General features: G+C 40.8%; 1 protein-coding gene across 3 annotated transcripts; it reads right to left on the bottom strand.

The window, feature by feature from the left end:
- Window positions 1-32,157: 32,157 nt before the first annotated feature.
- Window positions 32,158-79,521, bottom strand: SEPSECS (Sep (O-phosphoserine) tRNA:Sec (selenocysteine) tRNA synthase). Of its 3 annotated transcripts, XM_003411293.4 has the most exons (11): window positions 79,242-79,519; window positions 78,280-78,434; window positions 74,472-74,590; window positions 73,994-74,152; window positions 71,248-71,401; window positions 67,859-67,961; window positions 59,923-60,052; window positions 59,699-59,790; window positions 39,565-39,658; window positions 37,962-38,052; window positions 32,158-36,542 (listed from the first exon to the last, which is right to left on the bottom strand). In XM_003411293.4, exons 1-11 carry the CDS (start codon window positions 79,353-79,355, stop codon window positions 36,236-36,238), a joined length of 1,518 nt encoding a protein of 505 aa, XP_003411341.1. In that variant the 5' UTR covers window positions 79,356-79,519; the 3' UTR covers window positions 32,158-36,235. The 3 variants fall into 3 exon arrangements, with proteins under 3 accessions (XP_003411341.1, XP_064142075.1, XP_064142076.1); XM_064286005.1 differs by lacking the exon at window positions 74,472-74,590 and having other exon boundaries at window positions 73,994-74,067; window positions 79,242-79,521; XM_064286006.1 differs by lacking the exons at window positions 59,699-59,790; window positions 59,923-60,052 and having other exon boundaries at window positions 79,242-79,520.
- Between the last annotated feature and the right edge of the window lie 64,658 nt (window positions 79,522-144,179).

Genomic DNA, 144,179 nt, shown 5'->3' with positions numbered 1-144,179 from the left:
AGAATGTTCGCCCACAGCGAGGTTACGCAAGAGCCAGCAAGAGGGAGAGATTTCCTCAACCGTTGCGTGTCGTCTTGACACCAGAACAAAGCGGCTAATGTGAGGGTATGCAGGTTCAGAGAGGGGCCAGACAAGCTGGTTATTTGCTTTTATGTAAACCCTAAATCCTATTTCTCTGACTGAATATCTCACTCGAACACCTATTAGGTGGGTGTTGCCCAGAGGGGGGGCTCTCTCTCAGGTTTCGGTGTATAAAGAAATGTCCAGAGGTGTGTGCTGAGACACGTCCAACCCCCAGAGATTCTGACTCCATTACTTTGAAGCAAACCCAGGAAAACGGGTTTTTAAAAAACCATATGGGGTTCTGTTGTAGATGGTTCTTGGCCATAGTTTAAGAAATATGGCCTGTATGCTGTGTTTCCTTCCTTCCTTGAATCTCCCCCTGAGGCCTGTGGCAAGGATGCCAATTTCGGAGGACAAGTTTCCCCTTCTTTCAGGTAGGTCGCTCCACTTGAGGCTTCTCTCCTTTCCATCCCTAGATCTCATGGACAGCTATAAGGCCCCGCTCCCAGGATGCATCCTCTGAGAACCTGCTCTGACTGTCCCTTGGTCACCCTTCATTCTCCCTCACCCTCCTCACACAACGTTGCTTGTTTCTCTGCAAAGGTGGGTGAGCAGAGGCAGAATTGATGATGTGTTCCTCTTTCTGTCCTAGGGTGCCTAGCATGGTGACAGGTTTTATTAATATCCTTGAACAACTGCATTACATATTAAGTACTTAACTTGCTTCAAGTAAGAAAAGCCATGGTCTTGGCAATCACTTTACATGCATGAGAAAACCGGACAAAGAAAAAGGAAGGTGAAAGAATGGCGGTGTTGGTGAAGAGTAGCGACTATGCTGTGGCCTGCCAGAAGAACGAATAAATGAGTCTTAGAAGAAACATAACCTTGCTTAGAAGCAAGGATGGTGAGACTTCAGCTCACTACTTTGGTTGGACACGTCATCAGGAAAGCCAAATCCCTAGAAAAGGACATCCTGTTTGGTAAAATAAAGGGTTAGTGAAAATGAGGCGAATTGACACAATGGCCACAAAAATGGGCTAAAACATACCAACACTCATGAAGGTGACACAGGACCAGACAACATTTTGCTATGTTATACTTAAGGCCTCCATGAGTCAGAGCCGACTCGGCAGCAGCTAACAACCACAGCCTTGGTCCAGACCCTGGGCTAGCTGCTAGTGAGGGGAAGAAAGAAGGCAGAAAATAATAATAACCCAAATTGATAAACAGCACTAAGAGGAAAGTATAAAGCATAGATCCTGTTAGACCGGCACAGATGGAAAACAAGGAAAAGACCCATCTTTGGTGAAGGTGAGAAGAAGCTCTGACGATGTGTTGTTGTTAGGTGCCATCAAGTCCGTTCCAACTCATAGCAACCCTATGAAAGAAACACTGTCTGGCCCTGGACCACCCTCACAATCGTTGCTATGTTTGAGCCTATCATTGCAGCAGCTGTGTCAATTCGTCTCATTGAAGGTCGTCCTCTCTTTCACTGACCCTCTACTTTACCAAGCATGATGTCCTTCTCCAGGGACTGGTCCCTCCTAATAATATGTCCAAAATATGTGAGACGAAGTCTCACCATCCTCGCTTCCTAGGAGCATTATGGCTGCACTTATTCGACCACGTACGCAGGAGTGAAAATTGGTAGGACTGTTCTGGACAGCAATTTGGCGATATGTGACTAAATCAAAATGTGTATTCCTTTGATCCTAATATTCCAGCTCTAGGAACTTTCCCTAAGGAGATAATCAAACAAGGACATAACGCTCTTCATCTAGGCTATCCTCACCATCCCCCGCGACCCCACACACAGTAAACATTTACTGAGAACTTACTATACACAGTGCTAGGAACTGGGCCCAGAGTGTAAATCAAATGGGCAGGAGAATGTCAGAGTGTGGATAGGTTCAAAGAAGCTCACTGCCCCACCCCACCCCCAAAAAAATGTTGCCTTCGAGTTGATTCCAGCCCATTAGAGACCCCATGTGTTACAGAATAGAACTGCTTTATGGGGTTTTCTTGGCTATAATCTTTATGGAAGCAGATCACCAGACCCTTCTTCTGCAGTGCTGCTGGGTGGGTTTGAACCACCAACCTTTTGGTCAGCAGATGACCATTTGCACCACCCTGGGACCTCAGTGGGGTTTAGAAGAACAAAAAGCTGGCAGCCACCTAAATGTCCATTCATGGAAGACTGAGTAAATACATTTTGACAGAGCCACGTAGCACAACACCATGCAGTCATTTAAAATGTTGATGCAGAACTCTCTACAATATTGTTGAATAAAAAAAAAAATGTAATTTGGAGAACAGAAAAATTCTCATGACATGGAATTACAAATGTCTACAATGAGTAGGTAGAGAAAGATGTTGAAAACTGTTCAAATGTTCAAGTGGTTTATCTTTGTTGATAGAGAGCTTTAAATTCTTCTTCCTACCTTCCCATATTGTTAAAATTTTACAAGAAAAAAAATTTTTTTTTTAATTTTAAATAATAAAAAAAAATTTCTATAAGAGCATGTAAACAGTATACTGGCTTTTTTTTTTTACATAGAATAAATGAGTGAACAAATGAATATAAGGATAGAAAAAGGGAAAATAATATCAAAGTCCAACAAAAAACTAACTTCCTGGGAAAGCAAAACACACTTCACAGAAGACCTGGCACTCCCTCACATCACCTTCTGTGACTATTTGCCCCCATGAGGATTTGAACTCATGGAAGTTAGACACTGGGGCTGACATATCATGTGAGAGTTGTTAGGTGCCATTGGGTCAGTTCCGACTCATAATGACCCTATGTACAACAGAACAAAACACTGCCTGGTCCTGTGCCATCCTCGCGATTGTTGTTATGCTTGAGTCTATTGTTGCAGCCACTGTGTCAATCCACCTCATTGAGGGTCTTCCTCTTTTTCGCTGGCCCTTTACTTTACCAAGCATGATGTCCTTCTCCAGGGACTGATCCGTCCTGGTAACCTGTCCAGAGTATGTGAGACGAAATCTTGCCCATGGCTTCTAAGGAGTATTCTGGTACCTCATAGGTATCCAATACCCTTGGAGCATTTACTGTAGCTGCTGTCCTCCTGGTGCATCCTTAGGGGAAACATTCTCACCCCAGAAAGCATCATGGGTCTTCCCCAGACCAACAACTGCTGGAATCCAGGTCCTTCCTAGGTCTCTTTCAACTCTAAGAAGCTGGGGCTGCCATCAGAAAACACTGAAAACCTACTCATGCTGAACGCTTTGCTGGGATTTGGCTGCCTGACCCAAGGCCTGGGTTGTTGTTTCTTATCTGCTGAGGCTTTGTTGAGCTGGCTGACTGACGAGGCACAGCTGAGGCAGTTAAATTGTCCTCAACAATACATGTGGCTGTCAGGATTACTCACAGTAGCTTGGGTCCCCTACCCAAGACCCCTGCTCCCCAAAGACATCCTTCCAAACCCGATGTATGGTTAATAAAACCATACCCAAATTGATCTCACAGCTGTTCTTCAATGTGGTGCCAGGCCCCTCATCTGAGCCAAGCTGTTTGGACCTGTGATAAATCAAACAATTTCTCATTCAGGGACTATCACTGGTTTCAGAAACTGTCCTCATTCAGCAAAGGCCTCTCAGTGGAGATAGTAGCATGTGTTGGCAACATCATGAGTTTGAGGAACTGGCTTTCTCCTACCAATAGACATACTGGTAAAAAAGATCCCTCTCTATCTGCTAATGTCATTCAGCTTCTCTATGCCTGCATGAGTCGCTCATTGAAAAAAAAAAAAAAGATGACAGTGAATGACCCTCTTTCTATGACTTTCATCCATTAAATTGAGGCACAGCTTCAAACAAAGTGGCCCAGATGTGGGAGGGAGGCTAGAAATTAAATGCCAGTTGATCAACTAAGTGCAAGCAGTTAAGGAAAGAGGGTGAAGATAGTTATTCAAAATGAGGCATCTGGTGGTCCATGAGGGCAAGCACTCAAGTCAAATTTAAGGCTGACCATTGATGTGAGTCCTAGAACCAGTGGCCACAGTGGTAGTGGTAAAGGTGGTGGGAGAAGTAAAAATTATAACCACAAACATTTGTGTAATGCTTGATCCTTTACAAAGAGTGTTTACACGCATAATCCCATTAGATGCAGTCAAAAAGATGGTGTTTCCCTTAGATGAATAACATCCATTGGCCATGCAGATTCATTCATTCACATATTCACTAACATTTACCGAGCTTCTACTTTTTGCCAGGCACTGTGCCAGGTAACGAGGGCACAGATCTGAATAAAGCCAGCACTCAAGAAGGTCACAGAGTAGTAGGGAAAGTAATGGTATGTACTAAGTAATAGTAGAAGACTAGAAGTGAGGTGTGCCATAAGAGAGACACAGAATACAATGCTAGAAATTTGAATTCATTTCCTTTGACCATGGGGAGATAGGACAGCAAGAAACTCATGCTGGAGGAGGATTTGAGCTAGGATCATGAAGACTGGATAGGATTTGGATAGGTACACCCAAGGGGAGGAGCATGATACCAGGTAGATGGAAGAGTATGAGCAAAGACAGAGAGAGAAGTTAGAATCTATACAAGGAATAGCTGGGGGTTCATTCTAACTGTGGTCAGGAGAAATATTGAAAGTATTAAACAAGCAATATGGCGACCAACAGAGTAGATACTGTCCATTGCACTCTATTGGTGCACACCAGCTAGATCTCAACCCCAGCTATAATGCAGGGTTTTGAAAGTGTACTTTCTTGTCTCATTCCACCTTTCTGTTCACTGTGATCTTATTTATTTGTACAGTTACTGTTAACTATACATAAGACAGGTTGTCCATCACTCATCTGTTAGTTTGTCCTACTGTGGTGGCTTGCATGTTGCTGTAGTACTGGAAGCTTTGCCACTGGTATTTCAAATAGCAGCAGGTCACCCATGGTGAAGAGGTTTCATTGGAGCTTCCAGACTAAAACAGACTGGGAAGAAGGACTTGCCAATATACTTCAGAAAACATTGGCCAGTAAAAACCTTATAAATATCAGTAGAACATTGTCTGATATCGTGCCAGAAGATGAGCCCCTTAGGTAGGATGGCACTCAAAATACAACTGGGGAAGAGCTGCCTTTTCAAAGTAGAGTGAACCTTAATGACATGGATGGAGTAAAGGTTTTGGAACCTTCATCTGCTGATGCAGCATGACTCAAAATAAGAAGAAACAGCTCCAAACATGCATTAATAAGTGGAATGTAAGAAGTACTAATCTAGGAAAATGAGAAGTTGTCAAAAATGAAATGGAATGATTGAAGATTGATATCCTAGGCATTAGTGAGCTGAATTGGACTGGTATTGGCCATTTTGAATTGCACAATTCTTTCGTGTATTATGCCAAGAATGACAAATTAAAGAGGAATGGCATCACATTCATTGTTAAAAAGAACATTTCAAGATCTATCCTGAAGTACAAGTTTGTCAGTGATAGAATAATATCTATAGACCTACAAGGAAGATCAGTTAATATGGTTATTATTTAAATTTACACACAAAACACTAATGCCAAAGATGAAGATTTTTACCAACTTCTGCAGTCTGAAATCGATCAAACATACAATCAAGATGCATTGATAATTACTGGTGATTAGAATGTGAAAGTTGGAAACAATAAGCAAGGACCAGTAGTTGGAAAAGATGGCCTTGGAGATAGAAACACCACCGGAGATCACATGATAGAATTTTGCAAGATCAATGACATGTTCATTGGAAATACCTTTCTTCAACAACATAAGTGGTGATGCTACACATGGACCTTGCCAGATGGAATACAAAGGAATCAAATCGACCACATCTATGGAAAGAGATGATGGAGGAGCTCAATATCATCAGTCGGAACAAGGCCAGGGGCTGACTGTGGAACAGTCCATCAGTTTCTCATATGCACGTTCAAGTTGAAACTGAAGAACATTAGAACAACTCGATGACACCCAAAGTATGACCTTGAGTATATCCCACCTGAATTTAGAGATGATCTCTAGATTAGATTTGACTCATTGAGCAATAATGAACGAAGATCAGAGGAGTTGTGGGATGACATCAAGGACATCGTATATGAGAAAAGCAAAAGGGCATTAAAAAGACAAGAAAAAGAAAAAACTAAAACGAGTGTCAGAAGAGACTCTGAAACTTACTCTTGAATGTTTAGTAGCTAAAGCGAACAGAAGAAATGATGAAGTCAAAAAGCTGAACAAAAGATTTCAAAAGGCGGCTCAGGAAGACAATGTAAAGAAGTATAATGAAATGCGCAAAGACCTGGAGTTAGAAAACTAAAAGGGAAGAACACATTCAGCATTTCTCAAGGTGGAATAACTGAAGCAAAAATTCAAGCCTCAAGTTGCAATATTGAAGGATTCTGTGGGCAAAATATTGAATGACACAGGAAGCATCAAAAGAAAATGGAAGGAATACACGAAGTCACCATACCAAAAAGAATTGATCAGTGTTCAACCATTTCTGGAGATAGCATATGATCAAGAACCGATGGTATTGAAGGAAGAAGTCCAAGCTGCACCGAAGGCATTACCAAAAAACAAGCCTCCAGGAATTGATGGAATACAAATTGAGATGTTTCAACAAAGGGATGCAATGCTGGAAGTGCTCACTCATTTATGTCAAGAAATTTGGATGACAACTACCTGGCCAACTGAAGAGATTCATATTTGTGCCCATTCCAAAGAAACGGGATCCAACAGAACGTGGAAATTATCCAACAATACATTGATATCACACACAAGTAAAATTTTGCTGGAGATCATGCGAAAGTGGTTCTAGCAGTACATTGACACGGAATTGCCAGAAATTCAAGCCAGGTTCAGAAGAGGATGTGGAACAAGTGATATCATTGATTATGTCAGATGGATCTTGGCTGAAAGCAGAGAATACCAGAAAGATGTTTATCTGTGTTTTTTGACTATGCAAAGCATTAGACTGTGTGGATCATAATAAATTATGCATAACATTGCGACTAATGAGAATTCCAGAACACTTTAACTATGCTCATGAGAAAACTATAAATAGACCAAGAGGTAGTCATTTGAACAGAACAAGGGGATACTGGGTGGTTTAATATCAGGAAAGGTATGCATCAGGGTTGTATCCTTTCATCATGCTTATTCAATCTGTACGCTGAGCAAGGAGCCCTGGTGGCACAGTGGTTAAAAGCTATGGCGAACTACAGCTGAAAACCACAAGACTGGCAGTTCAAATCTACCAGCCACTCCTTGGAAACCCTATGGGGCAGTTCTACTTTGTCCTATAGGATTGTTATGAGCCAGAATTGACTTGACAGTAATGTTTTGTTTTTAATGCTGAGCAAATAATCTGAGAAGCTGGACTATATGAAGAAGAACATGACATCAGGATTGGAGGAAAACTCATTAACAACTTGTCATACGCAGATGACAGAACTGCTTGCTGACAGTGAAGAGGACTTGAAACACTTACTGACGAAGATCAAAGACCACAGCCTTCAGTATGGATTACACCTCAACATAAAGAGAAAAAAAATCCTTACAACTGGACCAAAAAGCAGTATCATGATAAATGGAGAAAATATTGACATTGTCAAGCATTTCATTTCTTGAATCCACAACTGATGCCCATGGAAGCAGCAATCAAGAAATCAAACGACCTATTACATCGGGCAAATCTACCACAAAAGACTTCTTTGAAGTGTTAATAGCAAAGATATCACTTTGAGGACTAAGATGCCCCTGACCCAAGCCATGGTATTTTCAATTGACTGGATGATTAATAACGAAGACCAAAGAAGAATTGGTACCTTTGAATTATGGTGTTCGTGAAGAATACTGAATATACCATAGACTACCAGAAGAACAAACAAATCTGTCTTGGAAGAAGTATAGCCAGAATGCACCTTAGAAGCTAAGATGGCAAGACTACATCTCACATACTTTGGACATATCATCAGGAGGGATCAGTCCCTGGTGAGGACATCATGCTTGATAAAGTAGACAAAAAAAAAAAAAAGATAAAGTAGACAGTCAGTGAAAAAGAAAAGGAACCTCAAAGAGATGAATTGACAGAGTGGCTGCAACAAATGGACTCAAATATAGCAATGATTGTGAGGATGAAGCAGGACCAGGCAGTGTTTTGTTCTATTCTACATAGGGTCACTACGAGTTGGAACCAACTCCAAAGCACCTAACAACAACAAGACAGTTGTGGGAGGCTGGTATCTACTATGTTTCCCCCACTATTAAACTCCAACTTGATTTCCCTCTAGGGAACCACTTCCTTCCCAGTTTCAAGCCAATACTCTTCAGTTTGCACTTTGCCAACGGCTCTGCAATGAACCATGTAACCCAGTCCTAAGCCAGTCAGAGCTTCACATTCCTGTTGTTATAGTGGTTCTTCAAGAATGAGCAGGTGACACCACTGGAGCCAATTATACACTGTGAGCTTGTTGCTGGATTTTTCACTCTTCTACTCCCACCATAAACATGGGAGTTGATAGAAGTGGAGCTAATGTTCTCATCAAGTCTGAGACTCAAGCCAAAATGCTATTGTGGAGAGAAGAGAAAGGGAGAGAATATGGGTCCTGGTAACTTCAAACACAGCCCATAGTACGTGTAAGGGACCACTGTGAGACAGAATGTGAGCCAAGATCAATCACTGAAGTCAAGTTTTGAACTTATGTCTCTCTAGCACTGAACCCCAAACACTTGCCACCTCAAAAAAAAAAAAAAAGAAATCCAGTTGCCATTAAGCCAATTCCAAATCATGGCGACCACATGTGTGTTAGAGTAGAACCATGCTCCATAGGGTTTTCAATGGCTGTGATCTTTTTGAAGTAGCTTGCCAGGCCTTTCTTCTGAAGAAACTCTCAGTGGATTCAAATGGCCAACCTTTTGTTCAGTAGCTGAGCACCTACCTGTTTGCACCACCCAATGAATTCCCCTTGCTGCCTCAGTGGTTTAGAATCACCTGGAAAGCTTTTAAGACATTATAGAAATCCATATCAACCCCTAGAGATTTAGGTCACACGAGGTCTAGGGTGTAGCTTGAGCCCTGTATTTTTACAAAGCTACCAAGGTTCTTCTAACGGGCCACCTGGGACAAGAACTGTGGGACACGGTCAAGTTCCTATTTTTGAAAAATGATTTCAGCCACTTGAACAAAATCCTGTCACACTGACCTCCCAAATCTCTGGCAGCTCAGGGCGACCTTCAGTTGCAATAAACACCTAAATCCATTTGGATGACCTCTACGATTCCTGTTCGTTACAGGCAGCCCCTGAGTGATAGAACTGTGATCTGACAGTGAGGATAGACATGAGGAGTGGGGAATGGGCTAGCCTAGAAGAGTAGAAGGATTCCCTGGGTGGCGTAAATGTTTCAGCTGTCAACTACTAGTTACTAGCTGGAAGGCTGGCAGTTCAAACCCACCCAGAGGCACCTTGGAAGAAAGACTTTGTGATCAGCTTCCAAAAGGTCACAGCCTTGAAAACCCTGTGGAGCAGTTCTGCTCTAGTCAAATGGGGTCACCATAATGGACTCAACAGCAACTAACAATAACAACAGAAGAGTAGAATGTTCCTTTCTCTTCTTTATTTGGCCTGTCATTTTTTAAAAACACACTTTATAGTACTATGAAGCAACAGACAGCAGCTGCGGCGAGAAACTCTGGGGGATGCTGGCTCCTGGCTTGTCACAACTATGATCCATATTCTGTTCCACTCCACTTACCAACACAAATTTCCCTGTGATATTTTTTTTATGCAGGGTGCATTGTATGCAGCTGGTCCCCCCACACACATGCCACAGCCAGGGCCAGGAAAGGGGCCGGCTCTGACAGCGTGTATAAACCAGCACTCCACGTCGGGGCTGTTTGTTTTTCTAGTTGTGTGGGAGGTTTCTTGTTTAGTTTTGTTTTCTGGAGGTTGGCCAGACGTGATCATTCAGGAGTTGTCTTCTGAACATTCTTCCTTGCTCTTAAAACAAAACAAAAAAATGCCTGAACTGCAGTTTTGCCTTTATGGCCTCTCCCACGAGATCAGCTTTTATTTCAAAAGTAAAACCCCAGCACAAAGGGTAAGAAAGCTTGGCTGCATAAGCAAGGGCTTTCCTTGACACGCTTCTGCAGCTCCTATGCTACCAGGAAAATGCCTTTTGCACTTGTCCTCAAAAAATCTCCAGGTTCCTTCTGACTTCATGATCCTGTGATTCTCTTGTGTCGAGCACAGTGCCTGGCACATAGTTGGGATTAAGCAAAAATTTTTACAAGAGCAGAAGAGAAGGCTTGCTGGGCAGCTAGTGTTCTTTTTCATCACCAGGGGACTTCAGTATTAAATGAAATCTGAAACGATGACTGAGCTGTTGGAATTTCCAGGAAACATTTGGCCATAGTGGGCAATTTTTTTTTTTAAAGCAAATATACAAAACTATCCTACTACACTGCTGTTAATACTGTAATGTGCTTCTACAAACAAACAAACAAACAAAAAACTTTAAAACTAAAGGACCACCCAGACAGAGCTGGAGAAAAATGTAGAACAAAATTCTAACTCAAAAAGAAAGACCAGACTTGTTGGCCTGACTGAGACTGGAGAAACCCTGAGAGTATGGCCCCCGGACATCCTTTTAGCTCAGTAATGAGGTCACTCCTGAGGTTTACCCTTCAGCCAAAGATTGAACAGGCCCATGGAACAAAACAAGACTAAAGGGGCACACCAGCCCTGGGGCAGGGACTGGAAGGCAGGAGGGAACAGGGAAGCTGGTAATAGGGAACCCAGGGCTGAGAAGGGAGAGTGTTGACATGCCGTGGGGTTGTTAACCAACGTCATACAACAATGTGTGTACTGTTTGATAAGAAACTAGTTTGTTCTGTAAACCTTCATCTAATGTTCAGTTAAGAAAAACAAAGCTAAAGGACCAGAAGGCAGGAGGGGACAGGAAAGCTGGTAACCGGGAACCCAAGGTTGAGAAGGGGAGATTGTTGACATGTTGTGGGGTCGGCAACCAAGGTCACAAAACAATGCGTGCACTTGTTATTTAATGAGATGCTAGTTTGTTCTGTAAACCTTCATCTAAAGTACAAAAAAAAAAGGATAATTCAGCAGCAGAAGAGAGAGAATGTCAGACTGTAGGCCTGGCAACTCCTGTCCCAGTTGTGTTTTGGTTTTGCCTTTTAGTTATTCCAAACTGCTGCTAGAGTTCTTGGAACAATCATTGTTGAGGTCTGGGAAATGCTTTCTTCGGAAGGTATTGTTACCCCCAAAATAGTTGTGTCTTCTTAGTCTGGTGCTTTTGGACTAATACACCAGCCAAATGTGTTTTCGTTACAAGTCTGTTTATTAAAATCATGCACAATGATATCAAACCTGTTTTCTCTGGCACTTCCCTATAAAGGATTTTGTTCCTTGAGGAAATGGCCTCGCCTTATATTTTTTGTATCTCTCACACTGTAGTTTCCATATTAACCACTTTGTACTAACACAGCTACATATTGAATTTGTGTGGGTGGGTGGGTGGGTGTGAATGAGTGATTGTTTTGACAACCAGAAATAAGAGTGGAACTTTTATTAGCCCTGTAGTTTTATTCCCCGTCAAACAGAGAAGTCAGAATGAACTCCAAATTTGAAGAAAGTTGGAGCATTTCATTCTTATATGGTGATTAAAATTTTAGATTTCTAATTTTTTTGTTTTGTTTGCCACCATCAAGCTCAACTGACTTAAAAGAATTATTTACATCCAGAGATTGAATACTAAGGTAACCTGTCTCCATATACATTGAAGGGAGTAGACTTTTATAAGGACATGGAAAAGCCTTCTGTGCCTACAAACAGCTTATATTTGCAGTGCAGAAAATTCTGATTGCTCATTTAATGTTCCTTTTCTGTAAAAGAGCCCGCCAGAAACCTTTGATTCTATCCTTTTCAGATTACTATAAAGTGTTTATCAGAAACAAACAAACAAAAAAACTTTAAAACTATATTCTGAGGCAAAACAAAACAGAGAATAATAGCTCTGGTGCTGGGAGAAGATGGTATTTACTTATAAAGGACAGCAAGAGAGATGTTTGGGCCCAGGACTCAGATCTTAAAACCTTCTTCTCAAACTGATCATTACTCAACATTCTTTTGCTACTATTACATATCAACCTACATGTGATGATGGTTGGATGGTTGGGTGGTTGGGTGGTTGGGTGGATGGGTGGATGAGTGGATGGGTGGATGGGTGGATGGGTGGTTGGGTGGTTGGGTGGTTGGGTGGTTGGGTGGATGGGTGGATGGGTGGATGGGTGGATGGGTGGATGGATTGGTCGGTGGATGGGTGGGTGGGTGGGTGGACTGATGGATAAATGGTTGAATGTATGCATGGATGGATGGGTGCATAGGAAGAAAAAGAGCCAAAGAAGATGAAAAACTAGGAAGGGAAAGAAAAGAAGCAGGATGTTTTATAAATGAAGTGGGAGATAAAAAGATAAGAAGACAAAGAAAGAATGAAAAAATGATGAGAAGAATAATGCTCAACCAATTTTTTTATATAAGTCCACAATCCTTATCTGATACTCTTGGTATGTGCTTCCATATGCAGAATATTTTGAATTTTAAGAATGCGTTCTTCTACTGAATGAAAGGTTGGAAGCTTGAGTCTACCCAGAGATGCCTTGGAAGAAAGGCCTGGCAATCTACTGCTGAAGAATCAGACATTGAATGCCCTGTTGAGCACAGTTCTACTCTGACACACAGGGGGTTGCCATGAGTTGAAATTGGTTTTAATATGGTACATCCACATAGACTTGTTATCAGGAGGGATCAGTCCCTGGAGAAGGACATCATGCTTGGTAAAGTAGAGGGTCAGTGAAGAGGAAGACCCTCAACAAGGTGGATTGACACAGCAGCTGCAACAATGGGCTCAAGTATAACAGAATTGTGAGGATGGCGCAGGACCGGGCAGTGTTACATCTGTCCAGTGTATAAAAAGCTAATGCTTTGTTTTTTAATCAAAGCATGCTGAAGAATGAGAGGCAGGGAGAGAAGGTTTATTATTGAAAAACATGTTCTCCCTTTTGTTCTAGACTCTTTCCCACCTTCTCCCCCCAATAAACCACATTTTGTTTTCTCCTTTTTTTTCCTTTTCATTAAACAGTTCATACACATATCGTTCTGTGACATTGGTTACCAAACTCACAACATGTCAACACTCTCCTTTCTCTACCTCGGGTTCCCTATTACCAGCTTTCCTGTCCCCTCCTGCCTTCTAGTCCATGCCCCTGGGCTGCTGTGCCCCTTTAGTCTCATTTTGTTTTATGGGCCTGTATCATCTTTGGCCGAAAGGTAAATCTCAGGAGTGACTTCATTACTGAGCTAAAAGGGTGTCCGGGGGCCATACTCTCAGGTTTTCTCCAGTCTCTGTCAGGCCAGTAAGTCTGATCTTTTTTTGTGAGTAAGAATTTTGTTCTACATTTTACCCCAGCTCTGCCAGGACCCTCTATTGTGATCCCTGTCAGAGCAGTTGGTGGTGGTACCCGGGCATCATCTAGTTGTACTGGACTCAGTCTGATGGATCTGTGGTAGTTGTGGTCCATTAGTCTGTAGGACTAATGTTCCCCTTGCACCTTTAGTTTTCTTCATTCTCCCGTGTTCCCAGTGGGGTGAGACGAGTAGAATATCTTATATGGCCACTCACAGTCTTTTAAGGCCCCAGATGCTTCTCACCAAAGTAGAATGTAGAACATTGTCTTTATAAACTGTGTTATACCAGTTGAGCTAGATGTCCCCTGAGACCATGGTCCCCACAGCCCTCAGCCCAGTAATATGGTCCCTCAGGGAGTTTGGATGTGTCTATGGAGCTTCCATGGCCTTGCCTTCTACAAGTTGTGCTGGCTTCCCCAGTATTGTGTATTGTCTTACCCTTCACCAAAGTTACCACTTATCTATTATCTATTTAGTGTTTTTTCATCCCCACCCCCTCCTCCCTTGTAACCACCAAAGATCATTTTTGTGCGTAAATCTTTCCATGAGTTTTTATAGTAGTGGTCTCATATATTTGTCCTGTTGTGTTTGACTTATTTCATTCATTGTAATGCCCTCCAGATACATTCACGTTGTGAGATGCTTCGCAAATTTATCATTTTTCTTTATCTTTGCATAGTAATCCATTGTGTGTATGCACCATAGTTTGTCCATTTGTCTGTTGATGGGCATCTAGGTTGTTTCCATCTTTTTGCTGTTGTGAACAATGCTGCAATGAATAGGGGTGTGCATATGTCTATTCGTGTGACGGGTCTTATTTCTCTAGGATATAGTCCTAGGAGTGGGATTGCTGGATCATATGGTATTTCTATTTCTAGCTTCCTAAGGAAGCGCCACATTATTTTCCAAAATGGTTGAATCATTTTGCATTCCCACTAGTAGCGCATAAGAGTTCCTATCTCCCCGTGTTTTTCTTTTTCTGTGAGATAGTTCAACAGTCATCTTCCCAGCTGCCAGAGCTTAGCTGTCCACACTACAGATGGCCTGGGCAGAGTCTGGGTAGAATACTCAGGGGACCCCAAGCTGACTCCCAGGACCAGCAAGAAGCCCTGAAACACTCCTTTTCTATAGGGTTTTTCCTTCAACCTGACTGGGTTTACTTTTAAATGACTTGAGGCAGCTACAGAGGCATTTCTGCCACCACTCTAGGATCCTAAAGCTTGTCTAAGCCCAACTCCCTCCATCTCCTAAGGGGTGAGGGTTAGGATGGGGCAGAGGAAGAAAAAGAAGATTCAAAGCCAGGCAGGCCTGCCTTTCGATCCTACTCTTGGCACTTGCCATGTGGCCTTGGGCGCTGGACTTATATCCTTCTGAATTTCAGCCTCCCCCTCTGTAAAAACAAACGCATTACTGTCAAGTCAATACCGACTCATAGCAACCGTATAGGACACAGTAGGACTGCCCCATAGAGTTTCCAAGGAGCAGCTGATGGATTCAAACTGCTTACCTTTTGATCAGCAGCTGATCTCATCTTGCAGATAACATATGACAATACATGAAAAGCCTAGGCCCTTAATAAATAGCAACTATTCTTTAAAAAAATTTTTTTTTTTATTCTTAGGCTTAGAGTCCCTGGATGGCACAATTAACACACTCAGCTGCTAACCAAAAGGTTGGAGGTTCGAGTCCACCCAGACGTGCCTCAGAAGAAAGGCCTGGTGATCTGCTTCTGAAAAATCAGCCATTGAAACCGCTATGGAGCACAGCTCTGCTCTGACATACATGGGGGCACCATGAATCAGAGCTGACTCAATGGCATCTGGTATCATTTGTTGTTCCATGAAGCATCACTGATACTTCCTGGGGCAGTGGCTGGGAACAGATTATCCAATAGATGAGTTAAGCAGGGTGCTTACCTTGCTTACCAGATCATCTCTAGTGAACAATTTCACATTTTTTCACCACGTCAAAGATTTGCTTTTAGGTATGGCTGGGATCTGTCTCTCTCCCAACCGCACATCACCTTCCTATAGAATCAAAGCCTCTTTCCAAATTATAATCCCTGACAGCGGCAGATGACCCAGTAAGCAAGGTAAGCATGGGCTTACTTGTGCTTACTTACTAATCCATACTGAACAATTTCACTATAGATGATCTGGTAAGCACAGTAAGCACTGTGCTTACCTTTGTTGTTGTTAGGTGCCACTGAGTTAGTTCCAAGTCATAGTGACCCTGTTTACAACAGAACAAAGCACTGCCCAGTCCTGTGCCATCCTCAAAATCATTGCTATGTTTGAGCCCGTTGTTGCAGCCACTGTGTCAATCCATCTCATTAAAGGTCTTCCTCTTTCTCCCTGACCCTCCACCTTATCAAACATGATGTCCTTCACCAGGGACTGTCCCTCCTGATAACATGTCCAAAATATGTGACATGAAATCTCACCATCCTTGCTTCCAAGGAACACTCTGGCTGTACTTCTTCCAAGGCAGACTTGTTTGTTCTTCTGGCAGTCCATGGTATATTCAATATTCTTCGCCAACACCACAATTCAAAGGCGTCAATTCTACTTTGGATTTCCTTATTCATTGTCCAGCTTTCACATGTATATGAGGTGATTGAACACACCCATGGCTGGGGTCAGGTACACCTTAATACTCCTATTGGATAGTCTGTCCCTGGCAGAGGCCTACTGTTTCCTAGGTGATGTGGAAGGTAGAGGTGATGGGGACAGGAGAGCTTGGAAGACTCCTGGAACCAAGCTGTAAGCTTCTCCTGTACTGGTCCATACTCCCCAAACCTCATGCAATTCCACAGCGTTTGGGACATAAAATAAATCAGTGATTGCCCAGAAACAAGGTAGGAGCAGGAAAGAGGGACGTATTACAAAGAGGCCAAAGAAAACTTTGGGAGGGTAAAAAAAATATTATCTTGATTGCAGCAATGGCTTCATGGATGTAAACATATGTCAAATTCATTAGATTGTATATTTCAAATATGTATGATTTATTGTATGTCAATCATACCTCGATGCATATGCAAAAAAAATTAAGTTTATTAATTTGTTTTCAGATCCACATTGCAACTATCTTTAGGAGACTATCACTTGTCAAGATCTGGTGTAGTAATAAAGAATATCCATCATTATTTGAAAGGACTATTAAAATTATAAAGAGAGGAGGCTGACCCAGGAAACAGGTTGGGGGTGAGGCAGAAGAAGCCCCTCTCTGTCCTCAACAGACACCCTCCTTCCCATAAACAAGGACCCCAAATCGTGGCCCAAGCAGATCTACCCTAGCAACCCCTGGGCCCAATAAGGGGTGGCTAATGACAAGGAGCCTGAGATGGAGTGGGGTGGCCAAGGACTAGCCTGACTTGCTTATTTTCCCTCACCCCAGGACTTCAACGTCTTCTCATCATTCCACCATCACAACATACAAGATGTCACCTTGGCCTGGGTCGGGTTGGTGGAGTATCAGTTCTCCGGCAGGTGGGAATGTCCCAGCTGACGACGGGGAACTATAAGCCAGAGAATCTAGGCACCATGCTCAGCTCGGGCTCTTGGCTCCCAAGAGCCCTGCTCTCACCACTGGGCCTGCACATTCCCCGGCCCATGGCTGTGGAATCTTCTGAGAAGGTTGGGCTGCGGTGGGTTCCAGGAACACGTGCCAAGTCACACGCTTCTGCTTCTGAGTGGGGAGAGGAGCAGGAGGCTGATTTGGGCAAATCTAGGCTGAGTTCACACAGGCTGAGTGGGCAGAATCAGACTTGTACCCGGATTCACCTCCTCATCAGCTTTCTGTGCTCACAGACACCTTCCTCCTCCCTCCGTTCCAGCCTCCTCTAGGTGACTGCCAGAGGGCCACAGACTATGGCCCCTGGCCTGAGGCTGGAACCTCTGGGTGCTAGCAGTGAAGAGTTTCCACAGTTCAGGGTCTCTTAAGTCTTTAGGGATAAAAGGTGTGTATTTGGGATTGGTTGTTCGGTGGTAGAATTTTCACCTTCCATGTGTGAGATCTGGGCTCGATTCCCAGCCAATGTACCTCATACACTGTGTATCCTGGGAGAACAACAGCTCCGTGGGACTTCGCATCATGCAGTAATGACACCTCCCGTCTACAGAGGGCTAACTACACACCAAATTCACCACCCATCTCTCAGTCTGTTGTACTGTGGTGGCTTTCATGTTGCTGTGATGCTGGAAGCTATGCCACAAGTATTTCAAATATCAGGAGGGTCATCCACGGTGGACAGGCTTCAGTGGAGCTTCCAGACTAAGACAGACTAGGAAGAAAGGCCTGGTGATCTACTTCCAAAAACTATCAAATGAAAACCCTATGGATCACAACAAAATATTGTCTGATATAGTGCTAGAAGATGAGCCACCTAGATTGGAAGGCACTCAAAATACCCAGTGACCACAACAATGGACTCGAGCATACCAACAGTCATGAAGATGGCCCAGGACTAGGCAATATTTTGTTCTGTTATCCATGGGTTGCCATGAGTCAAAGTAGACTCGATGGCAGCTAAAAACAGATAGCAAATATTATGCTAAACTCTTTAGAATCATTGCATTTCATCCTCCAGACCCTTAAGGTATCATTACTCTCCCCACCTTGTAGTTGAGGACACTGAGGCTTATCTAGGTGACCTGTCCAAGATTTCATACTTCACAAGTCACACTGGGCTTTAAAGTAGGATTGACAAACATGGCCCATAGGTAAAGTCCAGCCAGAGGTCTGTTTCTGTAAGGCCTATGAGCTAAGAATGGTTTTTACATTTTTTAATGATTTCAAAAAAAAATTGAAAAATGAATATTTTGTGATTCATAATAATTGTATGAAATTCAAATTTCAGTGTCTATAAATGAAGTTTTATGAGAACACAGCCACGATCATCTGTTTATGTATTGTCTATGGGTGTGCTTGTGCTACAATCATAGACTTGAGTAGCGGCAACAGCAAAGCCTAAAATATTTACTTCCTGGCTCTTTACTGAAAAAATTTGCCAATCTCTACTCTAAAGCCTAACCTTAACCCCTGTTCCAATAGCTCCACGAGAGCTCCCAGGCTGTATGGTGTCAAAGCCCTAAGAGCCAGTGTTTCAAATTCTAACTCTCGAATGACGGCAGACACCTCCGTCACCAAGCCTCTCTCTGGGGCTTAACTACAAGACAAGGATAATCATCACTCCCTGCCCAGCTCCAAAGAAGACAAAACAAGATAATGTATGGGAAAAGACTTTGTAATCCGGGAAGCACTCTATAAAAATGTGAGAGTTTTCTGTATTACTCGATTCAGAGAAAGGAGGTTGGTATAAGGGAAATAAGCCAATGTGGTGAGAGGGGCCTCCTGCCTTGCTTTTGCATAATTCATTAAAAAAAAAAAAATACCAAGCCAGCTAGGAATGGCCTTTGTCATAAATGCCATGCCTTTTACTCATGTAGCAGTTTCTCTGGCCTTAAAGAATGGAATCTTCTCTTAAGCACTCGAATGTGAACCCCAATTCAAAGACATGGCTCGTAGGGCGTTCCCAAGCTTGGCCTTCTTCCCAAGGAGCAAACTTCCTCCCCCAGGTAACCTGAAGGTACCAGGAAGAATTCCCTACCCCCAAATACACCCTGCTCTTTCCGCTCACTGACTGGCAAAATTTCACAGAAATTCATTTCTATCTTTATCCAAACCTGTTAAAACACGTATCTCTGAATTTGTTGTCGTTAGCTGCCGTCAAGTCGGCCCCGATGCACAACGGAACAAAGAATCTGGCCGGTGCTGCATCATTCCCATGACTGATTGCGGATCGAACCGTGGTGCTCCACAGGGTTTTCACTGGCTGATTTTGGAAGTAGAGCACCAGGCCTTTCTTCCTAGTCTGTCTTAGTTTGGAAGTTCCACTGAAGCCTGTTCAGCATCATAGCAACACACAGTCCACCACGGAGAGACAGGTGGTGGCTGCACATGAAGGGTACTGGTCAACAATAGAACTCAGGTCTCCCGCAGGGAAGGCAAGACTTCTACTACTGAACCGCCAATGCCTCATCACTTCCAGAATTAAAAAAAAAACCACTGCAGTTGAGTTGATTCCAACTCGTGGCGACCCCATGTATTACAGAGTAGAACTGCTCCATAGGGTCTTCTTGGCTATGATCTTTATGGAAGCAGATCACCAGGACTCTCTTCTGTGTTGCTGCTGGGTGTGTCCAAAATGACAAGCTTTAGGTTAGCAGACAAGTACAAACCGTTTGCGCCACCCAGAGTCCTTATTTCCAGAATAGGCTAACATTAAACTCAGTTATTTACATACCTTGAACAAGTTAGTTGATCATTTGTTCAATGAATATTTACTAAGGGCCTACGATATACCAAGGAAAGAGAGGAAAAAGTAGGAGCACAGTGAGCCCCCAGAACGAAGGCAATCTGAGGGACTGGCAGTGGAGGCTGAGAGGACGAAGTCAAAGCTGGTATAGTCACCACGGTGCTGAACCAACCCCATTCTCACCTTCCATTCGAAAGAACTGTGTTTGATTCCGAGCTAATGCACCTCAAGCTCAGCCACCTCCCATCGGTCAGTGGAGGTCTGTGTGTTGCTCTGATGCTGAACAGGTTTCAGCAGAGCTCCGAGACTAAGACAGACTAGGAGGAAAGGCCTGGCAATCTACTTCTGAAGAGTCAGCCAATGAAAAGCCTATGAATCGCAACAGTTCCAGCCTGTTGTGCATGCGGTTGCCATGAGTCAGGGGGCCAACTCAACAGCAGCTGACAACAATAACAACAACAAAGAAAGTGCAAGTTGGAAAGGTACAGAACATGGATTAGGGTTGGGATCATCTTATAATAGGGAAGGGCTACAGGCAGCAGTAAGATCCCTGTGTGGCACAAACAGTTTGCACTCAACTGCTAACCTAAAGGTTGGCCAGTCAAACCCACCCATTGGTGCTGCAGAAGAAAGGCCTGGCAATCTGCTCGCATAAAGTTTACAGCCAAAAAAACCCTATGGAGCAGTTCGGTGACACATGGGGTCACCATGAGGCAGGACCAACTCAATCACAATGGATTTGTTTGGTTTTTTGGGAGGCAGCAGAACCTGAGAGCTAAGTTCGGTGGCAGCACACTTTGATGATGCTGTGAACGGATATTTGAAGCTACTGCCTGGAAACTCCAGGGTGGGGTCTGAGTCTCCCATGAACCCCCCTCCCACTTACAGGGAAACTTGCGGTCCTCAGCTCTCAGCACCGAAGCCAATCTGGAGGCCCACAGCAGCCCAGCTCTTCTGTGTACCCGCCGAGCCCCCCTGCTGGCTCCGTGGTTGCCTGACACTCAGCTGATCTTCTAAAAGTGAGAAACAAAAGTGTGTGCGGAATTGGATGTTTATTTCCACCATCTGCGTGGCAATGTGAGTTCACGTTATAATGGCATCCGCTCTCCATCAGTATTAGGGAGCCGTTTAAACATTCCACAGCCATTTACTGATTATAAACACACACTAAAAAAACAAGGCGGCAAGTGGCATGTGGCCCCGCACCTGCTGCCTTTATGCGCATCAGTCAATTTCATGCCTAGGAAGCTCCGGGCTCTGTGGGGATGGCTAGAGGACCTGTTTGCTTGGTTGGGGTTATTTTTTTTATTTTCCTGGGAAACAGCACAAACCAAGTTGGCCCCAAAATACACTTATCACAAATAGAAAGGAATAAATAGAAAATAGACAATGATCATAAATGCAAACAAAAAGTGCTGAATTTCCTCTTGTTAAAAGGCCCATTGGCTTATAATTTGTTGATAAAAACTGAAGAGTATTTTTACTGGCGCTCAGGAGAAGTTAGGGGGGTCACTGCGCGCGAGGGCCCTGCTCTCTCCTCTGCCCACCCCACCGCCTGCCCACCCTCCCAGGAAGGTTGGAGTCTCTGGCAATGGCAGACAGAGAGTAAATTGCATGAGGGATGGCAGGCACAGGAAGTAGAAGGGACAAAGAGAGTTCAATGCATTTTACAGGGAAACAAGCAAAAAAAATCTATCCAAAAGCCGCAAAAACATTTTCCGAACGTTTTCTCTTCTGAAGGGTTTGTTCACTTCCTTTAGACCTGCCCCTTTCCCTGCACAGCCTACTGTGGTGTGGATCCAGCCTCTTCTGAGACCCACCTCAGTACTGGCCCTGATGTGACACTGGGTTGTCATTCTTGGAGCCTGTTTTCTCTGTGTGTGTGTGTGTGTGTGTGTGTGTGTGTATGTGCGTGTGCGCTAATACACAAATTGTTTTGTGACACTGGTTGCCAACGCCGCGATGTGTCAACACTCTCACCTTCTCCAGCCCGGGTTCGCTGTTCCATTCGTCTCATTTTCCTTTCTCTTCCTGCCTTCTCATCTTTGCTTTTGGGCTGGCATGCCCATTAGTCTCATATACACGACTGAACTATGAAGCATGTCCCTTCTGTGTGTTATTGTTGGCCCTATAGACCTGTCTAATCTTTGGCTGAAGGGTGAATCTCAGGAGTGACTTCAGTACTGAGTTAAAAGGGTGTCGGGGGCCATGCTCTAGGGTTTCTCCAGTTTCCATCAGACCAGCAAGCCTGGTCTTTTTTTGTGTGTGTGTGAGCGTGAATTTGAATTTTGTTCTACATTTTTCTCCTGCTCTGGCCAGGACCCTCCATTGTGATCCCTGCCAGAGCAGTCGGTGGGAAACGAGCTGGTTGTTCTGAGCTCAGTCTGGCAGCGGTTGTGGTAGTTGTGGGCCATTAGTCCTTTGGACTAATTTTCCCCTTGTGTGTTTGGTCTTCCTCATTCTCCCCTGCTCCAGCCGGCATGGAATCTGTTTTCTTACCTGGGAAAGTTTACAGTGAGGAGTTTCACTGTTGTTGTTAGCTCCTGTTCAGCTGGATCTGACTCATGGTGACTCCACATACAGAAGAATAAAACACTGCCCAGTCCTATGCCATCTTCATGATCATTGCTGTGCTTCAGTCCATCGTTGTGGCCATCGTGTGAGTCCATCTCACTGAGGGTTCCCCTCACGTTTGCTGATCCTGCACTTTACCAAACACGTCCTTCTCCAGTGGTTAGTCCCTCCTGGTGATGCATCCAAAGTAAGCAAGTCTCGGTCTCAAAAAACATTCTGTGATGCACAGGGTTTCCGTTGACTTCTTGGAAGTAGGTCACCAAAGCTTCCTTCCTGGTCTATCTTAGCTGGGGAGCTTTGTTGAAAACCTGTCCACCATGGGTGATCCTGCTGGTATTTGAAATACCAGTGACATAGCTTCCACATCCTGGCAATATGTAAGTCGCCAAAGTACAACGGACTGACATGCAGGTTCATTGGACCCATGTATTCCTAGGAACCCCTGAGTCTCACATTTCTAGGTTAACTTCTCTCCATAGGGTGTTCAGTGGCTGATTTTTTTGGAAGTAGATCACTGGGCCTTTCTTTTGAGGTGCCTATGGCTGAACTCAAACCTCCAACCTTCTGGTTAACATTAAATCAGCATTAAGTATTTGAGCCACTCAAGGACAAACCAGTTGCCATGGAGTCTACTCTGACTCATGGTGATCCCGTGTGTCAGAGTAGAACTGGGCTCCATAGGGTGTTTAATGGCTGTAACCTTTTGGAAGTAGATCACCAGGCCTTTCTTCCAAGGTGCTTCTGGGTAGACTCAAACTGTCAGTCTTTCAGTTAGCAACTGAGTGTGTTAACCATTTGAACCACCCAGGGTGTCTTAAGCCGGGCTCTCTAGAGGAGAAAAACAGTGAAGCTTATACATATAAATATATATAGAGAGATTAATTTCAAGGAAATCGCTCATGCATTTGTGGAGGCTGGCAAGTCCGAAATCTGTGGGTCTGACATCAGGCCGGAGATTCCTCCTGACTCACATGGTTGAAGGGGCTGATGATTCCAAATCGTCAGGTCAGTCGGTAGGCTGCTGGTTCACCGGGCTTCAGGGGCCGGTGAATCCCAAAATCTACAGGCCAGGAGGCAGGCTACTAGCTCACATCCCAAGAACCGCATGTCAGAGGATGATGAGTCAGATGCACGATCAAGAGAGCGAGCTTTGCCAGAACATCCAAATGCAAGTATGTGTTGCTTAACATCCATGATACATCCTGTGAAATAGGACGTTATATGATTTGGACATTGTGTGAACACCATATTATATACAGGCAATCCTCATATGATCTGTAGTTAAATCCTTATAAAGCCGATTATATTAAAACCTTATGGGAACCAGTCAGACAAAATCCGAGAGCTGAAGCCACTGGATATAGGAGGCTAGCTTTGCCTGGTGTGTGGCTGGGCTGGGCAGGGGCTACATGGGCAGGAGATAGGGACTTTGCACATATCTGGGGGTAGGGGTGGGGGCGGTGCACAGGGGTGCAGAGAAGTGGCTGTGGGGAGTGCAGCTGGCAGCGGCAGAGGCAAGCGCCCTGCTCCCAGTGTGCCCACTAGCGCCCTCTGCAGGAGCAGAGGAGCTGCCAGAGGTGCTGCCCTGCACCAGAAGTGAAAGGTTGTATAGCAGCTGGACAGGTGAATGAAGCCAGGAGGAGGGAAAGAAGGAGGTACTGTGGGGACTGGGATGCACCCTGGAGCCCCACTGCTCATGCACTCTGGGGGCTTGGTGTCATTATAACCATTAAAAAACCCATTGCCATCAAGTTAATTCTGACACATTGCTACCCTACATAGGACAGAGTAGAACTACCCCATGGGGTTTCCAAGGAGCACCTGGTGGATTCGAACTTCCGGCCTTTTGGTTAGCAGCTGTAGCTTTTAACCACTACGCCACCAGGGTTTCCTTTAAACCATTAGGAAGAAATAATAAACAAAAGGAGAGCTGCTTTCCTTTAAAAATAAAATTAAAAAAAAAAAAACCTTATGGGGATCACAGACATATATTCAATTGGATTTTGCCTGAAGGGATGTTATGCGAAGCATGACTGTGTATTAGATGCAGGCCACACTCCCAAGGAAACTCCCCTTTTAACTGATTGGCTGCTCACATCAGATCACAAAATGGAGGATGATTACATAATACCTGTCAAACGACTCAGAGTCATGTTCTAGGCAACTTGACACATAACCACCATACAGGGTCTCATGGAGTAAAGGATCCACTTACTGCCCATGACCAAAACTGTTTTGGAGGTAGGAGCATGGACCAACACCTCCTCAGCTTTTCACCTATCAGAAGATCCAAGGACTTCCTAAAAGCTCTGTTGTCTCTCTAATGTGATCCAGGAGGAACATCAGGCAGACTCTTTGCAGCAGGAGCACCAGGACTCAGCTCCTTGGATCTATCCCAGGGGGGTGCCTTCCTGCCTCCTTTTCCTCTGAAAATTGGTTTTGAGATGGCACTCTGCCTTTCCTCCACTGCTTATTAAGCCTGGCTGGCTGGAGCCCAACATAACTCCATTTGCCTTCAATACATTTACTTAGAGAAAAGGTTACCTCTAGCTGGAATGACTGCCACCCCCACCTTATAGTCCTAACCCCCTCCACCTGTCTGTCAGTGTCCGTATTGTTGTGGCTTGCATGTTTATACCATGCTGGAAGCTAAGTGTCCAGTATTTTGAATACTACTTTGGGGTTCTAACTCCCAGCCCTATATTAAGAAAGCTGAGGTTGAATTGAGTTCCTTTACATGAGTATGGACTCCAGTGTCGTTTCTCCTCAGCAAAATTTGGAGAAGGTCACATTGGTATTCCTCCAGCATCCTGGAAGATCTTTAGGAGCCCATATGGGGTATGGACATTCCTCATAAATCCAGTACTATTAACTCATAAATTCAGTACTATTAAAGTTGTTAGAGAAACACCATTTCCATCCAGAAAACTGAATCTCTTTTCTCCACACTGTAATTTTCACTGCTCCCTCATGCGGCCTATTCCTCCCCAACTTGGTTTTTCCCTAAAATCTACCCTTCCAGGGTCTTCCTTGATTCTGACTCAAACATAAAACAAAAAGGAAGGAGGAAAGGAAAAAAAAAATAATTATAGAATGGACACTGACAGTATATTTGATGATACCAAGACATGATGGTTAAATTCTTTTAGGTATGATATTGGTATTACATTGTGACAGTTTTTTGTTGTTGTTTTTAAGAGTCCTTTACTTTGGAGGGGAGTCCTTGATAGTACAAACAGTTAAGCACTTGATTACTAACCAAAAGGTTGGCGTTTGAACCCATCCAGAGGCACCTCAGAAGAAAAGCCTGACGATCTACTTCCAAAAGGTCACAACCTTGAAAACTCTATGCAACACTTCTATCCTGCACACATGGGGTTGCCATGAGTCAGAATCAACTTAATGGCGACAAGTCTGGCTTGGTTTATTTTGGAGATGGGGACAGTAGTGGTTCAGTGGTAGAATTATCACCTCCCATGTGAGAGACACAGGTTTGATTCCTGGCCAGTGGTGGGTAGCCATCACCCATCTGTCAGTGGAGGCTTGCATGTTGCTGTGAGGCTGAACAGGTGTTTCCAGAGCTTCCAAACAGACTAGGAAGAAATGCTCGGTGATCTACTTCCAAAAATCAGCCAATGAAAACCTTACGTATCACAATGGTCCAACCCGCAACTGGTCATGGAGATGGCCTAGGCCCAGACAGCATTTTAATCCATTGTGTATGGAATCACCACGAGTTAGGGGCTGACTCAACAGCATCTTTGCAGATAAATATTGAAATATGTGAGCTACGCACTGAAATGATGTCTGGGATTTGCTTTAAGAGTGGAAGGGGAATGGCTGGTAGTGTAGATGAAACCAAATTGGAATTGTGTAGCTAAGTCAATGCTGAGTGATGGGTGCTGGGCTTCATCATATGATTCTATTTTTGTCTATGTTTGAAATTTTCTACAATAAAAAGTTGTTTTTTTTTTTTAAGCCCACTCTCAGGGAAACAGATGATAAACTCATCCAAACTAAGATGTCACCAGTTGATCAGGACAAACAGCAGTTATCTCTTTCCTGAGACATCTGCATTTTAACAAGAAAAAAAAAAAAATTTAAGACAAAAAAACAAAAAGAATCCAAGGGCGGTGTCATAGATTGAATTGTGTCCCCCCAAAATACATGTTAACTTGGTTAGGCCATGATTCCTGGTATTGTGTAGTTGTCCTCCATTTTGTGATTGTAATTTTACGTCAAAGAGGATTAGGGTTGGATTTTAACACCCTTACTAAGGTCTCATCCCTGATCCAATGTAAAGGGAGTTTCCCTGGGGTGTGGCCTGCATCACCTTTTATCTTACAAGAGCGAAAAGGAAAGAGAAGCAAGCAGAGAGTTGGGGACCTCACACCACCAAGAAAGCAATGCTGGGAGCAGAGTGTGTCCTTTGGACCTGGGGTTCCTGCGCAGAGAAGCTCCTAGTCCAGGGGAAGATTGATGAGAAGGACTTTCTCCAGAGCTGACAGAGAAAGAAAGCCTTCCTCTGGAGCTGATGCCCTGAATTTGGACTTCTAGCCTACTAGACTGTGAGAAAATAAATTTCTGTTTGTTAAAGCTATCCACTTGTGGTATTTCTGTTGTAGCTGTACTAGATGACTAAGACAGGTGGCATCTGAGGCAGGAGCAAAGCAGTGGGAGGGGGAAAAGGAGGGAACAACGAAAAGCATAAAGCCTTTGGACCACCATGGAAAGGCCACTTAAACTCTGAACACAGTTCTAGTCTCAATTTTCTTCCTTTATCTGACCTAATAGAATTTAATAAAAATCAGGCCAACAAACACCTAAGACCAAACCAAACCCACTGCCGTTGAGTCGATTTCGACTCATAGCGACCCTATAGGACAGAGTAGAGCTGCCCCATAGAGTTTCCAAGAAGCGCCTGGTGGATTCAAACTGCTGACCTCTTGGTTAGCAGCCATAGCACTTAACCACTATACCACCAGAATTTAATAAAGGTCAGCCCAACAAACACAGCTACATTTAATAAAGACCATTTCTAGTGCTATTTCATTGAAAATCTTTTCCATTTTTTGTTAACCACCATTTAGTAATGGCTACTATCCAGAAGCAGACTATTTGAAGAATGTGGCATCACAACTGGAGGAAGACACAACCTTGCTTGCTAAAAATGAAGACAGCCTGAAGCACTTATTGATGAAGATCAAAGACTACAGCCTTAAGTATGGATTACACTTGAATGTGAAAAATAAAGAAAAGAAAATCCTCACAACTGGATTGATAAACAATTCATGATAAATTAAGAAGATACTGAAGTTGTCAACAATTTCATTCTACTTGGATTGAAAGTCAATGTCCCAGAAAGCAGCAGTCAAGAAATCAGAAGACATATTTCACTGGACAAATCTGCTGCCAAAAAAAAAAAAGCCTCTTCAAAATTCTAAAAAGCAAAGTTGTCACTTTGATGACTACGGTTCACCTGATCCAAGCCATGGTATCTTTAGTCACCTCATACGCATGTGAAAGCCTGACAATGAAACAGGAAGACAGAAGAATTCATGCATTCGAACTGTGGTGCTGGTGAACAATATTGAATATGCTGTGGACTGCCAAAAGAACGAGCAAATCAATCTTAGAAGAAATGCAACCAGAATGTTCCTCAGAAGAGAGGATAGTGAGACTTTGGTTCGCCTCCTTTGGACATGTCATCAGGAAAGATCAATCTCTAGAAAAGGACATCGTGTTGGTAAAGGAAAGAGTCAGCCAAAATGCAAGAAACCCTCAGTGAGAGGGATTGACACAACAGCCACAGCAACGGACTCAAACATACCAATGATTAGGAAGATGACGCAGGACTGAGCGATGTTTCACTCTGCTATACATAAGGTCACCGTGAGTCGGAGTCAACTCAATGGCAGCTAACAACCATCTGAGCATATGCTATATATGACTCTATGGTAGGTGCTTTATACATTTCATTTGATCTTTATTACAACTCTGTGAGATTTTATCAGCCCCATTTTATAGATAAGCCACAAGTAACTTGTACAAAGTCACAGGGCCACTAAGTAGTGAGCCAGGGCTGAAGCCTGGCATCTTAATTATTACAAGTGCCTTCAAGGAAACTCTTTCTGAAGGTTAGTCATTGGATGATTTACTTCTCTCACAGAACACAGACCAATTACCAAATGTGCACTATTCTTTTGGCCCATATTTAATTAGCAGTAATTAGTATTTTAAATTATGAAATAGCTAAATCATGACGCCAGTTTAAAACAAGGTTAAGTCTGGGAAGGCCAACAAATCAAAGAGTGGACTAATGCAGAGCTACACTATGAACTGGTATTATATACTGGACGCCAATATGGATTGGTATTTAAATAACAGTGGCAAGCTTGTGTGGATGCAATCTGGAGTTTGGCAGGTTGGTTAACAGAAGGAGAGACTCAGGTGGGAGACGAATGAGACCATGAAGGTGGGCAGGGGACTCGTAGGTCACCTTGTAGCCACAAGTGTCATATGTTGGATTGCCTGGGTTGGGTACAAAAGGTTTGTTAGAGAGCTGTTGGTTGTTGTTAGTTGCCATTGAGAGACTCTGGCTCATGGCTACCTCACGTCTACCTCATGCCTGGTTCTGTGCCATCTTCACAATCATTGGTATGCTCGAGTCTATTGTTGTGGCCACTGTATTTTGAGCCCTTCAAGTGCCTTCTACCCTAAGGGCCTCACCTTCCAGCATGATATCAGACAATATTCTGTCGTTATCCGTAAGGTTTTCACTGGATAATTTTTGAAAGTGGATCATCAGGCCTTTTTTCCTAGTCTGTCTAGCATTTTATTGTTATATAAAATATTCAATAATACCTATTGAATCACTCATACAACAAATACTTGAGTATCTGTCATGTGTTACTTTGTTGTTAGGTGCCATCAAGTCAGTTCTGACTCATGGAGACCCTATGTACACCAGAACAAAACACTACCCAGTCCTGTGCCATCCTCACAATTGTTGCTATGCTTAAGCCCATTGTTGCAGCCACTGTGTCAATCCATCTCATTAAGGGTCTTCCTCTTTTTCACTGACCCTCTACCAAGCATGATGTCCTTCTCGAGGGACTGGTTCCTCCAAAGTACATGAGACGAAGCATCCGCCATGTGCCAGGTGCTACTTAGATGCTTGGGATACAGGAGTGAACAAAGATTCCCGCTCTGGTGGAGCTTATGTTCTAGCCTGAGGGAGACAGACACACAGTGTGACATAATAAATACGTAAATCACAGTGTGTTGGACCCTTACTCCTCAAAATGTGATCCACGGACCAACATCAGGATCAGCTGGGGGTCTGTTAGAGATACAGAATCTACAGCCCCACCCCAAGCCTACTGAGAGAATCTACGTTTTAACAAGATCCCCAAGGGATACTCAGGCACACTAAAACTGAGGTCCAAACCCCAATTTTAAGGCAACTTTTAGACAATGTTAAGGTGTAGAGGCCAGTTGCAGGATTAAAAAGGGTGGTCAGGGTAAACCTCATTGAGAAGCAAACCTTCAATTAAAAACATGACAGAGGTGAAGGAGTTAGCCTAGCATCTGAGTGAAGAGATGTCCCCAGGCAGAGGAAACAGCAAGGACTAAGGCTCTGAGGCAAGACTTTACCTGGGGCATTTGAGGAACAGCAACAGAGCCGGTTTGGCTGGAGCAGAGGGGGCAAGAGTGAAGACTAGGAAAAGTCAGAGAGGTAAAGGGGCGGGTGGGATGACTGGATTTTGTAGGGCCTTTGGGGCCACAGAAAGGATTTTGACTTATACTCAGTGATACGGGAGCCACTGAAGGTTTGAGCAGGATAGTCCTGGCTCTTAAACTATAAAGGGGCATGGAGAGAAAGCAGGGAGACCGGGGCAGTGGGGGGGGGGGGGGGGGCGCAGGTATTAGCGAAGATTACTGTCCAGAAAACCCTATGGGGCAGATGTACTCTGTTACATGGTGTTGCCATGAATCCAAATCAACTCAATGGCTCCTAACAACAACACTGTAGCAATCCAGGCAAGACACATTGGTAGTTCAGACCCGGCTGGTGGCAAATGAGGAGGTGAGAAGTGGTTTAATCCTGGGTAACTTTTTTTTTTTTTTAAATCAAGTGGTATTTTATTTGTAGCTAGAAAGAAAAAACAAAATACACCTGCCTCGTTAAATCCTGCTTTGGGTAGAACAAGTCGAATGGGCCTCCAAAACAAGATTTTTAAGGTAAATCCAACAAGATTTGTTGCTGGATTAGATATGGGATGTGAGAAAGAAGAATCAAAACCAACTCCAAGGTTTGAGCCTGATTAACTACAAAAACAGACGTGGTCCGCCAAGGCAGGGATGGCTGTGGGTGCAACAGGATCTTGCGGGCAAGATCAGAGACCCTCCTTTGGGCATGCAGATGAGACACCTATTAGGCATCTATGAGGAGATGTGGATTATGCAGCTGCTTATGAGTCTAAGAAAAAAAAAAAAAACACCTAACCCGCTGCCGTTGATTCTGACTCATAGCAACCCTATAGGAGAGTGGAACTGCCCCACGGGGCTTCCGAGGAGTGGCTGGTAGATTCAAACTGCCGACCTCTTGGTTAAAAGCCAAGCTCTTAACCACCGTGCCACTAGGGCTCCTGATTTTTTTCATCATAGGTATGATTTTTCTTGATGATTTCTAGGCAAGTTTATACTGATGACTGACTGAACTAGTTAGTATGAGTTACCTGTATTTTCAGATTTTACCTATACCAATGATAACACACTATCATTATAAATTTATTTGATGTAATAAATTATACAATTTATTTCTTTTTAAACGGTATACACCTAAAGTCTTTTGGAAACATCTTTTTCTTTTGGTAAAGCATACGGGCTAGCAGCCTGACATCAACTTCACATTCTACTGGTGAAAATCCCTCAGGTTCAGTTACCGAAACCCACACCAAACCCACTGCCGTCCAGTCAGTTCCAACACATAGTGACCTCATAGAGTTTCTCAGGCTGTAAATCTCTATGGAAGCAGAGATTTTCTCCCTCGGAGCCACCAGTGGGTTCGAACCACGGACCTTTCGGTTAGCAGTTAACACTTTAACCATTTCGCCACCAGGTCTTCTTTAGTTTCAGTTAAACATAGCCTTTTATCACATTTCTCTAAAAGTTCAAGTTGATACCACTTGATTTAAAAAAAAAAAAAAAGCCAGCATAAGCATTTCCAGATTTTGTCTATAACCTTAGCCCGAACTACTGAAGAATAGTATGTGGGAAATTACAAAAATATATTCATTAGCCTTGAACTCGTCATCTTCCACGTGTACGTACCAAAATGGCTGAAAGGAGCATGGAAGTAAAAAGGCACAAAAAGACGCAGTGGGTGTGACTTCGGCCTGCATACTAAGAGGAGCCTAAGAAACAGATAACGAACACGATCTTTACAGGAACTTTTTTTATTTTTAACCGTTAATAGCATATTCAATGGTTCTTTTATCAAGTTATTCAGAGGTTATGAAACTTCTGAAATGGCCAAACTTTTATGGACTCGGAACTGGATTCTTTTTCAGTTGCAAAACAAGGTCAGCCCCAAGAATGCAAAACCATTTAAGGGTTTGGCAGAAATCAGTACCTCTAAGTGGAAAAAGAAAACCCAACTTTTATATGCACCAAATTTACACGTATTCCAAAAGATTTCTCTGAGTGTAACATGAATGAGACCTGTCAGGGTTTTTTTTTTTTTGTCTTTGTTGGTTATTTTCTTCTATGAAAGGACACCAGAACTTTAACTCTCACGATGAGCTACCAACTCAATAGTAAAGCAACATTAGTGAACACAAAAACCTTTGTTTCTTAGGCCTCAATGACAGTCCTTAGAGTAGGATCGTTAAAGCAGCAGAACCATAGCAGAGTTAGGTGAGTAGGTCAAAACAGTAGAGAAAATTTAGTTTATACTTCAATTTACCATTCAAGTGCCTACTGGTTGAACAGAATTGTATTCAATAATTCACATTCTTTAACTTCATCCAACTCATACAAAAAAAAGCTACAGAGAAAAATTTAGAGTTGAACACTGAGTTCCTAAGGCCAGTATCACATATCATTTCCCAAAAGAGTGAGAATTCATCAGCAGCCAAATTGAGACTTGGATTTAAAGTACCTTCCACTGCTATGCGTGAAATCCTGATGGTGTAGTGGTTAAGTGCTACAGCTGCTAACCAAAAGGTCGGCAGTTCAAATCCACCAGGCGCTCCTTGGAAACTCTATGAGGCAGTTCTACTCTGTCTTACAGGGTCACCATGAATCGGAAGCGACTTGACGGCAGCAGGTTTGCTTGTTTTGGTTTCACAGCTATGCATGTAACACAATGTGCAGTAACCGAAAGACAATTTTGTTATTCCTTTTTTTTTTTCCCTAGGTAAACTACTACAGCTCAATGACTTAAAAGAAAAAAAAAATTCTAAATTCTACCTCATAGCCTTAATAATGGCTGTTGGATTATGAAGACAGAAAAGTTCATCTTGAATCAATGACTGGAAAATGTATCATCCATTGTCCCTCTGCCACAGTGCAAAGATTAGCTAAGGCCAGCTACGAGGCTTAGCAATCAGGACTAGCAATTTTAAATAAATAATTTTATGCACATACTTCTTTATTCTTACATGGTGAAATGTGAGAGAGGGCAAGAAAAGCCTAGAGAGGGGGCAGAGGAATGCCTGAGTGTGCAGAGCCTACAACATCCCTTCAAAGGGTTCCTTGTGGATGCTGTGACCTCGAGGTCAAATTTTAAGTCAGCAGAAAAAGAGCTGGAACTCCAAAAGCCCTGAAAAAGGGTTAAGAATAAAGGCGGCAGCTGATCTAGGCATCAGGAACAAAATGTTACAACATATCTATCATTCGCATGTGGGTGCATGTAATTTATCTTCAATTAGCATTATTATTTACTCAGCAGCTGAAGCCCAAGAACTGCTGATACTCTGCAGATGAGAAACATTTGCTAGTCTCCCGGCTCTGGCCTTTCTTAAGCTAAATGATGAGCACACAATACAGACCACTTACGCTATAAAAGACTTTTGGCCTCTGTGGAGAGTAAGCTGCACTGCCAGCATCTACGTTTGCAACATCACTTCATTCCCTTTCTCGGGCTCCAGAGGCTCTGTTTTAACTCTTCAGCTTTACTGGGTCTTCAATTCGGTCGCAAATTCACATAAAAAACATGGCACAACTTTTTAATCCAAGATTTACGCCTTTGAAATGAGTTACTGTACCTTAAAAACAACAACAAAAAATTTAGAAGGTTTAAACCTCAAAAATATAATAAATTTGGGAAAGAAAAAAAACCTTTACAATATTTATAATTAAGTACTTTATCCCAACATGGTCTTGACTTCCAGGATGTCCAGTCCGAAGTACTCTAACTTACACATTAATGGGAGTGGTGTGTGTCTCAGTGCAGCTTACAAACCAGCTGGGAGACAGTACAGTTGTCACCAAAACACCAGAAAACCCCTTTCTCGTCCACAGCTAACACTGCCAAATCAATACAGAAAATTACAACCCAGGAATCTGCACAGTGCTCTCCACCACAGTGCTCTCCACCACAGTGCTCTCCACCACAGTGCTCTCCACCACAGTGCTCTCCACCACAGTGCTCTCCACCACAGTGCTCTCCACCACAGTGCTCTCCACCACAGTGCTCTCCACCACAGTGCTCTCCACCACAGTGCTCTCCACCACAGTGCTCTCCACCACAGCGCTCTCAAGTGTGTTCGATGGGATGTTAGGAGGTATTGAATTTTAAAACGGGCTCTATCTTTGGGTAAGGATGCATTCGAACTGGTTTCTTTACTGAAAGAATTCTTAGAGCCTTTAATATGCCAATAGGCATGTTTGCAAAGGTTTTTCCCAAAATTTTTTGTCTCTAGAACCTTCTTTGCCCCAAGAGCATCTTTCGGGAATAATTCTCCACAGAGCAGGTACTGTGAAACTGATGCGGGTGCTGTGATATATTCAGAACCTGCACTAACTCCTTAGGATATGACATACCAGTCTAGTGCTTAAAATTAACAACAAAAATAACTACAGCTAATTTTTAAGTCTGGAATTTCAGACCCAGAAGATGGGCGTGGGGGTTGGCGGAAATACACCTGTTTATAACACTACATCATTTTTACCTCCCTAGCAAAATTAAATTAGAAAATACTCAGGTTAAACCAATCTTGATGATGACTGTGCATGAGACCTGAACAAACTAACATAAAAAGGCTGCTTAAAGCAAAGACAGTAAGTGGAATAAAGTTCTCACTTGCCCAGATAAAAAAAATGCACAAGTGCTATATAAAGAAATTTATAATTTCATGTTTAGAACCGGTGACCCCGGTTATCTGTTAAGATTCTAAATGCAGTATAGTCTGGTAACATTTATGAAGCTGCCTTCCTTGAAGTACTACTAAATTGCTACAGAAAATTTCTCTTTGAGATCATTTACTTTACAGCAGTGCTTCTCAAGTTCAGAACTACTAACGTTTGTTGCTGTTAGGGGCCATCAAGTCAGTTCTGACTATAATGACCCTATGTAGAGCAGAACAAAACAGTGCCTGGCCCTGCGCCATCCTCACGATCGTTGCTATGTTTGAGCCCACTGCTGCAGCCACTGTGTCATCCATTTTGTTGAGGGTCTTCCTCTTTTTCGCTGACCTGTATTTTACTAAGCATGATGTCCTTCTCCAGGGACCGGTCCCTCCTAATAACATGTCCAAAGTACGTGAGAAAAAGTCTCACCATCCTCACTTCTAAGGAACACGCTGGCTGTACTTTTTCCAAAACAGATTAGTTCGTTCTTCTGGCAGTCCATGGTATATTCAATATTCTTCGCGAACACCACAATTCAAATGTGTCAACTCTTATTTGGTCTTCCTTTTTCAGTGTCTACATGCATGTGAAAGCTCGACAATGAAAAACTGACATTTGGGGCTGGATAATTCTTTGTCGTGAGAGGCTGTCTTGTGGTCCTGTGCACTGTGAGATATTTAGCAGCACCCCTGGCCTCTACCCTCTAGATGCCAATTTAAAAAAAAGCCAAAACCAAACCTGTTACCGTCAATTCCAACTCATAGCGACCCTATAGGACAGAGTAGAACTGCCCCATACAGTTTCCAAAGAGCACCTGTTTGATTCGAACTGCCGACCTCCTGGTTAGCCGCTGTAGCTCTTAACCACCACAGCAGTATTTGTGACAACCAAAAATGTCCCAGACATTGCTTGGATACAAGCAAAATCACTTCCAGTTAAGAATCATTGCTTTAGAGTGAAAATTAAAGCTGACACCTTGACTCAGCCTTCTTGGGGCATGTCGACTTCACAGGCATCCTGTTGACTTGTACACCTCAACAAACATCTGGCAATTAGTAGCATTAGAAGTCTTTCTAAATTCCATGTGATCAGAAACAAGTAATTCGTGAAGGATGGAAAACGGTTAAGAGAACGCAGTCTTCACATTTCAAAGGGAGTTAAGAGGTAATTTTACTGTCATTATTTCAGCAAGAATTACCTGAATCACAGTGCTTAATTGACAAATATTCTAAAAATTAGAAAAATGCTGTCTATTTTAATCTGTTAAGTGCCATAAGGACTGAAGCAGTCTAAGAATTAAAAACGTAATAATCACCAGTGGCTAGCTCGCACCGATCTATTCTTTAAATATTCCCCTTGAATTTTCAATTCAAAAATCTCAAGTCTTTAAACTGCTTGCTTGTACTGCAGCTGCATCATTTCTTTCAAATTATCAAAGAGAAATACTTCTCATTTCATGAAGAGGCATCCTGGTATGTGTCAAAAAGTACATTATCAAGTTTTGAAGCCAGTTCTCCGATATCCACATCTTCAGTTTTGTCATAATTGTCAACTCGAGATACATCACTCTCTTTATTTTGTTCTTTTCTTACTATCTTTAAACACTTGTCAAGTCTCTTGATAAACAAGTCCACATCCTGCATCTTCATTCCAATGGCTGCCGCAGCATTGAGATACGCACAAGGGTAATTATTCGCATGTGACATAAAGCCTCTGAAGGTGTAGCCACTCACGGTTTGCACAGATCCAAGAGGCACAACCCTGAAATGGAAAATGTTTACCAATGTAATGTGTCTGGTGATGTTAAGAGAATCTCATCCACAAACAAAAGGTATCTCTGTTACTAAAGTGTATATCTACTTATTAAGAAATTGTCAATCATGGCCTATGCAAATAGTCTGACTCAGTCTTACAATAAAATTATACAAAAAACTGCCATTGTACCTAGGAAAGTCCAGTGCCTGGTGACTGCCACTTACTTCTCTTCTACAAAGAGCTACCTACAAACTCTAGGAATCAAACGCCTTTACATCTTCAAAAAAATCAAAGGAAATTATTTCTGTTTTTGTGCCAAGTCTGGAATCTGACTTCATATATTCACAGTTCACTGGGATACTGAAATGTGTAAGTCAAACCACTTTGATGAATTACCTTGTGTCACCACAAATAATCAACTACTGATAGTGAGTAAAACTCCAGTTATTTGATCAGTGCTATGCAATGAAGGGTATTAAACGAGGATCCAGGAGAATTATGTCATTGCTTACAGCAGCCTAGTGGTCAGCAAACAGTGATATTCAGCACATGCATCTTTTAAGCTTGATTTCCGGCACATGCATTTTTTTAAGCTTGAGTTCATTGGCATGCTTAGATACAAGCAGATTTCTAATGGCACATTTGGAAAAAAAAAAAGTAGTAGTTAAGATGATCAACCTAAACACAAAAACAAATAGGACAACACTAAAAGCAGGGTCAAGAAAACCCTTTTGGAAGCGTCAAAACTATGCTGTACACAGATACAGTTCATCAAGGTAAAAGCTGAATTAATCTAAGATTTTTCTTTTAATAAAGTGGTCCTTTGATGTGAAATCCCTAACCTCTGGTACTCAGAAATTCTTTATTACAAGCATGTAAAGAGAAGTAATTAGATATTTAGAGCAAGATATTTCAAGTCATTTTTCTCTGGCCTTATCAAATATAAAATGAAAAATGAAATGCATTTTCAAGCCATGTACATGCAGGAGGAAAAAATACATTTTTTCGAAGGCAGAACTTAGGCAAAAATTGCATAACCTTTTCAGTTGAGGAAAGAGACTTTTCCTTAACAACAATTTTTACCTGAATTTCATAGTCATGCCTTATTTCTAGGACCACAATGACACCACAGAAGATCATCTAACAAAATAATTTGTGCAGAGAACTACTGAAACTTTGTTTCTATATGCCTATTAAAACAAACAAGAGTCATTTCTTTCTGTGACTATTTCAAGTGTAGGCAGTAGACAGGTGGGCCTTTGACAGCCTTACAGATTCTCGGTTTCCTCATCCTTTTACCCCAGGATGAATTCTCACGGAGAGTTCGGCATACGCTCGGGGGACTACTTACTGTAGAGGGCAGGTACTTTCTCAGAGTTAACCTGGAAGGCCAAATAAAACCAGGCCTCTTTTAAACATACGTACCTGGCTCCAGAAACTTGTCTGGTAAAAAGCATTGAGCCAAGCTGAGTGACAGCTTTGTCACGGTGTTCATCCAGTGTCTTAAGTGTCACAGCTGAAAAAGAAGAAAGCATCCAAAGAAGCCTGGTTTACCAGCACAAAATTCACTAAAAAAAACAAACTCAGTGATGGACACATTACTTTTTGGTCATTGTCAAGGGGCAGAATTTCACTTTAATGCACTTAAATTACAGCAGGGATTGATTTACATATCAGACAAGAATATTTTAATAGAAATGGGCATGCTCAGAATCTGAAATAGCATTTCTACATCACCACTGCAGACAGCACATTTCCAATTAAATAGATGATACGATGGCATGACCAGTATGGCTGTTTATTCAAATTCAACCAAATTTTAAGAACTTGCAAAATGAGAATGTGGCATATATTATTAATGACTTGACCACATGGAAATTATCTTTCTGAGGCTCTGTAGGCAAATGATTACTATCACCATTCAAAGACTCAGAAAACCAAACCTGTTGCCGTCCAGTTGATTCTTGCTCACAGCAACCCTACAGGACAGAGAAGAACTGTCCCATAGGGTTTCCAAGGAGCAGCTCGTGGATTTGAACTGCTGACCATTTGGTTGGCAGCCGTAGCTCCTAACCACTACGTCACCAGGGTTTCCCTATCACCATTACTAGCTACCATTTACTGAAGGCTAACTCACTTATCATGCCAGACACTTTACAAGCATAACTGTGATCAGTCTTTTAACTGCTTTGCATGTAAGGGATCATAATTTCTATTTTACAGACAGGGGCAAGGAGGGTAGAGGCTAGTAGGTGGCAGAACTGGAACAGGAACTACATCATGCCATCTTCTACAACAGTATCTATATAGATTACAGGAAAGGACTGATTGGGATGGTTTTTAATACATGCTGGTGCTGAAATGGTTTTCTTTGGAAGCTCATTCCTGAAAAATGTTTCAGTTACAAATGATTCACTTTCCTTACTTAGGTAAACGTAAAATACACAAGACATTATACCACACGTATTCCCATATTACAAGGGATAATTATGAAGCTTAAAAGTTACTTAAGAGTATAAATGTCAATATTCATATCATCCTTTTTAGTAGCCCTTGTACATGATAAAAATACGTATACAAACAAATGAGGTTATCATAAATACAGGTTTCTCTGATATGCAGAAGCTCAAGATAATAAGCAATAGCATTAAAAACACGATACAAGAAAATCTCTAACTTCTGACCTTTCCGTGCTTTGTTAGCTGGCAGAATTTTTAATTACTTATATAGAGTTCTCGAGAACAAGTTATTTTCGTTAGAAGCGAGGCTTAAAGTATTATTTTCTGTATATTCATTATAATACTTAATACCGATTCTGATTCTTTCGGTGCATAGGCTACATCTTAGAAATACATTAAAACACTTCTCAAAGCTAACTAAGCTTTCTCAATTTACAAATTAGTACTATAATTAGTGAATTCACAAATATCGTTGTAACCAAGAAAGAGTTCATTCTTTCTAAATATACTAGTTTCCTTCCGGGACTGGTTCAAAATATTGATTGTTTTTTTAAAGGAAAATAAATTACCTAAAGATAGGGGATTGTGAGGTGTATGCAACAGTCTTTCACTGTAGGCTTCTGACAGCTTCTTTAGTTCACTGGACAAATATGCAAACATTTCCTGCAACAACAAAATGTCACATTTAGAACAAACCAATAATGTAACTTGAAATATTTAGTAAGACGAAGTCTGACTGGTAGAAGTTTATGCTGTAAATTAACTCATTCATGTCCCCTGGGAGCAAGTCTCTCCTTTGCCCCCACTCTAGTGAGATTCAAAGCTGACACAATCACAGAAACCACAGGATTTAGACAAAGAAAGCAAAGAACCAACACATTTCCACTATTATGCACCTCTCATGATCCATCCTCTCCCCGTAAGTTCCAGTGACACCACTCTAGTCCCAGTAGCCATCAACCTCTCCCCTGGACAACAGCAAAAGACTTTATGATTTCTCTGCCTACCCGCCCCCTACAATCTGTTCTACATCGAGGCCGGGGCGGGGCGGGTCTTTCAAGAGCATAAATTAGATCATGTCCCTCCCTCACTTACAACCCCAATGACTTTCTCCAAAGTCCTCATCTATAAGGCCCCACATGGTCTGGCCCAGCCTATACATTCAACTCAACTGCCATTCCCTCACTCACTATGTGCCTGCCACTCCAGCCTTCCTTCCATCCCCTGAACGAACATGTCAGAATCTTCGCATCTACTTTTTTGTAACCGGTAAGTTCTTCTCCCAGATCGTTCCCTGATTGGCCTCTTGTCATATTCTGAGGAGACCTTCCTTCATCACTTCCCTATCAAAGCAGCTCTCCCACTCTGCCCACTCCCTCCAAAACCATCACCTACTTATCACTGGTTCCTTCACTATACTTATCACAATCTGAAATATTTATCTGCTTAGATGAATATTACCTACCATCACCCATTAAAATGGAAAACTCCTTGATGCAGTTTTTCTTCACCACTGTTTCTCTATCACCAAGAAAAATGTGCCAGGCTTTTAATATGCAAGTTACTTAGAAAATTAGCCGATGAAAACCCTATGGATCACAATGCAACCAATCATGGGGATGGCACAGTACTGGGCAGCGCTCCTTCTGCGGTGCATGGGGTCACCCTCAGTCGGGGCCAACTTGACAGCAGGTATAACAAACTTAGGAAAAGTTTAAAAATAGTTGTCCTTTAAACACACAAGGACCCCTGGTTGTGTGGTGGCTAGGGATTATGGCTGCTAACCAAAAGGTCAGCAGTTTGAATCCACCAGCAGCTCCTTGGAAACCCTTTGGGGCAGTTCTACTCTATCCCTACAGGGTCGCTATGAGTCAGGATTGACTCAACAGCAACAGGTTTGTGGGTGGTGGGGGAGGGGGGAGGTTAAATACACCAATCCTTTGACTTGATTAAAACAATATAGCAACCAAAAACTAAAAATTGTATGCTTGATCTCACTCTGAAAAATTATACCCAATGATAAAAAAATATAATATTTTACAATATAAAAGTTCACGTCCATATGTATTTAAGTGGCAGTTTAATAAAGTTACAATTAAATATTAAAAAAAATTTTTTTTTATTACGTAGCCATTATTTGACCTGAAATTATATTTTCTTCTCCTAAACCCTTTAAAAAGTGATGACATGAAAATCTGCAACTGAATAAGCTAATTTGCACTGACCTCCTCTAAAAACCCGTTGCCATGGAGTCGATTCCAACTCATGGCAACTCTATAGGACAGAGCAGAACTGCTCCATAGTTTCCAAGGAACTCCTGGTGGATTCAAACTGCCGACCTTTTGGTTAGCAGCCATAGCACTTAACCACTACGCCACCAGGGTTTCCATAAAAGCCAACAGCATCCGGTATTCCCAGGTGGTCTTCCATCCAAGCACTATCCAGGCCCGACCCTGCTTAGCTTCTACGATCACACGAGATCAAGCACATTCAGAGTGCTATGGCGGTAGATGGCCTCCTCTAGCCATATGAAAACATATAAACTCTAAAGATACACCAAATAGCCAAGGGCTAGCAGAGTATCTGGAGGGCAGTGGTGGTCCACTGGTAGAATTCTTGCCTTCTCTGCAGGAGACCCAGGCTCGATTCCTGGCCAATGCACCTCAAGTACAGCTACCATTCAACTGTCAGTGGAGCCTTGCATGTTGCTGTGATGCTTAACAGGTTTCAGCAGAACTTCCAGACTAGGACGGGCTAGGGAGAAAGGCCTGGTGATGTACTTCCAAAAACCAGCCAATGAAAACCCTATGCACACAATGGACCGATCTGTTGTACATGAGGTCACCATGAGCTGATCGCAGTTAAACAAGAATAAGAATAGAGTATACAAGTGGAGACAGCAGGAAGTAATAACATTTCTCTAACTTCAAGGGCCACAAAAGCTACTTCAGAGCTTTCTTCAACATAAAGATTAGATACTCTGATCCCACACGAGATTCCAGAGTAGCGGTCTTGAGTCTAAAGCATGTAGATGACTAATCCCATCTTTTCTTAGGTAAAGATTAAGAGGAAAATTTTTGCCAGGTTTATGAGTTATTAATGAATCTACCACAAACTTTTCTTACCCATGTCCACACAGTATTTTTCATATTCTGAACTTAAAAAAATTTTTTAAAATGATAGCCAATTAAAATTTTTAGAATATTTTATAAAATTAATTCTCAGGGATCAGAATTATGAAATCCCAGAGCACTAAAATAATTTTTATTTTTATTGTGCTTTAAATCAAAGTTTACAAATCAAGTTAGTCTCTCATACAAAAATCTATATATACCTTGCTATATACTCCTACTTGCTCTCCCTCTAAAGAGACAGCATACTCCATCTACTCTCTCTTTCCATGTCCATTCAGCCAGCTTCTGACCCCCACTGTCCTCTCATCTACCCTCCAGACAAGAGCTGCCCACATAGTCTTATCTGTCTACTTGATCCAAGAAGCTCACTCCTCACCAGTATCATTTTCTATCCCATGCTCCAGTCCAATTCCTGTCTAAAGAGCAGGCTGTGGGAATGGTTCTTATCTTGGGCTAACAGAAGGTCTAGGGACCATGACCTCCAGGATCCTTCTAGTCTCAGACCACTGAGTCTGGTCTTTTTATGAGAATTTGAGGTCTGCATCCCACTGCTCTCCTGCTCCCTCAGGGATTCTCTGTTGTGTTCCCTGTCAGGGCAGTAATCGGTTGTGGCCCAGGCACCATCTAATTCTTCTGGTCTCAGGCTGACGTAGACTCTGGTTTACGTGGCCCTTTCTGTCTCTGCTACAGCTGCTAACCAAAGGGTCGGCAGTTTGAATCCACCAGGCGCTCCTTGGAAATCCTATGGGGCAGTTCTACTCTGTCCTATAGGGTTGCTATGAGTCAGAATCGACTCAACGGCACTGGGTTTGGTTGGTTTTTGGTTCTGTCTCTTGGGCTCCTAATTACCTTGTGTCTTTGGTGTTTATCATCCTCCTTTGCTCCAGGTGGGATGAGACCAGTTGATGCATCTTAGACGGCTGCTGGCTAGCGTTTTAAGACCCCAGATTCCACTCTCCAAAGTTGGATGCACGATGTTTTCTTAATAGATTTTATTACGCCATTTGATTTAGATGTCCCCTTAAACCGTGGTCCCCAAACCCCCGCCCGTTACACTGGCCTTCAAAGCATTCAGTTTATTCAGGAAACTTCTTTGCTTTTGGTTTAGTCCAGTTGTGCTTAACTCGCCTGTATTGTGTGTTGTCTTTCCCTTCACCTAAAATAGTTCTTATCTACTATCTAATTAGTGAAGACCCCTCTTCCTCCCTCCCTCCCTCCCCCCCTTAACCATCAAAGAATATTTTCTTCTCTGTTTAAACTGAGTTCTTATAATAGTGATCTCATGTGATATTTGTCCTTTTGCAACTGACTAATTTTACTCAGCATAATGCCTTCCAGATTCCTTCATGTTATGAAATGTTTCATAGATTCATCATCGTTCTTTATTGATGTGTAGTACTCCACTGTGTGAATATACCATAATTTATCCCTTCATCCACTGATGGGCACCTTGGTTGCTTCCATTTTTTTTTGCTATTGTAAACAGTGCTGCAATGAACATGGGTGTACATATTATCTGTTACTGTAAAGGTTCTTATGCCAAGGAGTGGGACTTCTAGATCTTATGGTAGTTCTATTTCTAGCTTTTTAAGGAAGCGCCAAATCGATTTCCAAAGTGGTTGTACCATTTTATATTCCCACCAGTTGTGTCGAAGTGTTCCAGTCTCTCACAACCTCTCCAACATTTATTATTTTGTGTTTTTTTGATGAATGCCAGCCTTGTTGGAGTGACATGGAATCTTATTGTAGTTTTGATTTGCATTTCTCTGATGGCAACGGGTTAATGGCTAATGATCCTGAGCATTTCCTCATGTATCTATTAGCTACCTGAATGTCTTTTTTAGTGAGATACTGTTCATGTATTTTGTCTGTCTTTTAATTGGGTTGTTTTTTGTAGTTGAGATTTTACAGTATCATTTAGAAACCCTGGTGGCATAATGGTTAAGTGCTATGGCTGCTAACCAAGAGGCTGGCAGTTCAAATCCACCAGGAGCTCCTTGGAAACTCTATGGGGCAGTTCTACTCTGTCCTATAGGGTCGCTATGAGTTGGAATCAACTCGAGGGCAGTGGGTTTGGTTTTTTGGTTTGAACCTCAATGTCTTCTTTAGTAAAGTGCTGTTCACATCCTTCGTCTATTTTTTAATTGGGTTATTTGTTTCTTGTAGTTGAGATTTTACGGTATCATTTAGGTTTTAGGGATCGGGCACTGATCAGAAATGTCACAGCTAAAAACTTTTTCCCAGTCTGTAGGTAATCTTTTTACTCTTTTGGTGAAGTCTTTGGATGAGCACAGATATTTGATTTTAAGGAGCTCCCAGTTGTCTAGTTTCTCTTCTGCATTGTTAGTAATGTTTTGTATAGTGTTTAAGCCATGTATTAAAAAAAAATTAGGGCTCCTAAATTATCTCTATTTTTTCTTCCATGATCTGTATCATTTTAGACTTTATACTTAGGTCTTCGATCCATTTTGAGTTCGTTTTTGTGCATGGTGTGAGATACGGGTCTTGTTTCATTTTTTCTGCAGATGGATATGCAGTTATGCCAGCACCATTTGTTAAAAAGACCCTCCTTTCCCCATTTAACAGACTTTGGGCCTTTGTCAAGTATCAGCTGCTCATATGTGGATGGGTTTATGTCTAGATTCTCAATTCTGTTCCATTGGTTTACATATCTGTTGCTGTATCAGTACCAGGCTGTTCTAACTATTGTGGAGGTATAACAGATTCTAAAATCAGGTAGAGTGAGGCCTCCCACTTTGTTCTTCTTTTTCAGTAATGCTTTACTTATCCATGCCCTCTTTCCCTTCCATATGAAGTTGGTGATTTGTTTCTCCATCGCACTAAAAAAACGTCGTTGGAATTTGGGTTGGAATTGCATTTTATCTATTGATCGCTTTTGGTAGAACAGACATTTTTATAATGTTAAGTCTTCCTACCCATGAGCAAGGTATGTTTTTCCACTTATGCAGGTCTCTTTTGGTTTCTTGCAGTAGTGTCTTATAGTTTTCTTTGCATAGATCTTTTACGTCTGGTAAGATCTATTCCTAAGTATTTTATCTTTTGGGGTGCTATTGTAAACGGTATTGATTTGGTGATTTCCTCTCATTGGAGTCTATGAATTTCTTTATTCCATCCTTCATGTCTTCTATAACCCAGGGTATTATTCAGTTTCCAAGTGTTTGATTTCTTTGCCCTGCTTTTTCTGTTATTGATTTCCACTTTTATGGCCTTATGGTCAGAGAAGATGCTTTGTAATATTTTGATGTTTTGGATTCTGCTAAGGCTTGCTTTATGACCTAATATGTGGTCTATTCTGGAGAACAGTCCACATGCACTAGAAAAGAAAGTATACTTGGCTGCTGTTGGATGGAGTGTTCTGTATAAGCATATGAGGTCAAGTTGGTTGACTGTGGCATTTAGATCTTCTGCGCCTTTACTGAGTTTCCTTCTGGATGTTCTGTCCTTCACTGAAAGTGGTGTGTTGAAGTCTCCTACTATAATTGCGGAGCTGTCTATCTCACTTTTCAATGCTGTTAGAGTTTGTTTTATGTATCTTGCCATCCTGTCGTTGGGTGCATAAATATTTAATATGGTTATATCCTCCTGGTATATTGTCCCCTTAATCATTATATAGTGTCCTTCCTTATCCCTTGTAGTAGATTTAACTTCAAAGTCTATTTTGTCAAAAATTAATATTGTCACTCTGGCTTTTTCATTCTTGTTTGCCTAATATATCTTTTTCCATCCTTTGAGTTTTTGTTTGTGTCTCGAAGTCTAAGGTGTGTCTCTTGTAGGTGGCATATAGACAGATTGTGTTTTTAATCCTTTCTGCCACTCTCTCTTTATCAGTGAGTGCATTTAGTCCATTTACATTCAGCATAATTATGGATAAGTATGAGTTTAGTGCTGTCATTCTGATGTCCTTTTTTGTGTGTTGTTGACAATTTCTTTTTCCCACTTAATTTTTTGTGCTGGGTAGATTACATATTGTCTTTTCCTCTTATTCGTTGTTGATTTTGTTTCTGCTGAGTCTCTATTTTTTTCTTGTATTTTGATGAGTAGGATTCTCAGTCTCCTTTGTGGTTACCTTAGTACCTACCCCTATTTTTCTATGTTTAAACCTAACTTTTATTTCTTTATATCGCCTTGTCTTCCTCTCCATATGAAAGACCTATAACTACATTTCTCAGTCCCTCTTTATTGTGTTAATCTTGTCTTCTTTTACATAATAACATCGCCGTGTCCCTGTTTTGAGCGTTTTTTTATCTTGATTTTTGTGATTTCCCTGTCTGGGTTGACATCCGATTGCTCTGTCCAGTGTTCTAGTCTTGGGTTGATACCTGATATTATTGATTTTCTAACCAAAGGACTCCCTTTAGTATTTCTCATACTTCTGGTTTGGTTTTTATGAAATCCCTAAACTTCTGTTTATCTGGAAATGTCCCAATTTTACCTTCATATTTGAGAGAGTTTTGCTGGATATATGATTCTTGACTGGCAATTTTTTTCCTTCAATGCTTTACATAAGTCACCCCATTGCCTTCCTGCCTGCATGGTTTCTGCCGAGTAGTCCGAGTTTATTCATACTGACTGGCCTTTGTAGGTGGCTTTTCATTTATCCCTGGATGCTCTTAAAATTCTCTTTATCTTTGGATTTGCCAAGCTTGATTATAATATGTCTTGGTGACTTTCTTTCAAGATCTACTTTTTGTGGAGTTCGACAAGCATCTTGGATTGTTATCTTCTCATCTTTCATGAAATCAGGGAAGTTTTCTGCCAACAGATCTTTAATAATTCTCTCTCTATTTTCTGTTGTCCCTCTCTGTTCTGGTACTCCAATCACTCGTAGGTTATTTCTCTTGATGGAGTCCCACATGATTCTTAGGGTTTCTTCATTTTTTTAATTCTTTTATCTGATTTTTCTTCAAATATATTGGTGCCAAGTGCTTTATCTTCAATCTCACCAATTCTGCCTTCCACTTGCTCAATTCTGCTCCTCTGATTTTCTACTGAGTTTCTATTTCTGTAATTTTATTGTTAATCTTCTGAATTTCTGACTGTTGTCTCTCTACAGATTCTTGCAGCTTATTAAATTTTTCATTACGTCCTTGAATAACCATATTTTAATTTCTTCAACTGCTTTATCAGTGTGTTCCTTGGCTTGTTCTGTATACTGCCTGATCTCCTGCCTGACCTCGTTCCTGATGTCCTTAAGTCTTCTGTATATTAATCTTTTGTATTCTGCATCCAGTAATTCAAGGCAACTACATCCAGAAGATCCCTTGATTCTTTGTTTTGAGAGCTGGTTGAAGTGATCATGGTCTACTTCTTTATGTGGTTTGATACTGATGTTGTCTCTGAGCCAACTATAAGTCACTGTATTAGTTTATTTTATGTTTGCTTACTGTACCCTAGATTCTTGCTTTGTTTTGCTTTGATATGCCCAATTGCGTTGCCTGAGTGAGTTACCTTGATTATTTTTGCCTTTGAAGCTCTGACATCCTGTTCCCAGATGGCTAGAGCTGTTACCAGGTATATCAGCCTAGGAGTTCATTCACTTTTCTTGTACAGATTCAGCTCAGGTGTCCAGTTAGCTGGTCATCAAGTGTGTGGTACAGGCTCTGTCCTACAATCTTAGAGGGTCAAAGGTGATTGGTGTAGGTACCGGTATCTGGTTGCAGCAGGGGGTCATGCTCTGAACAAGTCAGGGGGCTGACAACCGTCCCGACTATCTGTGAGGAAAGCATGTCCCTGTTCCCTAGAACACACAAGTGGTTAAGTTCTGCAGCCAGACCATCAGCACCCAATGCTTTTGGTTATAAGCACTGTGAGGTACCAGTTATCCTCAGACCCCTGTCGTGGGTGGCTGGGTGACCTGAGTGGAGCCACCAGTCCTTAGGCCTCTGATGTAGGTAGGTGAGGACCCTGTTTAATAAGCAAAGTGGTACCAAACATTACCCACCTCTCCACCACACAGCTAAAACAGTTGCAGTCTGCCAACAAGGGCCTATTCTCCTGGAATCCACGCACACAGGTCCATGCAAGGGGGAAAGTTATTCAAAGTCCATGGACCATTTATGCCTGGATAGGAGTCACTTCTGCCCTGAGCTCCCCAGGTTAGCAGAGCTGGCAAATTATCTTTTCCCCTACTTGTGAATTTATTACTTCTCCAAGGCCAGAATGGCTCAGGGCACTCAGCAGGGCCTATCTCAGGTCAAGAGAAATCAACAGCCACTGAAGGCGGCTTGGGGGCGGAGGACGCAGTAAAATATTCTAAGGAACTTAGGCTTTGCCAAAAATGCCATTCTTCTCTGGTTCCGGAGGTGTGAGCAGGCTGTGCAGCTGACTGTTTCTCCCTGAGGTAACTGCGGCCGAGTGCTACCACCAGCTCACCACGGCCACTCCTAGGAATGGTGCCTGAGGGATCCCGGCGATTCAGGTCCAGCAACTCCTCTCCGTTTCTGAACCACCTCTCCATCCCCCTGCTGCTCGGTCTGTTTTCTAACTTTGCCTTTGATGTTCAGGGCTCCTAGCTTGTCATAAATATAATCATTTCACTTGTTTTTTCGGGTCTTTGTTGTAAGACGGATCACCAGAAGCATCTGGCTACTCTGCCATCTTGGCCCTGCCTAAAACAAATTCTTTTTATATTTGAAAAAAGGTAACACATCCACGTCTGTCGTATCTAAAGAAAAAAGCTATCAATAAATGTAAGTATTACATACGACGAGCTTTTTCTTTTGTCACTGAAGAGTGTAGAGAAATACTTAAGGAGGCAAAAGTCAACACCAATTGCAAATACGGAAACACAATTTGTTGTAGATATCTTTTCTAAGACCTATGGAGATTCCCTGGCCCTGCCTTCTTAAACTAATATTCCTACCCTCACTTCAGAAGGTTAAAGAATAATTAAATGGAACAAGAAATCAACAGCTTTTCCTGCAACTAGAACAAAATCTTTTAATACCACGGCACTGTTAATGAGCAGTAGAATGTCTAGGTTTCATTTGTACATTTTCATCTCCTTATGAAGTAACTAGGTCAGTGATTTAAATACTCTATCATTTCTAAAAAGCAGTCACATATTTTCCTTTACATATTAATTGCTGATTTTTCTTCATCTATATTATTCCCAAAGTCAGCCTGCAACTGTCCAATTCTCTCTTATTCTCAAATTCACCAGCCTTTCGTAAGCAGAAATAAATCTGATAGTCAGAAAATGCTTTTTGTAGACCCCTACATTGTTTCTTTAATGACAACAAAAACTACATCCACCCTTCATCTATCTTTCAGCATATATGAACGAAGCAAAGCTTTCTTCACTTTATACATTTAAGTGGCAGGGACCAATTTAAAATATTATTCTATCTACTTTGGCTGCCACAATAATTCACCAATGTGGGCACACTTGCAGAATCTGAGAAACCTGAAAAAACCTGACAAGTAGTTAATTTGTACTTGACTTAGCTATTCCTATAAAAGAGGAAATATTTCCTTAGTAACACCCCTAGAAGGTGCTTTTAAACTTACTGATGTATACTCGGCTATCAGAAAACTGAGATTTGTCAAATGTTTAATTTCTAATACTTTAATGAATTACTTTTAACCACTTCCATCAATCACTTGCTAATGCCACTAAAATTCAGTTTTAACTATACCTAATATCAGGATAAAAATCTTTAGGCTGTAAAGATAATACTAAGGCAACTAAATCTCCTATATCACTAATATGAGAGTAATCTTGCAAAAGGAAAAACATTTGTGAGTCAAGTTCATACCCACAGGCAAATACAGTTATCTCTACTCTGGTGAAGTGGTTATGATAAGTAATCTAATAACCAAGGAAGCTTTAAAAATCTTAAATGCAATACGCTTACTGAATTCTATAATATTCTATGTATTAAGGTCCTAAAAGTTCTCCCATTAATATCACTACATTTCTAAAAAATATTGGTTAGTAGACTAGACCATTATTTCCTACACAAATACTTAGCTAAGCAGTTTCTTACCTGATATATTAAAGGTACTACAGAACCTGCACTATTTTTTGTTACGGCTAAATCTATAACTGACATTTATTATAAAATACTTCTGTAAAGGGAGAAATTTATAAGCACCCCAAGCAAATGTATATAGAGAGATCTTACTTAGAAGGAATGAAATACTATTGATTTTCTATGTCCTTTGTGCTGTATTTAACTTGATTTTAAAAGACTTTTCACTAGAGATAAGCTGAACTGTATACTTGAATGCTAATGTCAGCTGTATTTCTAGAATAAAAATACAAAACTTTATACCATAGTTCAAGATGTTAACGGAAGAGAAGTTGAATTATATTAAGCATTGTCTTCTTCATGGCCTTTTGCAAACTGATTTGTAGTCATGAAGCCCAACATCTAGCTTATCCCTCCCCCGAACACCCCGGAGATGCACATTCACTAAATTTTAAACAAAAAGGTCTTATTTAATCATGTCTTTTGAAACATAACTGTTTCACATTACAGGATAAGCTGGAACTGGAGCTTCACATACTGTTAGGGTATGTCTCCTAAGGCAGGTAGTAAACCACAAGTGAAACATTACCAAGCAGTTGGAAACCCTGGTGGCACAGTGTTTGAGAACTACAGCTGCTAACCAAAACGTCGGCAGTTCAAATCCACTGGCCGCTCTTTGGAAATTCTGTGGGGCAGTTCTACTCTGTTTTACAGGGTCTTTATGAATCACAATCAACTCAACGGCAATGGGTTTTAACAAGTAGTCTAATATTTCGATGGTAACATGGCTGGATGGATAGACAACAGACTGCAGGTACACCTTGAAACACACAGATGGCCGTATCTGTGGGTATCTGTACTAAATACAATCGCTGCCATCTATGACTGTGGACAGCTGAAAGGATCCACGCACACTCGGCAGTCTCTGCATCAGAGGCTAAAGCTTTGCCTGGCCTGCAAGCTCATCTACTGGCGAGGCCCCATGCCCTGCCTGAACTGAAGCTTTTGTTCAGATTCATCTACTTCACTTTCAGGACTGCAAAATCTACAGCGTTTCCAAACTTAGCTCTGTCACAGGATACTGTCTGAAGTGATGTGTCTGATGTTCTTTAGAACTCAGTTTGTCCTCCAAGCTTCGGCTCATAAATTCTAGTCACTGGAGCAACCACTCTGCCGTCATTCATTTTCTGCAGTTGTCCAATTCAGCAGATATTTGCAACAATAAATGACTGCCTCTCTGCCCCGTTCAGCAGAACACTCTTCTGAAAGTAAAGCTAAGCAGAATAATGGTCTTCCCTGGACACAAAACAGAAGTAAGGATAAACCTCTCAGACTGATCGTTTTTGCATAGAGAAACTCAAAGAATGGCTTCTTATATTTTAACTTCCTTTCTTAAAGGCCTCGGGTTAAATTCATGACCGTTTGTCCCCCCGATGAAGCAGATGTGTTGATCAGGAAGGGGCAAAGGGCAAAGAGGCTCAATTCACACACAGAGTTCCACTCTCTCAGAGCCTTTCACCCTTCTAAAAAGAAGGCTTGAGAAGGAATGGCTTCAAGCTGAGTTCTTGTCTGCCTCTACTGTGCAAGAGATAAAGCCTTTTCTGAAGAGTATACCCAGATGCAATAACCCCTAAAAATATCATTGTGGTGAATAAGGGCACAGAATTAAAAAAAAAAAAAAAATCTAAGTTTTCTTCTAACACTCCTTTTATAGTACGCAGTCACACCAATAATATAAAAAGGAGCTGTCAGTGATGGTGTATAAATAGCCCTGGCTAGGGCATAATAGCTTTGCCTCAGCCTCTCCAGAGCTAAACCAATAAACTATCACAATTCAATTTTCACAGCTCAAAAGTAAGTCCATTTAAACAAAAGAGGCCCTTACTTCTACAACGAATCTAATAAAAAACAGTATTTATGCTATGTATATACAATTATGGCTTATGGAAAACATCCACATTTTTCATCAAAAACACTTGCCTGTTGAATGAAGTTGTTAAAGACCAAACTTTTATTCAACTTACAACACAGAGTTCTCAAGTAAGCATTTTCATAATTACTACTATGGACATTTCCTAGTCTAAGTAAATTCTATGGAGAGAATTTTAAATAAAATCAATTCATATAATAAAGCCTTTGGGGTTTTACACCCCTCCAGAAGACAGAATGGTGGGCATGAGACAAGCATTTCCTGGCTCAAATGCCAAGCACAGAGCAGGTGATCCCCCCATCGGTGACAGACGAGTGTCTGGAGCAGTGAGAAGAAAATGGTAAGACAGAAAGCTCAGAGGCTTTAGCTTCGTATAGCCCTAGGTCTCAACAGCAGTTTTGTCACTTATATGTGGGCCTCGGGCAGGTACGTAACTTCTCTGAGCCTCAATTTCACCTATAAAATGGAGGTAATACCTACACATCATAAATCTGCTCTGAGTATTATGTGAAAGAATGAATATAAAGAACTGAGCACAGCCCTGGTGACGAAGTGGTTAAGAGCTCAGGCTGCTAACCAAAAGGTCAGGCAGTCCGAATCTACCAGCCACTCCTTGAAAACGCTATGGGGCAGTTCTACTACTGCCTTATAGGGTTGCTGAGTCAGAATCGACTCGACAGCACACTACAACAACAACAGCACAGTTCCTGTATTACAACAGACACTCATAAAAATGTTATCTCCCTACCCACCTGCTTTGTCCTTATAACTAACGTTAGGTAGCAGGACTCCTAAAGACACATGCTAAAACACTACAGCTATAATCCTGCTCTTGTCCTGCCCTATGTCTGTTTACTCTCTATATCTAGATCAAAGGAAAGGAACAAAATTCTGAATCCTACAAAGAGAGTTATCTCTTGACATTCAATTCATGAATACCACTGGGACATAAAATTTCTCCCATAAAGTGCTTACCCAATGGTCAATAAAGAACAAAGTCCCAATGAAAAGCAGAGCTGGGCTGCCTGGGTAGGCACCCTGACCTCACCCCTACACCTCTACTCCTTACTGACCTTGCTCCAGTCACAGTGGCTTCTTTGTTGATCCTCAAACACCCCCTAAGCTTCTACCTTAGAGTCTTTGTACTGACTTTCTTTCTGCCTGAAACATCCTTTCCCATCTTATGTACACACTCCCTCAAACTTCAAGTCCACGCAAATGTCAGCTTCTCAACGAGGCCTACCCTGACCACTGCATTTACAGAAAAAAGCAATGTGCAACAATACGACATCTCCAACTCCCCTTATTTTATTCTTTTTTTCATAACACTTTTCACCTTCAAGAAACTTTATCATGTTTATTATGTTTATAGCTTATTGCTGTTCTTCCCCATATGCAATGGAAGCTCCTACAGAGCAGATATCTTTGTTTAATTTGATTGGTATATCCCAAGTTCCCGAAACAGTGTCTGATACATCAGAGATGTTCAATAAATATTTAGTAAATTGAACTGAATTGAATTAAACTTATCCCATACTCAACTTTACCTACTTTGAAACAAGGGTCTATACTTTAGACTGTGCTATTTTAACTGTCCTTGTCATCGATCGGAGCCCTGGTGACACAGTGGTTAAGAACTACAGTGAGTTATGGCTGCTAACCAAAACGCTGGCAGTTCAAATCTACCAGCCGCTCCCTGGAAATCCTTTTGGGCAGTTCTACTCTGTCCTACAGGGTCGCTATGAGTCGGAATCGACTCAATGGCAACGGGTTTGGTTTTTCTGGTTTGTCTTTGTTCTGAGGGGTGACCAAGAAAGCCTAACAGAGGTGGAAATGTTATGAGGTGACATGAAACTTAAGAGGCCATATTCTTAGGCTGAATTCTCTAGAGGAACAAAGCCAGTGAAGTGTACGTATGTCAATATAGAGAGAGAGATTTATTTCAAGGAAATGGCTCACAAAGCTGTGGAGGCTGGCAAATCCCAAATCCAGGGGTCAGGCGTCAGTCTGGAGGCTTCTCCTGACTCATGTGGTTGCCGGGGCTGATGAACCCAAAATCAGCAAGTCAGGCAGAAGGCTGCTGGCTTACAGCCCAAGAACCAAAGATCAGAGGATGACGCGTCGCATATAGGATCGAGAGTGAGCAAATTTGCCAACGCCCATATATACTGGATGCAGGCCACACCCCCAAAGAAAGTACCTTTACCTTAGATCACAAAATGGAGGAGAATAACATACCACTGAGAATCATGGCCTAGCCAAGCTGACACATAACATTAACTACCACAGCACAGTCTTAAGAAAAATTTCAAGCTTGTAAAATGTCTGATTAGTAAATTACCAACATATCTCACACTAGATTACTAAATCACAGACCAATTCCCGTAATTATAATGCCCAAGCCCAGGAAGCAGCTCTTTTAAGGGATATTCTGTAGTCCTTTAGAAGCAGAAATGGTCTAAGATATCAATTTAATTATTTCTTTCACAATGAGGAAATAAAATAGGAGAGTTCCAAGTAGCTTTTCTAGGATCAAACAAATAATCAGAAGAAAGCTAAGGCCCAGTGGCATCTGATACAACTGACTCTCATGTGAACAGATGATGGGTTTTCCTCAGGTATAAACAATGTCTTCATCTGTCATACAGAGATGGTTCCCTGAATGATCTGCTGAGGCCTTCTCCTGGCTACAGAGTTCCTGGGTAATACAAATGGTTAATGCACTTGGCTGCTAAATGAACGGCTGGAGGTTCAAGCCCACCCACAGACATTTCAGAAGAAAGGCCTGGCAATCTACTTCCAAAAAATCAGCCTTTGAAAACCCTGTGCAGCACAGTTATACTCTGACATGCACGGTGTCACACACGGGGTCGCCATGAGTCAGAAAAGACTCATGGCAACTGCTTTTTTTTTTTTTTTTTTTGGTACTCTTGCCTAAAACCACAATAGTTACTTCACAGAGTTTATCAAGCTCGAGTTTTATTCCTGTTATGTGAATTTTTAAAGTAGGTTTATTGAGACATAATTTATCTATGATAAAAAGTCAGGTGTCCACATTTCAGGTATCCACTTCTATGAATTCTGACAAGCATATAAAACACACATATGTGTAGAGAGACAGAGAGATAGATATGTTGTTGTTCTTAGGTGCCATCGAGCCGGTTCCGACTCAGAGCGACCCTACGCACAACAGAAGGAAACACTGCCCGGTCCTGCACCATCCTTACAATCGCTGTTATGCTTCAGTTCATCGTTGCAGCTGCTGTGTCAATCCACTCTGTTGAGGGTCTTCCTCTTTTCCACTGACCCTGTAGTTTGCCAAGCATGATGTCCTTCTTCAGGGACTGATCCCTCCTGACAACATGTCCAAAGTGTGTAAGACCCAGTCTTGCCATCCTTGCTTCTAAGGACCATCCTGGTTGTACTTCTTCCAAGACAGATTTGTTCCTTCTTTTGGCAGGCCATGGAATATTCAATATTCTTCACCAACACAATTCAAAGGTGTCAATTCTTCTTCTGTCTTCCTTATTCACTGTCCAGCTTTCACGTGCATATGATGAGACTGAAAATACTATGGCTTGGGTCAGGTGCACCTTAGTCTTCAAGGTGACATCTTCGCTTTTCAACACTTTAAAGAGGTCTTTTGCAGCAGATTTACCCAACGCAATTGGTCATTTGACTTCTTGGCTGCTGCTTCCATGGCTATTGATTGTGGATCCAAGTAAAATGAAATCCTTGACAACTTCAATCTTATCTCCATTTATCACGATGTTGCTCATTGGTCCAGTTGTGAGGATTTTCGTTTTCTTTATGTTGAGGTGCAATCCATGCTGAAGGCTGTGGTCTTTGATCTTCATTAGTAAGTGCTTCAAGTCCTCTTCACTTTCAGCAAGCAAGGTTGTGTCATCTGCATAACGCAGGTTGTTAATGAGTCTTCCCCCAATCCTGATGCCCCGTTCTTCTTCATATAGTCCAGCTTCTCGGATTATTTGCTCGGCGTACAGATTGAATAGGTATGGTGAAAGAATACAACCCTGGTGCACAGCGTTCCTGACTTGAAACCAATCAGTATCCCCCTGTTCTGTCCGAACAACTGCCTCTTGATCTATGTAAAGGTTCCTCATGAGCACAATTAAGTGTTCTGGAATTCCCATTCTTTGCAACGTTATCCATAATTTGTTATGATCCACACAGTTGAATTCCTCTAAATAGTCAATAAAACACAGGTAAACACCTGCTTTCAGCCAGGATCCATCTGACATCAGCAATGATATCCTCAGTTCCTCGTCATCTTCTGAAACCAGCCTGAATTTTTGGCAGTTCCCTGTCGATATACTGCTGCAGCCGTTTTTGAATGATCTTCAGCAAAATTTTGCTTGCATGTGATATTAATGACATTGTTCTATAATTCCGCATTCGGTTGGATCACGTTTCTTGGGAATAGGCATAAATAGGGATCTCTTCCAGTCAGTTGGCCAGGAAGCTGTCTTCCATATTTCTTGGCATACAGGAGTGAGCACCTCCAGTGCTGCAGGCATTTGTTGAAACATCTCAATCGATATTCCGGCAATTCCTGGAGCCTTGTTTTTCACCAATGCCTTCAGGGCAGCTTGGACTTCTTCCTTAGTACCACCAGTTCCTGATCATACGCTACGTCTTGAAATGGTTGAACACTAATGCTTTTTGGTATAATGACCCTGTGTATTCCTTCCATCTTCTTTTGATGCTTCCTGCGTTGTTTAATATTTTCCCCATAGAATTCTTTACTATTGCAACTCAAGAGACAGAGACATAGATAAATAGATAGATATACCCATGTACCCACTCCCACAATCAAGACACAGAACATTCCATCACCCCATCCCTACTCTGTCCCTATATTTGCTGACTTTTCCAGGATGACATATAAATGAAACCATAGATTATTTAGCCTTTTTCATTGGCTTGCTTTCATTTAAAATAATGCATTGAAGATTCATCTATATTTCTGTATATATCAATAGTTCATTCCATTTATTGCTGAGTATGGGTATGCCAGTTTATACCTTCACCAGTTGACGGACATTTGGGTTCTGTCCAGATTATGGCAATTATCAACACAACTACTATAAATATTAGAGTGTAGGTTTTTCTGCAAAAATAAGTTTTCATTTCTCTGGAGTAAATACTCCAGAGTGAGACTGCTGGTTTATGAGGTAAGTATACGTTTAACTCTGTAAGAAACTGCCAGCAGAGTTGCTGTACAATTTTCATCCCCAACACCAATGACTGAGAGTTCTAGTTGTTTGAGATCTCTGCCAACATTTAGTACTGTCAAGTTTTTTTTTTTTTAATAATAGTAATTCTAATATCTATGTAGTGATATCCCACTGTGGTATGCATTTGCATTTCACCAATGACTAATGATGTTGACCATCTTTTCATATATCACATAAATCATAAGAAATAGTCTGACAATAAAAACTATACAATTATTTTTCCATGAACTAAATTAGTGGGGAGGAGGGAAGTCAGCCAACATGACCAAAGCAAGGGAAGACACTGAGGGTACACAAGATTAAAAGGCAACGACAGTAAATACTATAACATACACAATCCTGCAACAACAGTAATAACAAACAACTTATGAGTAGATACATAAATACGTATGCAGAACGGGGGGGGACAGTGTATGGGCGTACACCCACATGTATATACAGGTCTGACTGTGGATATTTCTACATACATATTTGTCAAAGTACAGGGTCAGCCAAAAAGAGGAAGACCCTCAACAAAGTGGACTGACACAGTGGCTCCAACAGTGAGCTCAAGCATAACAACTGCTGTAAGGATGGTGCAGGTCCAGGCAGCGTTTCGTTCTGTTGTGCACAGGGTCGCTATGAGTCGGAACCGACTCAACGGCACCCAACAACGACAACATTTGTATGTGCTGCATGTATATTCGTACATACGGTAGAGCACACAGGGGACACAGCCATAGGAAACTTCCTAGACATAACCAAACACCTCACAGGACTAAATTACTGGCTTTGAAGGCTGGGGACCATAGTTTCAGGAGGCATCCAGGTCAACTGGCATAACATAATTGATAAAGACAATGTTGCACATCCTACTTAGATGAGTAGTGACTGGGGTCTTAAAGGTTTGCAAGCGGCCACTGAAGATACAACTATTGGTCTCTTTTCATCCAAAACAAAGAAGAGTGAAGAAAATAAAAGACGCAAGGAAGCAACTGGCCCAAAGGACTAATAGATCACAAGAACCACAGCCTCTACTAGTCTCAGACCAGAAGAACTAGATGATGTCAGGCTACCACTACCGACCGCTCTGACCAGGATCACTATAGAAGTTCCCAGTCAGAGTGGGAAAAAAATATAGAACAAAATTCAAATTCATAAAAAAGACCAAACGTACTGGTCTAATACAGAGACTGGGGGAAGCCCTGAGACGGTGGCCCTTAGACACTCTTTTAACTTGAAACTGAAGTCACTTCCAGAGATCACCTTTCAGCCCAAAAATAGACAGGACTATAAAATAAATAGTAACGCACGTGAAGAAAGTGCTCCTTAGGACAATCGACTATATGAGACCGAAAGAGCAACACTGGCCCAAAAGCAAAGACGAGAAAGCAGGAAGCAGCGGGAAAACCAGGAAAATGGAAACACGGAACTCAGGGTGATAATGGGGAGAGTGCTGACACATCACAGGGACTGCAACCAATGTCACGGAACAATTTGTGTATAAATTATTGAATGGGAGACCAGTTTGCTCTGCAAACCTTCACTTAAAGCACAATAAAAATAAAATAAATAAATTGAAGAGGGAAGGGAAGCTGGGGTAAAATAGGGCATAAAAATTTTCAAACTGTTAAGTATCCATTCTCAGGCTGTTGTGAGGATGTATGAGATAACAGATATGATAATTGTTCTTAAATATGTGAAATACTATTACAACTCCAAAGAACTACTGCTGCTACTAACTACTGGAAAGTTAGATACAAAATTTCCTGGGACCTCCCAGATAGGAGAGGAATAAAGCATCTGAGTCTGCCCTGCCCTACCAATGCTGTCTCTGTCTACAATTCTTGAGTTGTCCTGAATGAAGCTAGTTTTCAGTGCTGGAAACAAAGCTGAGTTTTCAAGCATAAAAGGTCATTTTCTTTTCATAGCCAACAGGACAAATGAGTTTAGCATTCCAGGAAAGGCAAGGGATAGGTTTATCATTTTAGAATGAGAAGCTGGCCAATTCCTGACCAGGTTCTTCCTCTTGTACACACATAAACAAGTTTTTTTGTTTCCAAAAACTAAAAGGAAAAGAATTTAATTTTCCATTTGTCTTTCAAAAGCCTCGATCTTTAAGTGATAAGTGAACTGAATTTTACTGAACTAATGAGAATCTTGGAAGTGGGAGTTTCTCAAAAAACAAAAGCAAAATCACCTAAGATTCCTCAGAATCTGGATAGACAAGGATGACAATGACTAATCAAAAACCACCTAGGGTGGTCCCATATCTAAGTAAATCCCCTGGGATAATACCAAATAGCTACACTCCCAGTGTGATAAACCAAAAGGCAAAAAACATCGATGTTTTGGAGCACCATTCTAGTCAATAGTATTATTGTTTTATGCCTAAAAAGAAAGCTTACCTTTCTTTCTTTTAATAGCTTCTTATAGCCATTTGATCCAAGTGATAATAAAGTCATAAGGACGTCTAAAGAAGGTGAAGCTGAAGCTCTTCCTGAAATAAGGATGAACAAATCACATTGAAAGGGGAAAAAAGTTTTGGAAATTAAGATTTATTATAGTAGCCTATGTACAAATGAGTTTTCGTTTGTTAGTTTATTCTCTGAAAAGTAAGTGATTTATTTACCTGGATACATCTTGCTGATTTCTTGGATGAAGGAATCATTAAAACCAGCAATTATAGCACCACCTACTGGAACCATAAAATTTTTGTCCAAGCTCTGAACAAAAGCATCTATTCTACCAACTCGAGCTCCCTAGAATCAAGGAACATGCAGTAGGACATATCAGTTGTTAGAAGAACATCAGACAAGCCATTTCTATTAGCAAATAAATTCTCTTAGCACAATTCATAGAAACCAAAAACAGAAGATTATTTTCTCTGTAACAGTGCCAATAAAATGCTTTTAAATATTTAACTCAGTTTTTAAATGGCACTCCTTATATTTGGAACAGCACTTAGTAGTTTACGACCTGCTTTCATACATAAACCATGTAATCCTCACAATAGCCCTGTGAGGCAGGATTTCAGTATCAGCTCAGGCGGGAACTGTATTGAGACAGAGCTTTACACATTAAAATGAGGTAAGAAAGAGAGGATTTCTTGTGTGCCTCCCATCTGTGATCTTCTATTTGACACTCATTCTTAACGGCAGATCCTGTAACTATTAACTAGTCTGAAGAAACACTGTCAGTGAGTTCAAGAGTAAACCCAAGACACCAGACCCATGGCTGTCGACTTGATTCCAACTCATGGTGACCCCACGTTCAAGGGTGGCTACACATAATCTAATGGACTCCAGCTACCCAAGCTGCCAATCAGTTAGTTATACATTTAAGTAGCTTTCTTTGGTGCCTGGACAATGTTACCTGCATGACCACTTAAAGCAACAAATGCAGCTCCTACCAACACTCAGGTAACAAAAAACTAAATTTTATTCTTAACATCAACTGATGCAAATTTTATTTGTATACTCTTCGCATATTCAAAAGCAATGTTTTTGCATAACTCATGCTTCCTGATGTTATAATCTTGGATGATCTCATTCCACTGCAAATGAGCTTCAAATGAAAATCTACTATTCTGGTGAAAACTGAATACTTACCTACTAGAAATGTAAAACTAAATTCTGGTCCCCACCCAACACAGTGTATGACCTTCTTTCTAATGTGCTTCAATTTTCTCCTCTTAAAAATAAAGATGCTATCTAAATTTCAACTAAGATAGTTTTTTTTTTTTCCCCTTATCTGTAGCCACACAGTTTCAATCTGTATTCACTATCTACATTTCTCTTAATATTATAACCGCATTTGACCTTCATCGTCACACCTTCTCTCCACATCCGTATCTCAGGAAGAACAGAAGGAGCAGATAGCTGGTCTAATCTAAGAGACCAGATCCTGACAGCAGGCAGAAGCAGCAGAAACAGGCAAGGGGAGCAGACTTCTTGGGAGGCGATCACATGATTGTTCCAATCTTAACCTTCCCCTCTTACTCTTTCTAATTTCCTAATCAAGTATTATCAGAGAAAATCCCATCATATCGCACCCAAAACACAGAGACACATGTAAGACTAATGGAATAACTGCAAACATGCAAAGTAGTAGCACTTCAAAATAAAATAGAACAGTCAGAGCTGATTTTTACTGCCATCTAAAACTTTTCACAGCTTCCTGAGAGAAACACGAGCCTAAACTGGGAAGAGGAGCGCTAATAGAAAAAACAGTACGACAGGCATTGCCAGAACTCCTTCATCACTAAAATACAGAAAGCATTCAAAGGGTAGCACACCCTGTAGGGAGGAAACAAACAGGTCGGATCCAACCTCAGGAATGGTATATAGACCTCATTCCACACACTAAAGTCAGAGGCTACTCAATGAGGAGAAAAACCACCGCCAAAAAAAAATAAAAAACCCCACTAGAAAGACGGAAGAGCTTACACAGAGTAGTAAAGAGTTGCCGTTTGTCAGTTCATTCATTTGCCCATTTGTTCACAGGACAAATATTGGAGCACCTGTAAGCTGCCAAACATTATTCCGGGCTCTGAGGATAGCAGCAGTGAACAAAACAGGCCATTAATTGTTCAGGTAATAATTACTACCAGAATTTATTAAGTGCTATGCGTCAGATGGAAGTCCTGGTGGTGTAGTGGTTAATATGGCTGCTAACCAAAAGGTTGACAGTTCGAATCTACCAGGTCCTCTTTGGAAGCTCTACAGGGCAATTCTACTCTGTCCTGTAGAGTTGCTATGAGTCGGAATCGACTTGACGGCAACGGGTTTTGTTTGGGTTTCGTATGTGTCAGGCACTGTTATAAGCACTTTACATTTGTAACTTATTTAACTCCAACAACAACAAATGGAGGTAGATGCTACTATAATACCTATTTTACAAATTAGAAAAGTAAGGCACAATGAAAAGAAGCTGCCGAAGATCAAACAGGTAGTTAACAGCATAGCTGGGTCACCTAGGCAATTAATGACAAGGATTAGAATCTACGTAATCTGGAAGAAGAGCCCAAGTCTAAGAACTAAAATACTGCTCCTACAGCACTTCCGTTCTTCTAGCTTTAAAAAAAAAATTGCCACCAAGTCAACTCCAACTCACGGCAGCTCTGTCTGTGTCAGAGCAGAACGGTGCTCCATAGTTTTCAATGGTTGATTTTTTTCAGTAGATCAGCAGGTCTTTCTTCTGAGGCACCTCTGGGTAGACTGGAACCTCCAACTTTTCACTTAGCAGCCAAGTGCACTAGCCATTTATACCATCCAGCTACTTAGGCCTTGGAGTCCCTGAATCCTCATTTTTTCATACCTCCCATCTGATCCACAAGCATGCCCTGTAAACTCCACTCCCAAAATACACGTGAACCCAACCATTTCTCACCACCTTTACGGCTGCCTCCCTGGCCCAAACCACCATCTGCTGCACCTGGGTTGCTACAACAGCCTTCTACTCCGGCCTCCCTACTATTCCCTACAAAGCAGCTAGAATGATGGTTTAAAAATGTAAATCCCACGTCACTTTCCTACTTAAAGCCCTCCAGTGGCTGATGGTCATACCAAGAATCAAACCCCAAATCCTTAATACACTTCTACCACTGTTCAACTCGTTCACTCTAGTCCAGCCATACTGGTCTCCTTGCTATTCCTCACATGCTAAGCACACCTCTCAGAGTATGGGCACTTGCTGTTCCCTTCTGTCTGAACTCTCTCTCCAGACAGCGGCATGGCTCACTCGTTCACACCATTCAGGGCTCTGCTCAAATGTTAGAGAGAGAGGCCTTCCCAGATCACTATGTAGTCTGATCCCCGCACCGCCCCCCCCCCCGCCCCCCGCCAATTCCACAGCATTTATCAAGATCTGGCGTACTTGTTTACTGTCTGCTTCCCCACAAAAAACATTATGCTCCATGACGGTCAGGATTCTCTTTCATTCACTACTACATCCCCAATGCCTACCCTGGCGCCTGGTACATTATGTGGAAACCCAGTAGATATCTTTTGAAGGAACTGGCAATTAGGTCTGTGAATAATAGCAGTAACACCTACTTCTCTCAAATTCCTAAAAAGTGTAGCTGCTGCTTCCACATTTTTGAGTCTTTACAATCTACTGACTCTAAAATAATTAATCGTATATATTTTTGCAACTCTACTCCATCCCTCCCCATTAATCTGTCCTAGCATCCATTTTCCATGCGTATCCTAAATTAGTCATTGTTGTATATAAACAGAAGTATGGGTCCTTCAAAGCTAGCTTTCCTGGGGACTATATAGTGTGCACCAGAGTATTCTACATACTTGGCATTAAGTCAATTTGGGGCATCTCCCTTAAAAAAAGAATTCTGAAACATTTTAGTTACAGCTCTTCCGTCACTGACTGCTGGAGTACGGCAATACAATTTTCTCGTGAAAGGACTTAAGGTTTTAGTGCTTTGTTTTTTAAAAGGAAAATATGGGGTTTGGAGTTGCACTGAACAAGACGGACCATTTTGTAGTTATGGGGCCTTGAGCAAGTCACCTAACCCCACCAGTTTCTGTTTCTTCATGTTAGAATGCAGACAATAAGAAGTACACCTTAAATTGCTAGGATTAAATTAGTAAACATTAAAAATCTAGCCAGATGCCTGACATATGGTGAGTACTTATTAAACAGTGTACATTTTACTAGTAAGAACTATTGAGATGAATTAGAGCTGATTTCAGAAGTCCCTGGGTTGGTGTAAATGGTCTGAGCTCAACTACTAACCTAAGCGTTGGGAGTCTGAAACCACTCACTGGCGCCACAGAAAAAAAATCTGGCAATCTGCTTCCATAAAGATTACAGCCGAGAAAATCCTGTGGAGCAGTTCTACTCTATAACACATAGGGTCACCACAAGTCCAAACCGATAGCAACCAGTAAAGCGAACTTTAATATTTTAGAAAATGTCATGAAACAGCAACTAGCACTCAATAACACCCAAGTAACACCCAAGTATTTATTTGGTTTTCATGACGGCCAATTTTGGGGGAAAAAACTGTTTATGTACTGCTTTTTTATTTTTTAATGTCAATTTTAGAAGATAAAGTATTTGCAATAATAATAGCTAGCTACATCCTAAAAAATTAATTAATAGAAATATTAATTCTTACAGTTCTATTTTTCTGGCTAATATTTTAGTAAAACTACCTCACAAATGCAGAAATGATAACAAAGGATATTTACAATATACAAGTACTAGGGTACCTTTCGTCTCATACCCTAAAGCTCATTTTCTTTTAGTCTTAATCTCTTTAAACCTGCTAGCAAATTTTCTACTATTTAAAAATATATCATGAACCCCAAAACACTGACCACTTCTGGGTTAAGTAAATAATATATGAGTAAATGTTAAAGAATTATTAAACTAATCTCAAGACTTTACAGGAATGTGGAGAGCATAGAGACATAACACTAAGTTTAAAAAAATTAACACTAAATGTATATAACGACTTCAACTATTTAAAAACCAATAAATGCATATAAAAACAGAAAAAAGCAAATACATAAATTATTAAGGATACTTGTTAGGGTAGTAGGGTTATGAATGATATTCTACTCCTTCCATATTTTTCTGAACTTTTAGTAATGCTCATATATTCGACTTTTAAAGGCTGCTAAAAATTTTAGAGGAGGGGGAGAGGGAAGGAGTAAAAGCCAATCACTTAAGTAAACTGTTTTTTCAAGATTTCCAGGGTACGGACTGCACAACCTCCCTCTGCTACCATTCAAATTAGATAACAATACAGTCTAGAACTGAGATGAGGCCTTAGAGACTTACGGAATGATGGGAAAGGATACTACGGAAAGGTTAACAGTATTTCTCTAGAGTTTTTTGTTTTTTTAGTTTTTACTGTGCTTTAAGTGAAAGCTTACAAATCAAGTCAGTCTCTCATACAAAAATTTATATACACCTTGCTATATACTCCTAGTTGCTCTTCCCCTAATGAGACAGCACACTCCTTCTCTCCACTCTCTATTTTCATGTCCATTCAGCCAGCTTCTGTTCCCCTCTGCCTTCCCATCTCCCCTCCAGATGGGAGCTGCCCACATAGTCTCTCATGTGTCTACTTGATCCAACCAAGCTCACTCCTCACCAGGATCATTTTCTATGCTATAGTCCAGTCCAATCCCTGTCTGAAGAGTTGGCTTTGGAAATGGCTCCTGTCTTGGGCTAACAGAAGGTCTGGGAACCATGACCTCCAAGGTCCTTCTAGTCTCAATCAGACCATTAAGTCTGGTTTTTTTATGGAAATTTTTTTTTATGGGTCTGCATCCCACTGCTGCCCTGCTCCCTCAGGGGTTCTCTGTTGTGTTCCCTGTCTGGGAAGTCATCGGTTGTAGCTGGGCACCATCTAGTTCTTCTGGTCTCAAGCTGATGTAGTCTCTGATTTATGTGGCCCTTTCTGTCTCTTGGGCTCATAATTACCTTGTGTGTTTGGTGTTCTTCATTCTCCTTTGCTCCAGGTGGGTTGAGACCGATACATGCATCTTAGATGGCCGCTTGCTAACGTTTAAGACCCCAGCTGCCACTCTCCAAAGTGGGATGCAGAATGTCTGAATAGATTTTATTATGTCAGTTCATCTAGATGTCCCCTGAAACCGTGGTTCCCAAACCCCCACCCCTGCTACTCCGGCCTTTGAAGTATTCAGTTTATTCAGGAAACTTCTTTGCTTTTGGTTTAGTCCAGTTGTGTTGACCTCTCCTGTATTGTCTGTTGTCTTTCCCTTCACCTAAATTAGTTGTCTACTCATTAGTGAATATCTCTCTCCCTCCCTCCCTCCCCACTCTTATAACCATCAAAGAATATTTTCTTCTGTTTAAACTATTTCTTGAGTTCTTATAAAATAGGTCTCATACAGTATTTGTCCTTTTGCAACTAATTTCACTCAGAATAATGCCTTCCAGATTCCTCCAAGTTATGAAATGTTTCACAGATCCATGATGGTTCTTTATCGATGTGTAGTATTCCATTGTGTGAACATACCATAATTCATTTATCCATTCATCCATTGATGGGCACCTTGGTTACTTCCACCTTTTTGCTTCTGTAAACTGCAGTGAACATGGGTGTGCGTATATCTGTTTTTCTCTAGGATATATTCCAAGGAGTGGGATTGCTAGATCGTATGGTAGTTCTATTTCTGGTTTTTTAAGGAAGAGCCAAATCGATTTCCAAAGTGGTTATACCATTTTACACTCCCACCAGCAGTGTGCAAGTGTTCTAGTCTCTCCACAACCTCTCCAACATTTATTATTTGCGTTTTTTGGATTAATGCCAGCCTTGTTGGAGTGAGATGGAATCTCACTATAGTTTTGATTTGCATTTCTCTCATGACTAATGATCATGAGCATGCCCTCGTATATCTGTTAGCTACGTGAACGTTTTCTTTAGTCAAGTGCCTGTTTATATCCTTTGCCCATTTTTTTAATTAGGTTATTTGTCTTTTTGTTCAGTTTTTGCAGTATCATGTTGATTTCAGAGATCAGACACTGATTGAAAATGTCATAGCTAAAAACTTTTTCCCAGTGGTGAAGTCTTTGGATGAGCATAGATGTTTGATTTTTAGGAGCTCCCAGCTATCTATTCCTCTTCTGGTGTTGGTGCATTGTTACTCTATAGCTTTTTAAGAAACCCTGACATACCAGGCATATAACCCACTCCATAATCTATTTCCTTACTGGTTAAGCCAATTTCAGCTGGGTTTCTGTTACTTGCAGCCAATTACATCCTAACTGATAGAAACTTTGAGTTAAGGAAATTAAGCCAATCAGCTACTTTTTCCTATAAATCATGCATATATCAAAGACAATACTCCCCCACTGCTGTCAAGTGTATTCCAACTCATAGTTGCCCTATAGGACAGAGTAGAACTGCCCCATGGGGTTTCCAAAGCTGTAATCTTTAAGAAGCAGGCTGCCACATCCTTCTCCAGAGAAGCGGCTGGTAGGTTTGAACCTCCAATCTTTCAGTAAGCAGATGAGTGCTTAACTACTGTGCTACCAGGGCTCCTTAAGATGATACCAGTACACTCAAAACATTTTACTAGATAGGATCTACTGGGCTAAGGAACACTCACCACACTGGAGAAGGGCACACGTAATCTATGAATAACTTATGTCCACATAACACAAATTACACATATAACAAAACTGAATACTTATAAAGTCATTTGTGGTCTAGGATAATAAGGTAAAGTGATTCCTTAAATATTAAATATAGGCTAAAACCATCAATAACAGTTTTTAAAATACTATAATCAAGTATATTAGAAAAATGAGGATCCTGGTAATGAAACATTCTCAGAAAGTTAAAAACTAGGCTACTGAAGCATTCCTATGTTGATTGTGGACAACCTAGGCTATTAGTCAAACTACCAGGATACTACTACAGAGTAATGACTTCTACTGAGAGAGTATTAGACGCGCATTTTCTAATGCTCCCTTAAGGGTGCTAGATAATTATTTTTATGTAAGTAAAATAAAGTCATAACCTTGTAATACGTTAAAACCCACTTTTTCTTGACAGTAAACTCTCTTACCTGCTGAATGAGGTGCATACATTTTGAAGACTGTACTCCATATGCATTGTTGACTATATGTGGAATGCCGTAATTAGCACAAATCACAGCCAGCTCTTCTAATCTATAAACATAAATATTCAATAGAAAGACACACTCACACTGTGCTTCATAAATCACAGTGTGGAAACTGTTTCTTTTAATTTAATGGTACACCAGGGAAAATGATGCCCAACACTGAAATTTCTACTGCAGTGTTTTAGCATATAATTCAGCAGTTTGGAATTACATAGCGGGAACTTCAGGATAAACCTAAAAATGCATTAAAATTAATGTTACCAATTAATGTAAAAGCACATATTTATAAAAATGCATACAGATAGTAACTTTTAAATAATTTTAAAATTTCCTACATAAAAAGCAAGAAGCAGATTTATAGTGACCCCTCCTCGAAGGTGGTAAGTTCATTTTTAAATAGTTTGGGTTGTTTATCATACTACAACTAATTTTTGCAAAATAATTAGCATAACCAGAAACCTTAAGAAATCACACATTAAACATTATCACATAAAATAAAAAATACACTTCCAATACACTTTAATGCGTTAAAAGTTACATAACATTAACATGTTTCAGCACCACAGTAACGCTTTTATATTTTTCAACAACGCAGATACTAAAGGAAACCTTTTAAATAGCTGCTGGTTTTGAATCCACTCTTAAGTTTTCATTTGATACCTTCATATTCAGAGAATTTGACAGACTAACTTTATGCAAAGTAACGTAGTTCAGTTACAGCATAATAAATAAATGCCCTTCACAAAACCAAACCCTACCTGGGACTGAAGGCATCTGTAACAGAAATGTCTTCATGCTATGAAACTAAAACTAAATCTTATGGTTTCATAAAATGAATTTTTAAATGTTTTTTCCAGCAACATAAAGGATTTGGAAGCAAAGCATTTTTATACATTCAAGGTTCTTTCCACAAGGATCTATTCCAAACATACACGATATAGTTTTACCACCTAGTCGTGTGTAATGATATAGTTTTACCACCTAGCTGTGTGTAATGACATAGTTTTACCACCTAGCCACGTGTAATACAGCGTCTTTTCCTGGTGTCGTGCATTAACAGGAATGACATCATTATGTTCAACTGCAAGGAGTTTCCAATTTGCTTCCTTCAAGTTTTATGAATTAAAAATTCATTTTATTATTCATTTTCATAAACCTCATAAATTGAAACAGAAATCTCTCTTATTACTAAAACTAATTACATGCTGTTTTCAACAAAATAAAACATCTGGGATACACCCAAGTATTCTCTTCAAAAAATAACAGGTGCTTTCATGTTGAAAGCATTCCTTAATAAATAACTTCCTTGAAAAAAAGGCATCAGAACATAAAGTCCTATTTTAAAAGGAAAATTTTTTTTAAATCTTGTAATTTAAAAAATTCTAAACTGGTTGAATCTGCTAATACTTACTGTATATAAAAAATTTTAAATGAAAGGCAAAGAGAAGCAGAAAAAAAATTCCACGCAAATCAAATCATATTCTGACAGGCCAACTTAGTGTGTATTAGAAGAAATGATCCCTTTTTTCTTTGACTTTCACCAATATTTCTGTACAATTAATTACCTCATAAAGACAAAATATATACTACCCCCAATCAAATTAAGACTATAAATGAATTAAGTCTGATGTAAAGAAATCAATATGTATTTTTTAACTTAATAAAATTAGAAATTTAAGAATATCAACAATAACAGTGCATTGCAATTTTCCTAAATTTTACTCTTATCATAAACATTCATTACGCAACACCACAAAAAACTGACAAAATGAGAATTCTGCTGACATAAAGATGTTTATGATTTTTTTCAAGGGAGATAATACATATAACACACTTAACACTGCGCCAGGCATACTATAAACATTCAAAAACCATTACTCAAAATGAGATAAAAACAAAACTATTATCAAGGATATCCATATGCTGTTTTTGGGAAGATGACGTATTTCTACCACATTAAAATTTTTCTAGCTATCCAAATCATCAGTAAAGAAAGAATGGAGATATTTATGAAATGTTCTAATACAAATTTTAAAATCCGACTGGTCAGTAATGAATAAATCACTAAAGCATATGCAATCTAATCTTAAATAGAATCCATCATCTTGAATACAGCAAGGTAATTTTCAAGAGCATGGTTTTAAAACTGTCTCTTAAAATCTGCCTATAAGATAATAAGTTAGCATGCATTCATTACTGCCAAATTATATGATTTCATGAATTAATACCGAAGTACAACTTTATGCTACAACGATGTAATCCTTACGTACTATTAACACTTTCCTTCAAAACGTTCAAATGAAAAAAACAAAAAGGTTGGCTGTCAAAACTAGAAATCTGTATTACTGGATCTAAGTCTAGTACGTTTTCAGAATAAAAGTTGTGGCTGCTGTTACTTAGCAAAATAAATAGCTCTTTTTTTTTTTTGATTTTTTTTTAAATATTTTGCTTTTGTCTTCAAAATGCAAAGACAATCACTGTGTACATCTAAGTTAATCTTTCAATCAAAAAAATGTAAAGGGAAGTTAATAATCCCCCAAATTTTAAATTTAAATCTGTTAATATTGATAGTTCCTACATATGAAAACTGTAGGATCACAGAAGGAGAGATTAACAGTGAATACAAGTAAGTCCAATATTTAGCTTAGGAAACAAACTTCTTTTAAATAATGAGGGGAAAAAAAGAACTGAGAGATCAGAAGCAGAATAAAAAGCAAGAAAAGAGAGGTGTTCTGTATCTATGCAGGTGTAAAACGACCTCCACCCACCAACAGTTTTTTTTTCCTTCTTCTCTATCAAATTTTTATTTTCCCAAGCCATTGTACTACTTTCCACAAGGTTAATCTATTCTCCTAAGATGATCCATTCACCTATTTCCTACCAAATGTTACTTAAGTATATTTGGGAATTAGTATACAGGCAGCCCCTGGGTTACAAACGTCTGACCGTTAACAACCCACAGTTAGGTACCAACCCCTGTAAAACCTATTACATTAAAAAATCAAGGTACATGCAATGGTTCATAATAACAGGCACTATTTTACAACATGTGTCAAAATATTATTATTATTTACTGTACTGTTACGTTAAAGATGTTTTAGTGTATCTCTTTAATGTTTTTGATGTGTAGAAAGGTATACTATATACTATGACAATCATCTGACTAACTGGTGTTAGATAAGAACCATACCTAGCTGCTCTAACTTAGATACAAATTCGACTTTAAACAGACATAGGAATGGGACTCGTTCGTAATCCAGGTACTGCCTGTATCTACATTTTACTTAAAAGATTGATGAACACGTAAAAGATGATATTCACAAATCATTTACCTATCAGGCACTCTTGGAGCAAAACAGGATGTAGTAGAATGAATACACAGAATGTGATCAGGCCCGAGTTCCTGGACTTTAGCCTCCACTGCTTTCAGGTCTGTACGTAGTTCATCACCTTCTAAAACGTTCTCTATCACCACGGGCTCAAAACCTAACCAAGCCAACCAAATTGCAAAGGTTAGTGCAAACTAAAATACGGGAAGATCCCGGAGCTCTAGAAGTAAGGCTATTTTACACAAGAACTCTAAATACTTATTATGGTCGGTGAACCCTCTTCTAGTAATATAGACCTGGCTCACTACTAGAAATGCTCAAAGGCTAGTAAAAGTAATGTAGAGGACAACCAGACCACAACTAGGACCACATATCAAGTCAACACTTTGATATAAGAAAGAATGATTCTGGAAAAGAAATGTTAAATAATATCTCTGTAAGTAATAACATACACGTTGATGACAAAAAGGATCAGAGCCCAATTTTCATCCAGAAAAGAAAATCTGCTAATTTTCTGGCTACGGTTCAGTTTTATTTTAAAGTTCACTTTAGAGATGGACATAAATAATCATATAATCAAAAAATTGAAACAAATCGTAATCATCAACTTCATATTTCACCTCTAACGTACTGAATTTCAGTAGCCTGAGGATCACTGACCCAATTCATAGCTTACAAGGGTCTTCTGTGATTTAAATAAGAAAACTATTTTCCACTGAAATAATTCACTTAACTAGCATACAGTCAAAGGTCCCCTCAAATAACAATTACTTACCCTTTTATGATAAATATTTAGGTATCTATAGGCTTAAAATTTGTATACACTAAATAATGTACAAAATAGTTAAGCAACTAAGTACTTTGTGATATGAATACATGGAAGTAAAATCTTAGTGTTTAAGTCTCAGGAATTAGAAAATAAACTTGGTACATACTGTGCACAAAGTTTGGATTTTTTTATTCTATTTTTTGGGGGGTAAAAAGATACACTATTTCAACAATTTCCACATGTACCATTCGGTGACATTGATTATATTCTTCAAGTCATACAACCATTCTCTCTATCCTTTTCAAAGTATTCCACCACCATTAACATAAATGTACTGCCCCAAGCTTCTCATCTAACCTTTCATGCTGCTGTTGTCAATTTGGCCATGAGACCAACAAGAACTGGATGGTGCCCACCTACGATTACTGAATGTTTTGATCAAAGATTCTACAGAAGAGTCCTGATCAAAAGGGAGGAAAATGCAAAACAGAATTTCAAATTTTTAATGAAATCCAGACTTTCTAAAGCCAGTGAGGCTGGATATACTCCAAAACTACTGCCCTGAGATAACCTTTAAACCTTAAACCTCAAACCAAATCTAGTCCCTGAAGTCTTCTTTACTCATTAAGTTTTTAGGTAATCACACCTTTAGCCTTCCCAAATACCAAAACAACAGGTTAGGTTCATGAATTTAAGAACTGTAAAAAAAAAGGGACTTAGAAACATTTAGCACAACTCATTTTAGACATAAAGGCTTCCTCAAAGTCACACAGCAACTTAAAACAAAATAAAGGGCAACTAGTTTTCTTCCGTGTTTTAGATCTCACACCCAGTTGTCTGAATTCTATCTACAAAAATGTAAAACCTCAGCCACCGTGAAATCATCAACTGCAGGCTACCTTTCCAAATACATTGGTTTAGAGATATCCAGGTTTTACACCTATACCTTCACAGCTATTACAACAAACTATTTAAACTCCTAAGGATAATTTTCTATTATTTCTCAAATTCCGCAGGCCTAACTCTAATTTTGTTTCAAACAACTAAAATGCAAGTTTTGTTTTGTTTTTTAGGAAAACAACTAACTTGCCTCCTATCAACATAGGCTATCCTAAACAAATAAAAATAAACTCTAAATTACAGTCCAAATCATAAAATCTTTTGGAAAAAAGTTTCCAGTTTTTCAAAATGGCAAAGTTTTCCATAAGTTTGGTTATCAGTTCTTTGGTTAACAAGTTGTGAATTAACAGACTTGACAACTTTATGCCATTTAAAATTATATATATTTTTAAAGCCATCCAATTTGTAGTATATGCCCTCTCATGAATCTCTTTACATGAGTTTATGATTATTTATATAATTTAATTTATAGCCCAATACTTTTTATTTCTTACAACAGACTGAGGTCACTCAAAAATAACTTTAAATTCTCAAATTTATAACCTAAGCTTGACTTAAGCAAGCCAACATACTAAAATACCAATTTAAAGTTTTTGTCTCATTTATACTTGAAGTGCAATCCTGGTGGCACAGTAGTAAGAGCCTGGGCTGCTAATCAAAAGATCAGCAGTTCAAATCCACCAGCTGCTCCTTGGAAACTCCATAGGGCAGTTCTGCTCTGTCCTACTGGGTCACTACGAGTCGGAACTGACTCGATTGCGACAGGTTTGGTTTACCTGAAGTGCCTGCACCCTTGCACTTTCATTAACGCTAATAATGAGTTATGTGTGCTCCGCTTACATATGTTACAGCAAACATTACTGATACACCTTTGATGTTCCAGGGACTGCCGTCACGCCTTTTCATATCTCATCCCACTTAATCCTCAAAACAATCTTCTGAGGCAAGTGAAAATATCCCCATTTTAAAGAACAGAAACCAGGCTTAGTAACTTTTTCATTTACCTATTTTTACATAATAAGTTTAAAATTTCTAATGGTGATATTTAAAATACTATCTATAATACCTTTCTTCTTTTACCTGCAGTGATCATGGACTTAAAGCAGGACTTCTGGTCTATCCGTGGCCATATAATATACTTCGCCTTTGGTCTCCTGTGCCGTAATGTTAAGAAACACAGGGTTAGACTCATACCAGTTGCCACTGGAACTACAAAGCAGTTGGCCACTGTATGGACACCTATGAATGAAAAATAGAACAAATTCGTTATTCCAATGAAAAGCTAATATCATTATTAAAGAAATGATACAATTCTTCTATCAAATAATAAGGATTACAGCCCCTGTGATTCCTTTTCTGTGCTGGCTCTTAGGAAGCTCACTGACAAACTCATCCTCTGGGTTTACAGCTGATTTCTATCTTACCCTAAAAACCTTTTTATATGTGTCTTTTCAAAAACCACTCGTATCCTTTTTAGAAAGAGACATTAATAAAAGAAATTAGGCAAAGATGTGTACAGCTAGTCAGCCATAAGTATTATGATTAATATGGTACATACCAGCCAACTTTATGACGTCCAGGACTAAAGAATTGGTAATTTTGTTCAAAAGGCTAGAACCTGCAGCTTTTGGTTGCACAGCAGCAATATCACCCGATCGTCCAATTCCATGAATGAACCTAAGCAAAAAATGGGCCAATAACTGGACAAACACAGTCACTGTTCTAAGTAAACCCCTGCAAGTATACAAATTAAATAACCGAACAACATGAGAAGCAATACCTGGCTTTTACAGATATATTTCATAAGCTCTTAATAATATAAGACACCCTGGTGGGGCAATGGTTAAGCACTCAGCCGCTAACCATAAAGTTGGCAGTTCAAACTCACCAGCCACTCTGCTGGACAGATGACTTGGTGATCTGCTCCTATAAAGATTACAGCCTAGGAAACCCTAAGAGGCAGTTCTACTCTATCCTATGGGGTGGCTTTGAGTTGGACTTAACTTGACGCACACAACAACATTAATAATATAAAAATATCCTACTAAAATCAAAACAACCTCATAAATTACACCTTCTCCTGACTTATCAACACGGTTAGGTTCCAAAGACCACGTCATTATATGATATCGGCATTATGCTAAAATGGAGGATGACCACATCAGATCACAAAATGGAGAATGACTGTATCACTACGTAACTGCCAAATCACTGAGAATCATGCCCCAGCCAAGCTGATACATAATCTTAACCATCACAGGCAGTATTACTCTCGCCTTGCACCTCAGCATTCGTTACTGCCAGACGTACGCTGTTACTGCACAAAATAGTCAGATACTAGATTTTTCACTATTGTTCTAAGTGTAAAATGTTGATAACGAGAGAGTCAATAAGTGAGAAGAAGGTATATGCTGTTGTCATGGATTGAACTGTGTCCTCCCAAAATATGAGTCAACTTGGTTAGGCCAGGATTCCCAGTATTGTGTGACTGTCCACCATTTTGTTATCTGATTTTCCTATGTGTTGTAAATCCTATCTCTATGATGTTAATGAGATGGGATTAGTAGCAGTCATGTTAATGAGGCAGGATTCAATCTACAAGATTAAGCCAATCTCTTTTGAGATATAAAAGAGAAGCGAGCAGAGACAGGGGGACCTCATAACCACCAAAAAAATAGCGCCCGAAGCAGAGCGCATCCTTCAGACTCAAGGTGCCTGCACTGAGAAGCTTCTAGACAGAGGGAAGACTGATGACAAGGATCTTCCTCCAGAGTTGACAGAGAGAAAGCCTTCCCCTGGAGCTGGCACCCTGAATTCAGACTTCAGGCCTACTGGCCATGAGAGGTTAAATTTCTCTTTGTTAAAGCCATTCAATTGTGGTATTTCTGTTATAGAAGCACTACATGATTAAGACAGCTGTTATAGTCTCCATCAACTCCTTTCCTCTACAAGTCCACATGCTGCTCCCACACAGAGATGGGAGTCTAATTCCCTTCCACTTGAATCTAGGCTGGCCTTAGAGACCCACTTGGCCAGGTGGAATCTAGCAGAAATGATGGTCTAGTACTTCTGAATTTAGGTCATAAAAATCCTTACAGCTTTCACCTGGCCTCTTGAAGGTCTTGCTCTTGGGTCACTTCCTCAGAGAAGCCAACTGCCATGCTGGGAGAAGCCCAAGCCACATGGACAGGCCATAAGAACTGTGAGCCGTGTGAATGAGTCATCTTGGATAAATGGCCCAACTGAACCTTCAGATGACTAAACTCTCAGCCAATAGCAGGCTGCAACAACATGAGAGAGCCAAAGCAAGAATCACACTGCGGAGCCTGGTCAACACACAGAACTAAGAGACATAATAAGTGGTTATTTTAAGCCACTAAGTTTTGGGGTGGTTTGTATGCAGCAATGGAAAACCAGAACATACGTTAACATTAAATTCTTTTCTTTCCTTTTGCCCTAACCAGAGCAGTGGGCTAAAATGTTTCAAATATTTTATTAATATTAAAAGAACTATAAGCTCCTTGAAAATGTGTGTAAATCCACTCGTTTTAAACTAGATGATCTATGCACTAAAGAAGGAGCCCTGGTGGTGCAGTGCTTAAGAGCTCAGCTGCTAACCAAAAAGTCTGGCAGTTCGAATCTACCAGCTGCTCCTTGGAAACCCTATGGGGCAGTTCTATGCTGTCCTGTAGGGTTGGTATGAGTCAGAATTGACTCAATGGCAACGGGTATACAGTAAAGATACCTCTGAACACTCCTCAAAATAAAATGTCTCTTTGTGACAGAAAGGGCCACATGAACCAGAGACCTACATCATCCTGAGACCAGAAGAACTAGTTGGTGCCCGGCCACAATCGATGACTGCCCTGACAGGGAGCACAACAGAGAACTCCTGAGGGAACAGGAGATCAGTGGGATGCAGACCCCAAATTCTCATAAAAAGACCATACTTAATGGTCTGACTGAGACTAGAGGAATCCCGGCGGCCATGCTCCCCAGACCTTCTGTTGGCACAGGGCAGGAGACATTCCCGAAGACAACTCATCAGACATGAAAGGGACTGGTCAGCGGGTGGGAGAGAGATGCTGATGAAGAGTGAGCTAATTATATCAGGTGGACACTTGAGAGTGTCTTGGCAACTCTTGTCTGGAGGGGGGATGGGAGGATAGAGAGAAAGGGAAGCTGGCAAAATTGTCACGAAAGGAGAGACTGAAAGGGCTGACTCAATAGGGGGAGCGCAAGTGGGAGTACGGAGTAAGATGTATGTAAAGTTATGTGTGACAGACTGATTGGATTTGTAAACGTTCACTTGAAGCTTAATAAAAGTTAATAAATAAAAAAAAAGTCTCTTTGTAATTTGAATAGATGTTTGTAATTTAGTCAGATGAGAAATTCTGTACACTCGGATTATCACAGAACACTAGTATTGTACTTCATTACCACAAAAAAAAAACCTCCCTTGTACAAAGCATCTTTTCACAGGTATTATCGACCATGTCATCAGCCCATTCTTGACCATGAAATTTCATCCAAGTTCTATATTACTAGTTTGACTGCAGTGGTTTTGATTGAAATAAAATTCTATCTTGATTTAAAATCATGGAAGACAGAACTTCTAAAAGTCTTTATGTATATTTCACAAAAAGGTTGGAGGACAGAGAAAGAAACAAGTGATTATTACAACTGATGAGAAGCCTTCTAAAGTAATGCTAAGGAAAAAAGCGATTCAGCAATCTAAAACTAAACACAGCTTTTCCTGTATCTGGTGCAACAACAGAAACCCTGGTGGCATAGTGGTTAAGAGCTACAGCTGCTAACCAAAAGGTTGGTGGTTCGAATCCACTAGGCGCTCCTTGGAAACTCTATGGGTCAGTTCTACCCTGCCCTATATGGTCACTATGAGTCAGAATAGGCTCAGTGGCAACGGGTTTTTCACAGGTAGTGCAACAAAGCAAGACGTCTATAAGAGGGGATTCAGTTTAGATACAGAGGAGCATTTTAAAGCTCTACCTATTAAATCATTCTACAAAAGCACTGCATGTTAGAAAGGAAATATGGAAACTATGAACAACCTTAACATAACGGAACTCATAAAACAGTTTATACTCTTACAACCAAATAAGTTGATTAAACATTCTTAACAGAACATATAAACAGCATGTTAACGACTTGATTCTAGAACGTAAGAGGGTCATCTGCACGGATTAGAACTTTTAACCTATTATCTCTGAAAAACTCCAGTGAGATAAATCGTTTCCATCTCCCCGGAGAAGCTTGTGAATACAGGAGAAATGGGTACTGCCACCACTGTTTTTAACGAAAAACAGGAAAAAAGAATGTTTTCACATACTACATAAAAAACACACCTGTAATGGCGACGGGCAACTAATGCAGACGCCACTCTGCCTTCCCTTTCTCCCACACCACAATTGCCCAAGAAATTGTTGCTATCCATGATTGCAAGTTCATGTAGAAAGAGTTCAAGTGTACTTTCGTCCCAGCCATCCTCTGGACACTTGCCCTTTAAAAAAAAAAAAAAGCTTGTAAGTTCCCTAGGACCCTACTTCAATGAATTTTAAGCTTTAATGTGTATTTTGCCAAGACCCTTGCTTTCTAACATTAACACATAAATAAGTTCAGCACTGTGGAGACCTCAATTGCAAAAAAAGTTTGTGTTACTTTTGATTACAATTATGTACAGATTCAAAGACGTGATGATAAACTCATGTGACGTGGTTTACTCAGATTTCAAGGTTTCCGTAAATTAAAGTAACTGAAAACATTTACTGGTGCTCGGTTGGTTCTGTATCCTTAACGAAAGCTCTTCAAGCCAGGATGCTACAACTATGGGGCGTCAAGCCAGTGGGATTAAAATTCAGGGCTACTGGCAGGAGTGCGACCTGTGAAACGCTGCTGCTCCACTTAGTCGGATTTAGTACACGGTGGTTTATTTAGAAACGCAACCTGTTCCCCGAGTCGCTGGGAGCGGCGCAACCTGGAAGGAGCGAACTCTGCCCCTTCCGCAAACAAAAGAAGAAAATGACTGGGACGTTTCCTCATTTCCGCATCCCGAAGTTAGAAAACGGGGAGCTCAAGACTTTGATCCTAAATGCCCCCAAATAACACCCCTGGGTTCCGCCGCCCTTGGCGAGGGCGAACAGGAGCTAAGCGCTGCTAGTCAGTGACGTACGAGCCGGGCTGCAAACAACTCTGCAGACAGGTCTCAACGAGCAAAGAGGAGAAATGGGGACCCAGCACACGCGGGAGCGCTGGGCGGAAGCAGAGGCTCGGGGGCGCGGCGGCGGGGAGGGGACCGACACCTCGGTACCTTCTCCAGAAGTAGCCGTATGAGGTGCTCATGCGAGCTGCGGGCCTCACGACCCTGCCGCACGTAAGCCGGCGACACCAGCCGCTCGCCCGCGGCGAAGCTCTCGCGGTTCATGGCGGCGGCGGGGGCGGGTCCGCAGAACAGTCTGCACGCCCCGCGAGGCCGACGGAACCAGGATGCAACTCGCCGCCTGGACGGTACCGCACAGCGTCGGGACACGAACCAACGTCTCGCTCTCGCACGGACGCGAGCAGAACCCGCTGGGGTGGCAGGAGGATTTGAGCATGCGTGGTAAAGTCAACGCTTTCCGCTAGTCTCCGGCGGGAGCAAAGGGCGGTACTGAAAACTAGCCCCGCCTCCTGCGTCTGATTGGCCAAGTTAAACACCTGTGTTCCTGACGCGGCCTTACTGGAAGGACTTTGGCTCAAGTGCATGGGCTACTTTGAAGAAAGAATATTTATTTAGCTCCTCTAATCGACTCCACGGCAGTGGGTTTGGTTTTGGTTTTGGTGTTTCAATCCTGCTGGAGGCCTGAGGTCTGCGCAGAGCTCCAGCCTATCTCAGGCCGTGTTTGTCAGATTCCAGAACCATTCATCCTTCTCTTCACACATTCCAGCCTTTGTTATTCTCTGACGACCCCATATAAGATACCAATGCTCCGCTCCTTTACCCCTTTACACTACAGACTTTTTATCCAAGACATTTGTTTATTTACACCTCCTCCCCATAGGAATGCAAACTCCCTAAAGGAAGGGCCTTGGTTTTTCTACAATATCTCCAAACCCCTAGAACAGTGCCCAGAATATAAACTAAAAACCAAACCCTCTGCTGTTGACTGTGTGTCAGAATAGAACTTTGCTTCACAAGGTTTTTAATGGCTGTGGCCTTTCAGAAGTAGATTGCCAGGCCTCTTGGCAGATTCGAACTGCCAACCTTTGAGTTAGTAGCCAAGCACTTAACTGTATGCACTACCCAGGGACATCAAAGAAATAATAAAGACTCAAAATTAGGGAAGGAGAAAACAGAGACAGGATCAAAAAAAAGCCAAAAGTGGTTTCTGTGAAAAGACTGAGGTGGGAAGAAGGGGATCGTCTTAGGGGTCAGGAAGACTGCAAAGGGGAAGTGTGGGAGGAAGTAAACACAGCAACAAGTGCCAGAGATGGAGAAAGCTGGTCAGATTGTCAACAGGGATTTTGAAATGCTTACACTCCAGAGGAAGCTCCCATCCTTGGCTTCCCCATGGAATACTTAGTAAAATAGCCCTTTCCTGTTACTCTACTTTGAAATTGGATTCATTTTGAGGATGCCTCGAAGCACTAAATTCTGCTGTAGGGGTAGGTGCCTAGTGAGTTAAAAGGGAGCTTAAAAGTGCCTGGTCCCCCTCGGATTGACATTACTAAGAGTGAACACTATTCTGTGTGTTAGGTACTGCTCAAAACCCTTTACCTATAGAAGCTTATCAAATCCTCCCAGGAACCCCAGGAGGTAGGAATTATCTTCATCCGTTTTGCAACTGAAGTAGCTAAACCACAGAAAAGTCAAGTAAGATCATACCTGGTAAGATCAAAGTCAAGGGCAATAGCCAGGCTTTGGACCAGGCTATTGGCTCTAGAGACTGTGCTCTTAACCACTGTCCCATACTGTCAGAGCCAGGTGATATTTCATGGTCTAGACTTTATTTAGGCTGGTAAATAGGTAGCCTCAGGGAAGCAGATAGTAGGGCTCTATCCACTGGAATGCAGATGGGATAACAGGAATATAGCCAGAAGGGAAGAGAGGACAGATTGCCAAGAGGCATATGATTAAGTCATAAAGCCCATTAACTCTCCCATGAGCAGAAAAGCCCCCAACCACACTGGTGACACGATTCCTTGATGCTGAGCCCCAAAAGCATCTTTAAAAAACAGAAGGCATCATAGAATACTCTGCTCTACCCCCACTCACATCTCATCCATCAGCAAGTCTTGTCCTGCTTCCCTCCCACCTCCTTCTCTCCACCTCCCCTGCAGCCGCCTGGTCAGGTCTCTGCCATCTCCTGCTAGACACCTGCCTCCACTTTTGCTCATCACCCCCTTATCCCAGTCTAGTCCCCAATCAGCAGTGAGAATTATCTTCTAAGTATACATCACATCACAAACCTCCTCTGCTTAGAACCCTTCAATGAAGTCTTCTCATCACACTGAGCATACAATCCAGACTCCTGTTCTTGTTAACTACCATCGAGTTGGCCGCCCCGACACTTGGCATCCCTATGCACAAGAGAACAAAATGCTGCTTAGTCCTGCACCATCCCAATGATTGGCAGCAGATCAGACCATTGTGATTCATAGGGTTTTCACTGGCTGGTTTTCAGAAGTAGATTGCCAGGCCTTTCTTCCTAATCTGCCTTGTCTGGAAACTGCTGAAATTTGCTCAGCATCATAGCAACACACAAGCCTCACTGATAGAGAGGTGGTAGCTGCATATGGGGTGCATTGACCAGGTTTTGAACCCAGCTCTTCTACACGGAAAGTGAGAATTCTGCCACGGTCCCCCTCCTTACTGTCACGGATAAAGCTCTGCAAGGTCTGAACCCTGCTGATATCAAGTACCATCTCTTTCTAACTGTTGGGCTCCCACCCTGTTGGCCTTCTTGCCTACCACGTTTTTCTTTTCTCACCTCAGGACCTTCCCACGTGCTGTGCCTGCTGCTTAACTGTTCTCCTCATTTCGTGTGGCTGGCTCCTATTTTTCCTTCATTATAAATGTCACCTCCTCAGAGAAGCCTTCCCTGACCCCCTTAACTCAGTAGGAACCTAGCTTTATGTAAATGCCATGTATATTCACTTTAAATTCCTTTAAGAGGTTATTACTTGTTTAATGCCTGAATTGGAAGTTTCTGGAAGATAGGGACCCTATTTATTCATCTACTCTTCCCAGTGCTTAGCACAATGTCTGGTACACAGTAGCTGTCATGGATTGTGTCCCCCAAAAATACCTGTCAATTTGACTAGGCCATGATTCCCAGTATTGTGTGACTGTCCACCATTTTGTCATCTGATGTGATTTTCCTATGTGTTGTAAGTCCTATCTTTATGATACTAATGAGGCATGATTAGAAACAGTTATGTTAATGAGGCAAGACTCAATCTACGAGATTAGGTTGTGTCTTAAATCAATCTCTTTTGAGATATAAAAGACAGACGTGAGCAGAGAGATGTGGGAACCTCATACTATGAAGAAAGCAGCGACAGGAACAGAGCATGTCCTTTGGACCTGAGGTTCCTGCACAGAAAAGCTCCTAGTCCAAGGCAAGACTGATGACAAGGACCTTCCCCTGAAGCCGATGCCCTGAATTTAGATTTCTAGCCTACTAAACTGTGAGAGAATAAACTTCTGTTTGTTGAAGGCACCCACTTGTGGTGTTTCTGTTATAGCAGCACTAGATGACTAAGACAGTAGGCATTCGCTAAATGAATAAATGGTAAAAAAAAAATGAGCCCAAAACATTCCAGTTAATTGATCTAATGTTGTGCTTAGTGTTTCAATTCTACCTCCTAGTTCATTGAGTAATGCCTGTGCATTAAAAGCTTACAAGCAGCCATCCAAGGTACAACAATTCATCTGTATTCACCTGAAGTAACAACAAAAGAACGAAAGTCAAGAATAGGAGGAGGTAATGGAATGTGTGGCTAATTGCATCTGTTAGATCAGAAGAACGTGGTGGTGGTTGGCTACCATTACTGAACATTTTGATCAAAGATTTTATAAAAGAATTCTGATCAAAAGGGGGAAAATGCAGAACATTATTTCAAATTCTTATGGAATCCAGACTTTCTGGAGCCATTGAGGCTGAATGAACTCCCAAAACTATTGCCCTAAAATAATCTTTAAACTTGAAACCTTTAGCCAAAAACATCCCTTGATGTCTTCTTTAAATCAAACTATAAAAACCCTTTGCCGTTGAGCTGATTTTGACTCATAGCAACTCTATAGGGCATAGAACTGCCCCATAGGGTTTCCAAGGCTGTAAATCTTTACAGAAGCAGACTGCCACATCTTTCTTGCATAGAGTAGCTGGTGGGTTTTAATTGCTAACCTTTCAGTTAGTATCTGAGCACTTTAACTACTATACCGCCAGGACTCCCCAAACCAGAGTTTAGATTAATTAATAAAGGATGTCTGCCTTAAGCATTGTGCTTTTTTAAAGAACCATCTATATAGGATCATATTGACAACAGCAGCTCGAGAGGTTAGATAGGAAGCTTGGGGGCAGTGAGGTTATGTCAATGAGGGAAGAACAGTTGGAAAAGGAAAGTGAGGATGGTTGCACAACTTGAAGAATGTAATCAATGCCAGCCAACTGTACATGTAGAAATTGTCCAATTGGTGTATATGTTTTGCTGTCTATATTTTCAACAACAACGAAAAGAATTGTGGCCTGTTATGGATTGAATTGTGTATTGTAAATCCTGACCCCTATAATGGCTTTAATCCCATTTAGGAATGGGTTTTCCTTGTTATGTATCTCTTTTGAGATATAAAAGAACAGATAAGGCAAGCAGCAAGCAAGCAGAGCTGGGGAAGATAGATAACCACACCACATGGAGATCACCAAGGAACCAGGGAAGAGGGACCTTCCCCCAGAGCCGACAGAAAGAAAAAGGATTCACCTAGAGCCAGCACCCTGAATTTGGACTTCTAGCTTCCAAAACTGTAAGAAAATTAATTTCTCTGTGTCAAAGCCACCCACTTGTGGTATTTCTGTTATAGCAGCACTAGATAACTAAGACACGTCCCAAGGATTGTTTATCACCAAGGTGGTTGCTGAATGAACCTAGATATGCAGAGAGGAGAGAGTAGGGACCAGGAATAAAGTAGGTGACACCTCACACTGTCAGGGTATTTTAAACTGAGGAAAAGACTGCTTTCACGGCAGATGCAAATAGACAAATAATGATAGCAATACTTTACCATTCCACTCACGTGTGTTTTCAAATGTTTGAAGAAGGGGAAATGACAAGTCTTTTAAGAGGCCTGACAGGATCTGGCTGTCGCCAACCTCAGTAAGGAGGCCTCTTAAGCAGTTTGAAGCAAAATAACTTCCACGCCAAAGCCAAGCTTCAAAGAGCAGTTGGAACGTGAGAGTGAGAAAGCAGTAGCATCAGTAACTAGGTTGCTCAGAGAAGTCTCCTATGATTAGAAAAAGAAAACAAAAAAGTAGTAATTACATTTTTTCCGAGACTAAGAGAATTCAGAAAGCATGGTCACGCCTTCATCCTCTCTGTCCCTAGTGGTGAGAGATTAAATAAAAGCCGATGTGGATGTAGCAGAAGGTAATTTAATACCTTCCCTGGGATGTGTAAAGCAATTCCCTCTCCAGAGGGAGGAGAGGCAGGTTGAGAAAGCTTCCTACGAGCACTAAAGCTGCTGAGATAGTTAAAATCCTCCATAAAAGCAGGAGCGAGAGAAACACAGCAGGAGACTTGTCAGGAGTCTGTGAACAGGTCCAGAGCCTGGGGCTCGCTGAGAGTTGAAAGAGCATAAGGGAGGATTTCAGTTGGCCTTTGGCTTAGAATGATGGTGGGTGGTGGAGCAGGGATGAAGAAGGTTCATATTTAGGTGGTAAAGTCGTGATGGGGAGTGCAGTCTCGGGATCAGGCAGATGGAGTTGGAAGCCTGACTCCTCTTCTTTCTTCAGTATAACCACTTGCCATCAAGCCGACTCTGACTCGTGACAACCCGAAGTGTGTCAGAGTAGAACAGTGCTCCATCAGGTTTTCAATGGCTGATATTTTGAAAGTATATTGCCAGGCCTATCTTTCAAGGTGCCTTTGGGTGGACTTGAGCCTTCAACCTTTCAGTTAGCAGCCGAATGTGCTAACTGTTTGCACTACCCAGGGACTGTGTTTCTCCAGCAAATGACCCAATCTCTCCAGGCTCCAGCTTGCTCTTCTGTAAAAGGGGATAATAGTCCTGAGGGGAAGGGGATGACCAATGTGAAGCGCTCAGCGGAGCATGCGGCACAAAGGGAACACTCACGAAACATGATGAATCACTATCACTGTTGTTCCACCTAGTTGTAGTCATTGAGCATCCTAACAACATGCAAGCCACCACAGTACAACAATCTGATATGGGGATAGAAGACAATCAATGTATTTCAATTGTGGTGTTGGTGAAGAACATTGAATATACTGTGGACTTCCAGAAAAATGAAGAAATCAGTCTTAGAAGAAACACAGCCAGGATGTTCCCGAGAAGCCAGAATGGCGAGAATTTGTCTTGCTTACTTTAGACAAGTCATTAGGAGAGACCGATCGTTAGAAATAGACATCACATTTGGTAGAGAGTCAGAAAACTAGGGAAACCCTCAATGCGATGGATTGACACAACAGCTGCAACGATGGGCTCAAGCATAAGAACGATCATGAAGATGGCACAAGATTGGGCAATATTTTGTTCTATTATATGTAAGGTCACAATGAGTCGGAGCCAACTCAACAGCTACTAACAACAACACATACAATACACACGTGCGGAAGAATGCATGTAACACTGATAAAATCTGAAGAGTTCTGTGGCTTGTACCAATGTCACTTTCCTGGTTTTGATATCGCATTCCAGTTGTCCCTGGGTGACGCAGTGGTTAGGTACTTGACTACTAGCTGAAAGGTTGGTGGTTCAGACCCACCCAGAGGTGCCTCTGAAGACAGGCCTGGTGATTTGCTTCAAGATCACAGCCTCGAAAGTCCTGCGAAGCTGTTCTTAGAATTGATGGCAACCGATGACAACAACAAAAATTCTAGTTGTGCAAGATGTTGCCATTGGGGAAACCGGGTGCAGAGTACATGGGACCTCCCTGTACTTTTTTTTTTGGCAATTTTCTGTTTATTTATAATTATTTCAAAATAAAAAGTTTTAAAAAGAAATTGTGCAGAGCTGCTGCCCGTGGTTGTGGAAACGATGCAGATGGAAGTGGAACTCTGAACCACTGGGGCCCAGCTTGCCCTGAGCAGGGCTGGGAGTGTACCTGTCTGGGAAGGGAGCCCCGAGGTGTTTGTCGTCACTTTTTTTTTTTATTATTTTCTTAAAATATAGCTGAAAGAGTTCTTGCCTGTATATCTGCCAAGCTGAGGGCTTTTTTCCATTTCCATGGAAGGCTTAGGACCTCCGGAGGCACAGTGGATAAGAGCTTGGCTGCTGAACCCAGAGTTTGGTGGTTCGAACCTTCCCGCCAGCCACTCTGCGGGAGTAAGATGTGGGAGAAAGACGTGGCAGTCTGCTCCCACAAATGGAGGCAGGAAGCTGGTTAGCAGATGGTTAAGTCATCAAGGAAAATTCTGTGCCTGTGTAACACTGTGTTGCCTTTAAATTTATAGCCTAGGAAACTATATGGGGCAGTTCTACCCTGTCACTATGAGTCGGAATCAACTCAATGGCAATGGTGCAAGGCTATAATTCTACTCCCACTGTTCAAGCTCCTTTTCTTTCAAAGTATGCTAATATTGAGAATTTGATTTGTTTTCTGTTTGTTCAGGAGCTACCTCGAAATCAAAACACCTGCTGCTGTGGGGTCAATTTCAACTTATAGCGAGCCTACAGGACAGAGTGGCACTGCCCCCAAAGGGTTTCCAAGGACTGGCTGGTGGATTTGAACTGCTGAGCTTTTGGTTAGCATCCGAGTGCTTAACCACTCTGCCATTAAAAAGATATACTTGATTGTAGGTGGGACATTTTCCAAATATAAGCTATAATACATTTAAGGACCAGAGAGATTTGTGGAAGTATTTGAAAACTAGGAGTGTTGTTGCTGTTTTTGTTGTTAGGTGCTGTCCAGTCAATTTTCAACTCATAGTGACCCTTTTTGACGGAGTACAACTGCCCCATGGGGTTTTCTGGGCTGTAATATTTACAGAGGCAGATCGCAGGGTCTTTTCCCCGTGGAGCCACTGGGCTGGAACCACCAACCTTTGTGTTAAGCTGAGTGCTTAACCATTGCTCCACCAGGGCAGGAGTAGACCTGCACTTTGTGAAGATGTTCAGGTGTGTATCTGGAATGGATTTCTACAGATTCAGATTGCTGATGTCCCTGTGTGTAAAGGAAGCTATGTGGCTCAACCAAAAGCTAGCTGGGGACTACAAAGGCCCTCAACTCAGAGGCCTTATCCAACAGTGCACAGGAATCACCAAAGGCAGTTGTTTATACGCAGATTACCTGATCTCCCATCCCCACAGTATCTGAATCCATTGGTCAGAGGATGAGGACCGGGAATCTATAATGCAACAAGCATTCCAGGGGATGTTGATACCACCTGTCTCAGGGTCACACTTAGAAAAACAGGCTTAAATTCTCACCAAGGCAGGAGGCTGGCCCACTGGCTTTTTTAAAGGTACCGAACTGATTTCCTGCTGCAATCGTGCAATTTGGCTGAACGGTGAGCTGTGGAGGAGATGACTAGAGGCAAGGCTTCAAAGACATGCTGAGCAAACTGAAAAGCAAGCTAAAGCACCACGACATTGCTTCCAAAAGCTGGGGATTGACAGCAGTTGACAGTCGTGCTGGCATCAGTGTCACCTTTGAATACAAAGAACGTTGGGTATTTTGACTTATTTCAGCGGGGATAAAATGTTAGGGAGGAAAATATTCCCCTAACTAGCTTCCTCCTCTGAAGCATCACTGTGGAATAATAATGCCTTGTATTCATGCATCAGTTTCCAATCACTAACTTATTTGAAGCTGTCAAGAGAGAAATATTTCAAATCATCTGCCCTGAGGCAAGTGGTACATTTCTTGAAATTCCTTGAATGTTGAAAAAACATCCTTCTGAAAAATACATTCCAAGTTCTTTAGAGCTTTGAAACATTTCCTCTTCAGGATGTTAGGAGATGTCCAGATAAAGTAAATGTGAACACAAATGGAGGCAGGAAGCTGGTTAGCAGACGGGTAAGTGATCAAGGAAAATTCGATGCTTGTGTAAAACGGTGTGTTGCATTTAAATTTATAAAAATTATGAGACCTATATTTTGCCAAACACTGGCTCAAACATTTATTAGTTAAAGAGCACCTTTCTTCTTACATTCCTGGAGACCAGGCTGGCCTGATCCATTTTTAGAATTCGAGTTTGGAATATTCTTGGCTTTTCAAGGACAAGGACCATAGCTCATTGTTTATATATACCCAACATGCAGTGCATTATTTAATATACAAAAGATATTCAATAGTTAATGTTGAAAGAAGAAAGATCTCACTAGAATGTACTAACCAAGAGGAATCCAGAACGGCATAGAAGGGGGAAGAAAAGGCTAACTCTAGGACCTTCCTTCTTTATGCTTTGAAATTCATAAACGAAAACCCATTGCGGTCAAGTCAATTCCAACTCATAGTGACCCTGTAGGACAGAGTAGAACTGCTCCATAGTGTTTCCAAGGAGCACCTGGTGGATTAGAACTGCTGACCTTTGGGTTAGCAGCCAAACTTTTAACCACTATGCCACCAGGGTTTCCTTGAAGTTTCCTTGAAATTCATAGTACCTAATAATTCCTTCAAGGATCCCAGGTGGCACAAGAGGTTTGAGATAAGCTGCTAACCTAAAGGTTGGCAGTTCAAACTGACCCAGTGGCTCCATGGAAGAAAAGGCCTGGTGATCTGCTTCCATAAAGATTACAGCTAAGAAAACCCTATGGAGCAGTTCTACTTTGTAACGTATGAGGTCGCCATGATTCAGGGGCCAACTCAACGTCAGCTAACAACAATAATTCATTCAGATCTAAAGAGTTAACCCAATTAGTAGGGGAGATGGTGGTGGGACTTCTGTAGGCCAGGAGGAACAACAGAGAGTAACAACCAACGAGTATTCAAAAAAAGCTGGAGCTCTTCAACAAATAAGGACAAGTCCCAAGGCAGGCCATTCAAATTAGGCATTTGGATCAAATATAGTTTAAGGTTAATAATAATAGCAATTAACTACTGCATCAGGCCCTTTATTTGATTCTTTGCATGTGATCCTAACAACAATCCTATAAAACAGGAATTATTATCTGTAATTGTCCAGCTTTTGCATGCATATGAGGAGATTGAAAACACCATGGGTTGGGCCTGGCATACCTTAGTCCTTAAAGTGACATCTTTGCTTTTTAACACTTTAAAGAGGTCTGTTTGCAGCAGATTTGCCCAAAGCAACACATCATTTGATTTCTTGACTGCCACTTCCATGAGCGTTGATTGTGGATCTAAGTAAAATGAAATTCTTGACTTCAATATTTTTTTTCTGTTCATCATGAAATTGCTTATGGGTTCAGTTGTGAGAATTTTTGTTTTCTTTATGTTGAGGTGCAGTCCATACTGAAGGCTATAGTCTTTGATCTTCATCAGTAAGTGCTTCAAGGCCTCTTCACTTTCAGCAAGCAAGGTTGTGTCATCTGCATATCTTCCAATCCTATTGCTGTGTTCTTCTTCACATAGTCCAGTTTCTCGGATTATTTGTTCAGCATACAGATTAAATTACAAGTTTGAATTGACTGAAGCAGTTCTACTCTATACTATAGGGTTGCCATGAGTTGGAATTGACTCGACAGCAATGGGTTTGGGTTTTTTTGTTTGTCTGTTTTATACAGGTTAAATAAGTATGATGAAAGGATACAATCATGTTACACACCTTACCCGATTTTACACCAGGCAGTATTCCCTAGTTCTGCTCAAACAACTGCCTCTTGGTCTATGTACAGTTTCCTCATGAATACAATTAAGTGTTCTGGAATTTCCATTCTTGGCAATGTTATCCATAATTTGCTATGATCCACACAATTGAATGCCTTTGTATAGTTAATAAAACACAAGTAAACATCTTTCTGGTATTCTCTGCTTTCATCCAAGATCCATCTGACATCAGCAATGATATCCCTTGTTCCACGTCCACTTCTGAATCCCGCTTGAATTTCTGGAAGTTCCCTGTCAACATACAGCTGCAACCGTTTTTGAATTATCTTCAGCAAAATTTTACTTGAGTGTGATATTAATGATATTGTTACATGATTTCCACATTCTTTTGCATCACCTTTCTTTGGGATGGGCACAAATATGGATCTCTTCCAGTCAGCTGGCCAGTAGCTGTCTTCCAAATTTCTTGGCATAAACGGGTACTTCCGGCCTGCATCTGTTTGTTGAAACATCTCAATTTGTATCCCATCAATTCCTAGAGCCTTATTTTTCAGCAATGCCTTCAGTGCAGCTTGGACTTCTTCCCTCAATACCATTGGTTCTTGATCATAAACTATCTCCTGAAATGAATGAATGCAGAACAATTCTTTTTTGTATAGTGACTCTGTGTATTCCTTCCATCTTCTTTTGATGCTTCCTGTGTCATTCTATACTTTGCCCATAGAATCCTTCAATACTGCAATTCGAGGATTGAATTTTTTCTTTATTTCTTTCAGTCTGAGAAATGCTAAGCATGTTCTCACCATTTGGTTTTCTAACTCCAGGCCTTCACAGTGGCATCAATAAGGGGTGTGGGGGTACAGCTAGCACTGGGTGACACTGTCAGAGGGAGTGACACCAAAATGATTGTCTATAAAATTTTTGTGCAGTATTTAGCAGAAATTTATCATTTTTTTATAGAAACATTCCTGTAGTTAGTTATAACTGAAGCCTCCACTGAGGCTTTCCCTGCTCCACCGCAGTTCCTCCTTCCCCTCCCCCCATCCCTTGCAGCTCAACAAACCATGGCTTCTAACTGCACTTTGGCCCAACCATGCCACAGCCCTAACCACAGTTTGAATTTGGCGCCAGCAGCCCATGCATGCGTGAACCAGGAGTTTGGTGCATGTGCACGACCTGAAGAGTTGTGTCCTCACTCTGTCCTTGGACCTAAGTGTCACTGACATGATTCAGCATCCGAAACTCCAAACGTGGACATGGGATGGCTAAGGGCAGAGTGTTCCAGGTACCAATCCCAACCCCCAGATGGCACAGGAAATAAAAAGCTCCCTAACCAACTCAGGAGGGGAGCATGTGGTCTTTCGGCTGCTAGGTCCCATGTAGCTCCTTGTTTGCACAAACAATAAATTGCCACTGTCTGTTTCCCTTGCACCTGGTGGTGTGGTATATGTCTTATTTCGATCGGCTAATAGGACAGGAAGAGAACCGGTGTTCAAAACACAAAACATTACAACAAAACATTTTTTATAAGTTCACCTTACAGGTATCAATAGACCAACAAGGCTAAAACTCTTTGCTAGTTTACTTTTTGAACCTTCTCATGCACTCTGGTCACAGCTGTCATTATTACCCAATTGCAATGACACTTCCAATCACCTGGTTTCCTCTGCATGTATTACAATCACATGCTGTTGTTTTTTTTGCTGCCTGTGTTTTTATAGTCGCTAATTTTGTCAAATTTTCTGGTGTTTAAATACACTGTTGTGGTAATTTGCATGGGGAGGGTGGCACCATGAGTTACCACACTGGGTGACACCAGCTCTAATGATGTCACTGAGTCTTCGCACATTTCTTTATAATACTTTACTTCGTCTTCTGGAGCCACACTTCAAATCTTCTGTTCTGCTTTTTACTTCATCATTTCTTCCAGTCACTTTAGCTACTCTGTGTTCAAGAGCAAGTTTCAGAGACTTTTCTGACATCCATTTTGGTCTTTTCTTTCTTCCCTGTATTTTTAATAACATTTTATTTTCTTCATGTACAATGTCCTTGATTCCACCAGTTGTTTGGTCTTCAGTTGTTAGTGTTCAATGCTTCAAGTCTATTCTTGAAATGGTCTCTAAATCCAGGTGGAATATACTCAAGTTTATACTTTGGCTCTTGTCAATTTGTTTTAATTTTCTGCAGCTTCAACTTGAACTTGTATATGAGCAACTGATGTTCTTTCTATAGCTGGTCCCTGGCCTCATTCTGACTGAAGATATCAAGCTTCTGCATCTCCTCTTTCCACAGACGTAGTCGATTTTATTCCCGTGTATGACAAGGTCCATGCGTATAGTCTCTGTTTGTATTATTGAAAAAAGGTATTTCCGATGAATAGATTATTGGTTTTGCAAAATTCTATCATTCAATCTCTGACATCATTTCTATCACTAAGGTCACATTTTCAACTATTTACCCTTCTTTGTTTCCAACTTTTGCTTTTCAATTACCAGCAATTATCAATGCATCTTGATTGCATGTATGATTGATTTCAGACTGCAGAAGTTGGTAAAAATTTTCAACTTCTTTATTTTTGGCATTAGTGGTTAGTACGTAAATTTGAATATTAGTTGTTGTCTTAGTTATCTAGTGCTGCTTTAATAGAAATACCACAAGTGGATGACTTCAACAAACAGAAGTGTATTCTCTCACAGTCTAATAGGCTAGAAGTCCAAATTCAGGGCACAGCTCCAGGGGAAGTCTTTCTCTCTGTGTTAGCTCTGGAGGAAGGTCCTTGTCATCAATCTTCTCTAGTCTAGGACTTTCTCAGTGCAGGGACCCAGGGTCAAAGGACATGCTCTGTTCCTGGCACTACTTTCTAGGTGGTGTGAGGTCCCCCCGACCCCCGCTTGCTTCTCTCTTTTATACCTCCAAAGAGATTGATTTAAAATACAACCAAATCTTACAGATTGAGTCCTGCCTTATTAACATTGTTGTTGTTAAGTGCCATTGAGTCAGTTCCTACTCATAGCAACCCTATGCACAACAGAACGAAACACTGCCCGGTCCTGCGCCATCCTTACAATTGTTATTATGCCTGAGCCCATTTTTGCAGCCACTGTGTCAATCCACCTCGTTGAGGGTCTTCCTCTTTTCTGCTGACCCTGTACTTTGCCAAGCATGATGTCCTTCTCCAGGGACTGATCCTTCCTGACAACGTGTCCAAAATATGTAAGACGAAGTCTGGCCATCCTTGCTTCTAAGGGGCATTCTGGCTGTACTTCTTCCAAGACTTACTAACATAACTGCCTCTAATCCTGCCTCATTAACATCAGAGAGGTAGGATTTACAACACATAGGAAAATCACAGCAGGTCACAAAATGGTGGACAACCACATAAAACTGGGAACCATGTCTTAGCCAGGTTGACACACATTTTTGGGAGACACAATTCAATCCGTAACACTGTGAAGCAACTAAAACTCTCATTGTTTTAGCCACTGTGTCAGTCTATCTCATTGAGGGTCTTCCTCTTTTTCGATAACCCTCTACTTTACAAATCATGATGTCTTTCTCCAGGGACTGATCCCTCCTGATAACATGTCCAAAGTATGTGAGAGGGAGTCTCACCATTCTCTCTTCTAAGGAGCATGCTGGCTGTACCTTTTCCAAGACAGATTTGTTTGTTCTTTTGACAGTCCATGGTATATTCAAAATTCTTTACCAATACCATAATTCAAAGGCATCAATTCTTCAGTCTTCTTTATTCATTCTGGACACACACACACACAGATAAGATTTGAATACTATTTTTAAGAGAACAATCAGAAAACAAGAGCCTTTAAGAATTAAAAATATGAGAGCAGAAATGAAAAACTCATTTAACCAATAAAACCCTACTAGTTGTTAACTAAGAAGCCCTGGTGTTGCAGTGGTTAAAGTGCTCAGCTGCTAACCCAAAGGTCAGTGGTTTGAACCCACCAACTATTCTGTGGGAGAAAGATGTGACAGTTTGCTTCCATAAAGATCAGTGTCCCCTAAGCAATGACTCCTCTTTTACTTCACTCTCCCCCGTCCCTGGTAATTCTTGGAATAAAATGTGGTCTCTCTACACTTGCCTGTTCTAGATATTTCATGTAAGTGTCTCCCATCCTTTTTGATTGTAGGATCAACAATTCCAAACCTCCAAAAGCCAAACCCATTGCCGTCGAGTCAATTCCGACTCATGGTGATCCTATAGGACAAAGTAGAACTGCCTCATACAGTCTCCAAGGAGCACCTGGTGGATTTGAACTGCTGACCTCTTTGTTAGCAGCTGTTGCACTTAACAACTACGCCACCAGGGTTTCCATCAACAACTCCAAGAGAGGTCATCTGTCTCTCCTTCCTTCTTCCTTAAAGAATATGGAATATCACCAGGTCTAAGAGGAAAATGACTCCTATACTTATCCCTTGGCACAGTGGTTAAACATTCTGCTGCTAACCTAAAGGTCAGAAGTTCGAATCTACCAGTTGCTCCTTAGAAACCCTATGGGGCAGTTCTACTCTGTCCTGTACACTATGAGTCAGAATCGACTGAATGGCAATGGGTTTGGTTTTTTGATTTATGCCTACCTCCTGGAGCTCATGTATTCAAACTCCAAGAGAAAAATTAATTTGCCAAGTATTCTTACTAGACTCAACATGCCCAATGCATTTGAATAGCCATTTTACATTTTCAAATGTGCTGACAGGTACCATATAATGAGGTTCCTTGCCTGTGCTGCCGCTTGTTTCTCTGCATTCAGTATTATTACCTGAGCTCTGCCAGTTGTGAATCTCAGCAACCAGTAGATGGCATCACCATTTAATATTAATTCTGAATGCTCACCCGGTGAGCAGCCCCTTCCGACTTGAGGAAATAAGACCCTTTTCTAGCATTTCAAAACAGTTGTTCATAATTAAGGTAAAATCATTATGCAGGAGCCCTGGTGGCTCACTGGTTTAAGCGCTTGGCTGCTAACAGAAAGTCAGCCATTAGAACCCATGAGCCACTCTGCAGGAGAAGGTATGGCAGTCTTCTTCCGAAAAGATTTACAGCCTTGGAAATCCTATGGGGCAGTTCTACTCTGTTCTATAGGATCACTATGAGCTGGAATCAACTGGATGGCAGTGTTCTCTTTTGTTTTGTTTTAATCATGCAACCTCCTGGAATTTCATCACAATGGCTTTTATAAATGTATTCAAAATTAGAGTTTACAGCCTATAGTGCCACAGTGGTTAAGTACTCAGCTGCTGACCAAAAGGTCGGTGGCTCAAACCCATCAGCTACTCCACAAGAAAAAGATGTGGCAGTCACCTTCCATAAAGATTACAGCCTGGGAAACCCTATGGGGCAGTTCTACCCTGTCCTACAGGGTCACTGTGAGTTGGAATCCACTCAACAGCAATGGGTAGCGGATTGAATGGAGGGCCCCCATAAGGATATCTGCACACCCAAATTCCTGGAACTTATGAATGTGACCTTATTTAGAATAAGAGTCTTTGTAGATATAATAAAATTATGAATTGTGACATAACATCATCCCGGATTTTCCAGACGGACCTAACTCCAGTGATAATTGTCTTCATAAGTAACAGAAGAGAAGACACGGAGAAGAGAAGGCCATGTGAAGACAGAAGCAGAGACTGGAGTTATGCAGCCACAAGCCAAGGAACACCTGGGGCCATCAGTAGCTGTAAGAGGCAAGAAGGATCATCCCCTAGTACCACCAGAGGGACCGCAGCCTGGCAACAAGATTTATGCTGATGGGTAAAAGGCTATTAGTGCCTTAATTTTGGAGTTCTGGCCTCCAGGACTATGAGAGAATACATCTGTGTTGTTTGAAGCCTCCAGGTTTGTGGTAATTTGTCATGGCAGCCCTATGAAACTAACGCACAGTTCAAATAAGTACAGCTGAGTCAAAAGCAAGGCAGATTGTTTAATAAAATGAGGAAGTTTCAAAATCAAGTACTTTCTTAACTAAAATGTCCAACCTACTAAACTATAGATCTATGCTTATGTCATTTAAACCAGGAATGTTCATATCATCTCTGAGAAGAAGTACTATTGAAGTCTTCTATTTTGATTCCCCCAAAGATAACAAACCTTGTCTCTTTTCTAAGATCATACGACTCCCATACATCATGCTGGAACAATGAAGCATTCATTTGTCCACGACAACTTTTCTGAGTGAAAGAATTGCTGGTGCAGTATTAGAAACAAAGCGGAAACCACATAGAGATAAATGCCTGTTACAGTCATCTCTGAATAAGCCATTCTTGTCTAATTTGCTATGACTTTGCATGAGCACCCATGCAAATGCACTCAGCAAATGCTTATTGTGCACCTAGCACAGGTTGTGCTTCTTGTGCTGAGGAGTCAAAGACAAATCAGATATAGCTCCTGTGGTTTGGTCAAGAAGATCAATGTTTACTGAGGTAGACAAACAAGGAGTCAGATATGGTATCTAGCTTAGTTTTCTAATGCTGCTGTAATATAAACACAAGTAGATGGCTTCAAAGAACAGAAATTTATTTTCTTACAGTTCAAGAGACTAAAAGCCCAAACAGGGTCTTAGTCATGTTGATTCCTTCCCTGTCAGTAGCCCGGGACTTTCTTGGTTCCTTGGCATTCCTTGACTTATAGATGACCCTGACATGGCGTCTATCTTCCCTCTTGTGCATCCCTGTGTCTATTCTGGTCTTTTTATAATTCAGAAGTGATTAGTTTCAGAATTCACCCTATACTGGTATGGCCTAATTAACATAACAAAAGAAAATTCTATTTCTAAACAAGATCACATCAGAGGTACCAAAACCAAAACCAACCAAACCATTGCTATTGTCATGTCTGAGTCATGACAACCCCCATGTGTTTCAGGGTAGAACTGCTCCATAGAGTCTTCTTGGATGTAATCTTATGGAAGCAGATTGCCAGGCCTTTCTTCCATGGTACTGCTGAGTGAGTTCTAACAGCCAACCTTTAGGTTAGTACTTGAACGCAAACTATTCTCACCACCCAGGGACCTTTCCACAGGTACAAGGGCCAGGAATTCAATGCATATTTTGGGGGGATACAACTAAATCCATAACAGAAACTGTGATGGGTGGGAAAGCACCAGGGGTGGTGGGAGCACAAATAGGAGGCACCCCTAACCAAGGCGGCAGGAGAAGGAAGAGATGGCGCCTGGGCTGACTCTTGGAGGCTTGGTTAGCTGGGCTGGGGGCTGGGACACGTTCTGGGAGGGAACAGAAGATGAGAGGATAGAATCTGGGAAATCACCAGAGGGTCAGCATGTCTGGTTTGAAGAATTATATTACAAAAAAGGATGGAGAGGCAAACAGGATCATGATCAAGAGGGGCCTTGATAAAGGGTCCAAATTTACCCGTAAGACAATGGAGAGCCATTACAGGGTATTTCATCAGTTATCAAGTGATGTGGTAGAGAAAAAACATCATAAAGTTTGGTAAAGCAAAAAGAAAATTTCATTCGGCATATATCCAAAGAGGCAAAAGTAGGAAATCGGACAAGCATGTTGCCAGAGCCATGTCTGCCCAAGTTCAAGGAACATTACAGAATCATCAGTATATACTAATGTTACAAATGGACAAACCACAGAAAGCTTCACCTTTTCACAGATTGGCTAGAAATTGTGATCCGATATTTTGAATTGTCTTTCTTAACAATCATTGGTACAGGTTTCAGTCAGGCGGGTCTTCATTGGTCCAACAAATTTTCTGTTCACTAAATGCTAATACAAAATATAAGCGTAGAAAGTCTTTTGTGTTCTGTTAGACTGGTTTATGTAAAAGGTTCCCTAAAAGATATTTTCCAAGATTATCCTAGCTATAGTCTTTCTACCTCAGGGCCCGGTTGACATGTCCTTGTGAGCCCAGCTCTAGCTGGGTCACATTCCCTATGCTCAAGGACAGGGAATAATGATTCCAATATTATTTTCTAAATCAGTGATATGATCGATTGATACATGGAAATATTCACGAGCTGGTGTATATATAAATGTTGGCTCAGAATAGGACAGAAGTAGTTAGAGACACCAGGTAAGAGGTCGTTGCCGCCCTGCAGATGTTATGAAAGCCTGGCAGTGGCAATAGGGGTGAAGAGCAGGAGGAGAATGTCTGGAGAAGGGATTAAGAAGGTAGTTCTTAGGACTAGATATGGGGCCAGGAAGGGAAAAGTAGGATTTGAGGATGACTCTCACTAGGTTTTGAGCTTCTGAAAGAATAAGTACTGTCTTTATATTCATCTCAGTGCCGACCCAGCCACTTATACAAAATAAGTCCTCCATTTGTTAGTAGCTGAACCAAATTTCCCAGTTTTCTATTAGAAGCCGAGGTTCCAGGCACTTTCCACGGGGCTCCTGGAATACCCTTCACTTTCAAGTATATAAAGCTGTTCGGGGAGAGAATTTACGGCTCTCAGAAGGGCCTTCTGTTTTTGTTCGTCTGCCCATTTAGCAGCTTCTTACTGGATTAATGACCTGCGGCATGAATCACAGTGACTATCCGACTCAGAGGCATAGCGCGGGAGGGGACAGAGGGAGGCACTTGCCAAGCCCAAGGGGGCGCCAGAGGAGGTGCAGAATTACAATTTTAGGCACCACAAATATGAAAGGTTCCTGACTGAGGCAGCAGGACAAGAGGGGGAAGGAGAAAGAAGGTGTTTCTGCTGACTTGTCCCAGCTATTAACAACTATTCATCTTGAAATTGGGGAGGGGAGGCACGATTTAGAGACTGTCCCTAAGCTTGTTACCCTCACTAAGCCCCTGCTATCAGTGCAGAGTTAAGTGCTGAGAGAAGGTTTATGGAAGAGTTGTGTCTGAGGCCGCCTTGAGCTCCAGGCAAAGGTCAATCGCGATTGAAATCCCTCTTACCCTCCCTCTGATACCCGCCCCCCGGGGTTTCTCATGGATATCTATTAAAAAAAAAAAAAAATCAAACCTGTTGCCGTGGAGTTGAGTCTGACTTATAGTGGACTTAGCTCTAAACCACTAAGCCACCAGGGTTTCCATGGATATGTATAGACTATACTTTTTTTTTTTTAATACTTATTTATACTCATTCTGTGCAAAGGCATCCTGTTTGTGTCTGTCTAGGTACAATCCGTAAAGAGACTCCTGTAAAACCCATTAAGTAATGGTTGCGGCCCTATAGGACAGAGTAGAACTGCCCTATACTGTTTCCAAGGAGCGACCAGGGATTTGAACTGCCGACCTTTTCTTTAGCAGCCATAGCACTTAACCACTACACCACCAAGGTTTCCAGAAATTCCTATAGCACTCCTGATTGAAGCCTTTTTAAATCATTTTACTGACTGATGAGCAAGCAAAGCACTGTGTTCATGCAGTGCTGGGTACGCGTGAATAGCGAACTTACTTCTTGAGACTGAGGGATCTCCAATGTGCTTGGACAGGCAGGTTTTCCAGAAAGAAGATAAGAAAACAAGAGCACCTAGGACTGGAAGCTGGAGGGTCAGCAGAGGTAGTGTGAGCAGTAGGCAGTCATTCAACAGAGGGAGATGACTTGGGGTAGCGTTGGTCAGAGAAAGCCTCACAGAACTTGGCCTCAAAAGATAGGATTTAGTCAAAGTTATGGGAGGATGTTATGGGTTAATCGTGCCCCTCCCCCCTCAAGTAAAAAACCAAAACCCACTGCTGTCGAGTCAATTCCAACTCCTAGTGACCCTGTAGGACAGAGTAGAACTGTCTTTTTTTTTTTTAGGACAGAGTAGAACTGCCCCATAGAGTTTCCAAGGAACTGCTGACCTTTTGGTAGGTAGCCGTAACACTTAACCACTACGCCACCAGGGTTTCCTCAAATATGTATTGAAATCCTGGCCATAGTTTGTCTGTGATTTAATCATGAGATTAAATCAGTTGGCCTTGGGTAGAGCAGATTACCTTCCAGAATGCTATCTAATGTAGTAGAATCAATTAACCAGTCGGGGTAATACCACTACAGGGTGGATCCTGAATGTACTAATTTTGGGGTTGTAATAAGAGCAGAGATATCATTGCTGATGTCAGATGGATCTTGGCTGAAAGCAGAGAATACCAGAAGGATGTTTACCTGTGTTTTATTGACTATGCAAAAGCATTCAACTGCGTGGATCATAACAAACTACCAATAATGTTGCAGAGAATGGGAATGCCAGGACACTTAATTGTGCTCATGAGGAACCTTTACATAGATCAAGAGGTGGCTGTTCAGACAGAACAAGGGGATACTGATTGGTTTAAAGGCAGGAAAGGTGTGAGTCAGGGTTGTATCTTTTCACCATACCTATTTAATCTGTATGCTGAGCAAATAATCTGAGAAACTGGACTATATGAAGAAGAATGGGGCATCAGGATTGGAGAAAGACTCATTAACAACCTGTGCTATGCAGATGACACAGCCTTGCTTGCTGAAAGTGAAGAGGACTTGAAGCACTTACTAATGAAGATCAAAGGCCAAAGCCTTCAGTATGGATTGCACCTCAGCATAAAGAAAACAAAAATCCTCACAACTGGACCAATGAGCAACGTCATGATAAATGGAGAAAAGATTGAAGTTGTCAAGGATTTCATTTTACCTGGATCCACAATCAACAGCCATGGAAGCAGCAGTCAAGAAATCAAAAGACATGCTGCATTGGGTAAATCTACTGCAAAGACCTCTTCAAAGTGTTGAAGAGCAAAGATGTCACCTTGAAGACTAAGGTGCGCCTGACCCAAGCCATGGTATTTTCAATCCCATCATATGCATGTGAAAGCTGGATAAGGAAGACCGAAGAATTGATGCCTTTGAATTGTGGTGTTGGAGAAGAATATTGAATATACCACAGACTGCCAAAAGAACGAACAAATCTGTCTTGGAAGAAGTACAACCAGAATGCTCCTTAGAAGCAAGGATGGCGAGACTGTGTCTTACATACTTTGGACGTGTTGTCAGGAGGGATGAATCCCTGGAGAAGGACATCATGCTTGGCAGAGTACAGGGTCAGCGGAAAAGAGGAAGAACCTCAATGAAGTGGATTGACACAGGGGCTGCAACAACGAACTCAAGCATAACAACGATTGTAAGGATGGCTCAGGACCGGGCAGTGTTTCCTTCTGTTGTGCATAGGGTCGCTATGAATTGGAACCAACTCAATGGCACCTAACAACAACAACAACAATAAGAGCAGTATAGACCCAAACAAGCACCAACTACAGAGGAGGGGCAGGGCATGTGAGGGCCCTCTAAAAGCCAAGAAACACCTGGATTTGCCAACAAGGCTGAGACCCTGATTTGGATTTCTAGTCCCCAGAACTGTGAGAAAATAAGTTTCTGTTCTTCAAAGCCACTCACTTGTGATATTTCTGTTACAACAGCACAAGGAAATGAAGACCCATAACCTCCTACCATTGGGTGGATTCTGACTTACGGTAGCCCCATGTCGTACAGAGTAGGACAGCTCCATAGAATTTTCTTGGCTGTGATCTTTATATAAGCAGATTGGCAGGCCTTTCTTCCATGGCACCACTGGGTGGGTTCAAACGGCCAATCTTTAGGCTAGTAGTCAAGCACAAACTGTTTACACCACCCGGAGACCAGAAAACTAAGACAGGGCAGTACCATTGACATTTTGGGCAGGAGGATTCATTGCATGGGTTGTATCCCATGCTCTACATGCTGTTTAGCATCCCTAATCTCTGCCCACTAAGTGTCAGTAGGTCCAAGCCAACCCCCTCCCCCACACACACATTTCCAAATGTACTACTTAGACGGTTGTACTTTCCTGGGTAGTGAGCCACTGGTGAATGGCGAAGAGGAATCTTGGTGGGTGAACCAAATGGAGGAGATGAAGGTGTGAAGAAGGATATGAGGCTCATTCCTGTACCGCTGAGAGACCATCAGGTGGTGGCAGAGAATGCCATAGGAAAGCAACATTGAAATCAGGCTACAAATGAGCTTTAGTGTTAAATGCTATTCACAATGTGTTCAAATGACCCAGAAAGACCATGCTAAACACTAAAGTCAGGTCCAGTTGAGAAGACAAAGTCATGCAGTGGGACGTGAGCTTCCAACTCAGGCTTAATTTGAACCCTGGCTCCACCACTTGCTAGCTATTCTTTGGTAAGCTACTCCTGTTCTCTTAGCCTGCTCTATTACCTTCAAAATGAAGAGCAGAATTCCTCAAAGAGTTGGAGAAATGTATATAAAGTGCCAGACTCACAGTGGTATTCAAAGATTGTTATGATCACTTGTGTTAACATAAATTCAGAGTCATACAAATTAAAGGGAATGTGAGAAAATGGGAAGGGAGACTATTTGTGGAGCACTCAGGGGCCCAACAAAAATCTAAGATGAGTTTTATTAAACTATGTTTGTTCAACACCGGTTGTTGTTGTTGCTGTTAGTTGCCACTGAGTCACCTTGCACTCATGGGGAGCCCATGTGTGCAGACTAGAACTGCTCCCTAGAGTTCTCAATGCTGTGACTTTTCAGAAGCAGATCAACAAGCCTGTCTACTGAGGTACCCCTGGGTGGGTTCAAACTGCCAACCTTGCCAGTAGTGGAGCATTTAACCATTTAACTAAGTGCTAAATGTTAATAACTTATTTAATTCAACACCAACTTTCTGAGGTAGCTGGTATTATATTCATTTTGCAGATGAGGAAAATGAGACGCAGAGAGGTTAAATAAGTCTCCTAATGTAGAAAAAGAAATAATAAACCGCTCCGATTCATACTTTACATTACACATAAACAGTAATTTCTGATGGATTATAGACATAACCATAAAAGTTAAAACTATAAAGCTTGTAGAAAATAACAGGGGACAATATCTTTGTAACCTCGAGGTAGGCAAAGATTTCTTAGAAGAACACAAAAAGCACCAACTTTAAACAAAAAGAAAATGAATCCTTTGAGATCTTATCGAAATTAAAAGCTTCTGTTCATCAAATAACACTTTAAAGAAAATGATTTTTTTTTTAAGATAGAACACAGAAAGCACTAACCATAAAAGAAAATTTCTGATGCCTTTAACTTCATCAGTATTATACTCTTCTCTTTGAAAGGCACCATTAAGAAAATGAAAAGAGAAGCTACAGATTGGAAAAATGTATTTGCCATACATATCTCTGACCAAAGGCTGGCATTCAGAATATTAAAAAAAAAAAACTATAATCAATAAAAAAAATTACTAACAACTCAATAAAAAATATGAACAAAAGACTTGAATACTTTATAAAAGAAGATATGCAAATGGCCAAAAGCTCAGGACAGGGTGCTCAACCTTAGAAGTCATCAGAGAAATACAAATTAAAATCATAATGAAATACCACTTCACACCCACTAAAACATCTAAAAGTAAAAAGACTGACAACACAGATGTTAGTGGAATGTGAAGTGGGTAACTTTCATACATTTTTGATGGGAGTGTAAAATGGTAGGCCAACTCTGGAAAACTCGTTGGTAGTTTCTTATAAAGTTACATTTAAATTTCCATCCAGTTGTTCTACTCCTAGATATTTATCCAAGAAAAATTGAAAGCAAATGTCCACAAAAAGAGACTTGTATAAGAATATTTATAGCATATTTTTTCATAATAGCAAAAAACTGAAAACAATAAAATATCCATCAATAGAAAAATACATAAACAAACTGTGATAGATTCATAGAATGGTACCCAAACCATAGAATGGTATACCACTCGAAAATTAAAAAAAAAAAAAGAACTGATATATGCAACAACATGACGAATCTCATAATGTTGAGAAAAATTCAAGAGTTCATACGACACAAATCCATTTACATAAAGTTTAAAAACAGGCAACACAAAGCCACAGCAATAGAAATAAGAACATAGGTTGCCTATGGGAGTAGAATTAACTGGAAGGAGAAATGAGAGAATGCATGAATGAATAGTGGAAATATTCCATACATTATCTGGAGATAAGTTGTTGGTGTTGTTAGATGCCATCAAGTCAGTTCTGACTCATTATAACCCTATGAACAAAGAACAAAATACTGCCCGGTCCTGCATCATCCTCACAATCTTTGTTAAGCTTAAGCCCGTTGTTGCAGCCACTGTGTCAGTCCAGCTCATTGAGGGTCTTCTTCCTTTTCGCTGGCCCTCCGCTTTACCAAGTATGATACCCTTCTCCAGCATGATGTCTACCTGATAACATGTCTAAAGTATGTGAGACGAAGACTTTCCATCCTTGCTTCTAAGGAGCATTCTGGCTGTACATCTTCTAAGACAGATTTGTTCGTTCTTCTGGTAGTCCATGGTATATTCAATATTCTCTGCCAACGCCATAATTCAAAGCCTTCAATTCTTTAGTATATAGGTTAAATGGTAGTATACCAGTACCCACTTGCTGTCTAGTCAGTTCTGACTCATGGTGACCCCATGTGTGTCAGAGTAAAACTGTGCTTCATAGGGTTTTCAGCAGCTGATTTTTGGAAAGTAAATCACCAGGCCTTTCTTCTGAGGTACCTCTGGGAAGACTTGAACTTCCAATCTTTCCATCAGCAGCAAAGCACATCAATTGTTTATACACCCAGGGACTTCAAATGGGCATATATGTTTGTTAAAACCCTTTGAGGCCCTGAGAGTATGGCTCCCAGACTTCCTTTTAACTCAGTACTGAAGTCAGTCCTGGGGTTCACCCTTCAGCCAAAGATTAGACAGGCCCATAAAACAAAACGAGGCTAAATGGGGCAAGGACAAGAAGGCAGGAGGGGGCAGGAAAGCCGGTAATGGGGAACCCAAGGTCGAGAAGGGGAGTGTGTTGTCATGTTGCAGAGGTGGCAATCAGTGTTACAAACCAGTATGTGTATTAATTGCTTAAAGAGAAAGTAATTTGCTCTGTAAACCCTCTTTTGTTTTGCAGAACTATGACCTGCCAGCATTATACAAAGTTCATAAAAAGAAATCAGTAAGTCTCTTGATTCTGACTTAACTACATTCAGCATGAAAAGCTTTTCAATAAGTGGCTATTTCTTCAGTTTCAGGTTTTCTGGGTAAATAAAGAACGCCAGACTAGGAAATATGATAATTAACTGTAAAATGGACTTATACTCAAACAGCCAATAATTTGGCTTAATTAAGATAACAAATACTTTCTTGAATGTTTTGGGCACAAAAAAGAAAAAAAATAAACTAAGTTTTTGCTCTTTTTATATAATATATATTTTTTCAGTTTATACTAAAACAGTTCATATTAAGAAGGTAATTTAATGGAAGAACCTTCCTTTTGATATTTGAATCATTTTGAAACCCCGCTCTGCCATTCCTGCTAACCATGGTTTGTTCGCTCTGTAGAGCTTTGTGCATGCAAGAACCAAGATCTTGGCGCGTGCACATACCAAGGAAATCGTGTCCTCACCTGACGCAGGACCGAGCATCACGGAAGGGAAGCTGTTTTCCAGCCCACAGTTCCACCAGAGCCCCTTTGGAACGCAAGAAGTCCCACAACTGGAACTTCCTACAAAGAATGACTCAGCATGATTTAGCATCCGGATCTGCAAATTTGGGTAAGGGAGGGCTCAGGGTGTAGGGTTTCAGATGCCCATCCCCACCCAGCTCCCACTCGAGGACATATAATGTCTCCGATCTCCTTGGGGTCGGGGAGGGGAGCGCATGGTCTTTCAGCCACGAGGCCTGACGTTGCTCCTAGCCTGCTCAGAAAATAAATTTGCTGCTTTCTGTTTCCAAGCTTGTGCTGGTCTCATTTCCATTGGCTAATAGGACAGAACAAGAACCCCAAAGGTGTTTGGTTACAATCTGCTAAAACGGATTGCAACACTTTTTTTAAAAATACTCTTTGGGTAGCATAACCACCAAAAAAAAAAAAAAAGGACAAGTTAAACAGCAACAAAAATTTCTTTTCTTACAAGAGGACATTGAAGTGGACCTAGTTTGGTTTTCTTCTTAAAGCTCTCCAAAGACAAAAGTGAACTAAAACGTATTTAAAATGAATTTTAAAATTGTTTACTAAATTACTGGTTTCCTGAACACTTTCTGTTTTTCTTGATGCAGGTTCTTCTGCCTGCTTCTTCTCTTGCTCTTTTCCCTGATCCAGCTGCACCATTTTCATCACGTTCATCATCACTATTGAATCTGGGTTTTTTGTCCTGAAACTGTACTTTTCCTTTAGCATACCCAGCCTGGGCTACCTCATTTCCCTTTCCTTTTCCTTTAAATTTGCGACCTTTTGACTTCCATTTGTTTAGGGATTCTTGTTGATCTTCCATGATTTTTTTCAATGCCAAGAAGCACCTATTTTTAATTGAATAAATTTATGTTCTGTATTGGAATACAACGAAATGTTGGAGGCCTATAATTACACAGAATCATAAATAGAGACACTTATTTAATGAGGTTTTTCTTACAGAAGATTTGTTAAGAATAGTACTCTGAATGAAGGCAAAAAAAAAGTCATCTGTGAAAATATTTGGGTTGGAACATTTATACGTTTCAACATGCCAAACTTTAAGATTCTGAATATCCTCCCATTAAGCAGTGTGGTTTCTGACGCCCCTTTAACTTTCCTGAAACTCAGGAGGAGACCCGACTGCCAGTGGTCTGGCGAGAGTCATAAAGTAGGGCAGAAAGGACACACCCTCAGCACTGTAACCTGCAATCACCCTGGTGTTGTATGCTTTTCTGCATGTCATCGTTGGCCTGCTAGGCTCCAAAGTCCGCTACTTAGACTGATAGTATCTACCCGGTCCTCTCACGCTGGCATATCTTAAAAAGTAGTTTTGTTTTGTTCTGTTTATAAAAGTAATATGTGTTCATTGCAAAAAAAAAAAAAACCCAAAAAACAAAAATCTGGCACAATGATATAGTATATAGAAAAAATATAAGGGCCATCTCCAATCATACCACCAAGAGATAACCACATTTAACTCATTGGTTGTGTGTCTATCTAAATGTTTTCTGTATACAAATGAATGCATGCTTTTTAATACACAAAATAAAAATTTAAAAATATACTTTTTTTATCTTTTAAAAAATGTTTTCCAACATATTATGGGCTTCCTTCCCTTTCAACAAATAGATGCATTAGGATCTACTAAAATCCAGACAGACCTCTGGTAGCCTGGTGGTTAAGAGCTCGGATGTTAACCAAAAATACAGCAGTTCAGATCCACCAGCCACTCCTTGGAAACACTATGAGGCAGTTGTACTCTGCCCTATAGGGTCAGTATGAGGCAGAATCCACTCAAAGGCTATGAGTTTCAAAATCCACAAAAGCCGACCCCGCCCCCACCTCACGGCTATGTTTTATTTAGACTCAGTGCAGTAAGGTAAAGTTTCATTAGCAAAAAAGGCAAAGACCACTTAATGCTAAGCAAAGTTCAGGCATTAGCACAAACTGTTTCTAAGTCTCTGCCTGTTATTGTTGTTGTTAGGTGACCTTGAGTCAGTTTGGACTCATAGCGACATTATGCAGAACAGAAGGAAACACTGCTCCGTCCTGCATCATCCTCAACAGCCATTATTATGCTTTAGCCCATTGTTGCAGCCAATGTGTCAATCCATCTCGTTGAGGGTCTTCTTTTTTTTCCCTAACCCTCTACCTTACCAAGCATGATATCCTTCTCCAGGGACTAATCCCTCCTGATAATGTGTCCAAGGTGTGTGAGTCAAAGTCTCATCATCCTCACGTCTAACAGCACTCTGGCTGTACTTCGAAGACAGATATGTTTGTTCTTCTGGCAGCCCATGGTATATTCAATATTCTTCGCCATCACCATAATTCAAAGACATCAATTCTTCATCTTTCTCATCAAGAACTGATAGTACTGAAGGATGAAGTCCAAGCTGAACTGAAGGTATTGGTGAAAAATAAGACTTTAGGCCCTAATGGAATGTCAATTGAGATGTTTCAGCAAACAGACATAACTCTGTAAGTGCTCATTCATCCATGCCAAGAGATTCAGAAGATAGCTACCTGGCCAACTGACTGGAAAAGAAATATAAGTGTGAATAGTAGCAGAAGAAGGAATTGGCTACCACTATGTGAGGAGAGACTCCAGTATACCAAGTCTCTTATCTCTCCACTGAAGAGATTTAGTACTAGAAAGTTGCAGTGAAGTCTTGTATTTATAAAATTCATTACAGCAATAAAAAAGACCAGACTTAATGGTCTGACTGAGACTAGGAGGACCCCAGAGGTCATAATCCCCAGACCTTCCATTAGCCCAAGACAGGAACCATTCCCAAAGCCAACTCTTCAGACAGGGATTGGACTGGATTGTGGGATAGAAAACGATACTGGTGAAGAGTGAGCTTCTTGGATCAAGTAGACACATGAGACTATGTGGGCAGCTCCTGTCTGGAGAGGAGAGGAGAGGACGGGGGGTCGGGGGTGGTCAGAAGCTGGCTAAATGCACACGAAAATAGGCAGTGGAGGGAAGGAGTGTGCTGTCTCATTTGAGGGAGAGCATCTAGGGGTATATAGCAAGGTGTATCTAAGTTTTTGTATGAGAGACTGACAATTTGTAAACTTTCACGGAAAGCACAATAAAAATTTTTTAAAAATTCATTACAGCTATAAAAAGTGCTACCATATTTAGGCCCACTACAAAGAAAGGTAATCCAACCTAACATGGAAATTATCTAATAATATCATTAATTTCACATGCAAATAAAATTCTGCTGAAGATCACTCAAAAGTGGTTGTAGCAGTACATCAACAAGGAACTGCCAGAAATTCAAGCCAGATTCAGAAGAGGACATGGAACAAGGGGTATCATTGCTGATGTCAGATGGATCCTGGCTGAAAGCAGAGAATACCAGAAAGATGTTAACCTATGCTTTAATGACTAAGCAAAGGCATTCAACTGTGTGGATCATAAAAAATTATAATCGGGAAGAATGAAAATTCCAGAGCACTTAACTTTGTTCATGTGGAACCTGTACATAGATCAACAGGAAGTCATTCAAACAGAACAAGGGGATCCTCATGGTTTAAAGTCAGGAAAGGTGTGCATCAGGGTTGTATTCTTTCACCGTACTTATTCAATCTGTATGCTGATCAAATAATCTGAGAAGCTGGACTATATGAAGAAGAACATGGCATCAAGATTGGAGGAAGACTCATTAACAACCTGGGTTATGCAGATGACACAATCTTACTTTCTAAAAGTGAAGAGGATTTGAAGCCCTTACTGATGAAGATCAAAGACCATAGCCTTCAGTATAGATTACGCCTCAATATAAATAAAACAAAAACCCTCACAACTGGACCAATAAGCAATATCATGATAAATGGAGAAAAGACTGAAGTTGTCAAGGATTTCATTTCACTTGGATCCACAATCAATGTCCATGGAAGCAGCAGTCAAGAAATCAGATGACATATTGCATTGGACAAATTTGCTGTGAAAGACCTCTTGAAAGTGTTAAAAACCAAAAATGTCGCTTTGAGGACTAAGGTGTGCCTGACCCAAGCCAGGGTATTTTTAATCACCTCATGTGCATGTGAAAACCAGACAATAAATAAGGAAGAACAAAGGAGAATTGATGTCTTTGAATTATGGTGTTGGCAAAGAATATTGAATATACCATGGACTGCCAGAAGAATGAACAAATCTGTCTTAGAAGAAGTACAGCCAGAATGCTCCTCAGAAGCAAGGATGGTGAGACTTTGTCTCACATACTTTGGACATGTTATCAAGAGGGACCAGTCCCTGGAGAAGGATATCATGCTTGGTAAAGTGGGGCGTCAGTGAAAAAGAGGAAGACCCTCAACAAGATGGATTGACAGAGTGGCTGCAACAATGGGCTCAAACATAGCAATGATTGTGAGGATGGTGCAGGGCCAGGTAGTGTTTTGTTCTTTTGTACATAGGGTCGGTATGAGTTGGACCCAACTAGATGGCACCTAACACATGATTGGAAGCGCATGCTCAAACACACACACACACCCCTCACTGGGATCAAATCTCACCCTCGTGCTTCTTAAAACCCTAAAAAACCCGTTGCCATTGAGTCGATTTTGACTCAATAGGACAGAGTAGAACTGCCCCAAAAGATTTTCCAAGGAGTGGCTGGTGGATTTGAACTGCAAACCTTCTGGTTAGCAGCCAAACCCTTAACCACTGCGGCATTAGGGCTCCTTAAAACCCTGGAGGAGGCAAAAAAAGAGGTAAGGAAAAAATAAAGATGAAAATGAATAAGATGAAATCAAATTTGTAAAAAGAACCGATAGAGTAACTCTCTTGCCACTTCTCCTTACTTCAAAATAATTGATAAGTGGTACAGTATAGGTACTGCCCAGTCTGTACAGATGCCAAGTATAAACTGTCGTTCCGCTTGTACTGGTGCCCTGTACTTACCCTCCAGAGTAAACACCTTTTCCTACGACTATTGGGGAAAGAACGTACTTTTTCTGTTGGGTTTGCTGAGAAGATAAGATGTTGGGAGTTATCCTGTCACCACTAGGAGTCAGTCTGAGAATAGAGTCACCGTACAGGAAAGGAGACAAGATATGAGAAACGCAAAACAACCCCTTTGACGATGTTTGAGTTCCTGGATTCAGCCATGCCTGAAATCAGTATTGTCCAAAATTTTCAGTTATGTGAGCCAATCAGTTCCCTTTTTATAAAGGTTAAACATTTAAACTGAGTTTCTTAAATCAAAGAGCTTTAATACATCCCCATGTTCTTCCGCCTTTTAACGTTGCAATATCAAAGAAGCCATTATATATCCTAAAAAGAAAGGGAGAAAGGTTTGTGTTTAATAATTGAGAATCAACCTGAGGAAGGTAGCATGAAGCTCATGGGGGATACTACCAATTTCCTAGGCACTCCTGAAATTATCACCCCTTCTGCCCAAACTCACAGCATGCAATTTTTTTAGAAAATGTAAATAGCAGCAATTTTGGCACGTGAGGAGAGATATCAGCCTACGAAGTCACTTCTGTCTCCACTAAAAAGATTTAGTACCACAAAGTTGCAGTGAAGTCTCATATATATAAAATTCATTACAGCCATAAAAAGCACCACCATATTTTCAGGAGCTATTAAAACAAACAGTTAAAAATAAAGCCCATTTGGTATCCAATATCCTTCACATGATCATATTTTTTCATGTATTTGTGAAGCAACAAAATTTAGTTATCTGTAATACATCTCCCTGTTACTAATTCAAATTTCCATATTCTCTTTTGCATCCTAAAATAATAAACTAAAATTTCTCTAGCCATATAATTTATGAATTATATAGACTTATCATAACATGAAATACTTTCTCTGTTTCTTCTCGATTTTCTCAACTGAGCTTTCATTTTAACAATTCTTGATGGAATCTCCATAAACATTGTATGTCATGGGAGTAAAAAAAAAGTATAAAGAGAGAGTATTACCATTTATTTGGCACCTACTATGTACCTATCAGAGTCCTGGTGGCACGGTAGTTAAGAGCTCGGCTGCTAACCAGAAGGTCAGCAGTTCGAATCCACCAGCCACTCTTTGGAAGTCATGTGGGGCAGTTCTACTGTGTCCTATAGGGTCTCTGTGAGTCAGCATCAACTAGATGGCAACAAGTTAAATGTGCCTATCAAGGGAAAAAGATGTGGCAGTCTGCTTCCGTAAAGATTTACAGCCTTGAAAACCCTATGGGTCAGTTTAACTCTGTCCTTATAGGGTCCTTGTGAGTTGGAATGGGCTGGATGGCAATGGGTTTGGTTTTTCAGTTTTTTTTAATAACTCAGAAATGACTGGGTTTAGGGCACACCCAACACAGATATGGCCTCATTAACATAACAAAGACAACTCTATTTCCAAATAAGATTGCATCCACACGTATAGGGGTTAGGATTCCAGCACAGCTTTTGGGGGAACACACTTCAGTGTCTAACACTAGGGCATGAACATATGACGCAACGTAGCCAGTGGGGTTCAAGGGAAAGACTACTGGGAGTTTTGGGAAAAGTTTCCCTTCCTGATTAAAAAGAAAATATAAAACACACAAACACAAGAAAAATCCCCTTACCTTCATTTTTTGTTTGTTCGTTTGTTTTTGGATGCAGTCTTACAAGGATAGGATACCAGGAGCTGTGGTAGCCATCTTGAGGTCAGGAGGGTACAAACCTGAGGGTGAAGTTCAATACTCTAAACGTTCCAAAGGTGGTGAAAAGGAAAAACAGTCCTTGATGACATCTTTGAGCCTCTCAGTTAATCAACCCTGGAATCCCGCCGCCTCAGAACCTAGAACGGTGCTTGGTGCATAGTAGACACTTAAAAAAATAAATAACAAAAACCAAACCTGTTGCCATCAAGCCGATTCAGACTCATAGTGACCCTAGAGGTCAGAGTAGAACTGCCCCATAGGGTTTCCAAGGAGTGCCTGGTGGATTTGAACTGTCGACCTTTTGGTTAGCAGTCGAGCTCTTAACCACTGCACCATCAGGGCTCCTCTGGAACATTCACAGCGATGTAAAAGAACAAGCTATTAATATTCTCAACAGCATAGGTGAATCTCACAGACAATATCAAGCAAAGAAGCCATAGACACAAGAGGACATACTGTTTGATCCTGTTAAATGAAGTTCAAGAACAGGAAAAACTAATTCGTGTTGATAGAAGTCAGTGGTTACCTCTGGAAAGGGGAGTGGTTACTGATGAGGAAGGTGCATCAGGGAATCTTCTAGATGGTGGAAATGCTGTCTATCCTGATCTTAGTTGTGGTTACTTGGATTAATATGTATGTAAAAAATCATCGAGTGATATACCTAAAATATGTGCACTTTGCTGTACATGTTATACCTCAATTTTTCAAAGGCAAAAAAAGTTTTTGTTTTTTTTGTTTTGTTTTTTAATGGAAGTACTAGAGACATCTTTTATTTGATGCCTATTCAGGGAAGATATAATTCTAACTGATCTACAAAATAATCTTTATAACAACACTGTATTCATTTCCTGTCTCTGCTGTAACAAATTACCACAAACTGGGTGGCTGAAAACAGTAAGAATTTATGCTTTCATAGCTCTGAAGGCCATAAATCAAGGTGTCAATAGGGCCATGCTCTCTCTGAAGGCTCTAGGAAGAATCTGCTCTAGCTTCTCTCTTAGCTTCTAGTGTTGCCAGCAATCCTTAGAGTTTCTTGACTTGTAAACACATCACACCAATCTCTGTCCCCGTCGTCCCATGGCGCTCTCCCTGTGTGTCTCTGTGTCTCTTTTCCTCTTATAAGGCCACGGTCATACTTAATTAGTTGTCGTGTGCAGTCAAGTTGCTTCTGACTCACTGCAACCCTATTGGGCAGAGTAGAACTGGCCCATAGGGTTTCCTAGACTGCAGTTTTTACAGGAGCAGATTGCTAGGTCTGAACCACACTGGTGCTGGGTTCAAACCACTGACCTCTCAGTTAGCAGCCAAGCACTTAGCCATTGCACCACCAGAGCTCTTAAAGTCAACCCTAATGACCGCATCTTAAACTGATTCCATCTGCGAGGATGCTATTTCCAAATAAAGTCACATTCGCACGCACTGGCGGTTAAGACTTCCATATTGGTGGACACAGTTGAATCCACAACAAGCATCATTAAAAAAAAAAAAGCATCATTAGCTAGGCATTATTATCTGTACATCACGGATGCAAAGTGTGAGTCCGAGATAGGTTACTTGCCCGATGTCACACAGCTAATCAGTGGCAAAGCTTGGATTTGCACACAAGTTTGTCTTACACCAAAGCCCACGTGTCTATAATGTGTCTCCATGTGTCTATAAAGTGGGCAGGTACCTACACAGACAACTTTCCAGGGCTGTGGGAAGAATCGTCACTGTGACCCAGGAATGCTTTCCTGCAGTGTGGATTTTCTGCAGGAATTCCCTAACTAGAAAAGAAAAGGCTCTGTACTGTACAAAGATAGTCGTTGCAGAATTTATCATAGCGAAAAACTGGAAACAACTTAATTATTCAACAGCATATTATTAAGCAAATCGTAATACATATACTCAATAGAATATTTTGCAGCTGTTAAAAATTATGTTCAAGAAAGCTTATGATACAATGTCCGGTGGTAAAACCGAATAGAAATTGCACAGCCTTTAAGAACACAACCATGTAAAACAAAATTTAAAAACTGATGCAGTTAGAAGGAAAAAAGATGAGAGTGTTTGTATGTAAACACGGTTAACAAAGTCTATCCTTGAAAAATGTGAATTAGTGAAGCAGCCGTGGGGGCTGGGGTGGGGTGGGGAGTTAGGGGGAGGACAGGCACTTTCATTTTTTGCTTTATAAACTGTATTTAATTTTTTTTTTCCAATGAACAGATAAAATTTTATGATGAAACATTTTTAACTAATTTGTTGAAAATAACTGACAGGAAATTTATAAAATATTAACAGTGGTTGTCTTTGGGTAGCAGGATTTGGGAGTTTTGTTATTGTCTTCTTTCAGCTTTTCTGTATTTTCTAAGGCTCCTATGATGAGCATGTTGTTGTCGTTAGTTGCCATCAAGTTGACTCCAACTCATAGCCACCCCAAGTGATCAGAGCAGAACTGCTCCATGGGGTTTTCAAGGCTGTGACCTTTCAGAAGCAGATTCCCAGGTCTGTCTTCCAGGTACCTCCGGGTGGCTTCAAACTGTCAACCCTTTGGCTAGTAGTTGAGCGCTTAACTGTTTGCATCGCTCAGGGACTTCACAATCAGCATGTTTCTTTTTTCTTTTTATCTGAGAAAAAAAAAACTTACTTCCTTGAGATGATGCTTTTGAAAGTACCGTAATATATGAGCACCTTAAAAAAAGTGATTTTAGTACTACTATAAAACACATGGAAACCCTGGTGGTGTAGCGGTTAAGTGCTATGGCTGCTAACCAAGAGGTCAGCAGTTCAAATCTGCCAGGCGCTCCTTGGAACACTATGGGGCAGTTCTACTCTGTTCTATAGGGTCGCTATGAGTCGGACTCGACTCGATGGCACATATTAAATGCTATCAGTGCCACTTTGTAATAGCAGAGGGCAGAAAATCGTCTATCCAACTGACCAAGGGCTCAGGTTTTATAGAAGCTGCAACTTCCGGTAGGCAATGGAAGCTGGACAAACCACTGTCCACCCACCCAGAACACTTGGAATGCTTTTTAAGGCCAACCGTAGATGTTAGCTTAGAAGAGCTGTCCTTGGGGTTGTGCTTCTTAGCCTTGGCTACACTTAGAATCATCCAGAAAGTTTGCAGAAATTTCAATGCCAGGGCCCCACCCATAGAGATTTGAATGCAGGTGTTTGGAGTGAGGCCAAAGCAGGAATATTTCTTTAAATGCTACCCAGTTAATGCTAACGAGCATGATAGAAAGTGATACCTTAGGGCTATGCTGTGCATACATTCTCTAGGCCAAGGGAAGGAAAGAATTCCAGAGCTCTCAGGAAAGCTTAACTCTTCAACTAAGTAAATTTCTACCAACCTGAGTTTAAATAAATATTTTTAAAAGTAATAATTTTAACCATCACGTATATATTTACAGTTTACAAAGGGCACTGGTGGAGATATCTCATTTAATGATCTCATCTAATTAAGATAATATAGGTAAAATGCTAGAGTCACTGGGTAGTGCAAATGGTTATCTCAGTTGCTAACCAAAAGGTTGGTGGTTTGAGTCCACCCAGAGGTGCCTTGGAAGAAAGGCCTTGTGATTTACTTCTGGAAAATCAGCCATTGGAAACCCTATGGAGCACAGCTATATGGGGTCACTATGAGTTGGGGTTGACTCAACTGTAAACGGTATTGGTATGTGAACTGCTAATAGTAGTAACTGCCTAGACAATTCCATTGGGTAAGGAGGCAGAAACCATTATTTACATTTTACCAAAGAAGGAATTGAGAGAGGAAGAGTTCAGAAGTTTCTGAAGTTTAAATAATAAACTTGAACCCAAGTACACTTTCCTCCAACTACAGCATTCTGGTATTGGATGCATCTTTGGGTTGCCAATAATATTTCACTAGAACAACAACAACAAAAAAAATAGTCACTAGAACAGAAGCTCCAAAAAAGCTTTGTCTGCCTCATTTCTTGCTGCATCCCCAGGACATAGAAAGCAATGTGAATATATTGTACATGGAGTTGTGCACCTAATAGTGCCTAGATTAAGACATGACACGTAAGTGCATATTGAATAAAAGAACAGATGACTTATCTCCTACCAAATATCATTATCTCTGTTTTACAGAGGAGGTAACTGAGACCCCAAAAGGGCAAATACGTTGTAAGAGACAGAGCTGAAAAGACAGAAAACGCAGGACTGCAGGCCTTACCCTTCTACTCACTATACCAACTGCCACTGTTTGTGGAGTTGCCAACTGTCTTTTAGAGATCAAGCCCTAAGGACAACAGCCTTAGAGATAACTTGCATGGCAACTCCTCTCTAGATATTATATACAGATATTACAATAGGGGGAATATTGAATACAAGTTGTCAACAATGATTTGCTATTGCAGTGTTTTATTGAAAAAAAATTGTTTTTGTTCAAGATTTACTTCCAAAATCCTTAGTCTGACTAATGACAACCTTCCGAATTTTTTTTTAAAAAGAAAAGCAAACCATTTTGCTTCCTGAAAAATTCACATAATATTGTATGCGACAGATCACCATAGTCGTATATTTAGATCCACAATTACTAGATACAAATAAAAGATGGCTGGAGAGAAGATCACTTGCATGCTTCTAATCAGGAAAGAAAAATCCTCTCTAATCAATGTCTTGCAAAACCATTAACCAAAGTCCTAAACTGAAGCTCAACTAATTGAAAAATGAAAATGATCCATCTATTCATGACAAGGAGATTGCAGCCTTACTAAAAAAACTGAAAGCACATATGGATGAAAAGGATTGGCACTGCCATTTTATAATTGGCTAAGTGACAGTCATAGACAAATGGAAGACTTAACTACTCTGAGAGCAGAAGTCAGAATTTTCCTCATCATTGTCAAAAACCCACAGTACATTCATTCAGAATTCTGATGCTTAACTCATTAGCTACACGTAGCAGAACTGATAAGTGTTAAGGGCATTGTCTTAGTCTGGGTTCTCTAGAGGCACAAAACCAGTCGATGGTATACAAATACATATAGAGAAAGGAAATGGCTCACACAATTGGAGAGGATGGCAAGCCCCAAATCCATGAGTCAGGTGGCAGGCTGAAGACCTCTGCTGGCTCATGGCATGGGGTTGCAGGGGCTGAAGAATCCAAAATCTGCAGGTCAGGTGGCAGGCTGGAGGCCTCAGCTGGGCGTGGGGTTGCTGGGCTTGGTGAATCCAAAATATGCAGGTCAGACAGCAGGCCAGAGTTTTCTTCAGCCTGTGTCCCAAGAACTGGAGGTTAGGCAACGAGAAGAGAAGCGTGCAGAGTAGAGAAAAAGAGAGCCAGCTTTGTCAGAATATCCATTTGTATACTGGAGGCAGGCCATGCCCCCAAGGATACTCCCCTTTCAACTGATTGGCTGCTTACATGAGATCACAAAATGGAAGGTGATTACACAGTGTTTGCCAAACCTCTGAGAATCATAGCCTAGCCAAGTAGACATAACATTAACTATCACAGGCATTACCATCTATCCGTTAGTCTGTCTGTCCATCCATCCATCCATTAGGTTTAACCACATGAAATCGCTCTTATTTGATCGTTTTCAACTTGAAAAAAAAAAAGCAACTTCATGTGGTTCAATAAAATACAGGTAGTCCCTGACTTATAAGGTATTTGAATTGCAATGAGCTGCTCTTATGACTGCCTTTTTTTTTGTGTGTGTATTTTATTGCTAGTGATATGTTGCAGCGGAGCCCTGGTGGCCTAGTGATTAAGAATTCAGCTACTAACCAGAAGGTAGGCAGTTCCAATACACCAGTCCTTCCCTGGAAACCCTATGGGGCAGTTCTAATCTGTTCTATAGGGTCACTATGAGTTGGAATCGACTTGATGGCAACGGGTTTTATCATTCTCAGAAGTTCACATGCAGATGTTCAGTTTTATGATTTACTATTCAAAACACTGCAGGATTTATAATGATACTGATAATAAAAGGTAATAATAATAAAAACTAAAAAAAAAAAGGAGAGTATTCAACTTAAGTCAGAGCTGACTTACAAGGAAGTCTTTGGGACAGAACGCTTTTGTAAGTCAGGGACAACCTGTACTCAATTCATATTTACTGAACACAATGTCATTTGAATGCACTGTGCAAGTTTGGGGAGTAAAGAGTTGAATAAGAAATAGTCCTTATCTCTGCAAACTCCCAATGGTAGAAACACGCACCAACAGCTATTTATGAGAGAGTTACGAATGTACAAAACACAATTGGATTATGTTAGTATGTGTGCATAGAAAAAAATAGCAAATTGTCAGTAAAGATGTGGTTGGTGAGACTTCATCAAATAATTTTTACTTTTATCTCTCTATTTTAAACTTTTTATTCAATGAGCTTGCATTAAAAAAAAACAGTTGCCATCTAGTAAATTGCAATTCATGGCGACCCCATTGTGTCAGAGTAGAACTGTGCACTGTAGAGTTTTTTTCAGCCAGTAGATTGCCAGGCCTTTCTCCCAAGGTGCCTCTGGATAGACTCAAATTGCTAATCTTTCCGTTAGCAGATGAGGGTATTAACCATTTTCACCATCCAGGGACTCTGAACATGTATTACTTGTGTGATTAAATATTTTTTGAAAATGTGCCATGAACTTTGCAGAGTTGATGGCTATTTATAGATATGCATAAGGTAAAATGTTTCAAAGTTAAAATAGATGAAGCAACCTAGGAAAGATGATAAGAATAGAAAGATAAATGGACTCAGGAATGAGCTTAGCACACAGAATGCAAAGGGTGAAGTCATATACATTTAGGAGAAATGACTATTGGGACAACTCTCCATACCCCACTGACTGCAGACTAGCTGTGTTCTGATTGAGCCCCTGGAAGATGAGAGGGGACATATGCCTCTATTTTGCTTTGACCTTTGAAGGCCAGAATCGGGAAAACCTAGGAATCAGATTTAATTACTAGAACATAAGGTCCAAGAGAAAAGAGAGTATGTCTATTCAGTTCCTCTCCATGGAGTCGGCTGATTGAAATAAACATGTGTGCATCTAGGACATCAGCACCATGTGTTACCTATCAGAAACTTAGCTTTCTTCTCAGCATTGTGCTTTTTTACAGACCTAGCTTTATAAGATCAAATTGAAAAGAGCAACTTAAAAGGTTAGACAGGAAGCTTAGTGGGGAGTGAGTTTATGTCAATGAGGGAGGAGCGATTTGGAAAAGGAGGGTGAGAATGGTTGCACAACTTAAAGAATGTAATCAACATCATTGAATTGTACATGTAGAAATGGTTGAATTGGTGTATGTTCTGCTGTGCATATTTTCAACAACAACAAAAATTATTAAAAACAAACAAATCTTATCTTGCTTCTCTGGAGTCCCTGAACCCAGGCACAGCCAGAGAAAAATCTATGGTCCAACACACCAAATGTGGCCCAAATAAACTAGCCACAGAGGAGCCAAGGAGTGGGGGCATCACTCCTTAGTAATCTGTTCGATGGTATTCAGGCTTCGTTGGATTCAGCTGAATTTCTAAACGCCATCTTTCTGTCGTGCTCACTGGATAGTAAACATGGAGTCGCTATTAATAATAATTTTCCCCCACACGTCCAGAACAAACCATCCAGAGAAAATTGGAGCTTCTTCTTTGCTGAGGTCCAGTCCCATCAATTTGATGCTCATTTTATAGAAAGGCCATTGAGCAAAATTAATGTACCCAAACAAATAGAGTTTGTCCTTGTAACTGATTCAGGGTATGACAGGAAACAAAAGGGCTGCCTTGATGGCCTCCTCTGGGAAATTTATTTTCAGAACATTGAGTTATTTTCTCCTACTCTACCAGATTAGATTAAAATCTCTAAAAAAAAAAAGAAAGAAACCCAAATAAAACTTAGTTGTCTGTTTTCATAGAAATCACTTTGAGGACTAGTTTTATTTGAAATCACTTGTTATTGTCTAAATCAAATAATGTTATAATCTCAGGGTTATTTTGCTTCTTCCCATTTTCTTCTTCACACTTTCCTCTAGCATGTTTTACCTCCTACCCTTTAACCGGAAAAGGAAAATCTAGAGACACCATATGCCAGAAATCAGGGAACATGAGACTCTTGAAAATGCTTCTATGTCTTGCCATGAGATAATACTCAAACTATTATACGAAGACTGTGGTTCCCTTATTCTGCTGTATGAGACTGGTTAGCAATGGTATCTGCTTCACTCTGTCACCTGAAAAGAAAACAAAAGCCTCACCCACAGCCTCTCCTAGGAAATCATGCTCCATCCCACGTCACCTGACCACCTCCTGACCTCTGCCTCACAGGTCATTGGTCCTAAAAGCTGCAGGTCCACAGGCTGATCTATGAAGTGGCCAGGCACAAAAAACTCTATCAGACAGGAAGGTTAGTGACGAAAAAGCCAGCCAGAAAAAAAGTGGGTTGGCAAGGATGTGGAGAAATTGGAACCCTCCTCCATTGCTGGTGGGATTGTAGAACGGTACAGATACTGTGGAAAACATTTTGGTGGTTTCTCAAAAAGTTAAACATGGAATTACCATGTTGTTGTTGGGTGCCATTGAGTCAGTTCAGACTTACAGTGACACTACAGGACAGAGTAGAACTGCCCCATAGGTTTCCCAAGGAGTAGCTGGTGGACATGAGCTGTCAGCCTTTTGGTTAGCAGCTGAACTCTTAACCACTACACCACCAGGGCTCCACAACCTAGCAATTATGCTTCTAACTATACGCCCAAAAGAGTAGAAAGCAGGAACATGAACAGATTCTTGAACACCAATGTTACGTTCATTGCAGTACTATTCACAGTAGCAAAAAGGTAGAAACAACCTAAATGTCCATCAACAGCTGAATGGATAAACCGAATATGGTATACACATATAATGGAATATTATTCAGCCATAAATAAAAGCGATACATGCAACAACATGGATGAACTTTAAAAACATTATGCTAAGTGAAATAATCCAAATACAGAAGGACAAATATTGTACGATCCCTCTTACATGCAATATCTAGAATTTAGCAAATGTATAGGAAGACGGAAGAAGAATTGACGCCTTTGAATTGTGGTGTTGGCAAAGAATATTGAATATACCATGGACTGCCAAAAGAACGAACAAACCTGTCTTGAAAGAAGTAAAACCAGAATGCTCCTTAGAAGCAAGGATGGCGAGACTGCATCTTACATACTTTGGACATGTTGTCAGGAGGGATTAGTCCCTGGAGAAGGACATCATGCTTGGTAAAGTCAGGGGTCAGCAGAAAATAGGAAGACCCTCAACGAGATGGATTGACGCAGTGGCAGCAACAATGAGCTGAAGCATAACAACTATTACAAGAATGGCGCAGGTCCCTGGTGACAATAATAAACCAGAGTCAGTCAGCTTCCAAACTTGCCCTATTGCTGGCCTTCATTTTATGCAAGATAATAAATTTCCTGTAAGCCAGTTTGAGTTGGGGTTTCTGATTTTACTGCTATTGACTTCCTAACTATTTGGGGAAACTATTTGCATTAGTTTCCTAAGGTTGCTATAAAAAGTACCAAAAATGGGCATCTTAAAACAACAGTAATTTATTCTTTGGCAGTTATGGAGATGAGAGGTCTGAAATCAGAGTGTAGGCAGTATTGATTCCTTCCAAGGGCTCTGAGGGAGAATCTGTTCCATGTCTCTCTTCTAGCTTTTGAGGACAGCTGACAATTCTCAGTGTTTCTTGGAACATGGCAGAATAATTCAATCTCTACCCCATCTTCACATGGCCACCTTCCCTGTGTCTCTCTGTGTCTCTTCTCTGTTTATGAAGACACCAGTACTACTGGAGTGGTGCCCAACTACATCAGTATGATGTCCTGTTAACGAATTCTATGTGCAATGACTCTATTTCCAAATAAGGTCACATTTACAGATACTTGGGTTAGGACTTGAACTTATCTTTTTGGGGAAAACAAAACCTAAAACAGGGGACCAGAGTAGAAGTGAAAGTATAGCTAGGAGACTATTGTAGTAATCTAGCCAAAGGTGATGATGGCTTAGATAGGACAGTAGTGGTGGGAAGAAAGAGAGTGGATGAATTCAAAAGCTATTCCAGAAGTAGAACCAATGGGGTGAGTGGTGGGTCAATGGAAGTGTTACTACAAATCACCGGTTCGAGCTACCTGCTGCAAAGCCAATACTGAGACAGGAGGAGGTAAGCAGCAAGAGGGCTTTATTGAACACTGGTATTCAAGAGACAGAGGGGGTTAAATTTCTCCCAAATTCTGTCTAATTCTAAAAAGCTAGTGGGAGGGTTTTACAGGGGTAAGGTCAGGGTTACCTAATGTTTTTAAGCACAGTAGCTCACAGATGGTCTTATACATCACAAAACGACTACAAGAAACTCTTTATTAAACTAAATATACGCATGTCAGACATCTGGACTCTAATCTGTATGTTTGTAACAGGCTGCAATAAAAAACTTACTTATGAATCTCTCAGCTAGTGGAACTCTTCTGCCAAGTCCACTCTGACTGAGATAAGGAGCAAAAAAGAAAGACGCAGATCAAAAGTGTCAGGCAGCTTTTCTAGCTGCCATCTTGCAGGCTGAAGGCCATTTCTCAAGAGAACAAAGAAGAGAAGAGAGACCAAGGCCACAGGAGCTGAGAGAGCTCCACACCCCTTTGGAAGAGACTGGTTCAGCTGGTGCAACAAAAAAAAATGTTTTTAGAGATTATTTAAAGCATCATTATGGCGTTAGCTGTGTCAATTTCTCAATCACCCACTGTGAGTAGGAAAAAACCTGTTGTAAGGTATTAGGGTGTTTTAAGGTATTACGGTGTTTGTTATGTTAAGAGTGGAACAGGCTGCTCAGCCATATCTTGAACAGAGCCTGCGCCATTTTCCAAAGACTAGAGATTAATCACAGCTTGTACAGCTATACTAAAACAAACGAAAAAATATATTCTCTCTACTTTAATATTAAAACACTGGCAAAATGTATTTTCTCTACTTCAGGAGTGTGGATAGGTTAAATTATTGTGAAAGTTCTGTACTTGTTGATACACCATTGTAAATTTCTTATCAGGTAGGAATGATTGTACTTTTGATATTCTTTCATATCTGATTCATCAACCAACAATACTAACTTTGAGATGAAAGTTAAAAATAGTATCAGCATGTGAGTTTGCTTTTTTTTTCCCCCCAACCTGTATCAGAGTCCAAAAGTCTAATTCAGGGAAGAGAAACAACTATGCAACCACTCTCCAGTGTTTCCTCAGAGCTGAGTAGCAATTTTCCCCTTTCAAAATGCCACAACTTCCATGAACAAATTATTATTCCTTTCATCTTGAGGCCAGTTTGATGAGAAAGCTGATTAGGTGAGAAGGCTTCAGAAGCGAATTCTCAAAGATCTTTTTAGTGTAGTTGGGGAGTCTTCCTGGGTGGTCTGGACAGGTTTGAATACATTTATAAGCTTGTGAAGAGTCCCTAAAGAGAAAAAAATTGAAGTTGTCAAGGATTTCGTTTTACTTTGATCCATAATCAACACCTATGGAAGCAGCCGTCAAGAAATCAAAAGACATGTTGCATTGGGCAAATCTACTGCAAAAGACCTCTTTAGTGTTGAAAAGCAAAGGTGTCACCTTCAAGACTAAGGGGCACCTGACCCAAGCTATGGTGTTTTCAATCTCCTCATATGCACGCGAAAGCTGGATGATGATACGGAAGACTGAAGAAGAATTGACCCCTTTGAATTATGGTGTTGGCAAAGAATATTGAATATACCATGAACTGCCAGAAGAACAAACAAGTCTGCCTTGGAAGAAGTACAGCCAGAATGCTCCTTAGAAGCGAGGATCTCTCCAGGAGAGATCAGTCCCTGGAGAAGGACATCATGCTTGGTAAAGTAGAAGGTCAGAAAAAGAAGACCCTCAACAAGATGGATTGACACAGTGGCTGCAACGGGCTCAAGCATAACCAGGATTGTGAGGATGACACAGGACCAGGCAGTGTTTCGTTCTATTGTACACAGGGTCACTATGAGTGGGAACCGACTCGACAGCACCTAACAACAACTTTTCAGAAGTAGTTTACCAGGATTTCTTCTGAGGTGCCTCTGGGTGGCCTCAAATTCCCAACCTTTTGGATAGCAGCCAAGCACATTAGTTGTTCATACCACTCAGGGACTCCTTTTTTGTGCTTACTCCATCTTTGTTGTAACCACTTGTTAGGTTTGCTCAGCAGTTCTCTTTACATAATAGTCACAGATTCTGGGAAAGCTATGCAAATAGACAAACTAGGCTTTGATGGGAGATCTTCCACCTGATAAAAGGTGCAAGTTACTTCAATAGTATTTTGTACTGGGTTGAATAATGTCCCATAAAATTCATGCCCACTAAGAACCTCAAAATGTGACCTTATTTGGACAGTTTTTGTAGATACAATTAGTTAAGGATCTTGAGATGAAATTACCTGGATTTAGAGTAGGTACTAGTGTCCTTATAAGAAGGGGAGAGGATACACAAATACAGCCAGGGGAGAGGGTGATGGAGGTGGAGGCAGAAATTGGAGTGATGAAGTTATAAGCTAAGGAACACCAAGTATTGCTGGGAGCTACCAGAAGCTAGAAACAGTGGTGTCACTAGAGTTGGTGCCACCTAGTGCAGTGACTCATGGTGTCACCCACCCCCACCCCCCCAGGACTTCCTCCCATACCAGATCATATAGAATCCTTAGCAATGTTTTTTATACTAACATTTACTTAATTCATAATTCCCGCATCTCACTCAGTGTAATGGCAGTAGCAGTGACATAAACAACTAGCAAAATTAAAATTAGACCTTTAAATTACAATGCCACATGCACAGCCTAAATGTATTTACATCTACATAGTTTCATGTGGTTAAAGTGAAAGTCAATAACAATAGAATTCAAAGTTAAAACATTTAACTACATCCAAATTATGTTCATTTTAATGTTAAACTTAACCATTACCTGAAATATATTAATGGATTAGGTTTGCATAATCAATAATGGCCCACATAACATAGAAGTTGTAGGCAAATGTATATGGAATATATTCATAAATGAAATGTTGTTGCTATTAGGTGCCATCGAGTCAGTTCCAACTTACAGTGACCTATGTACAGTAGAACAAAACACTGCCCAGTCTGGTGCCACCCTCATAATCCTTGTTATGCTTGAGCACATTGTTGCAGCCACTATGTCAATCCATCTAGTTGTGGGTATTCCTTCTTTTTTCTGACCCTCAAAGTGATTTAGAAAATAATATTGGAACTATTATTCCCTGTCCTTGAGTATAGAGAGTGTGACCCAGCTGCAGCTGGGCTCACAAGGAGTCACAGGGACTCACAGGACCCATCAACTGGACCCTGAAATATAAAGACAATAGCTAGGATAATCTTGCAAAAAATCTTTTAGGGAACCTTTCACATAAGCCAACCAAACAGAACACAAAAGAGTTTCCACTCTTATCTTTTTCCGTTAGCATTTACCCAGTGCCGTCTAGTGAATAGAAAATTTGTTGGGCCAATAAAGACCCCCCTGGCTGTTGTTACTGAAACCTGTAATAGTGATTGTTAAGACAATTCAAAATTTAGGATTATAATTTCTAGCCAATCAGTGAAAAGTGGAAGATTTCAATGGTTTTACCTACTTGTAATGTTAATACGTACTGAGAATTCTGTAATGTTCCTTGGACTTGGGCAGACATGGCTCTGACACCATGCTTGTCCGCTTCCCGCTTTTGCCTTTTTTTTGTGACTATATGCTGAACAAAACTTCCTTTTTGTTTTACTAAACTTTGTGATTTTTTTCCCTACAACATGTCCAAATTATGTAAGACGCAGTCTCACCGTCCTTGCTTATAGGAAGCATTCTGGTTGTACTTCTTCTAAGACAGATATGTTTATTCTTTTGGCAGTCTATGGTATATTTAATATTCTTCGCCAACACAATTCAAAGGCATCAATTCTTCTTCAGTCTTTGTTATTCATTGTCCATCTTTCCCATGCATATGAGGTGATTGAAAATACCATGGCTTGGGTCAGGCATACCTTAGTCTTCAAGGTGACATCTTCGCTTTTCAACACTTTAAAGAGGTCTTTTGGAGCAGATTTGCCCAAGGCAATGCGTCTTTTGGTTTCTTGACTGAAACCATGGCTGTTGATTGTGTATCGAAGTAAAATGAAATCCTTGACAACTTCAATCTGTTCTCTGTTTATCATGATGTTGCTTATTGGTCCAGTTGTGAGGGTTTTTGTTTCCTTCATGTTGAAGTGTAATCCATTCTGAAGGCTGAGTCTTTGATCTTCATCCGTAAGTGCTTCAAGCCCTATTCATTTTTAGCAGACAAGGTTGTGTTTTCTGCATATTGCAGGTTGTTAACGAGTCTTCCTCCTATCCTGGTGCTCTGTTCTTCATATAGTCCAGCTTCTCAGATTATTTACTCAGCATACCTATTGAATAGGTTTGGTCGAAGGATACAACCTTGATGCACACATTTCCTCACTTTAAACCATACAGTGTCCCCTTGTTCTGTTCCAACGACTGCCTCTTCATCCATTTACAGGTTCCTTACGAGCACAATTGAGCATTCCGGAATTCCCATTCTTCCCACTATTGTCCATAATTTGTTATGATCCACACAGTCGAATGCCTTTCATAGTCAATAAAACACAGGTAAACTTCCTTGTGGTATTCTTTGCTTTCAGCCAGGATCTGTCAAACATCAGCAATGATTTCTCTGGTTCCACATCCTTCCTCTTCAGAATTCAGCTTGAACTTCTTCTGGCAGTTCCCTGTCGATATACTGCTGCAGCCACTTTTGAATGGTCTTCAGCAAAATTTTACTTGTGTGTGATATTAATGATATTGTTCAATAATTTCCATATTCAGTTGGATCACCTTTCTTGGGAATAAGCATAAATATGGATCTCTTCCAGTCAGTTGGCCAGGTATCTGTCTTCCAAATTTCTTGGCATAGACAAATGAGCACTTCCAGCACTTCATCCCTTTGTTGAAACATCTCAGTTGGTACTCTGTCAATTCCTGAAGCCTTGTTTTTCACCAATGTGATCAGGGCAGCTGGGACTGCTTCCTTCAGTACCATCGTTTCCTGATCACGTGCTACCTCCTGAAATGGTTGAATGTCGACCAATTCTTTTTGGTATTGACTCTGTGTGTTCCTTCCATCTTCTTTTGATACTTCCTGTGTCATTTAATATTTTCCCCGTAGAACCCTTCAGTTTTGCAATTCGAGTCTTGAATTATATAAATGAATTACATATCTGAATTATATAATTACATAAATGAAATAATGCTATAAAAATAAACAGGAAAAAATCCACAACCATTTCAGCACTTAGTGAACATCTCAACTAAATCAGAACTTTCCTTTCCTGGCCTTCAAAGCTGACAACTTGCAAGCGACTTCATCGAAATCAGTGCCTTTTGTCAACTCACTTTTTAATGTATCACTATTTTTTTAAGGCCATAACTTAAACCCTGAAAATTTCATTAAAGTCAAATATATACTTGCAAGACAGTGATGTTATTAAAGAAAATTATAAAAAGGCTAAACTTTAAAAAAAAAACTGAATTTAAGATTTAAGTCATATTTCTAAACATGTATCCAGAACATAACATTTTCTCCACTTCATGTTTTAAACTGTTAATTTGTCTATTTAGGTATCAAAAAGTTAGATAATCAATAATTGTTATACATGTAAGTTTATTATTAATTTCAGTCATAGAATAACATGTGATAAATGTAGTTGAAATTGCGTAAATGTAATATTTCTTAGATTATATGAATACTAACAACAAAATTGTTCTGTAACATCTTTCTACATGGAATTACAGCATTCTTAGTTACAACATTATTAGTAGCTGAGCTGAAGCCTTCTTTGATTTTTCTCCTTTTTCTTTAATTACTACTTCATTCTCCAAAAAATAATTGATACAGGTTCACAAATACTAATTACCACAATATTGTAGATAAAACACCAGAAAATTTCACAAAATCAGCGACTATAAAAACACCGGAAGCAGCAAAAACGATAGCGTGTGTTTGTAGCAGGTGCAGATGAAACCACGTGATTCAAAGCGTTGTTGTAACTGGGTAATGATGACAGCTCTGACCGGAGTGCAGTAGAAGGTTCAAAAAGTAAATTAGCATAGAGTTTTAGCCTTGTAGGTATACTGATACATGTAACCTGGGTTTACAGAAACTGCTTTTGTTGTTATAACTAACTACAGGAATATTTTTACAAAAAATCATAAATTTCTAATGAAACACTGCACAATAATTTTATAGACAATCTTTTTGGTGTCACTGCCTCTGATGGTGTCATCTGATGGAGTCCCCACCCCCCACACCCCTCTAGTGATCCCACTGGCTAGAAAGGGGCAAGGAGAACCCTCCCCTGGAGCTTTCAGAGGAAGCATGGACCTTGATTTCACACTTCTAGCCCTCAGACTGTGACGGAATAAATTTCTATGGTTTATCAACCTGCCTGGTTTGTGGTAATTTGTTACAGCAACTGTGGGAAACTAATAGGAGTCCTTAGGTGGTGTGATAGTTAATGAACTAACAGAAGGGTTGGAGGTTCAAGCCCACCCAGAGGCACCTCGAAAGAAAGGCCTGGCACCTGCTGACCACTACCAAATGTTCTGATCCAGGTCACATAGTTGGATCCTGATAGAAAGGGAGAAAAATGTGGAAAAGAATTTTAAATTCTCAAAGAATATAGACTTACTGGACCCATGGAGACCAGAGGAATACCCAAGACTATTGCCCTGAGATAGTCTTTAAACCTTGAACTAAAACTGTCTCCTGAAGTCACCTTTTAAACAAATAGCAGAATAGCTCAAAAAGTAGTGTCACCTTGGAGTACTACACTCTTTTAAAAAGCTATCCGTATGAGTCCAAAAGGACAATAGTTACTCTAAAGCATGGATGAGGAGGCTGGGGGCCAATGAGACTAAGTTAATGGGAATGGAACAGTTAGAGTGGAAATAATGAGAATGTTGACAAAAATGTGAAGAATGTAACTAATGTCATTGAACATTATATTTAGAACTGGTTAAATGGGAACCTGTTTTGCTGTGTGAATTTTCACCAAAAATACAATAAAACATTTTTTTGAATGTCTGCCTCAAACATAATGCTCTTTTGAAGAACTATCTATGTGGGATCAAACTGACAACAGCAACTTGAAAGGTCAGACAGGAAGCCTAGGGGGCAATGAGTTCATGTTAATGTGGGAAGAACAGTTTGGAAAAGGAGGGAGAGCATGGTTGCACAATTTGAAAATGTAATCAATGGCACAGAAAGAACAAATCTGTCTCAGAAGAAGTACACCCAGAAGGCTTCTTAGAATCAAGGATGGCTGGACATCATCTCATATTTTGGACATGTTATCGGAGGGACCAGTCCCTGGAGAAGGCCATCATGCTTGGTAGAGGGTCAGTGAAAAAGAGGAAGACCCTCAACAAGATGGATTGAGACACACTGGCTACAATGATGGGTTCAAGCATAACTATGATTATGAGGATGGTGCAGGGCTGGCCAGTGTTTTATTCTGTCGTACACAGGGTTGCTATGAGTTGGAACTGACTTGACAGCACCTAACAACAATAACAGTCAATAACACTGAATCTTACATGTAGAAATTGTTGAATTGGTGTATGTTTTGCTGTGTATACTTTCAACAACAATAAAAAAGAAAGAAAGGCCTGGCGATCTACTTTGAAAAATGAGCCATTGAAAACCCATGGAGTATAGTTTCATTCTGACACACTTGGGGTCGCCATGAGTTGGAATCCACTTGACGACTACCAACAACAACAGGAAACAAATACAAATTTCAAGGGCTGAGCCTCAGCACTCTGTAGGCCCAGATCTGTTGTCTACCTTGTTTCTTTCTCTCTGCCTAGGGCTTAGGGGATTTTCCTCTTTTTTCAGCAACTGACATCACTCCCAGCTAAACCAAACCATTCATACTAGCATGATAGACAGTTTTCTGAACTTCTCACTTTTCTGCTGACAAGCTCATAGTTTTTTCTTTGTTTTAATTGCTTTTTTACTATTTACTACAGGCAAACAGGCAACCACAGCAATAAGAATCCTGGGGAAATTATAAAGTTTATAAAGGTTGTTAATCCACAGATCCTGTGCTCTAGTTCTTGACTAGAATTATCTAGTGTGTGTAATTAAGTTGAAATTTGGGTATTTTTGCTTATTACCTATTGGAAATGATGAATAGAAATGAAAATTGAACTACCATACTTTTACGCAAATAACTCACACGTTCTACTTTTTTTTGCCGACCGCTACTCGCCCCAAGTATTTTCGTAACTGTGCTTTTTTTTTTTTTTTTTTACAGGAACATGTAAAAAAAAAATAGCTTAGCGCACTCACAAAAAATACCTAGATGGGGGAGCGCATGATTGGCAAAAAAAAAAAAAAACATAGAACATGCACTTTAGTTGCATAAAATACGGTATATACTTCTATAAACCAAAAAACCAGACTCGTTGGCATTGAGTCAATTCCAACTCATGGTGACCCCTTGTATTACAGAGTAGATTGCTCCATAGGGTTTTCTTGGCTATAATTTTAATGCAAGCAGATTGCTAGGTCTTTCTTCCACAGTAACACTAGGTGGGTTTGAACCGCCAACCTTTGGGTTAGTAGCCAAGCACAACCGTTTCAGCAACTCAGGGAGGCTTATATACTTCTATGTGATTACGAAATTTAGAAATCGATTCTTAAATGTAAAAGCAGTAGGAAAATGCACAAACGTAAGTCCAAATTATCCACTGAAATGTGCCAATACATTTTAATGAACTGCAAATATTTTTAGCCACCGTTACAGCCTTACGTCCCAAGAACCCATTCCCATCTCAGACCAAGATTTTGAAAGAGGACATCTGACAACTCTTTTCCTAACTCCCTTCTGAGATGGCCCCTGAGGAGCAAGGCTTCTGTCTTTTAAGTTCATTCTGGAGCTCACTCTTCAACCCTTAGAACCATTTCATTCCTGGTGGTTTAAATTCTACGTCACCTGTGCTTCCCATTGCTCTTAGGGAAAAAATCTAAGATCTTTAATATGGCTTTTGCAGAATTGGCCCCTGTCTACTTCCACAGGACTCTGTGGGTGGTGCAAAAAGTTAACGTGCTTATATTTGTAAGACTGCTGCTTCCAAGGTCATTGAGTCAGAGCCAACAGGACAGCAACAAACAACAGCAACAATCTTTAGGGGATAATTATGAATACTTTTTATTTTGTTGTTTTTTAAAAATTCTTTACAATGAACATATCTTTCTTTTACACTACGAAAAATTTTTTTAAAGCTCACTATTTTCAGAGGTCCCGTGGCTCTGATATCCCTTCAGGTATTACTCATACAGCTTTATGGAACACTGTGCTGGAGACTTGCATTGATGTGGGCTTCAAAACCGGGCTGAAAATGACCTTATAAACTTCATGTCACTCCTCGGGCCCCATTTGTTGTTGTTGTTACGTGCCATCGTGTTGGTTCCCACTCATAATGACCCTATGTACAACTGAACAAAACACTGCCTGGGCCTGCACCATCCTCACAGTCGTTGTTATGCTTAAGCCCATTGTTGTAGCCGCTGTGTCAATCCATCTCATTGAGGGTCTTCCTCTTTTTTGCTGACCCTCTACTTTATCAAGCATGATGTCCTTCTCCAGGAACTGATCCCTCCTGACAACATGTCCGAAGTATGTGAGATGAAAGCTTGCCATCCTTGATTCTAAAGAGCTTTCTGGTTGTACTTCTTCCAAGACAGATTTGTTTGTTCTTTTGACATTTCATGATATATTCAATATTCTTTCCAACACCACAATTCAAAGGCATCAATTCTTCTGTCTTCCTTATTCATCATCCAGCTTTTGCATGCATATGAGGCAATTGAAAACATCATGGCTTGGGTTAGGTGCACCTTCATCTTCAGGGTGACATCTTTGTTTTTCAACACTTTGAAGAGGTCTTTTGCAGTCAATTTGCCCAAAGCAATGCGTCTTTGATGTCTTGACTGCTGCTTCCATGGGTTTTGGTTGTGGATCCAAGTAAAATGAAATCCTTGACAACTTCAATCTTTTCCCTGTTTATCCTAATGTTGCTTATTGGTCCAGTTGTTAGGATTTTTGTTTTCTTTATGTTGAGGTGTAATCTATAGGGAATGCTGTGGTCTTTGAGCTTTATCATTAAGTGCTTCAAGTCCTCTTTCAGCAAGGAAGGTTGTGTTATCTGCATAACACAAGTTGTTAATGAATCTTCCTACAATCCTGATGCCTTGTTCTTCTTCATATAGTCCAGCTTCTCGGATTATTTGCTCAGCATACAGGTTGAATAGGCATGGTGAAAGGATACAACCTTGACACACACCTTTCCTGACTTTAAACCATGCAGTAGTCCCTTGTTCTGTTCAAATGACTGCCTACAGCAGGCCCCACTACTATTCATTTCTTTTAGAAACTTCTGGTATAAATTAACTTCTATTTTCACTAGCAAAATAGGTACTTTCAGATGAAAATAGCCAGTATTTTTTAAAAATGCATGATTACTGGTAACAGAAACTATCTACCCTCCCACAGCTAGCTGTCTACATTAACACGGCTTTACTATTCCATCATCCTTATTAGCATAACTTTTCTATTCTAGGAGATTCTTGCTTTGACAAATAACTTGGTATTTTTATAGGAACTTCTCTGCAAACTTTATCAACACTTCAACAGAAAACACCCACAGTGTGCACCCTGAGATCTTTTGAATGTCTTACCTCAAAAATTCTCGCCTTACTGTTTCTACCGATCCTTAACTGTTATATAATGATCCTAACACAATCCTAATCAATGTCCCGCATTGAAAGACCCCCCTTAAACTAAAATCCCAATCTCAGTAAATTCTGACCTTGCCTTTCTCCCTTGAGACACTGCCAAACTCTGCCAAGATGGCGGTCTTCCTTTACTAAGATAAGCAATAAACTCATCTTTGTCATCAACAGGAGGTATGCAGAAAAGAGATAACAAACCAGGCCTGAGACTCCTATCCTTACAAAAGCTCTGCTTTAAGGGTTGGCGCTAGCCTGAATTTGGGAACTTGTATTTGGGAAGGAGTCCTATTTTTCCTGCTATTAACCTGATATACTAGGTCTAAGACAGAGTCACTTATGCTAAGCCCATGTCAGCAGATTGAAACCTAGTTAGTTTCTATTTCCTGTAAATGCCCGACCTTCTCAGGAGCCAGAATCTGAGTCAACCAATATGCGATTTGCTGCCTCACCTATTGCATATGACTTGGCTACAAAAGTTCCCAATATGCTGTGTAAAGAAAGTAACTTACCAAATCACTTTTTGCCTGGTGTTGCTTTCTTGTTCTTACACCACTTTGCCCATATAACTTTGATCTCTTCAGCTTGTCATTCAGAGTTCTTGTCTGACTTCTAGACCAGATGCCCCCAATTCATGAATTGCAAATAAAGCTTATGAATTCGTACACAATTTAATTTTGTGGAAATTTTATTTTTAACACTGCTAAGAGTGGTTTCTTGTGCCTAAACTGTTGGTACAAGCCATATCATTTAAGCTGAGCATCTGCTTTCCTTCTGGAGAAATGGTACATGGTGAGCAGAGGCTGCCTTCGTGATTAGACCCAATAAAAACCCTGGGTGCTGAGTCTCTAATGAGCTTACCTGGTAGACGACACTTCACAGCATTGTCCCTACTCAACGCCAGGGGGATTAAGAGTATGCTGTGTGACTTCACCGGGAGGGGCTCTTGGGAGATTTCTCCTGGCTTCCTCCAGACTTGTCCCATGCACGTTTTATCTTTTCTGACTTTTCTTTGTGTCCTTTTGCTGTAATAAATCATAGTCAGGAGTGCAACTGAGCCCCACAAATCCTTCTAGTGAATCGGGGACCCTGGGGTGATCTTGGGGACTTCCGACACAAGTTGTCTTGGTTATCTTTGGAGAGTCAGCAATTGCCATTACAAAAGAAAAGTTGGAGATTGATGGTTTTCCCTACAAAATTTATTTACGGAATTGCTTTCAAATTATTAATTTCACTCGTGTTCACTCATTCATTCATTTGTAAAACATTTGTCAAGCACCAACTATGTTCTAGCCACTCTTTTAGAAACTGGGGGGAGTGGAGATAAGAGGGGAGAATATCAGGTCCCCCCTCCCGAGGAGCTCACAATTTTGTGACAGTGGTGAATAGAGAGATAATTAAATTGGGCAAATGCCCCATGAGAGGTCAGAGCAAGGGCTTGAGGAACTGAGAGGGCAGAGACATGATTTTTGCTTAGGGAACTAATGACAGCATCCCAAAGAAACTAGAAATTAAAGGCTAGATAGACATTGGTCAAGTGGGAAGGAGGGGAAGAACATCCTGATAGCAAGAACAAAGACACAGAGGATAATAAAACTTATTCTAGAAATAGAAAGATGCCCAGGAGGGCTACAGCTGGGACTAGGTGAAACAAAGGCTTACAAGGCAGGTTAGAGTCCAGTCTGCAGGAGGAATTACATGCCATGATAAATTTTCAGTTTTTTTTGGTCAGCAGTGAGAAACCATTAGAAATTTGTGGCAATGATGAGAGTTGTGATTTAGAGAGCGCGCTCCACTGGCCTCCTAAGTGTAGGGAGGTTGCATAGCAGAGTGGTTAAGAGGTTAGAGTCAAACCATCTGTGTTCCAGTATTGACCCTGTACATACATCTGTGTACTCTGGGACAAATTACTTAACCTTTCTATGCCTGAGTTTCTCTTTGTGTGAAAAGGGGTGTCTTAGGTACGTAGTGCTGCTATAACAGAAAAACCACAGTGGATAGTTTTAAAGAACAGAAATTTTATATTCTCACAGTTCTGGAGGCTAGAAGTCCAAATCTGGGTCTCAGCCATGTCCATTCCTTCCTTGCAGTAGTCCCAGGCATTCCTTGGTTCCTTGGCTTATAGATGATGCTCACGTGGCATCTGTCTTCTTCTCTGTATCTCTGTGTCTCATCTGCTCGTCATATAACTCAGAAGTGATTAGACTTAGAGCCTACTTGACTTGCTTATGATCTAATTAACATAACAAGGAAAATCCAGTTCTCCAAACAGGCTTACAACCACAGGTTTAGGGGTTAGGATTCCAACACATGTTTTGGTGGGGACACAATTTAATCCATAACAAGGGGATAATGAGAACCTCTTGGTTGATATGGGAGTCCTGGTGGCATACAGTTGCTAACCAAAAGGTCAGCAGTTCAAATTCACCAGCAGTTCCTTGGAAACTCTATGGAGCGGTTTTATTCTGTCCTGTATGGTCACTATGAGTTAGGAATGACTCGACAGCAATGTTTTTTGTTTGTTTGTTTGTTTATGAGGTTGATATAAGGATATATTAGTTAACAAAGACAATATCTGGGGATGACAAAAAAACTGAGAACTAAGTTTTTCTTAAATGTATCTGCATTCAAATCATGACTTATACTTGTAAACATTGCAGTGGGCAAGATACAAAGACAGGAGGGCTCATCTGGAGGAAGCCTGTGTTTTCTCTGGTGGATATAAAGTGTTAGTAGAAGCAACAGTCAGCTGCAGCTAGCTAACCAAAGCCAGTAAAGATATCAGCCCAGTGGCTGTTATCACATCTACTCAAAGGCTAGCGTTCTCTTTGCTTTTCACGCATTACTGATTGCTTACCAGTAGAATCACAACCTTAAAAGTCAACCACATCTAATTCAGACTTTCAGCTTATTTTGTTGTTGTTGGGTGTCATCCCGTCAATTCCAACTCATAGCAACCCCGTGTGACAGAGCAGAACTGCCCCATAGGGTTTTCTTGTCTCTACTCTTTATAGAAGCAGATCACCAGGGCTTTTTTCCACAGAGCCACTAAACGGGTTCAAACCACCAACCCTTTTGTTAGCAGCAGAGGGCTTGACCATTGTGCCACTGGGACTTTGTAAATCGGTTCTTGTTGCTTTGTTTCTGTTGTGCTAAAAACTTGGTAGTGCATTAAAATAATTTCTAATATAATTTTTGTGTTAAAAAAAAATTCAGACAGTTTAAAAATGCATACAAAGTACAGGCTCCAGAATTTCCATATAGAAGGAATTTACGGGCAGCCATGTGTATGAAACTTTCTTCCCCCAGGTAACGTCATAGCTTACCCCCTCATTTCCGTCAAGACTCTGTTCAAATGTTTGACAATGTATTAGTTTCCTATGATGCCAGCATTCCTTTGCTTTCTTGGCTTGTGGCCATATCATTCTAATCATTGCCTCAGCATCACATTGCCTTCTCCTCTATTTTTTCCTCTTCTGTCTATATCAAATCTCGTTCTACCTTTCTTTTAGAAGGACATTTGTCATTGGATTCAGGGTCCACCTGGATAATTCAAATGTTCCTGGGTGGAACAAATGGTTTGTGCTTGGCTACTAACTGAAAGGTTGTTGGTTCAAATCCACCCAGAGGTGCCACAGAAGAAAGGCCCGGTGATCTGCTTCTGTAAAGATTACAGACAAGAAGACCCAATACAGCTCAATTCTACTTTGTTAACACATGGGATCTCCATGAGTTAGAATTGACTCAATGGCATTGGGTTCGGTTTTTTTGGTTTTTGGATAATCTGTTGTTGTTAGGCCATGTCGAGTCAGTTTCAACTCACAGTCCCTAGGTACAATAGAAGGAAACACTGTTCAGTCCTGCCCCACCCTCAGCAATCCTTGGTATGCTTGAGCCCATCATGCAGGCACTATGTCAGTCCGTCTTATAGACGGTCTTCCTCTCCTTTGCTGACCTTCTACTTTACCAAAGATGATGTCCTCCTCCACAGACTAGGCCCTCCTGATAACATGTCCAAAGCATGTGCTTTGAAATCTTGCCATCCTCCCTTCTAAGGAGCATTCTAGTTATACTTCATCCAGGACAGATTTGTTCATCCTTTTGGCAGTCCATGGTATATTCAATATTCTTTGCCAGCACCGTGATTCAAAGGCATGGATTCTTCTTTGGTCTTCTTTATTCGTTGTACAGCTTTTCCATGGATATGAAAATACCACAGCTTGGGTCAGGCGCAGCTTAGTCCTCAAAATGACATCTTTGCTTTTTAACACTTTAAAATTAAAGAGGTCTTTTGCAGCAGATTTGTCCGATGCAATATGTCCTTTGATTTCTTGACTGCTGCTTCCGTAAGCGTTGATTGTGGATCCAAGTAAAATGGAATCCTTGACAACTGCAATTTTTTCTCTGTTTATCATGATATTGCTTATTGGTCCAGTTGTGAGGATTTTTGTTTTCTTTATGCTGAGCTGTAATCCATAATGAAGGCTGTGGTCTTTGATCTTCATCAGTAAGTGCTTTGAGTCCTCTTCACTTTCAGAAGGCAAGGTTGTGTCATCTGCATATGGCAGATTGTAAATGAGTCTTCCTCCAATCCTGATGCCCCATTTTTCTTCATATAGATCAGCTTCTCCGATTATTTGCTCACCATACAGATTAAGTATGGTGAAAGGGTACAATCCCGACACACATCTTTCCTGACTTTAAACCACGCAGCATTCCTTGTTCTGTTCAAACAACTGCCTCTTGATCTACGTACAGGTTCCACATGAGCACAATTAAGTGTTCTGAATTCCCATTCTTCACAAGGTTATCCATAATTTGTTAGGATCCACACAGTTGAACGTTTTGCATAGTCAATAAAATACAGGTAAACATCTTTCTGGTATTCTTTGCTTTCATCCAAGATCCATCTGAGATCAGCAACAATACCCCTTATTCCACATCCTCTTCTGAATCCTGTTCGAATAACCTAGGCTAACCTCGGTAAATCTAAACCCTTTGCTGTCGAGTCAATTTTTACTTATAGCAACCCTATAGGACAGAGTAAAATTGCCCCATAGGGTTTCCAAGGCTGTAACCTTTATGGAAGCAGATTGCCACATCTTTCTCTCACAGAGCAACTGGCAGGTTTGAACCACGGACCTTTAGGTTAGCAGCTGAGCACTTAACCACTATGCCACCAGGGCTCCTTGGATAGTCTGTTGTTGTTGTTATTGTTAGGTGTCAGTTCCAACTCATAGCGACCCTATGTACCACAGAAGGAAACACAGTTTAGTCCTTTGCCATACTCACAATCGTCGTTATGCTTAAGCTCATTGTTGCATTCACTGTGTCGATCCATCTCACTGAGGATTTCCTTTTTTTCATTGACCCTGTACTCTGCCAAGCATGATGTCCTCCATGGACTGATCCCTCCTGATAACATGTCCCAAGTATGTAAGACACATAATAATCTAGAATCTCCAAATCTGGTTCTTTAACTTAATCATATTTGCAAAGATCCATTTTTCAAATAAGGTAACATTCATAGGTTCCAGGCATTTGGTGGGGTCATTTATCTTTTTGGAAGCCACCATTCAAGCTACTACAACCACCTTATATGAAATCACATTTACTTATTTGCACCACCATCACTATGCACTTCTCATATTGCGTTCTTCTTCTTCATAGCGTTTGTCATCATTTTGCATACTAATTCTCTACTGGTTATTTGTTCATTGTCCATATCCCCCATTTGACTGGAAGCTCCATGAGAGCAGAGACTTGGTTCGCTCACTCCTTTTCTCCCAGAACAAGAACAGTACCAGGCACATGGTAAGCTTTCAATAAATTTATTCGTCGAATGAACGAATGAAGAGGGGTACTAGGAAACGTCTTAAATCTGTGTTTTCTTAGTAAGCACACTTTTTTTTTTTACTTAGATTGTATGTTCATTTGGGGTGTCTTGGAGTGGGGCATGTTGCTGAAAGAGTCCACCAGTACCACCAAGTCTCTCCATGAGTCTACCACTTGTATATAGATATAAACAGGTCTCATCACCACCCCAACCTCCCCATTCACTTCCCCCAGACAACCACTGTTATCAGTTTCCTGTCTATATTTCTGAAAACATTCAGGGCATGTATGTGCATCTAAGATTAACCTAAGATTAATCTTCAGCAGTGATCATATAGTCATGCTTTGAGTTCTTTCATTAGAGGAATGAGATGTGTGTTAAAAACGCTCCTGTAAGTAGAGGTTTTTAGCCTTTTGGAAGGGCAATGGACTCATTTCAAGGAGTCTTAGTCCAGGTTCTCCTTTCCCATTTGCCCTTTCACAATTCCCCTTCTCCTATTTTACAATAAGAAAAAAATAAAGGCCAATCTCTCCCTCTTCCACATCCTAAATCTTCTAGTGATTCTTTTTTTTTCTGTTTATTCAACAAAATATTTATTTTATTATTAACTTTTACAATCATGATTTTATTGCAGCAAAAAGGATTCAAATGAAGACACACATAGAAAGAGGTTTGGGTGGATTCTCAACATGGAGCTTCCATGTTCCGAAAAGGGCCAACAATTTTTTTCTCCAGATGTAAACAAACCTGAGACTCCCAAGAAACGTTTGGTTTGAAATACAAGTGTTGACAAGGCCTTCTTTAATGAAAGTCCCGTAAAGCAGCAGCAGTTCTTCCTCCCTTTTCCTGTTACAGGAGTTTTCAGGGTGAGGGTGAGGATGACTTTGGATGTGGTGCGTTTGGGCCTTGTTGAGGTGTCCTGAGCACATAGATGTCCTGAGTATACAAGTACTGCAGAGTGAGGTTGCAGGAGTAATGGGAAGTTTCATTTAAAGGTCTTGCATTTTCTAAACCCTAACTACCATCAAAGAATGCACTTCTGAGAGTGTTCCACGGGAACAAAGTAAAGAAAGTATCAATGAGAAATACTTAAGTTGGCTGTAAAAATGGCGCGGCAGTATCAGCATCAGATGTCCTCTAACTTCACAAGGCAAAGGGGAGAAAATCAAGATCATCAGCCCGAGGCTGATCCCCATGAAGGGGAGGTGAAATAAACTGCTTTCCAACCTTTTTTAAAACAGTTTGGACACCAGCCATCCCTCCTACACCACTCTCTACTTCTCTGCTGAGTTCAATAATTCATTGCAATGGCCACACAGAACTCACAGACCATACTCACAGTTATGGGGTTTACTAGGGAAGTACCAGGTTACAACTTGGCATCAGGATCAACAGGCTACCACTGAGGGTCAGGGTCAGGAAGCAAGCAGGTAAAGTCTTCCTTTTTCAGTGCAGGACAGCTCTGTCAGCTCATCTGGGCCATGCAGAGCTCCTCTTAGCCCCCTAAGGTCAGGCTTCTCTTGGTTCCCCGAGGGCAGGCCCGATCTCTTGGCCCTTGGCCCCTGCTTGGCCCTGGCTTCTGCCCTGCTCAGTCAAGTGTTACAAAGTTCTTTAGCTCTGCCAGTTAGTGCCCAGAGGCACCTCATTCTGCCAGTAACCTCCTACCCGAAGGTGCTCAGCTCTCTCGCTCCATGAGTTGGCACATCCACTGTAGCCACCTTACTCAGTGGGCCAGGAAGCCCACCACACCATCTCGGGCTAGTCTTCTGGTTCTGCTGCTGCCATTTCTCTGCCACCATTTCTCTGCCGCACTTCTCATCATCTCATACCATCTCTGGTGTTGCAGCTCTCTCTCTCTCTCTGTCTTCTGGGTCTAGAAGGTTCTCAGTGCAGGGACCCTGGGTCTAAAGAATGTGCTCCACTCCTGGCTCTTCTTTCTTGGTGGTAGTGAGGTCCCCTCTTTCTGCCTCTGAGATGGCTCATTTTAACACTAACAGGATGGCAAAACTGACCAATCCACTCCTTAGGGTTCCATACACCTTATTTGCATGATCCTACCTCCACAAAGGTGTCATGCAACTTATTTGCATTATTAGCAAGCTGTAATGCAATCCCCTTGGTGGGCCACCAGCACCTTATTTGCATAGTACCACCCAATCATTGTGTGGGAGTTACAAGACCATGCATGGCGGTTGTTGTTGTGTGCTGTGGAGCTTATTCTGACTCATAGCGACCCTATAGGACAGAGTAGAACTGTCCCATAGGGTTTCCAAGGAGCAGCTGATGGATTCAAACTGCTGATCTTTTGATTGGCAGCCTGAGCTCTTAACCACTTCACCACTAGGGCTTCATGCATGACTAAAAAATAGAAGGGTCATATTTACTAATCCACTGCACCACAGTGGCAGAGCCTCAGAATTCAAAAGTGACATGTTGACCTGGGATATATTTTAACATGTTTATGTGAATTGAGAAAAAGTCTGCTTTGCTAATTGATTTGATAATGAATTCTGGCCTTGCGAATCAGCTTTTAAGTTACATGTGTTACATACATCGAATGAGTCAAATCTGTAGTTCCAAAGTTTTAACAAAAATATATTTAAAGCTCACGGTAAGGTAAAGATATTATAACAAAAAATATTAAATTGGCAAAAGGTTGAGGGAAATGTTAACGAAAATAGTTTGACTCCAGCCAAATTAATTACGTGCTAGAACGAATCAACATTTATCAGGGGAAGATAAGCCTGAGGCTCTTTCTGAGCTATAAAATAAGGTGTCTCAAAGTAAAAGAGTTACATGTAATTTTAAATAATTTCATTCACCTTTTAAAAGGCTTTTTGGTTCACTTCCCAGAAATTAAAGTGAATAACTCAAAAAAAGGAGGAGCTAAATGAATTGCCTGATGATAGATCATAAAAATAATTTTTGATGATAAAGTACTATCTGATTTTCAGCACACACATTGGAAGCAGATTAAGGATTTAAGTGGCACTGCTATAACAAAACAGTTCCCATACGCACATATCCATCTATTTATTTAAGTGAACAGGTTTTTTCAGCATTTATATCTATAAAAACTGAAAGTAGGAATAGAACTGACACTGAATTCTATTTCATTTAGCCGTAAGTAATATTCCTTACAATGGCACCTAACAATAACAACAATGTTCCTCTGCTACAGGGTCACTCTTCCGTATTCGGTTTTCATTGTCCAGCTTCCACATGCATATGAGGTGACTGGAAATACTATGACTTGGGTCAGGCACACTTTGGTCATCAAAGTGACATCTTTGCTTTGTAACACTTTAAAGAGGTCTTTTGCAGCTAATTTGCTCAATGCAATATGTTGTTTGATTTCTTGATGCCGTTTCCATGGGCATAGACTGTGGATCCAAGTAAAATAAATCCTTGGCAACTTCAATACTTTCTCCATTTGTCATGGTGTTGCTTATTGGTCCAGTTGTGAGGATTTTTGTTTTATGTTGAGGCATAATCCCTACCGAAGCCTGTCATCTTTGATCTTCATTGGAAAGTACTTCAAGTCCTCTTCACTTTCAGCAGACAAGGCTGTGTCATATGAAGTTAGAGAAAATGACACAGTACAAAGTGGGTGGGAGACATGGAAGAATATGAATAAGAAACAATAAAGTCCAGAAGACAATGGAATGATATTTTTGAAGAATTGAACCCAGTTCAGGGGGTACCAACAATCAACCCAGAATTCTATATGCAAAGAAAATACCTTTTTAAAATAATGGCTAAATAAAGATAATTTCAGATAAATAAAAGCTTAGAATGTATCACCAGCAGATCTGCATTACAAGAAATGATAAAGTCTTCAGAGTGAAAGGAAATGATAATTGATGGAAAATCAGATCCACTGGAAGGAATGAAGAGAACTGGAAATGGTAAATACATGTTGTTGTTAGGTGCCATCAAATCGGTTCCAACTCATAGTGACACTATGTACAACTGAACAAAACACTGCCCGGTCCTGTGCCGCCCTCACAATCATGTTATGCTTAAGCCCATTGTTGCAGGCACTGTGTCGATCCATCTCACTGAGGGCTTCCTCTTTTTGGATGACCGTCTACTTTACTAAGCATGATGTCCTTCTCCAGGGACTGATTCCTCCTGACAACATGCCCAAAGTATGTGAGACATAGTCTCACCATCCCCACTTCTAAAGAGCATCCTGGCTGTACTTCTTCCAAGACAGATTTGTTCGTTCTTTTGGCAGTCATGGTATATCCAATATTCTTCTCCAACACCACAATTCAAAGGCGTCAATTCTTCCTTATTTATCGTCCACTGTTCACATGCATTTTGCCCATAGAACCCTTCAATATTGCAACTCCAGGCTTGAATTTTTTCTTCAGTTCTTTCAGCTTGAGCAATTCCAAACATGTTCTTTCCTTTTGGTTTTCTAACTCTTAAGTCTTTGCATATGTCATTATAATATCTTACTTTGTCTTCTTCAGCCACCCTTTGAAATCTTTTGTTCGATTCTTTTACTTCATCACTTCCTCCATTCACTTTAGCTACTCATTGTTAAAGAGCAAGTTTCAGAGTCTCTTCTGACATCCGTTTTGGTCTTTCCTTTCTTCCCTGTCTTTTTAATGACCTTTTGGTTTCTTCATGTATGATGTCCTTGATGTCTTCCCACAACTGGTCTTGTCCTCATCATTACTGTTCAATATGTCAAATCTATTCCTGAGACAGTCTCTAAATTCAGGTGGGATATACTCAAGGTCATACTTTGGTTCTCATGGACTTTTTCTAACTTTCTTCAGCTTCAACTTGAACTTGCATATGAGTAATTGATGGTGTGTTCTATAGTCAGCCCCTGACCTTGTTCTGACTGATGATATGGAGCTTTTCCATCGTCTCTTTCCACAGATGTTGTTGATTTGTGTATTCAATCTGGTGAGGTCCACGTGTATAGTCGCCATTTAAGTTGGTGAAAAATGATATTTGCAATGAAATTGTTGGTCTTGCAAAATTCTATTAAGGGATCTCCAGCATCGTTTCTATCACCAAGACCATATTTTCCAACTGCTAATTTTTCTTTGTTTCTAGCTTTCACATTCCAATTACCAGTAATTATCAATGCATCTTGATTTCATATTTCATCAATTTCAGACTCCAGAAGTTGATAAAAAAAACTTCAATTTCTTCATCTTTGGCCTTAGTAGTTGGTATATAAATTTGAACAACAGTTGTATTAGCTGGTTGTCCTTATAGGCATATGGATATTATCCTATCACTGACAGCTTTATACTTCAGGATAGATCTTGAAATGTTCTTTTTGATGATGAATGCGATGTCATTCCCCTTCAAATTGCCATTCCCAGCACAGTAGAGCATATGATTGTCCAATTCAAAATGGCCAATACCAGTCCATTTCAGCACACTAATGCCTAGGATATCCATGTTTATGCATTCTATTTTATCTTTGACATTCTAATTTTCCTAGATTCACACTTTGCACATTCCATGTTCCTATTATTAATGGATGTTTGCAGCTGTTTCTTCTTATTTCAAGTCATGTCACA

The sequence above is a fragment of the Loxodonta africana genome, chromosome 5 (genome assembly GCF_030014295.1).
Source record: "Loxodonta africana isolate mLoxAfr1 chromosome 5, mLoxAfr1.hap2, whole genome shotgun sequence".
Taxonomy (NCBI): domain Eukaryota; kingdom Metazoa; phylum Chordata; class Mammalia; order Proboscidea; family Elephantidae; genus Loxodonta; species Loxodonta africana.
Note: the sequence above shows the minus strand (reverse complement) of the source record. Positions and strands in the feature narration are given on the sequence as shown.

Excerpts from the sequence above, each read along its gene's own strand:
- SEPSECS (XM_003411293.4), bottom strand. The coding sequence starts at position 79,355 with ATGAACCGCGAGAGCTTCGCCGCGGGCGAGCGGCTGGTGTCGCCGGCT. Across the intron at positions 74,591-78,279 it reads GTTGCCCGTCGCCATTACAG|GTTCATTCATGGAATTGGAC; the intron begins GTGTGTTTTTTA and ends TTTTTTGCTTAG. Across the intron at positions 74,153-74,471 it reads GGACGTCATAAAGTTGGCTG|GTGTCCATACAGTGGCCAAC; the intron begins GTATGTACCATA and ends TTTCATTCATAG.